At 35.6% G+C, this 144,179-nt stretch overlaps 6 protein-coding genes across 7 annotated transcripts; 3 read left to right on the top strand and 3 right to left on the bottom strand.

Moving 5' to 3' along the window:
* Positions 1–69,623: 69,623 nt before the first annotated feature.
* Positions 69,624–77,405, top strand: LOC140152789 (cytochrome P450 4F4-like). Its single transcript, XM_072175283.1, is given in 10 exon segments — positions 69,624–69,806; positions 71,885–72,032; positions 72,531–72,703; positions 73,383–73,501; positions 73,802–73,975; positions 73,977–74,091; positions 74,978–75,174; positions 75,734–75,867; positions 76,189–76,336; positions 77,061–77,405. Coding segments are annotated over 10 exon segments (1,572 nt in total). The 3' UTR covers positions 77,242–77,405.
* Positions 77,406–81,663: 4,258 nt separating this feature from the next.
* On the bottom strand, positions 81,664–95,680 carry LOC140152065 (cytochrome P450 4F4-like). The gene is made up of 15 exons (XM_072174363.1): positions 95,491–95,680; positions 95,146–95,318; positions 94,796–94,914; positions 94,356–94,632; positions 93,968–94,164; positions 93,608–93,741; positions 92,825–92,966; positions 92,417–92,586; positions 88,404–88,463; positions 85,131–85,248; positions 84,521–84,797; positions 84,100–84,296; positions 83,586–83,719; positions 82,778–82,925; positions 81,664–82,389 (listed from the first exon to the last, which is right to left on the bottom strand). The coding sequence occupies exons 1-15, from the start codon at positions 95,603–95,605 to the stop codon at positions 82,218–82,220; spliced, it is 2,433 nt and encodes an 810-aa protein (XP_072030464.1). The 5' UTR covers positions 95,606–95,680; the 3' UTR covers positions 81,664–82,217.
* LOC140152788 (cytochrome P450 4B1-like) lies at positions 85,594–88,099 on the bottom strand. The gene is made up of 3 exons (XM_072175282.1): positions 87,798–88,099; positions 86,696–86,843; positions 85,594–85,820 (listed from the first exon to the last, which is right to left on the bottom strand). The coding sequence occupies exons 1-3, from the start codon at positions 87,978–87,980 to the stop codon at positions 85,609–85,611; spliced, it is 543 nt and encodes a 180-aa protein (XP_072031383.1). The 5' UTR covers positions 87,981–88,099; the 3' UTR covers positions 85,594–85,608.
* A 5,700-nt stretch (positions 95,681–101,380) lies between the features above and the next one.
* LOC140152787 (cytochrome P450 4F4-like) lies at positions 101,381–113,140 on the bottom strand. Of its 2 annotated transcripts, none has more exons than XM_072175280.1 (9): positions 112,895–113,140; positions 109,844–109,991; positions 108,137–108,309; positions 105,225–105,343; positions 104,775–105,045; positions 104,286–104,482; positions 103,854–103,987; positions 103,107–103,254; positions 101,381–102,230 (listed from the first exon to the last, which is right to left on the bottom strand). In XM_072175280.1, the coding sequence occupies exons 1-9, from the start codon at positions 113,132–113,134 to the stop codon at positions 102,059–102,061; spliced, it is 1,602 nt and encodes a 533-aa protein (XP_072031381.1). In that variant the 5' UTR covers positions 113,135–113,140; the 3' UTR covers positions 101,381–102,058. The 2 variants fall into 2 exon arrangements, with proteins under 2 accessions (XP_072031381.1, XP_072031382.1); XM_072175281.1 differs by lacking the exon at positions 108,137–108,309 and adding an exon at positions 107,908–108,080.
* Positions 113,141–121,172: 8,032 nt separating this feature from the next.
* On the top strand, positions 121,173–136,490 carry LOC140152064 (cytochrome P450 4F3-like). Its single transcript, XM_072174362.1, has 9 exons — positions 121,173–121,364; positions 124,002–124,149; positions 126,387–126,559; positions 126,745–126,863; positions 127,696–127,999; positions 128,306–128,502; positions 129,713–129,846; positions 132,879–133,026; positions 134,249–136,490. Exons 1-9 carry the CDS (start codon positions 121,182–121,184, stop codon positions 134,412–134,414), a joined length of 1,572 nt encoding a protein of 523 aa, XP_072030463.1. The 5' UTR covers positions 121,173–121,181; the 3' UTR covers positions 134,415–136,490.
* A 2,426-nt stretch (positions 136,491–138,916) lies between these two features.
* On the top strand, positions 138,917–140,065 carry LOC140152062 (histamine H3 receptor-like). The gene has a single exon (XM_072174361.1). The coding sequence runs from the start codon at positions 138,917–138,919 to the stop codon at positions 140,063–140,065; it is 1,149 nt and encodes a 382-aa protein (XP_072030462.1).
* Positions 140,066–144,179: the final 4,114 nt, after the last annotated feature.

Below are 144,179 nucleotides of genomic sequence, written 5' to 3'. Positions count from 1 at the left end.
TTACCTCCTTAATGACCTTTGACCCCAATATAAAAAAACCCTCATATACACCGAGAAAATGCATTGTTACAGTTTAAATATTTAAAAAATCTGCTGTGCTTTGTTATTTAGCTTAAAACCGGAAATGACGTCTAAATAAAAAATACCATGCATACATCGGGTAACACTAATGCATATATAAAGTTTATGTCACTCTGGTCTGGTTACGTTTTGAGATTTAAACAAATTAACATATTTGATGATTTTTGGTTTTTCACCGGAAGCGACCCCTTAATGACCTCAAAGACCCTGGTTGGTAGCAATGCATGTGTGCTAATTACAACACTCTGCATGCTATGTAATTGTAAAAACAGTGATTTTTTGAATATTTTTAGTTTTCAAACCGAAAATTAACCCCTTAATGACCTTTGACCCCTTATCTGTGAACACCCTGTAGACACCGACCAAAGTCAAGTCACATGACCTAAGCATTTTTGCCATTGTGAGCAGGTCAAAGGTCAAATGGAGTTCAATGTCATGTCACATGTGGGGACTTGGTCAGTGGTGTTTGTGACCAAGTATGGTCAAAATTAGTTAAAGCATGACAGAGCTAGGGCGAAACGTGGCAAGTCACGCAAAATGTTACGTGTTGCCAGAAGAAGAAGAAAGATTCGATAGCATCCGGTGTCCCGGCTAGGTAAAGAAGAAAGAAAGAAAGAAGAAAGAAAGAAAGAAACAGTTAGATTTCAAGACCTAGCCGGTGTCCCGGCTAGGTAATAACTTGATCATTAAAGCTCCTAGCAGCATAATTCTGATGTTTTTAGGGTCAGGGAATCCAATAATATCACCTTAACCAATAGAGGACCTAAATTTTCAAGATGGCTGCCACTGAATTTCAAAATTGCTGTCAATTTTGCTTATATCTCTGTCTTTGAAACTCTAAGGAGCATGTCCCTGATGCAGATACCTGTGTTGTCGTGATCAAGGATCACCGCATCACCCACCGCTGGCCAATGTGAAAGCAAGCGGATTTCAAAACCTCAATGTATTTGCTGGAATCCTTGATATATGCACAGGCATTATGGATGAGAGACATGCTCCTTAGGCACAACATCCTTTTTGGTCCTATAGCGCTATCGGTGCCCGAAGAGATACCGATGTCACTTTTTATCGTACTCTGAACATTTACTCTGAACTCGTAAGTGTATTCGTATTTTTATTTAACGATTGATTTTAAATGGAGCCATTTAAAAATTCAGTGGCAGCCATCTTGGAACTTTGTGTCCTGGGCTGTTATGTTCTTAGTGATTTATTGGACTTCTCGAGCCTGCAAACATGGGTATAGACATCAAAATTATGCTTGCATGAGCTTCAAGGACTGAGATATAGGTAGATATTTTCAATGTCGGCCATTTTGAAATTTTGGTAGCCATCATGATCCTCTGTTGTTGTAGGTGATACTATTGGATTCCTTGACCCTAAAAACATGGGTATAGACATTAGAATTATGCTGATTTCATTGGGAACTTTTATGCATCGGGCACCTGTTTTAGGGTCTTTTGCAAAAGCATAGTGCGTGGTGATAATCCTGTTTGGGTGTGAGCTGTGGTGGATTTTCCAGCAAATGGCCGGATATTTCAAGCAAGCGTATTATGAGCGCGGTACATTCGAATTGTCGAAGATATTCAAAAATGAGTGACATCAATTACAATGACTTCGTGAATGACCCAGTGTTTTTATTTTATTATTTGAAAATGAATCGTCGTTTATTGCGATGTCTTACTATGACTATTATGCCTAGGCAGTGGTTCGAAGCCTGGGTAGAAGTATTATTCAAAATCTTTCCAAAAGTCCTCGACGGCGCTGTGCCGTTTTTCAAACACGCTCTTAAATAAAATTGATCGGCAAGGTCCCTTACTTAGATTTACGTATACGAAAATAATGTCAACACGATTTTGCTGTGATAAAAATAAATCAGTTAATCCATGAATAATTTAAGTCATAAATAAATTAGGCTGATGAAATTATTTATTTGTCATAAAATACTTATACGATATGTTATATTTTGGTGCGGGAAATCGTAGTACATATTAAAAAGTCAACGCGGTTTTTAATTAACAACCCGATTCCCTGCATATTAATTAGCGTTATCATAATAAACGTGAAATAATTACAAAGTATTTTTTAATATATCCCGGCATATTTATTCATGAACGCGTCATGAAGGAAAGACCATTGAATAACGATGCTCCGAGTCATTTTGTAAGGCTTTAACAAGTCCCTTAATACGTCTTTATTGCATAACATTTTGATTATGAACTTGTTATATTTTTCCCAAATTTGAATTAAAAATCTCATTAATCCTGAGATTTGACAATAGATAATATCAAAGATAATGAATACCAGATTGTCATAATAATTTATGCCATAATCGTTTTTGGCCCATAGCGTTTAACTGTTTCAATAATGATGTCATTGTACTATTGTATCAAATTACAATGCGTATAGTGATTTTAATCATTGACAATATACAGCCCAAGAGCTGTTGACTTTTCACAACAATTTACCTGTCATAGCTTTTGTTTTTAGACCGATTGGAAAATTTTCGCTCGTCTCCGCGCACCGTCGGAAGGACCCGAATATCCCCAATTTTCTCCCCATATAATAGGTGACGGCGCGATTGTACGTGGCGGTATACATGGTATAGGCCGGGAGTCCCGTTTCTCCTTCTCTAATTCTGTGGTCAATTCTCGTAAGCTGTGATTCCTCCGTAAATTTGTGGTCTTGCGTAGTATGTTATTTAGGGGCCGGTATTAATTCAGCATTTTCATAAAAAAAGGTAACATTGAAGTCAACCAAATGAGCGGGTGTTCTTTCAAACCAATAGAGGGTGTTCTTCCAAACGTTTCGTCGAATGATACTATGCTTTGGAAGCCTCATTTTCAGGAGAGGAATAACACGATTCCCTGAAATAATTCCCTGCGACAAGATACTTTCGAAATTAAGAACTAACATCGACAATTCAAAATAAATCCCGATCGGATACAAAAAAAAAACTCGCGCATGGTCGTAATATCGCTCTATAGTGGCCTTCAAAAATTCATACTTCATCCGAATGGCTCGAGGATCATGGTCCTTTTGTTTACGAATCTTGCATTCTGATACCGTACAATTTTCTTGTATGAATATTATGTAATAGCAACATTAATCACCCTTATTAGTGGCTAAGAGGGATGTCATATTGACCCAACCTAATGGCTATTTATATTGTGAATTAAGTTTTTGCTTGGGAAGTCAGTCTATTAGCAAACAAAATCTCATATAAAGGCATAAGCAAATATGCTGACGCGATAATACGCACAGTATGTAAAGACGTAAATACTTGACACGATAGTGAGGTGTAGCTCGTTTAATTATATGCTTTGTAAGATTTATTCTCGTCATAGTATACCTGTGCTGATAACATCCTGTATCCGGTATGAAAACACAGCACCAGACATTGTTCCCGTAAAAGAAACTGTATCCATGTCCTAGTTGAACTGGAACATGATATGGAAAAAACATATGCCAGGCTATTGAGCACTGTGAGAAAGTGAATGTTAATTTGACATCAGAGTATTAAAACATAATAGAGTCAGCCTCTCATATTTGTTTTGTAAAGGTTGAGGAGATTCTTAATTCATATGGTTCAGTTCATATGTGTCAAGTGTCTTGCGCAAATACTAGATCGCATTTAAGTTGGGATCGCATTACATTTGTCCTTAGATAGATGGATGATAATTAAGAATAACGACTTATCTTTAGAGTCGTGTTTTAATTAACCCATAAATACAGATTTATGTGTATTTATGGGTTAATTAAAACACGTATTTCTGTATTTATAAATACAGAAATAGAGAAATCCGCATTTACTGATCATATGTCAAGAAAAATCCATATCGAATTGGACAGTTCATCAATCATTGACAGAGAAGAAAGTAGTATCATTATTATCATTATTATTATTTATATTATTGTTATTATTATTATTCGTCAAACATTGTAATAACGTCTGGATTAAAACATTATCTCTTCGCGTTAGTAAAGCGTTGCTGATACGTACCGGTATCTGCGTAACGTTTTCTGAGCGTATTATTCAAACCTTGTTTCCAGGTCTGGTCAAACCATGGAAGTAATACACATGGAAGCTGGTCGATTCAACACCTATTGAATTATTTACGTAACATTCTATAGAGAGTACGTATCAAGCTATTGTGATAACAATGTAGTCGGCGTGTCTTTGATGTGGATCAGACTTGCCGCCCTTATTGCCAGTTCGTTTATTTACAGTTTTATTATTATTAGCAAAAATCGTATTTTTCTTGATTATGTTTCAAGTATGTTGTTTTTATTCGGAAAAAAATGACAGGGATGTTAGATTTGTAATCCATAATTACAGAAATCCAATCAAAATATAGATATCTACCCTATACTTACAGATTTTCTTCAAAATATTGGAAATCATGCATTTACGTCTAAACCGCTAATTAGCGGTAATAATTGATATGCGCACTTGGCACATGCGTTACATTATAAAATGAATCCCGCATCTATTTGTGTGCCCGGGGCTGCCCGAAATTGCTGTTGACCAGAATGTTCCAGAGTCTGGTATTATTTTTACATTATGCGTAAAATAAATTGTATTTCATTTCATTTTCTGTTTTAAAACTGCTATCTGAGGGTCTAGTATATATATATACATTTAATCGGTAGGTTTTCACATAATTACATACTCTTAATAAAATTGTATAAATTAAACTGATAGCATTCTGACCATTACGTAGGGATTTTATAAAATCTGTTTGTGTTCATAAAACTAGTCATGCATTGCGGTAATATAACATAGCCCACTGTCAGGACTTAGTACACGACCCCGTACTGCTATTGATTTTTAAGCGGGAACTTTGATTTTAGACATGGTACACGTTGACCATGCGTTGACTCAATTGTTCCACTTTCACCTGTACTGCTTTTGTTCAGTATCGCGGCAAGTATGATACTCACTTTGATGTAGTATTTGACCAGCTTCCATGTGTATTACTTCCATGGTCAAACATTGCAACAACATCTGGATTAAAACCTTATCGCCTCACGTGAAGAAAACGTTTCAGAAACGTATTTGTGTAACGCTTTCTGAACGTATTATTCCAACGTTGGTACCAGGTCTTGTCAAACATTACATCAACGTCTCTATTAAAAACCTCACGTGAACGTATTATTCATACGTTGTTACAACGTTCGACCGTTTGAATAATACGTTCGCAACTTGACGTCGAAAAAACGTCATTACAACGTCGACGTCGAAAATAACGTTGTGGGTCACAACACGAATACGAGTTCATAGATTTGCGTGTTTACAACGCAAATGGCAACCTAAAGTCCAACGTCAGTGATCGTCGTGAAACGTAATATGTTGGCTGGTTTGTCATTGGAAGTCGATACAACCAACCGTTGTGGTTGAATGTTACTAACATCCAAAATTCATGCTCACGTATAAAGTATCGTTTTATGTCTGATAAGCATCAAATTGTTAATAACAAGATATAATTATAATTGCAAATTTTCCATCGAAAACCATAAATCAGTACCATTGTACGTTGTACACAACAGTAGGCTGCTCAAATGAAAATATCAATATCCCTGTACAATTTATTTACCTAGTAATTTTGACTTATATTGATTGGAAAGTGTTTAGAGCGGAGAATCGCTTTGCTAAATAAAACCTGAATGCTACAAGGGTTTACTTCCTGTGAATCTTAAACCGGTGAAAAACAACAAAGTCAAATAAAAGAACTGGTAGATCCATACAAACATGCCCAAAGCATTTTCCTTTTGTTTTGTTTTCCCATATTTCCTTGAAAATAAAATGGAAGCCTGTAGCAAACACACGCGTTAGATTTGACACATTTCAAGTTACTTTCTAGACTAAATAATTGATTAGTTCGAGAGTGACTGCTGTGTGCTACATAATTAAGAATTGTCCAAATTTATTGCAAATACATGTAAGGCAAAACAAACTGATTCTCATAATTATGCTGTACTACACTCCATAAAATTTCACAAGAGTATTATTTAAGTTCAGTAAGCAGGTTTTTGACACGAGTGTATTTGTAACTGTTATCTTTACTCAATTCTTAGAATTGCCATTTTCCTCAATGAAATCGGACATTCCTTAGGCCAAAAAAAAAAAAGGTTTGTCTCAAAGCTGACGAGAAATTTAAAAACAAATGCGAAATGCGATTTTTTTTTTTTTTTTATTTTTTATTTCATGGTATTTTGTAGGCCCCGAAAATACGAAAATAATAAAAAAAATATTTAAAAAAATATATATATTGCCTACCTGGCCCTCTGTTGATCAGATTAGGTCAGTTTAGATTGTCATGTAATTTGTGAACAACTCACTGAACTGCTGGCTTGGCGTGAGTCGAGGAAAAAGTGACAAAAATTTGACCATGAATTATGTTTTATAGTCAAAATATTCCACTAATTCGATTAATATAATGATATTTGGCCTAAACTTGAACTCATTTGAAATGAAATGTCAGTTTTTATTGAGTTTTTACACTCATCCATGTGCTTGCAATGCTGTTGAATTCTGCACTTTGGCGATGTTGGAACTGCATTTTATTGAATTCGGCGAACTTTTATGGCATAAAGCAACATTTTTATAGTAAGTGCACTGCTTGGAAACTTTCTTAAAAAGCGAGATAGATGGTTTAGAATCACGGCGAAAAAATTTTGAGAAAAAATTATGATTTTCGCCGATTTTTTTCTGGAAAACACTATAAAAAATTTTGAAATTTTTTGAAATAAAAAAAAATTCCGCATTTGTTTTTTGTCAAATCGTGGGATTTTACAAACGCGCGCGTCAGCTTTGAGACGAACCTTTTTTTTTTGGCCTAAGCGAAGATAATGAGTTCGTAAGTTATGGTATTATACAATTAGAAATTGAGATATCGGCCTTTAAAAATATTATTGACAATGTTGAGAGTAGGAATTACCTTGAAAAATGTCTCAAAAATACAAGATGCCAATTATATTCCGGTCTGAAACTATCCGACAATATTTTTAACATTAATATCATCACAAATTCGCAACAAACCCAAGTTGTGAAAAAATAACCCCGGGCAGATTTTTGGCTATTTCTCAATTTACGATCCTGCCCAAAAGTGTCTGCTTTTGACATGACACGTCACATATGTTAAAGACAGTCAAAAATAATGAACATACGAAGGAAAGTCTAATTATTATTATTATGATCCTTTTGTTTGTAACAAATCATTATAATAAAGGTAAAGCGATGTGTTAAAATTGACTAAATTTAAACGCGATATTCATACGCAGAGATTGCCCATTAAAATGTGTGTGATACTGTGCGTACAAAAAATGACATTCCGATTTCCCATTTTGGATTCCAACGTAGAATAAAACGCAGATGCTACGTTGAAATATGCTGATTTTACCTCATGTCTAAGTCCATGCAACGCGCCCAATTTTCAGGACGAAAAAGTCTCATTTTGAAAGTAAAGTCATGATGTATGGATGTAGTAATCTTTAATCTACCAAAATATATGTTTTTGGGCAACTATAATATTTGGGGAGCACAAAAAACCAATTACGTTTAATCAGCATGTAGGTCAAAATTTTAGTCAAAATCAAAAGCGGCCTGTTTGAATTAGGCAGAGACTCGGCTTACTGTTATTTTTTCAATCACTATGCCCTCTATCGACCTATATTAGATTAGATCAAATATTATAGTCTTCATTCCAGCTGACTTGTTCTCCTTCGTGACGAATGAGCACAATCCAGTTTGGAACCGAGACTAGCAATATTTAACACCGTATTAACGTACGTAAAAACGTAGGTGAAAACGTACGTTCCACGTGCTGCATTTGGAACATCGCAAGCTCTCTAATAGTTTCCACATTTCCTCATTGACTGCAAAGTCATGTATTATCTAGTTTAAAGACCAATTATTGGTTTGGGTACATATGAAGACCTGAGCACAAGAAGACCGTAAGTCCACTTGGCCCCTCAACATGTATACACTAAAGTTACGTACGTATAGTTTCTTATGGTTTTATATAATGTTTAATACATGTTCCAGGGTGAAAACATCATGAAAGGTTGTGAAAGATATGTTTTGGCCCCTGAACATGTGCAAAACATTACCAAATTTTACGAAACTATACGCAACTTTAGTGTATACACGTTGAGGGGCCAAATGGACTTACGGTCTTCTTGCGCATCAGGTCCTCATTTGATTGCCGGAGACTTTCTTTAACCATGGAAGAAAGAGATAAGAAGGAACCACAACGAACGCATTCACTTTGTCCACTCCCTTTACCGACATTTAGTTGACATTGTTATTCATGAGGATTTACTTTGATCAATACCCCGCGTTAAATAGGTGATTGGTATTGTATTCCATGTATTTGCATGTCTTCTGGAGCGTGTGTGAAGGATGATTTGAACTAATGACCTTCCGTGCAAGCACCCTATAGGATTTTCTTTGGTGACGTGATCATCGGTCATTGATGGCCTACATCTTTTTCTTCCATTTTGCCCAATTTTTCCGAACTTTGATGACTTTTTTCTCAGAGTTGGCAGTCTTTGGCACTGAAACGAGTTAGCTAGTTACGATTATACACATATAAACTATTAAATTAAACAGGTTTTATGTACCGGACTCAACCGGAACATTGTGCAATATTTAAGAACATTTTACATCTATTTTTCATCGAAAAAGTCACCAAAATCTTATCTTATTTGCTAAAGCTGAAACTCAGCAAAAAAACGGCCGATTCTGATTACCTTTTCGATGTTTTGTAGGACATTTTCTACACAACACGATCAAGAAAACAGTTTGACTGTAGATCCCAAAACAAAGCTACTATACATGTTCAGAGCATCAGTGAAATTCCATAATTTTACTTCTGGGTAGCGTTTGTTTGTTCGTGGATGGGTTTGTTATAATTTTTTTCCAGTAATGATTTTGCCAAGCATCGATCGCGGTAAATGGATCATACATGAAAGTAAGTACCATTGATAGCTTTTCTTTTCATGCGTCAATAGATAAGCGGATTAAAACTTGGCCGATCGAAGTCGTTGTGGTTCCTTCTCATCTCTTTCTTCCATGCTTTAACCGAAATTTAGATTTCCCGCCAATGTTGACAATTGTCAGACTTTATGCAAATGAGATTACGTAATTCAATGTACTCTAATAATAACTGTTGTGTGTTTTGAAAGACAACGGTACAAATTGTATTTATCATAATTATGTAACAGTGATCAAAGTCATGCTTGAGCGGAGATAAATAACAGTTGCGGGAACATAATGCCAGTATCGCTGTTATTCGAGCATTTATTGATTAATAATGTTTTTACTTTTAAAAACAAAGAAAGAAAAAGATGGCTTGAAGAGTGATAGAGAAGGGAGAGAGAGACAGGGAAATAGAAACTAAATTGAGTGAATAGGTTATAAAAATACGAACTTGACTTGATCCATCTCATCACCTGTATATCGAAACTCAATATTCATTTTACAGCAATGTCTTTAAACAAATTTTAATAGCACCTTGCAGCTAAGTTTCACATTTAAAATCGTTTTCGTGTTTGAAGTGTAATATTCTCACACATTCATGACATTTCTGTCATTTTCCTGGATTTTCAGCACAAAAAGAACCCAAGGTAGTTTCTCACCATCCAAAACTTGGTTATCACACGTTGTGTGCTAAAAGGGAAGAACAAGAGAGTGATACATCTGTGTTGAAATTGAACTTGACAGAGTTTTACCTTTTGAATCCAACCAATTTAACGCGGCTGTGTACTCTAGACATTGTTTCTTTCGCGAAATTAAGCTTTTTTGAAATGTATTTACTTTGTTATGTTTTTTATAAATACAAGGAAAGAAAATCCAGATTTGTTAACTCCAACTGCTCTATTTTATGGATTTTATTTCACTATTCCACTCATTTCCGCAATTTTAAAGGAAAGAAAATCTTTGTTGTACCATCGGGGTACACGCGCGCAACAACGCATCGCATTTTGTAGTCGCGCAATTTGTTAACGCACAGATACGCTACGCATACGCAACGCATATCTGCATGCGCGGCGTATCTTATGGAAACACCACGGAAGCACTGATTTTACACAAACCTAGCGGTCAAATGGCTCCGTTTTAGCTGATAAAATGTGAATATTTCAAGTTCTTTTCCCCGATTTAAACATCAAGATATGAATAGATTTCGCCCAAACTTCTCAAGGGGCTGTAGATTTACCCGATGTTCACGTAATGTAAGGTAGAAAAAACTGCCGCATTCTCCTGTGAGCTTCGATCAAAGAGCCAAATGTGACCACTTTAAACGCAGTCAGTCGTGAGCACGGTCGCTAATGAGCTGAATCGGCTAGTTGTGAAATGAGGATCTCGAAGAATCTCATGGTTTCTCGCTCGCAATCCGTGTACAATAATTTGGATAAAATCACGCTGAGCACTGGCTGACCTGAAAGATAACGTGTATACTGGCATCTGTTTTTTAAAAAACATTTCAAAATTGCTTCCAAATTGATAAGGAGGCATGTACATTTAATTCTGTGACAAAAAACGAGACGAAGTTTGCTTTATTTTTGTTGTTTTTGATCATTTAAATGACACTAACTTTTTGTTCATTTTTTCCAAATTGAAAACCTTAGGCGACATTCGTCTACCTCCCCTCCGATTTACCTAATCATGAACTTTTTGACTTCATTTTCACGTAGTTCACATAATTCCGCTTCGTTTGGTATTTTTATAGGTATGTGTTATTTAGATTAAGTGTCTAAATTATTCTTCAAAAATGATGGAAAAATGCAAATTTTACCGAATTGCAGGCCTTTCTCGTGGTATTTTTTGCGTCACCTATCAATCAACATTCGGGTTGTACGCGCCCTAACACAAATACCGCGCCGGCGCGCGGTTAACTTTGCGTGACGCTCGCGCTATGCAAGCGGTGTACAGTGTGATACGCGTTTAAGTTCGCCACAGCATAAATAAGTAAACAAAAAGTTTTAAAATCCTGAATATTTTCAAAACTCATTTCATCTTCGCCGATAACTGTCTACCTCCCGGGTGATTTACGTCAATTTGTACAACATTTTCGTGGCATTTGTATACAAAACCGTTTTATCTTTCATATTTGTGATTTTTACGATTGTGTTATTTAAATTACAAATACAAAATTATTTTTTAAGTATGATGCTTTTTTCCCAACTTTTTACTGAAATTGTTTAGTTCAAAACACACGTTTATTTTTCATCTAAATAATCTTTGATTTCCTTCTTTTTTTGTGACATGCAAGTTCACTAGTTTGGAATGCTAAATTGAGAGAGTGATAATTTTTCGTGTTAAAATAAAGAAATTAGAGCTCTTCAAACAGGGATATGTCATGGGCTGATTGTTCTCGAACCTCATTTTACATTTCCAAAAAAGTGTCTACCTCCTGGTCGATTTACGCCAATTCGTACGGATTTGTCGAGGTATTTGTATTCAAAACCTTTGTATCGGTCAGATTTTTGAATTATACGAATGTGTTATTTCAATTACCGCAGAAAAATTGAATTTAATACTGTGTTTTTTCCGTCATTTGTACTGAAATGTGTTAGTTCAAAACTCACGCTATTTATTCATCCAAATAAACTTGGATCTTCTTCTTTTTTCGCAACGTGCAAGTTCATTAGGTTGGCATGATAATTTGAAAGTTTCGTAATTTTTTGTGTTAAAACAAAGAAATGAGAGCTCTTCAAACAGGGGAATGTCATGAGCTAATTAGTATGCATAATTGGCCACGGAGCATTACGCGCACTGGTTGTTATGCATATTTACTTTCACACAGAGCAGCGTTTGAGCGTGCTCACGACTGACTGAACGGCCTTTATTTCAATGTTCAGTTTCTCGGTAAAATGACGACATAGGTACACGATAACTCAATAAATACAGCATCTATAGGTAAGCAATTATGCTCATCAAAAAAAGCATGATCGACTTAAGAAACTGTTTTCTCATTTTTTTTATATTTTGGTCTATTTCCGGTTTTAGGCATCATTTTGTGCAAATAGGCGTTTGTGAATTTTAAAAAGTTCATTTTAATGCCTTATATGGTCAATATCTCAAAAATTAAGGCCAATATGAAAAAACTAAAAAAAACGTTTTTTCGAATGGCGCCTCAAAATTAAGAAAAAAACAAAACAAAAATATTTGGAAAGAGTGTTTTTTTGTTATGATGTACCGAACAAAAACTGCCAAAAATTCACTTTTTTGTGATTTTCTTCATAATTATTGTTTTTTCACCAAATCTGTATTTATATTGAGATTCATTGATTTCTTGCCTTTATAAAAATGTATACTTTTATATGTCTTGCGTGAATAATTACAAAGTTATGGCACTTTTACTACATCCATGTCTGAGAGTACACAGCTACCTTAAGGTGTTCCCTTTTCAAATCTATAAAGTAATCAAAACATCTTTAATACCTCAACATTTACCTTTACTTATAATAATTCAGCATTATGTTTGTAGCTTTACGTAGCCTTCATTTTAATTTTAATTTTCATAATATTAATTATCATTTTCATATTAAGCGTACGCAAAATAACTACAAAGCAATTTTGTTGATATTTCGGCATATTTATTTACAAACACGTCGTGACTGAAAGACAGCTTAATGCCGGTGCTGCAAGTTATGACGATTTACAAAATAAAACACGTACAAATTGTAGTGTAATAAACGACGGACCTGTCAACACCGTCAAATGGGGTAACTTCGATAAAATCTTTATTTGTGCGATACAGCTTATCCAAACCATCCAAGACTGGCAAAGTGCATCGAAACTCGAAACCAAGTGGACATCATCCTGCTTGATTTCTCGAAGGCATTTGACCGAGTTCCACATTTGACACTCCTTCACAGGCTTTGGTTTTATGGCATTGAGGACAGCTCATATGCCTGGATTGCTGTTTTTCTGAACCATCGCTCCCAGCAAGTGATCCTGGATGGACCTGTATTTAAATCATCTCTTGTTTACTCCAGGGTCCCCCAAGGCAGTGTGCTTGGGCCATTGCTCTTTCTCCTCTTCCAAATTCGGGGTAACTTACTTTAAGCTATTTTAACCCCTAGGGTACCCTTAACAAATTATAAAACTTCAAGCTGTAGAGGGGAACTCTAATAGATAACAATTAATTAGAAGTTAATTAGTTTTGTTGGGAAGAAGTGGTTTAAAAACTCTGAAATTTAACCGAATTTACCCCCCATTTTACAGCATTGAAATACTTTTGTGATCCATCAAAAACCAAACCTTTTATATCAATAATTGTAAATTAATCAAATTTAAAGTTTGTTTTAAGATTTTTGTGCTACAAGCCGATCAAAGGTTGGTTCAAGGCCTTTTGGCAGTAGGCTTGTGTTATCTTAAGGCTTCCCTAGGGGTACTTTTTACGATCTAACGACATAACTATATAGTAATTTTGCCGTAAATTGGGAACCATAGCTAAAGATGATCGGAAAATGGGGCCAGGCGGATTTTTTTTTATAAATAAACTCATTTCTTACTTAAAAACATAGATCCATATTAAATGCTTCGCGCGCGCAAAAAAAATCTTGGCACGGAACAATACATTCCCGTATACCGGGTGTCTCAAATTAAGTTATATGTAGCTTTCTTGAATAACATGAATAATAACTTGATGTCAACTAATATAAATTTTATCCGGCAAGACACACAACATCAGATATAAAGGCATTCAGGAAATTTTTATTGAAATTATAACACCTTAAATTTTCTCTGACACATATATATTGTATATTAGAAACACGCTCTTGTTTCACATTAGTTGTGACATTAATAAGGGGCCGGTATTTTAACGGGCATATTATAAGAGATTATGAAAGGTAAAATGTGCGCTGAAAAAATAAGTGTAAGACAACGGGTGTAGTACCTCCGAATGTGTTCTTCAAACACTTCCTAGTTCGGTGAATCGTTTCGCAGAAGAAGATTACTGTTGTTCAGAAAACTCACGTTCGTAGACTAAAGTCAATTCACAATCAATTCCAGTCGGTTATGCAGGCAAGATGATACTGACTCGCGCTATTAGTAAAACTCATTAAATGAGGCTTTTGAATAATGAAGTAGCTGTTGCGCACTGTTCAACATTTTACATGTATAGTTTGTCTATGAATAAATATATCTCAGTTAGGCATACATCGCAAAATATTGAAAATTTAATTGATGATCATTATTGTACAAAGTGAGAATTTTGGTCTAACCGCAAATAATCAGTGATAATGGTGGTGTTAAAAGATGCCGGACATTTCTCTTTTTTTCAAAAGTTCATGCCCCACCCAAAAATGAATGAGTGGTATATTAGAGTTATGTTGTCCCTGTCTTGTGCTGAATTTTGGTAGAGATTTTTTGCTGTATATGTATAGACACTACAAGTGCCAGTTGTTCTGGCAGAGGCTCATTCACAACACAAACGAACTTACAAGTATTATATTGTCTCCCCAGTTCACAAATGCCCGTGTGCCATGCTTCACTGATCCCGTGACTTTTAGTATTGACTATATGTGACGTGTCATGTCAAAAGGAGACACTTTTGGGCAGGTTATCAATTTTGAGGTTATTACATATCTTAAATATAGAGATATCTTGCTCCAAAACGCCATTTTCCCCAATGAAATAGGACATTCCTAAACGAAGATATTGAGTTTGTAAGTTATGGTATTATAAATATGGAAATTGAGATATCGGCATTTAAAAATATTATTGACAATGTTGAGAGTAGGAATTACCTTGAAGAATGTCTCAAAAACTACAAGATGCCAGTTATATTCTAGTCTAAAACTATCAGACAATGTTTTAAACATTAATAACATCACAAATTTGCAACAAACCCAAATTGTTAAAAAATCACTCCCGGGCAGATTTTTGGCTATTTCTCCATTTACGATCCTGCCCAAAAGTGTCTCCTTTTGACATGACACGTCACATATGCATGATGGATTTTTGGGTTCGAGTCTCAGGTCCTTGTTTCTTACTCATGGAATGTTTGGCTTTTCTCTCCCAAAACAAACTACCTCTAATGATGTTGTACTTGAATGTGGTAGGGCCTATATTCTAAATAATGATAATGGAATGGGGTTTTCTAAAATGTAAAATTGTTTGCCCTGATCAACTAAATGATGCATGGTGGAATATGCTGATTTCCAGAAACCGGAAGTAAAATTGCGTGTTAGTAAAACGGCAACACCAATATTTCTGGTGCGATGAAAAGAACGGACCTTCCTTCTTGTTACTTGCTAAATCACGGATTTAACACAATAGCGAGGTGCTATTGTTATGCTATAAGATTTATTATTGTCATAGTATACCTGAGTAGACACCGTTCTAAATTATTTGTAACACATGTGGAACTGGATAGGGTATAGACTTCTCTGTAATCTACTTGCCAATTGCACATACTCCAGCTATTATAAACCTCGATTTGTATTAGTTTGGGCACAATTTTCCTCGTCTGATCATTTCAGCGACCATTCCTTATTTGCTAACTCTCCCCAAAGTTCCCGGCCAAAGTGCCCGATCCAAATCAAGAAACTGGTAGATCTCAAAATCAGAATGATCCTATAAGTTAGCCCCCATTATAATTATGCCGAGATATGTTGTATTCGATAACATACGTATACTGTACCTTTATCATTTTTAAGTAAAGTTGAACAATGATGGCGCTATTTATCTTAAATCTTATTTACATCTTTACAAGGGATATAATTATATTAAAATATCAGTGGCAAGGAAATTATTCAAAAAAGTTTTTATCATGAAATTTAAGGAATAACTCATATCGAGGGTTCAGCACCAGAAAGCCGTAATTCACTATGACCAGCCCTCACAAAATGAGCATAAATTTATTGAAGTAGGTGAACGGTACTAGGTCGCACTTAATGTGAGAGTATTTTGTCTCTTAAATTCTTAAAATATATCAGGGTGATAGAGTGGTATATCAAATATAATAGAAATAGGGGGTGCACTATCGACTAGTGGCATCAAAAAAATTCTAGGCCCTATAGTTAGCGTGTTCTGACATATGAAAAGGTTTGACAATAAAAATGAGCACGCAGAAATTTCCAAGCACAGCGAGTCTAGACTTTACTCAGACAGTGTTTTACTACATGGTTGAGTGCATAGCATCATACGACCTGTGTGAGATCTAGTGGAAAATAGAAATCTGCAATTGGTGTTTGTAAATTCTCAAGTGTTCCCTTCATCCAATCAGAATTTTTTATAACAAGGGCTAACACTTTTTCTCATGAGGTCAACATAATACGTAATTCAATGTTTATAGCAATGCGAATGTGGTACATTATGTTGAAAACGACCTATCCCAGCACAATTTTTGGAACAAAATGTAGGTTTTAAAAGTCAAAACGAAAAGTGTTTCTTAAATGAAAGAGCGCACTTATATGCTAGCCTCATTAGAATGAGCAATGGCCAATTATCTTCAAAAAAAGTTTCGCCTGTTTTGAAATACAGTTGTAAATTCAATAAACTATGACTTTGCTAAAGAGCGCTTACAAATTGATATGGGACCAAATTGTTGGCCATGTCCCTACTATTACGTTTGGTAAGTTAGAGAGAAAAAAACCCATTTTTATTTAAGAACCGAATTTAACTTTTAGGTTTTAAAACATTTTATATATGCTATATGCATCAGTGACCTTGTGTGAAAAAATCAAAGAATTAGCATTTACCGTTTTGTTTTCATGACAAATTTTATAGCAATACCCCCATTTTAATGTTTGTCCAAGAGACATCTAATATTTGAATGTCAGCCCACTCTGTGTAAGGTAGATTAGGAACAACTGCCTCATTGGCACTGAAATAAAATGGAGTACACAAAGTGTTATTGCCCTTGGTCTTGTTTAATTATTTGTTGCCATTTTCATTTTAACTTTACTTTAAAGATGTTTATCCTCTATCAAAAACATACAAATTAGTAGGCGGGTTTTTCAAATGTCAAAATGAAATGTGCGCAATTTGAAATGGAGTGAATAACAAAATACCCAGTAAGTTGGAGATGTTGGATTAAACAAACTGGAGTTGGAGTCGAGTGGAGTTGAAGTCGAGTGATGTATGAAGGACTTAAAGTAATGTTAGAAAGCTTGTTTGAAAAGAAATTATAATAACGCAAAAATCTACGTACCTTATTTAAGTTAAAGTCAGTTTCAGAGCTGGTGCCTTTACCGTGTATTGTGTTGTGATGTGCCCTGAGTAAATTTAATTTAATTATTTAACTTTGTTTACAAGCTGAAAGTATTTCATGAGATGTGAAACCCCCTTGTACTTGAAAGAGTTGGTGTGGAATGTCATTTTGGGACCCCCCCCCCAAAAAAATTATTGTAAACAAAGTCAGATATATGTTTGGAACTTGGAAATCCCCAGTTCAGTGTATCGCATCATAGGAAAACTCCTCAGGAAGTGATGTAATGAGAAAGGTTAAGGGGGTACTACACCCCTGTGGTAAATTTGTGACTACTTTTGCATTTTTCTCAAAAATAATAACACACTGGTAACAAATGTTATGTATATTATTGGGGCAAGGAATCCAATTACTACACTGAAATTTCAGTGACTCAAGACAAGCGGTTCAGTAAATATGATAGGAAATGAGGTACATCCTAGCGGTACCTTATTTCTTATCATAAATAGCGAGCCGCTTGTCTTGGGTCACTGAAATTCCAGTGTAGAAACTGAATTCCTTGCCCCTATAATATGTATAACTTTTGTTACCACTGTGTTATTAGTTTTTGAGAAAAATGAAAAAATAGACACAAATTTATGGAGGGGTGTAGTACCCCCTTAATGTGTATAATTAATCTTGAGAAATCACAAGCTTGCATCATCTGTGAAGATGTGAATGAAGTGATGGTTTATTAACAGATGATGGGTTTTGCATGAGTACTAGTATAAAAGCTGGTGGCTTGAGTTTGGACTTTACAGAATGTCATGGGAGATTGTAAAACTCCACATGTGTGTGCTGGTCTTCGTGCTTCAAAAAAGAAGTACATTTTAACCAGTTTACATAGGCAATAATTGAGCTATTTTTAATACAGCAACGAAGGAGATTTCGAGTACACAAATGTGCTCTTCCTCATCAAAGGTTTAACGTTCTTCTGTCGAATTACTGGAATTTGCTGGGTTTATAAAAACAACACATCTGTCAAATACAGCGGAGCAGTGTTAAAGAAGAGATAAGCGTTTGGAGAAAGCAGCGCAAGGATATCATTGTTTGGAGTAAGCAGCACCATTTTTGTGTGGGGGATTTTATACGCAAGGATATTTATAAGTGCAAGTGTACAAAGGACTTCGCTGATTTTCGCAGGACAAGTGATTAAGGATATTTACATCAGATGTCCAGAACATTGCAAGAACTCTGTTATCTCTGTTATGTTATGTGGCTTTCAAATGAAGTCACCCATTCAGTGCATTTGAAATGTGTTTGGACCTTAAGCTATTTTACATGTTTACTTAAAAGGGTTTGTAATATTGGTAGTATCAAGATAACTAAATTTATAACTATGCGGGAAATGGTAATACAGTTTTAATTTTTTTCAATACACTACGTAAAGTAGTAAGAAAAAGGGAAATAAGAAGGTAGAATACTATTTAGTATGAAAATTAGAAATGGTTTCATGATCTAGTGTCTGATGACATTCTTTTAAAACATTAAATGTTAATATTGTTAATTGAACGTGTTAAAGACAGTCATAATAGCTTCTCTTTTTCCCCTCTGGCTCATCTATCCCCGAGACTCAATCTCTGAATTCTTTCTCCCCTTTCTTTATATCGCATTTGCAAAGTGAACTTGAAATTTGAATCCAACATTTAATTGAAGACGGAAAGAGAATAATATAAATGGGGAAATTGGCCTCTTTGGGTACAAAGTACACGAGTCATTTTGAACTCATGAAAACAAGCGGGAAATATCTCGAACAAATTTGTTCATGTACAGGCGACATTAAATAAAATCCGCCATGTCCACAGGCGCGGCAAGTCGATCCCATTGAAATGGAGTTATATTTAAATCACTTTAACTAGTTCAGTTGCACTGATATTTGGAAATGTTAAATCAGTCTTTTTAGAACAATGCAATCAAAATTAAACGCAAGTCCATACAATTTGAGCATGATGAGTTAAACTGCTACCAAAGTTGTGAAAAAAATCTACGTAACCTCTTTGTATTGTGTTTTGAATTTTACAGATTACGGTGTAACTAAAACCTAAGTTATAATCATTATACTTGGACCAGCACAAAATTGTGGATTGATATCAATCTAACGTGGGTGAGTGGTAATATCCAGATTCACGGCATATAGTATTTACCTGTAGGTTGTAGTGTTTCCTTGCATGTCTTGCTGTCTTCTACATGTATTTATACAAACAACAACAACCTACACTAATATATAGGACTTTTGTTGCACAAAAGGGGTTTGTTCCCTTTTCGGGCGTAGTAACAAAAGTCTAATAATTTCAGCCATAGGCTGTTTAAATATATTCCCGATCTCTATATTCCATCAATTCAGTCCGTTATGAAACATGTTGGAATGATTATGTTTTTAGTAGATTATGTAAAAAGTATGTTGAAAATAAGAAGAAGAAAATGAGAATGAACTTGAAACATGTGATATTTGAGCATGGTTCAGGCAGAATGTCCCGCTTCGGTTACCTTGATATCGATTCGATAGATCATGTAAAGTCATCTGTATGCTTTTAATGACACAGCGAAAATTGGTTTCAGTCTTCAGTTTCATGGCGATTAATTTACCTCTATTTTCAGTCTTCCTGGCTGCAAATCTTCGTATAGTTCGTAATTATGTTCAAACTAATGAAGCCAGCATCATATTCATCTTTTAGGAGATCAGGTAATGATAGAGTCAAGTGTGTTGAAACTTGTAAATATAAAATGCTTTTGTAATGTCGCTATCAGAAAAATTAATGTGTAAAAAAATGTTGATGCCAATTTTAATTACATCAGAATGATTATCTCCGAAACAGCTTCCCGTACCTTGTTCAGCTTTTGAAAGATGAAATAATAAGATTGTTATTAGAGTTCAGGAAAAGCATTACATATTTTGAGAACACGAGTACTTAATCACTTAACATGCTTAATAAACCTCGTTTTTAAACTGGAAAAGATGTTTTACAATATAGGACGAATATCACTTAGGCTGCACAATAATTATCTGTACCCCCTGAATAGGCAAAACGAAGGGTGTAGCAAGATATTTTTGGTGGGGCAAAAGGGAGACTCAATTTGTGGCAGGTACAAAGAAGGGGGGAGTGATTTGTGGCAAATTCAAAGGGGCCAAGATATTTTGGGCACACATTTTTGGTCATCTTTTGAATAAAATGACTTAGGAAAAGTGTACGGAAACGTTTAAATAAGTAAAATATCCTTTACGCTACATTTGCCTTTTATATTTCTAGATTTAGGATTTGCAAATTGGCAGGCCATTTTGAAAATTTGCACAGCTCCAATATGATAACACAGATACGAAGAACAGGTATACTATTTACTTCATTTCTACATTCTCTTTCTTCCGTTCATTAAAAGCTCGGACTCTCATCAGTCAATCATTGTATTTGCAAGTGACCTTGAAAATGATTATCAAATAAGAAATTAAATCAATTAGAAAAGCTATAATTGTCAAACAAATTGCTAAATTATTGAATAAGATATGTACCCTCATGCGTATCTTTTAGACCTCTGCATCTGATACTGTATGTCTAATATTCATGCTCACGTAGTAAGTATCGTTTTATGTTTTGATAAGCATTGATTTTTTTTTATTTTTAAGTGGACAAACAGTAATGCAAAACTATGCACAGCTCGTACATTTCTGTTTATACGGTAGCATGGGGCACTTACCATATGGATGCTTACAGACTTTACAAAAAGAATCAAAGAAAGCAATGTGCTGATATAATTTGGTATCATTAACTGATATTTAAAGACATATTATAACATTTGCTGAGGAGGACGCCCTCACTGGGGTTTTTTTAATTCATTTTTACACGATTATATTGTACTTTATTAAACCAATATACCCTGCAAAAATCAAGAGTCTAGGTCAGGGGTCCGCAAATAGCGGCGCGGCGCCGTTTAGATTTTTTTAAATAAATCAAATCAAATCAAACCCTTTGATCAAACTTCATCCATCAGGAATATCTCCAATATTCTACATTTCAACATTAAACACTGCGATGCCCAGTTTATCCTCGTAAAGACAGGCTAAAATAGTACACAATATTGCACCAAATGACGTCATATGCACTTCAAATTTAAAAAAAATCGATAGCTTCACAGGGGAGCCCCCCTTTGACTCCCCCGGCGGTGCTAAATCACCACGATGGATGCTTCGCAGCCATTGAGTGGCGCTTTACAGTTTTCTTTTATTTCATGTGGCGCTTCAAGAAATCTACTTGAGGAAGCCTGCTCTAGGTGCTGTATTTTTCTCAAAATCCGAGATTTTGAATAAAACGACGGAACTGGCGTTTTATTATTACGATGGAATTATTGGTCGAACGCATACACGATGTTCATAACACACAGTACGTACACGGCGTGCGGGACGGTATTCTACACAACAAAGGGTCGTACCATAACATGACCGAAGGAGTGGTACGTATTGGCGACATATGCGCTGGTAGTAAATTCCAATTTTCTTTGCTTTGCCGTAGTTGTTCGGCTCAAAAATAAAAGGGATATATCTGACAGTAAAACTAACATTTTATGGCAAAGAAATGCTTATCTATTTTGTATGAAAATGTAATAATTTGGCTTTAAGTCACACTGATTTTGTGATGGACGTAGATGGGCGTAATGGACGTTAACAATCTAAAAAAGCATAAATAAAGCGTATAGATATTTTTTCGTTTTAAATATACAACATGATTGATACCTATCAAAGTACGCGGGACACATTATTTTTAACAGAAGTAGGCATACTGGTATTACATTTTCCGATTGCCTGTGTGAAATCTGATAACATTTTAATGCAGTATATATCTTGTGGTAGTGTTATTTCTTTGAATACGTATCTCTATTTTGCGATGCTTTTGCCCATTTTCTGGCTGAAATAATATCTGAAAGTAGTGTAAGGTTGAGAGGCGACCACATCAATTTTTGTAGAGTGTAATTGCCAAACCCAAAGGGGAGCAGAAAAAGGGCATTTCGTGATTATGACAGTTATTAACAATCTGCCTGGAGAGAATGGCAACTGTTATTAAAATCTTCTTTTAAACTTTTAAACTTTTTTTTAGAAAATTCTTCTATTCCAATCGAAAAAAATATGTATTAAATGCGCGCGTTGACTAGAAACAGAGAAAGTAACATATGAATATTTATGTGGAATTATTATTTCCTGCTCAGTGAGGGATTTCAAACCAATTGCAGCTGGCCATTATGATTGTCACACGAGAGTAGTAACAAGAAAATGCGTACTTTGAAATCCCAAGATCAACAGGAACGCGGTAAAAATATAGGGTAGCAGATTTGTACGTTTTACAGTGAAACTACAGTGAACTGGTAAAACGTGAAACTTAGTACGTGGTCGTTGGATTGAGATATCTTTTATACACGATGAAAATAATAAATAAACTCAATATGGGGTAACAAGGAACAAATCACTGGTGTAAAAAGCGAACATGGCCGACAGTAGATTTTACACAATCATTAAGGTGGGGTACAACGTATGTCTCTTACGGGCCAACCTATTTAAACCAACAGTTTTATTATCCAAAGTAATTTGTTTACCCAACAGTGTACTTCGGATATATTTATAAATGCGCTTTTATAAATACGCATGTGACCACCGCCGCGCTGCCATAACAGCTTATAGACCGTAAGTCTCGAAGTGACCTTCTACATATAGCGAGTGGTCTTCCTATACATTTGAATACAAAGGCGGAACAACATAAGACTGATGTGCAGCAAAATTGTCTATTTTGTACAACTTTGTGATTATATTGTAAACGTTTCCGTCGTTGAATGTTTGTTTTTTCGTCATCAAAGTTTCAAAATGTTGTTTTTGTTAATATAATTACAAATTCGGAATTTCAAAATGTGTAATAATTTTGAAATTCAATTAATACTTAAATTTGATGATATTTATCTACTGAGTTCCTATCCCTTTCTGTAGAGTGGTCAATGCATGAGGATTGGTCACACTTGCTGGTCTTGGTATGTCGTGCCCATGGGTCACATGCGTATTTATAAAAGCGCATTGATAAATATAACCGAAGTACACTGCCCAATGTGTAAAATACTTTTTACTGTTACATTTTTAATGTGTACATTTACCAAATTCAATCAGGGAGCTGTTTTACCCAGCTGTTGTGTTACTTCTTTTACTCAGATCAATTAAGGGATAACGTATTATACATTGCTGTTGTTTTTTCCATTGATTATACACTAACCTGTGTATAAATGGCTGATCTGCAGTAGACATAAAAACGGCGCACACCAATCGCTTGTGGATTTTGTATTTTATTTTTATGAGCTGCAAATTCAACTGAACAACAAATTATAGTGTGCCCCGAATGTTGTGAATGCTTATATTTAAAACAATGGGTCAATTTCTCATTTTAGTTTATAGAGGCCAGAAGATGCCAATAAAAATGAAATAACAATGTTCCGTCCTTTCTTTCCAGAAACAGCTAAATATTGTAGTATTGTCCATTACAGTACTTGGATTTTACCATGGCAGTAAAAGACAAGTTAGACGGCAGTTTTTTAGCATTGTACACAACATGAAGCACATTGATTTTGCAAGTGAATATAATGAGTCAAAATCAGCATTAGATAATATATTCATGTAACTAAGAACTGCCATCTCTCATTACGGACACATTTATCTGATGTTATCATGGATTATGGACAATAATGGTGCACGGGAGACTTGTTTGACTGGTATTTACATTACTGTTATTTACACACAAGATTGTTACAGCGATCGTAACAATGTTTAACGGTCGGTAATGAGACATCTGGGATGGGAAAAGAGAATGTATTTTTAGTATCAGGTATTCAGTTCAAATATACTGATTATCTCACATCATCCATGAAGCAAGCTTGTATAAAAAGTCATTTTTTCCTTAGTTTGCAAAATTGCTAAGGTCTGTTATGTAATGTTCTTTCTGTCTGTCAATCGCATAATGAGCCATCGTAGCCATATGCTTTGAGCCATATTGACCATAGTTGGTCGTTATTACCATAGGATGGGGGCACAAATGCCAATTTCCTGTTAAAGATCATCTACTTCCGGTCAATGACCAAAAATGATGATGACTCTTGCACATTAAAAAATCAGCTACTTTAAGACAAATGTTCATGACTACTTTACGAGGAATCATTATGCAGAGTAATTTCAAGGGTTATTCCTGTGAAGCAAACTCCTGTAACATGATTTTTTTTTTGAAGAAATATTTATTCAGTTATTTGATATGCAGGCAGATAATATTAGTATTATATTTTTTCAACACAAATGCATTAACAGTATTTGAGTAAAATTTCTTGTTGTGGAAACGTTGAACCATCGCAGAAACTTACAAATAAAAACATCATCTCCATCATCGAGACATTTTAATTTTCGCTCAAACTATCATACTATATATTAATGTAAATTGACATACTGACAGTAATTGAATTCAAAAATATTTTTCAGCTGAACGCAGAACATCTAAAGATATCGACAATTATAAAGGATAGAATTTGCTGGTAACATTGTCAACCCAAATGTTTTCTCTAAAGTCATACATGCACATTTATCACAGTAAGAATTTCTTTGACAACATGTCACGTAATTAAGTGAGTGAGTGAGTGAGTGAAAGACTTATAACAACGGATGATGGCAATGATGGTAGGCTCTGGGACATACACCTTAGAGGGATGTGAATAGCCCGGGTGAATAGCACAGATTCTGTGCTGTACTCTGATACCTATGATGAATCAGCAAGATATCAGAAGACTTATCAACTTCGGATCTTTTCGTGTTGAGCATCTCTCTACTCGCTTCGCTCGCAATATTATTCGAGGGGCATCGCTACGCTCACGTACCTATTCGAAGGGTGTCGCGGTTTGCGAACGGGGCTAGTTCTAGGATTTGAAGTTTCTTCTTCCAGTGTACGTTATAATATATCATAGACTTTGTTCTCAAATTTCTTGTTAGTTAGCATAACACTTTTTAACATATTGATGTAAATTATTATATCACTCATACATAAATTCTAGACAGTTCATTGGTTGATTGCTATTCATCATTTTTACCATCAGCATCTCCGTGTGATAGTTTTTATTCATATCATGATTACAGTGACTTTAGTCGTGTGATAGTTTTACTATCACATGGCATGAAAAAGAAACCATGTGATATCATGATATAAAACAAATATTACATGCTAATATTCGTGTAATAATAAAAATATATCATTTGGTCAAATTTTGACTAACCTATTTCACGAGGCGTAGCGAAAAGTCAAAATTTGACCTCGTGATATATTTTGTACTATCACACTCATAGACATGTAATATTTGTATACCATCATAGTGCTGCGCCGTAGTGCGCCTGCGCCAGGCCGTGCGCTGACTTTAGACTCGCCGATTTAGTTATGAGGTGGACACCAAAATGTGAAGTATGTCACGGCAAAACATGATGTTATGTTGATAAAAAATGTTTTCCCTATCTTGAATAGTATTTTTAAGTAATATAATTTATGTATGAGTGATGTAAAACAAAATTAACTGTCTTAAATTCGTGTAATTGTCGAAATTACACGAATTACCGTTCCGGCTCGTGGAATGGAACAATCCATCTTTCACCTCGTGATTATATTTCGACCACCACACTCATAGACAGTTTATATTTGTATACTATTTTATACTGTTAGACATGCTGGTTTAATAATTTCCTTATCATATTAGTTCACATATTTGTAAAATAGTCAAGTTTAGAATGTTGCTAACTTCGGCAGCCTTGCACTGAACATACCAATGTTTGTCCTCAAACAAGTCTCACACATGATAAACTAGTTAACCTTATTGTAAATGTTTAATAGGAGAAACACTTACGTTAATGTATCTTCTCGACTTTAACTCTTTATTAGTTAAATAGAGTACAAATAGGATCCATTTTTGACTGCTTTACAATGTTAGAAACAAAAGACATCTTACACGACCTGTTAGCGTCTAATTGTATTGTTATTATCGTATTAAGTTGCTGCTAACTGTCTTGAATGGCGTACTGGTATTCATCTTAGTTTGACTTTCCTGGTTTGGTGGATTTAATACCAAGCAAATGATTTGATTACCTTCAAAGTGATCATGGTTAAAATCGCGTTGCACCGTCTATTTTAGTGAAAGTGCGTCAAAAATCAAGTTTACCATAATGGATGCTTGATGATCCATTGCTGTCCTGATTTAAATTTTATGAGGCAGCAATCCGAGATACACGTCGCACTTGACTTAAGCTTGTAATCATGCACGAGACAGGACCTCTCAACATATCATCAGTCTTTTGTTACAAGCATTCATTCCGCCCACAAGCAGGATAACGTGTATTTTGTGAATCTTTAGGCGAGACGAGTTTTTCGGTGGAATTTGTTGGCTGGAAAAATCCCGCCAAAATTTTAAAGTAACCCTTTTCAATGAATGTCATTATATTTATTGTAATTAGCCCGGTTAATTATTGATTTGTTTTTGCAGAGTCTTGAATCGTCGAGTAGTTGTTTGATCCAAAAGCAAAGTTTTTGACAATTCCTTCCAAATATACTGTGCCTGAATTATAATTTATTACATACTTGTGTAAAAACTCCAAACGGGAATAATTGACATAATTTTCAGGTAATAATTTTGATTTGATTGGGGTTTTTTTTTCAGAATTTCAACGCCGAAATTTTGGCCATTCGGATTCATGGAAGACTTATAACACCTCGCAACTGGGGATGGTAATTAAAAACTGCCCCTACTTATCATTTGTGAACATAATATGTTTCAAAATTACGTCAACATTCTCGCGCAGTCACGTTTTAGATATGTATTTCACAGGAGAAAGTAGAAAATGAAGTGGCCACACGTGATATTTAATTGATTTTGACTGTAGGAGACAGGAATTTGATACTCATGTAGTACTTGAGGTTGCTGTTTTGTACGGGACAATACCACATTATGACATGTATGACATGTTATATAAAATTGTAACACGAATTTAATATGTGTATGTTCACAGTGAGGAAGAAAATTAATGTTAGGGATCAAAATTATGAAGCTTTTTACCAACAAAATTACAAATGATTACACAAATACTGCGAAATTTTAAAAAGATTTGTCAATGTTTTGAATATTGCAATTACACTTGATAAATTCAATTCCACTCATATTCGGCAATTTATCATTATTATGTGTGATCTAATTTTGTCTGGACATTCGATAAGTAAATAATTTAATCATTCGTTTCTTAAGGGGTCGATCACCCACCTTTGTACAGTGTTTTTGTGGGGGCTGAGAACACAAGAGACTTATCAAATTGCATTCTATATAAATACGAGGAATAGCCATTTGATATCAAATAATTTAGATTTCAAGTTTTTGAAATACAAGTTATTAATACAAATTTTATGGCAAGTTATTAAAAATGGGATAAGTAAACTTTATAATTCTAATAATATGTACTTAAAGTGTTTGTTGCTGGAGGAAAAGCCGTCCATTATATAGAAATAGTTTGTTTTTTTATCCCAAAGCACCTAAAAGAGTTTGGTCTTTTGGGGGAAAATGTATAATTTCAATACAAAATGTCAAAATTTTCATTAGACGGACGGCTTAGTTTTAATCCCAGCTACAGACACATTTAGTACATGTCATTAGATTTATAGAGTTTACTTCGAGGACTGATAAATGTCAAAAACACAATTTTTTAATAATTTTGTATTATATCGTGGATTTTAAAAAAATCTAAATTAATTAATATCTGAATGATATTCCTCGTATTCAGAATGCAATTTGGTGTGTCTGACGTGCTCGCAGGTTCCACGAAAATACTGTGCAAATGTCGCTCTCCGATCCCTCAAGTATGACTTTAAAAATTGTAATTTGTATTCGATTTGCAAACACAAATTATGTAAGATATATCTTCCTTACTTTGAATTTTTCAACTCCTCAACAAAAGTTTGGAAAGTTTTTTCAAGCATCTATATCTCAGATTATTTGTGACATGTTCATATCGTGTTGCATACCAATGGATAGCTACTTTACAATGACACCACATTTTTCACCTTTTTCACGACTGAGTATACGTATTGTGAATGTAGTGGGGTCTCAAAACGAATGCGCTAAATTAACAATTATTCTGTGCACCAAGCTGCAATTCCATATCTTCGCAATCTGGGACCTACAGAGCCAGGGTAATCAACGACTACCTACAGAATATGGTAGAGAGTATGGAAATGGCCTGCCATCAGCCCAGATCTCAACCCGATTGAACACTTGTGAGACCTGCTTGGTCACGCTATGTGTGCCAGAGTAGCCAATGCAATCACATTGAATGACCTGCAACGAATCCTAGTTGAAGAACGGTATGACATTCCACAGCAACGTGTGACCAGGTAGGTGAGCAGCACGAGGAGACGGTGCTGACTGTCATGGCTGTTGTGGCTGCGTATGTTTTTTCCATCCGCTATTGATGTTATTTACTAGTGTTGCTTTAGCACAGAATAAGGATGAATTTGGCACATTCTGTTTGAGACTACACTACATGCAGAAGACGTATACTCAGCTGTGGAAACGGAGATTGTGTCAAATGTGGTGTTATTATAAAGGGAAATAAAGTAGCTATACATTGATATGAAACACGATATGAACATATCACAAATAAAGGCATATAATATTATTGAAAAACTTATTCATCTATCTTGCTTTCTCTTTTTTTTTTTTCTTTTTTTTTTTTTTTTATTATTATTATTATTATTCGAATATGTTCTTGGTAAATTGTGCATGTACATTTAATTGCCTTTAACAACCCCACCAATGGATATTCTTCTCGCATTCTGGCTGTCAAGGTATAATTATGATATCGTCATGATATTAACAGTTTTTATGACATTAGTGGACTTTTTTTTTTTTTGTTACTGGTCCTTTAATTTCAGCGACATTTTCATCCCAGAATGTCATCCACATTGTCCTCCTTTTTTTATGATCAAAATTGCATCACTTTGAGGCACTTAAAACAGCACAAATTACAAATTGATGTAATTTTCGGATATCTGGCAGAGCCATAAGGCTCGAGGCCACAAATTAATGGCGTCAACAACCATTTACCTTTACTCTGAATATTGCAATAACACTTGATGAATTCAGTGGCACGTAATTTCAGCAAATAACCATTACATCGTGTAGGCCTACTCTTATTTTATTTACTTGATATTCGATTTATATAAGTAAATTAAAAGCGTTATCTTTTTTCATTGCTTCAAGAAATTAATATTTTTTGTACTCTTTTTTATGTCATTGTGTTAGTGTTTTCAAGATTTGTTTCTTTCCATCATTCGTTCTTACTTTCTGGGGTTTTTTCTTTATCGCATTCTTTTGTCAAGGTATATAATATCAAGATAATAATGGTGGATATTTTTGATATAAATAAACATAATTTTTCACCAGGTTCGCCGTCGCAAATAAGCAAGGAGACAAGCAGAAAAAAGTGATCCTGTCCTGGAATCGAACCCAGGACGTCAAGTTTACAAGACCTGTGCCTTAATCACTAAGCCGAACCTGTTGGAAAATTGCGTTTATTTATATAATAATATTTTGATATAATAGAGATAGAGATTGCATTTAAATGGTGTACGTTAATAAGGCAGAATTATTAACTACACATCGTTCCTATCTCCAATAGCATAAAGGACGTGTTTGGAAATATTGAGTTAGAATGATTAACGAGTGCAGATTATTAGAGAGAATAATGTGATAAACACATCACAAACATTTATATTAAGGTCCGGTTATTACTAAAATAACAAGAATATTTACTGAGAGGATATCGTTAAAACATCAATACTGCGCCAAAAAGGTATCCTTCCCGGTATCCTTACACTTGGAAAAATAATCACAATTTCAAAACTGAACCATACTGGGGTATATTTGGTTTTTTATGAACTATCTAATCCTGCCCATTATGACACCATAATTATTGAATCCAATGTGACCTCAAGAAGTAAAGTTACAAGCAATTGAATGGACGAAAATTCAAAGTACATAATAAGCTCAAAACACCTTGACTGACGACTACACTGTTATTCTGTTTCTTTCAATCTCAAAACATTGGGCAACTTACGAATTACGTGTTCTTAGTTTCCACTACTGCGTAAGACCTCTTAAGGGATCAATGTCGCGTTTGCATTGACACAACAAGCATTAATACAATTAGCCCCCGGCGAGAGTTAGATGACTGTTTCACTGAGGACACAGATTTGGCTGAAATTCTGATACTATTTCGTATCAAGTTTCATGGACTTCTGGTTATCAAATAGTTATGATATGTCCCATCCAGAGGTTAAGAACCGAAAAAAGCAATCGAAATGCCCTCTTGACTCTTGCACTTAACATGTATTATTCTTTCATGGATAAAGTGTCCTGGTGTATTTATTTAGTAGTGAAAACTGTTTTCTTTACTGTATTTTTGATTGAATGCAAGTTTCTAACGCGAATTTTATTAACACGGCGCACAAAGTAACAAAGACAAAACACATTTATATACAAAATAAGCAAAAGGTATACTTTTCATAATATTCTGTTCCTTTTTAACTTTGACATTTCGAACTGTTAAAGTTTTCTTGTTCAAGAGTCTCAAAGTAAATGATAAACTAGTTTGTTTGTTTTTAATTAGAAGATTTTTTGACTTCAACACTACATAAAATTTGATCACTAAACGGGAGCGCTTTCACAGTACCCACTGCGTCCTCAACCAGATGTTATGGCTCTGATGATTTATGGCTTGTTGACAACCTTCGATGACGTCACACTAGAAGCAGATGACGTCAAAGGTGTTGTCCTCGTCCCCCTGGTGGTCTGGGGGTATGAGTAGGTTGTCCCAGACTGGATCTAAGTATTTGGTTCTTTTTGCAACACATTTACGTTTTCCCAGTCTATTTGATGGGTGTTTTGCTCCTAGAGATATGCTCATATACAGCAAATTTGGAACCGGCAGCCTTTGATTTATGTTCAGATAGCCATTTTTCCAACTTTTTACCTGTTTCACCAATGTACATGGCGTCACAATCTAAATAGCATATTTCGTAGACGGTCCCTGACTGTTTGAATTCGGTGACACAAGTGTTTGCCGGAGTGTGCGGTATGGTTTGAAAGCTGTGGGAACACCTGCTGTTTTAAATGCTCGGCGAAGCTGCTCCGAAGTTCCTTCCAAATACGGCAGAGTTATTGTGAACCCCTTGGAAGTTTCACTATCCTGTGAAGCTGGTTTTTCACGGTTCTCCTGGGCTCTGAAAAAGGTCCAGTCGCGATAACCGCAGTTTCGGAGCGCTTCTTTCACGTGCTCAATTTCCTCAGCTCTATCCTACGGATCCGTAACAATATCACTCCTATATAACAATGTCTTGATCACACTTAATTTATGCTCCAGTGGGTGGTGTGATGCGAAACTTAGATACTGGTCAGTGTGAGTTGGTTTTCTAAAGATCTTGAACTTCACACTGCCATCGCCAGCCCGCACGATCAGAGTGTCTAGGAAAGTTGCCCGTCTTCCTCTTCCTCTCTGGTAAACTTAATGTTGACGTCTTGCGAATTTATGTGATCTATTAATTCATCCACGAAGTTTTTATAACTCAGAATATGTCGTCGACATAGCGAACCCACATGCGCGGTGGATGAGGAGCGCTCCCGGTAAGCGATCAAATTTTAAGTAGTGTTGAAGTCAAAGTAAAAATTCTTCTAATTTAATTTATACCACTAGGTATGAATATTCTAGGTTTTTTTTTAAATTACAATATACTTTTTAATATGCTAAAAACATAATCAATTACCCTTTAAATGTTGAGATGACTTTTCTTAAAAACAAGAAGGAGAACATTTTTACACTGACATTTGTCGATGGAACCCAAATATTGGCTCGGTTTAATTTTTTGATAATTTGCCCTATTGTAGACGAATAACAATGGTTTTCGTAAAAGTTCTATCAAGCAAATCCGAGTTCACGATAGACAGCTAGCAAAATCAAATTCGGAAAGTCACAAAATATATTACGCATTAGGACACTGTCTAGCAAGACTGGAAGCTAACAATCGCAGTTACAAAATCAGTGCAACAAATATTGTTATGCAATATGAAAGATTTGAACCGACCCATTTGTATTGTATTCCCGAGTTACGTTCGGTTTGCTGAAGGTTTGAAAAACTCCTCTTGAAAACGAAGTTAAATGTTTGACACGGTTTACTGCTTGGAATGCTCGCTCTCGAAGTGACCCTTTTAAAAAGTTCTTAATTAAATCAAAGATACATGAACCATGCATCATATTGCACACAACTTTTTCACCATATCATCTTTAAAACAAAATAAATAGATACTTGATGCTACTGATGTCAGAGGGATTGCCAAATATCATATTGCACACTAATAACCGTCTTATTGCCATAAAGTATCTCTGTTATTCAATTAAAATAGTAAGAGGTCACTTGATGTCTCCAATGTCAGAATCATTGGCAACCTTTGGGATCGTTGAACCATCCACAAAACGCGATCATCTTGAGATTGTTTAACACATTACGTATAGCGCTAATAAAATAGGACTTGTTAAATACAATGCTTCCTTTACGAGTAAAATAGTTAGGCTATATTGAAAGATAATGCATTTTTAGCATTTTTACAATCACAGGTTTTTTTTTGTTGTTTTTTTCATTTAGTATCAGCAGCTTTTGCATCGAGTCTAGTAACAACCGACAATGCTTTCCATACTTTGGGCCATATTTTAACGGACTGTTAAACTACATAATTATACATTACATGTACAGTATTTTTTCTGAAATCTTTATTTCAAGAAACATACACCGGTAAGTCAAAGGCAAAGCAGAAGCTCCACTGGTGGATCATGTACATACATGAGTTGCATAATTGTGTAATTTCAACAAGTAGAAGGATTTGTTTGTTATTTTCATAACATAGCTATTTTCCGCGGTTTGTTTTGCAAGGAGATCACTGGCTTGCGCGACACAGACACTATTTTGCGCAGTTTCATTCGCATTTGTCGCATTCTTGTTGTCAAGGAATATAATGAAAATAAACTGAGTTGTCATATTTTTCTGGACAATTTTAATGCATTAGATAATACTATTGTATAGATATTAACAAATGACAGAAATACCAACATTTCAGTAACTATGGATAATATATCTAAAGAGGCGTGGTCCGATGTCCCGGTGTAATTATCACAAATCATTACGTTTTTGTTCACAAAAAAAATATCTTGGGATTAAATTTCTCTGGGATAATGAGAAAAATATGAGCCTTTTTCTGATTTCAAATCTCAATTTGATAAAGACAAATGGTGGATGAGGCTGTCGATTGGGTGAAGGACATTTAAGACAGGATAATTCACTTAAAGTCATAATTATTGTAACATTTCCAGAGGAGGGCGCCCTCAATTCTGATTTGTGTACAATTGTAACGTACTTTAATAATCTAACCTATCCTGCAAAAATCAAGGTTTTAGATGCTGTATTTGTGACAACACCTGCCATTTTAAATAATTTAGTAAAATCGTTTTATACCCACAATCAAAACATTAGTAGAACGCTTACGCAATGTTCATAACACAGTAATAATTATTGTACGGGATGGTTATAACACATCAAAGGACCGACCTAAGTCACAATCGACGGAGTGGCACGCCTGGGCGATATAGACGCTGAAATTAAATTTTTCATTTGTTTTTGCGTCATTTGTTCGGCTCAAAATTAAAATGGATAATTATATCTTACAGTATATCTAATGAAATTGTAACAATATGACTTTAACTGCACATCGCTTTTATCTACAATAAAGTGTGGATGTGCTATGTAAGTATTGAGTTGGATTTTTATCAACATCGCCAAGTTGTGTGGATTATTAAAGAGATTGTGATAAAGACATCACAAATATAAATTTTAAGTGTGGCTATTACATTATACTCAAATAAAAAAAGATACTTAATACAGAAAGCGAATATCGTTGAAAACACATAGCTTCACCATCGAAACTCCCCCCAAAGACGGATCCTCAACTCATGTAACATAATGTGTATCTTGTAGTCCAATACAAGCTAAATCAACTTTGTAAATTGAAACTATAAGTGTAATAAAGTAAGCACAGTAAATCACAATTATTCTGTTTCTTTCAATCTCAAAACATTGGGCAACTTACGAATTACGTGTTGTTAGTTTCCACGACTGCGTAAGACCTCTTAAGGGATCAATGTCGGGTTTGCATTGACACAACAAGCATTAATACAACAGCCCCCGGCGAGAGTTAGATGACTGTTTCACTGAGGACACAGATTTGGCTGAAATACTGATACTATTTCGTTTCAAGTTTCATGGACTTCTAGTTATCAAATAGTTATGATCTTTCCATCAAGAGGTTAAGAACCGAAAAAGCAATCGAAGTACCCTCTTGACTCTTGCACTTAACATGGATTATTCTTTTATGGATAAAGTGTCCGGATGTATTTATTTAGTAGTGAAAACTGTTTTCTTTACTGTATTTTGGATTGAAGACGTGTAACGTAACGCGAATTTAGCACACAAAGTAACAAAGACAAAATTCATGTATTTTCAATAATACAATAAGCAAAGAACTACTTTTCATGTCTCTGTTTCTTTTTAACTGTGACATTGTGAACTTCTCCGTTAAAAGTTTTGTTATCTTTTTTATGCTGTTACGTAATCAAGTGTGTGATATAATCTTTACATGTGTAGTGTACAGTGTTTATGTGATCATAGAGAAATGCCATAAAATTAATCTATATATGGGGTTACATATTGACTGCCCCTCGTATCAAATAGGAGAAAAAAGATGCAGGAAAAAATGATAATTTGCACAAAACAAAAATGGCCGCTAATGCAGGGCTCAAATTTCAAAATGTGGCGAATGTGGATACAAAAAACATCTAATTGTATTCCTCTATAAATTATTTAGGATTCAAAAAATTACAAGTTCAAATGCATATTCTCATTTATCGTATTTTGGTTCTCAAATATATCAGGACAATAATTAGATTTTCAAGATATTTCTGGAAATTTTTTAATTTGATTTTGTGTATCAAATAATTTTACCAGTACAGTACAGTTATTACATTACAATGGTGGTGTCATTGTACATTAACAAACGACAACAATGACAATATTCCAGTCACTATAAATAAAATATTTAAGACAGTAATTAAGATGACTGCTTATCGTTCCGTACTGCACAATAGCACGTAGACGTGGTTTGTAAGTATTGAGTTGGAGCTATTATGATGAAAGACATGAACATGAAGTATCGGTTATTACTCAACTAAAAGTACATTTTTTTCCAGTATTTAATCTGATAGCGGATATGTTTTCTAACAATGCTACCCTTAAAAACGTAGGAGACGAAGACGATGACAATCATTTGCCCTTCTTACAATCTTGCTAATTGACAAACCGCTTTGTTGCATGGTATTCTATAAAACCCGCTTTGCTTTCTTATCACTACCGTAATTTTTTCATTACGACAATTTCACTATCTTTCTATATCAGTATCACATTTATACACCGTATTAAAAATATCTTGACAAAATCACAACGCTGAATTCTATGCAATGTTTTGTCAATTACATTTCATTTGAAACCTAGCTTTAACACATTAGAAATCTTTTTTAACACCTGTATCCTTAAAATTGAGTTTTAGCTCTTGGAATAGAAAGATCTTAATATCTGTCCTTATTTAGTATAGCGTAGCTCATATTTTACATCTCATTATTTGTATTTGAAACCAATAACAGACGCACAATTTTGTAAATTGTCACTATGACAGTCAGCAAAATCAGCAAATCCTTCCAAGTACATCCTATACTATACAGGTATTAGGCTAGTCAAATGAAAAATTACCCGTCACTAATTGCAACAGAAACCATTTTGCATGCGTCCATCTCCCAAAAGCTCACACAAAAACATATCAAAAGTCCCCAGAAATCCAAGTAGTGGAACAGTGCCTAATTTGCATAAATCCAAAATGGCCGCTTATGCAGGGGTGAAGTTTCAAATTTGATCAAATCTTGCTACAAACCATACCAATGTATTGCTTTCATAAGGATAAGGATTCAGAAAAAGAATAGTTTGGCCTATCTCCAATCTATATACATGTCTCGAGTTATAGGAGGAAAGGTCAAATGTGGACTCCACAGGGGGCAAAAATGAAAACTGATCTGATTTTGATCCAAATGGTCTCATATTGTTCCACTGAACAATCCCATTGAGCCGTGTTGACCATGACCTATTTTGTGGTGTTACCAACGTAACAAAACATCCAAAACAATGCAGCTTTTATCATTTTTGCCACCAGAACAATTTGAGACCAGTTGGATTAGAATTGGAATATTATTGTAAACGCCCGTGGGCCCAAAATTTGACATTTGACCTTTTCGCCTGCAGCTCAAGAACTCTATGTCGGATACCGGTCAGACTATACGTTTTGTGAATCCTTATGATGATAGCTATTACATTGGTATGGATGTTAACAAGAGTTGATTAACTTTGAAATTTCACCCCCATGCATATGCGGCCAATTTGGATTTATGCAAATTAGGCACTGTTCCACTACTTGGAATTTGGGGATGAAATGAATGGTGATTAGGTAATTAAATGGATTCTGTTGCAGTTATTGGCGGGTTAACCCCTTATTTTGTTTAATCATCTAGGAGGTGCTGAATATACTGCAAGTGTGCATGGTCGTTTCCGCTTCCCATGTGGTGATATATAATTTCACAGGCCTAGGTGTATTCAGTTTTTCTCTATAGTCTGGCAGATATATTGGATTTTTCAATATGAAATTGTATATATTTTTTGTTTGTTTGCTTCTTTTTTGATTTGGATAGCCAGTGGTACACTTTTTCAGAATCAAGGGTGGGCAATTTTAAAGTGGATAACATCAGCTATACAAATCAACCAAATAAAAAACAATTTACAAAATTTCCAGGTTCCACTATGGTTCTGCCAGACTACTATTATGTTTCACGCATTGAACACTTCATACAGTCCTTAACCTAATAATGGGATCAGTACACAAAATATTATTCTGCAAAACAAACGATTTAAACCGACCCATTGTATTCTATTTATAGTCTTAAAACAATCAACTTCAAACAATCAACTTCAAAATAAGATTTATAAAAAGTGTTTCGACCCACTTTTCAAGAATCTACTAGTATAATTTCCGTAGCGAAAATCTTGAAAACAACGTTAATGTTTGAAACGTACAGTTGGGAATGCCCTGTTTCAAATTGATCCGGTTAAAGAGCTCGTAAATTAAATCAAATATATGAATCATGCATCATATTGCACGCATTTTTTTTCACTATATCATCTTTATTCAACTGAGATAAATGTCGTCAGGAATCACTTGATGCTCCTGATGTCAGAGGGATTGGCAAATATCATATTGCACACTAACAACCGTCGTATTGCACACATGATACATCAAGACAGTATGATTGGTATTCAATTGAAACGTTTGAAACCAAAATGTGCAGGTAAGAGGATACTTGATGTCACTGATGTCAGAGTGATTGACATATTTGGGAATCTTTTGAACGCATCCACAAAACGCGACGAATTATTTGACGTCTCTCTTAAATATGCGACTTTTATATGCTCGTAATATTAGCCCAATGTTTCCTGTAGTCTCGTGAAGGATGCCGCTTCGACTTTCTTTTGGAGCCAGTTTTTGTCAGTTTGTGTCAGGTTTTCCGCTGCCTGTATATCAGTATTTCTTGCATTATTACCAATCAATACATCGTCTTCTTTGATCCAACTCCTGAAACTAACTATGCAGAACTTTTATTTTCGGAAATCATTTTTTCAAGAAACATACAGCACTTTACCGGTAAATCATGGAAATTCAAGTCGAGTATTTGCATTTTTTCCTTGCTGCATGGTACAGGGTGTCCCAAAAGTCTCCAAACCATTTTGAAACGTCATAACTTTCACAAAAATTGGCCGAGGAGAAATCAAAATACATAGTTCGCAAGAGTAAATTCATGCAATTATTTAGATACCAAGGATAATACGTTTTCCTTCCCTATTACAACATGCAAGACCAATCAAATGTACATCTCAAATGCAACATATCAATACTAAACATCTGCCAAAAATATTACCCCTCCCATTAATGAATGACAGTTATGCCAATTTTGGAATATGCATGCAGAATTAGTTTCTGCGCATTGTGACACCTCATTTGTTGCAATGGTTCCAATATTGATGTCGCAACGTACATTTAAATGAACGTAACCCAAGATATGAAGGTTGCAGTAAAATCCTATATTGCCAAGTTGTAAGTCCAGTATCCATTGAAGGAAATCTGTTCAGCTCTTATTGGATTATCCTTTTTTATGCTCTTAGAGGGGTCCAAAATCATGTGATAATCAATAACAATTGTCATTATTCGAACCTCAGTGATCATTATTCACGTAAGGGTAAAGCCAAAATAATTGTTTTGATTGGCGTAACCCGACCGCCCCTAAAATTAGGCCCAACCCTAGATTTTTTTGTTGTTTTTTGCACGAAATAAATAAACAAATAAATAAAATTGAATTTTAAAAAAAAGCGTAATGTCGAATTGGAACATGGAGATTTCAATATTTTACTGACCAACAAGGTCCTAAATAGCCTACAATATCAAGTTGTCCTTCGAGTGGTGAAGTTAGATTCAAAATTTCCGATTTGGAGGTGTTACCAACAGATGTATCTCTTGGCCTTCCACTTCTTGTGACACTCTTGGTCCTAATATGGGTTTAAGTAAACAATGATCACTGATGTGAATAATGATATTTTTGATTGATTATCACATGTTCTGATCTCCTCCATATTTATAAAACAAGAAGAATAATCCAATGAGAGCTAAAACATTTCCTTTCATGGACACTGAATAGAAGGCAATAGGATTTTGATGTAACTTTCAAATCTTGGGTTACTTTCATTTAAATGTATGCTGCGACATCAATATTGAAACAATTGCAAAAAAGGGGTGTCATAATGCGCACAAATAAACATCTGCTTTGAATGCACCACATTTGGCATATGAACAACCATTTTGAAATAATGGTCATTCATTAAGGAGAGGGTAATTACTTTTTGGTAGATGTTTAGTAAGAAACAATTTGTGTTTCTCACTAGGGATTGTGAAATTGAATTTTAAACTCTCTTCATCATTTCTCCTCAACATCAGTTTGAAAAAGGCTTAGCGACCGCAAGCCGAAAGCTCACGTAAGTGAACATTTTTGTTGTGAGAACAGTCATAAATTCATCAATATCTCTTCATCATCTTTACTTGTGAAATTTCGTCAAGAATCATTATCTTATTCTGTTATGGTATAGTTAATGATGATAGATTGAAATCATTTCTTAATAGAATATCCCATCTAACAATTGGTATATTTTCATCATACTGATGATGAAGCACCAACTTATGATCAAATTTGACTTTGAATCTTTAGTATATTCTTGGATAATAACCGACAGTATTCCTTGGACTTAATAAGAAGAGCGACACTCATGTTCAATGTTGATCTCCTAATCTTTCCTCGTCCACTGTGAATTATTGAAAGTTATGTCCAAGTGGAGGAGTTTTGTGACAGAGCAGAGAATTGAAGTATGTAATATATTTCTGCACACTTATATCAAAGCATAAGGCCAAAAAGGCTAAGTGCTCAACCTTTTTTTTTTTAGAAAATGAGCTATGTGATATGCAATGTTTTTTTCTGGTTTTTTTTTTACAGTCAAGACACAATGTTTCTGTACTTTGTAGTATTCAAAAACAGAAAAATTGTTTCCCCCTCCCGGCACTTATGTAAAGCCCAGTTTTGGAGTAAAACTGCTCCTTTTCTTAGAATTCTAACTCTTACAATCATGGCGAAATGTGTACAAAAAACAACCACCTAACTGCAAAAAAGAAACGCCAACGCGTAAATTGGAATTCACATAGCAATGCGCGCGGATGGCTGAGACAGACTTTCTTTTTTTTCCTTTTTTTTTAATTTTTAATTTTTTTTTTTTTGGCCTAAGTGCGCATTTCTTGGTGCTGTATTTCATCTTGATAGTCTACTATTATTACAATATGAGAAGTGATTAATATTGCATTATCGTATTGAATGGAGAAAAACCACAAGCACCGCAAAACTAAGATCATGCCGTTTCCGTTACTCACATTTCATCGTGTCATGCGACACTTGTAAAAATTGAACCACCTATATCTACAAATATTCGAAGCTTTTTGACCCACTTTTCGACAGCTTGGATGTTAAATGAGCTGACTTATGAGCAAAATTTACACTATATTCAAACTACATGTAATATCTGCTTATGAATGTTTCTGTTTCTGTTGGGTACAAAATTCATGTTACTATAATTAATAGGATTTTCTGGCACTTATGATTATAATTACTGCTTCAATTATATGTAAACGTGGACTAATTAACATTAATAGAAGACATAGGCTTTATGAGTAAAGACTCAAAAAGTGAGTCGAATAGAACAAATTATACTAAACTATGCAAAACATAAAATCGGAATAGAGGGCCCCTCAGGGCCGCTTATCTTACACAAACATTTCATTCTTGTAAACCTTCTGAAGCGGAAATAAAACTGACATGATTTACGTATGTTTACAATGAACAACCGCGGATAGATCTTACTCTCACACACTGGTCAAAAGTTTTGCAACATCTCTAAAAAAAATAAAGAATTTGGCAAACTACATGTTGAACATTCATCCACTCAGACCCCGGGAGGCACTCGAATTTGTAAGTGACGGGGATGTGCGGACACCAGTTCGAAACTAGGGGTCTTTCTGTGGGAGCCTAGACATCAAAAAAGGTTGGTCTTTCTTACCTTACTCTCCCTTTACCTTGGCTCAAAATATGAAAGGTTTTGAAACTTGAAACTTTTTGAAAAATTTGAAGAAAAGGTCTTTTGCTGACAGGAAAACAAAAAGGTTGAGAGGGAGTTAAAACAAAAAAGGGGTCAGTGGGTGAGAGAGAGTTGAAAAGTTGGGGTCAATGTAGCCGCACATCCCCGTCACCTATATTTAGTGAGTGCCCCCCCCCCTCTCGGACCCAGAATGCTAGTCACTATTGTTATAAAAGGCTCACTTATGCATTTATTTAGGTACTACGCTGATCGAATTCGGTGTTGAAATGAGCGAAATTGTGAGCTACATCTTTTCACTTTAAAAAAAACATGCCAAAGGTATGAGCATGCCTTGGGCATTGTATGGTAGCTGACATAGTCTAATGACAGCGGAATAAATGTAAAAGCGCTTTGGTACATGTGTACATGTGAAGGCGCTGTATAAATACCAACATTTTTATTCCAAAAGAATGTTACTAGGGATCAGAATTATGCTGTTCCTTTAATGTCATCGACAGTTTCATCCCAGGGTGTCATCTACATTGCCCTCCTTTTTTATGATCAGAATTACATCACTTTGAAGCACTTCAAATACAAATTACACAAATTATGCAATTTTCGGATATTTGAGCCATAAGGCTCGTGACCCCAATCTGTCAATTGCGTTTTGTTCGATTTTATAAACTGTATTCTGTTACTCAGAATATTGCAATTGCACTTGATGAATTCTATTCCACTCAAGATCTGCAATTGACCATTATATTGACTATTGTATTGTGTACTCTTATATTGTTCTTAAATTGGACATTCGATAGTAAAAGAAAACATTCTTCATTTATTATGGCTTCAAAATATTAATAATTTTTGTAAGCCATTTAGTAGCATTTACACACAAAAGTTGTCAAATATTTTTTTTTTATTATTATTAATTAATCGTATTCCTCTTTCTTTCAATGATTAATCGTATGATCCGTTCTTCTTTCTTTCATTAATTAATCGTATGATCCGTTCTTTCTTTCTTTTTTTTCTTTCTTTCTTTCTTTCTTTCTTTCTTTCTTTCTTTCTTTCTTCTTTTTTCTTTCTTTTCTTTCGTTTTAGGTTGGAGCTACAACAATCAAAAACACTTTAAAAACATAAACGTTAAAAAGTGCATTTCTAGAATTTTGTTCTGAAAACGGATATCTTTTCTAAAACTGCTAACCTAAAACATCTTTTAACTAATACAATTGCAACTCCCCAAAAGCAATATCCATCCTCCTTTCATTCCTTTTTTAACATTATTTGAATTTTGTAAACCATTGAGAGACAAACAACTTGGGCGGGGTTTCCAAATGTCGAAAGGAAATGTGTGCAAGTGGAGTGAATGGGACTGGAGTTGGAATCGGGTGAGGTATGAAGGACTTCAGTAATGTTAGGGAGTTTGTGTAAACCAATAAAAGAATAATTGAAAGAACGCATAAAATCAACCTTGATTTAAGTTAAAGTCAGCTTCAGATCTGCTGGTGTCTCATTCAAAATGGTGACTATTGAGTGTGGCATTTATAGATACTTTCAATACTGGAAGAGTTCAACTTGGTTCTCACGTAAATATCGATTCCTTGCCCTATTGCACTCAACCTGTAGTCATGGTATTTCTCTACCAGGTTATTTATTTCCAATAATGCAATAAGCAACATTTCTAGTTTTCATTGTACCGCGTGAACGTTGTAGTGCAGGGTGATATATTCAAAAATTGTATTGATCTATTGCTATGGTAGTTAATCCTCTTATTACGTCACTATGCTTTGTATTCCTGGATCCATAAGAACCATTCAAATCTTTTTTCAAGAAACATACAGACCTTTGAGTTGTAAGTCATAATGAAAATTCAAATAGATCGAGTAACCATGTTCTCTGTTATTTTACCATCAAAATTAAGATACTGATCCTGATGTAACTCATATTTATACCATGAAACTGCCGTATTTTAGCTGCACTTCTGTGCTGCTTGTGTGCTTCGCAGGACAACATGACTTGCTACACATTAATACCCCGGAACCGGTACTGATATCCCGCGTATGTGGCGAGTTGCACTGACCACTAGGAACTGCGACGCGGCTATGCGGTCATACGCGCTCAGAGGGAGATAGTAAAACTATTTCCCGGGGAGATAGTACTTTGAATAGTACCCCGTTCCCTCATCGATCGGCTTTTTGATTGCTTTGCAAAATAGCAAAACTATTTTTGGTCACATGATACTCGTTTAACCAATTAATGAAAGAGAATATATTAATGAAGGATATAATAGCTGATATTCATGATTGACAGCTCAGTCAACAGTCAAGAATATATAATTAATAGGTTTCTTTCATTCAAATATAAATGTAGACTACTATTTAACAGTAATAATAAGAAGACATGGGTTTCAGTAAAGAAAGTGAGTCGTACAGAAAAACAAAATACACAAAACTTTGTGAAAAAGAATATTTGAAAAGACGACCGCTTTATTTGTCATTTTTATTCTTGTAAAGCTCCAAAAGCTGCGATAAAACTTGAAAGATTTCTGTCATGATTTACGTAACATGTTTACTATGAAAAGTGGGTAGATCTTACTATTATAAAATATTAAGAGACTTGACAAGATCTTGCGTACGCTATGATGATCAATTACCACATATTACATTTATGCTCTAATATGGTTTTGAAATCATTGTCTGTCAATCTGTTATTTTGAGACATGATGTGATGAATTTGATTAAATATGACAATTATGTGCATCTGAGAAAAAGAGTAGTATGTTGCTCTGTTTTGTACAGCTTGCACTGTTTGTAGTTGCTTGTGCAGTATTCTGCATTAGGCAGGTCCGTAGCTAGCTCCCATACGTCATTCCCCTCTCTCTCTTCAGATCTTCGCTTTAGCTAGCTCCACACACGTAAAATTACTATGAGAGCGACTTTGATGAACTATTTTTACTCGTATGATGGCTTTTCTCTTGCATGAAAGCGTGGGATGCATTTAAAGCTAATTTTTATACCGATTAATTATTATAAAGGGCAGCGTATCTCTCATTTTATCATTCCGCGTTTTGACGGAAAGGATAATTAGGGTTTGGACATTCAAGAATCGCGCTTTGGAAAGGGGGGAAACAAAATGTGAAATGCTCCGATTGCCTGCAGCGACAAGACAAGATTTTTGGGGGGGGGGGGTGAAAGGTTGTCATCCATTTGGCAATGACGCAACATGTGGCTTAATTATGTGGTTTGATATTAAAATAGCCGTATTGACCGTCTGATCTCATGATTTCATTCCAGTTTCACCGATTCACAATACGATGCGCCTCCAGCGTTTGCTGGGGAGAGGTCAATACGCAGTACATCGTGGGAAAATGTCGACGTCCAAAACCCGCGTAATACAAATACAACCCAGGAACATAATGTCTTTAAATATCAATATAATAATGTTACTTGTTTTATAGCGGATCCATTGTCTATCTATTGATCATGGAGAATCCTTTGGAAAGATGTTTTTATTATTATTAGCACTCTAGTGAAAATACAATGGTGGCTAGAACGGTGATGTCGACTCAAAAACTGTACTGGCAAGAGCAACCGCTGGCGGCGCACCCTATTGCGAATCGCGATAATTGAATAATAAAAAAGTACTTGATCGAAATATCGAAAACAGTCAATCATACGATATTTTATAAATACATCAGGATTAATGATTCACAGAGACAAGGACATTGTTGTGGCTTTTGTTGCCGGATTATGGCACGTAATATTGTTATAACCACACTCACTCGAACCACACTTTAGTCAGATTCACATACTTTTTTTTTCATACTATATACATCATATTTCTTTGGCACGCGTGACATGAACTTTTTAATCATTGAAGGAAAAACAATTCCCCTTTAAAATATGTCTTTGTTCGTTCACATTCTCTCTTTTATTAATATATATATATATATATATATATAGTATAATTCTATCAAGAATAATTACATGCTCTAAATAAGTGTTTTTGACGACAGAGACAAAAGGCAGACACCACCCTCCACAGAAACATAATTTAGAGTTTGAACAACTATATTATGCATACAGGTGGCTGTACAAAATGTACATGTATTTAATACTGTAAGACCAATCTATTATGTTTTTGTGGACGGTTTCTGCCTTTCGTCTTTTTCGTCAATAAAAATATGCTTGTATATGGAGTTCTACAGTATGTTAGAAATTAACTCAGTTGAGCTCTGGTTATTATAACAATTTCAACTATTTTTACCATAACGAATGTTTTGGAAGATTTGAGGATCTCTTTCAAAATCAACGCTTGGAGCAAGAACATAACACAACTGCAGTTGTAATATTTTCCTATAAAAATACACATTAATCATTGCTTTTGTTGTTAAAAATAGAATACTTACATTCGCGATGTTACACCCTAATAGCCTTGTACATCAAAATGCTAATTTGAAATGATAGTTTAAGCTATTTAACACAAAGGGTGGATGAAAAAATAAAGTTCGTATGCAAGCCTAACATAAGACTAATCGCAGTCAAAATGTAAAACTTTCATCGTAATAACGAGTTATTTACAATCATATGTATGCTCAATGATCACACTGCGGAGAGTTAAGCAAAATGTTGTGCAAAAAAATGTATTATGATTGTCCCTTTACGGGACAGTCACCCTCTTTTGCACAGTATTTTTGTGGATCTGAGAGCACAACACTTATACACCAGTAACCAAATTGCATTCTAAATACGAGGAATGTCCTTCTGAGATCAAATAATTTAGATTTTTGTATAAAATTCCCGATATAATACAAATTTGTTGGCAAATTATTAAAAACTAGGCGGTCACCCGTATTTGGCGGTTCTCGGCTGTCGCGATTACCTGGCAGATGGTGACTGTACCCACCAAGTTTCATGCCCATATGACAGTTTTTACTAATTTGACCTCAGATGACCCCTGGTGGAGTGGTGACCCTGAAATGACCTTCCAAAATTTGGCTCTAAATGTTGACTGTACCCACCAAGTTTTCATGCCCATATGACAGTTTTTACTAATTTGACCTCTGATGACCCCTGGATGACCTCGGATGACATTGACCCACTAACCAATACAAACTTATTCTGTCTCGGGTCAAGATGCACGCACCCACCAAGTTTCATGCCCATTATGACAGTTTTACTAATTTGATCTCAGATGACCCCTGGGTGACCTCGGATGACCTTGACTCACTAACCAAGACAAACTTGTTCCGTCTAAGGTCAAGTCACACCCACCCACCAAGTTTCATGCCCATATGACAGTGTTTTACTAATTTGACCTCAGATGACCTTGGGTGACCTTGACCCACTAACTAATACAAACTTGTTCTGTATGGGGTCAAGCTGCACCCACCCACCAAGTTTGAGGAACGTGCGACCCCTAGTCTCCGAGAAAATAGGCGGACAGACACACAGATAGACACAAACAGACACACAGACGATGCGTATTATTATATAGATTGAAACTTTTGCCATTTTTGCCATCTAACAGTCCTAGAAATAAACTTTATCAAGCTAATGATATGTACTAAAAGTGTAAAGCTGGGATGAAAAGCCGACCATCAATCGAAAGTTTTGACTTTTCGTATTGAATATACATTCCCAAAAAACGCCATTTTTAATCATTACATTTATACAATTTACTTAGAAGACTGTTAAATGTCAAAAATGTCATTTTTTAATAATTTGTATTATATCGCGATTTAAAAAAAAAAACCTAAATTTTTTGATATCAGAAGGACATTCTTCTGTCTGACATGTCCGATGTGATCTCAGCTCCCGCAAAAAATACGTGAAAACGTCGCTATCCGAGGCCTTAAGTTGAATGATATGAAAAGTATCAAAGACACTTTTGTTTGTTTTGGTATGCATCAAATGATTTTATTTCAACAGTGTTCTGATATGACACAACGGTGTATTTACCAAAATCTCCTCAATACGTTATCCATGCTCTAGTGCAAATATCAATGGGTTCATTTTGACATCTTATATGACTAATGTTCGATTTGGTATTCAACCAGGAAAGTGGAGGAGTACTGTGTAAGCTTAAAAGGTGGATTGAACCTTGGAACTCAATTCCCTGATTTATTGGTGACCAGTACTAGGACACATTTAGTTACCAAGAAATTTAACGCACGGACATTCAAATCATGCACATATCCTATATCTAAGTGGAACCTCACATATAAAATAATGGAACCAAATTTGGTCCCTTGAGGTACACCTCCCTATCTTGTGAACAATAATTGTGAATAGGGGTAAATCATATACTCTGCATTGAGTGCATTCTGACTGTTTTATCAAAGTGGGATATTAGACCAATATGATTGTGCCTGTAGAACACCCCAGTGTCGTACATTTGACACATTTTATACTTGAGATAAGTGGGTAAATAAATCAGCTTTACCACTACTTGTAGCTGTGTTTGATTGCAGATTTAACATTGGCGTGCCCACGATGCAATAAGATGAACTGCAAAGAAAAACCCAGACCCAGATAAAATATAGCCAATATGACACGTCATTTCAGACTTCTAAACGAAGAGTACATGATAATGTTTATTCGGGAATATCCACTTCTCTTCTTCTTGACTATGATTCTAATCTGTGCAGTAATGATTAATAACATTGTAGCAACATCTCAATTTTCCATTAAAAATGAATACAAATCTGACAACATTTCACCTGACAAATCATTTAACTAAAAACAACAACTTGGGGAGACATCCCTCAAATAAAAAGTGTACTCAGATGTTTTAAAATGTATGAATAGTAAACGATATAGAATTAAACATCAATATGAGCAAAAGGAATAAGTGATGTTGTATAATAATAAATTGAAAAACTATTATACTTTCCTTTTATTGCAATCCGTATAAGCAGTATGCCACTTTTGTTTGGGACATACTGTAGTTTTTGTTACAGGTCAATTGTCATCAATCTTAGTAAGTGCTGCGAAGAAAATCTCAATTACGCTATCCAAACGGATACAGGGCGGGTCTGTTTCCCGTATTTATCTCATGAGAGGGCCATAATTGTTTGATTATAAAGGTGTGCATCTCAGCTTCGGACAAATAAAAGGGATCAAAGCACTGCAAAGTTTATTCGAAGGGAAGAAGATGAATGTATAGTGCTCAAAATGAAAAATAAATTAAATTAAATAAAAATTAAATGTAGTCCGGTATGTTATTTTACATGAAGGCATAAAAAAAAAAAAAAAATATTCAAATAAACACATTTTACTTAAATGGAATTAAATTAATTTAAACATTGTAAATTATGAAGTTTCCTCGAGAGGTGTTTGGAGGTTTACCGGTCCAAGACCCAACGATTAAAACCCCAGTGCTCCGGGTGGGCCAGATTAAGTCAATTACCTCAAATTATTTTCGCCCTCCTCTTCTCTTATAATTTGCTACCGGAATAGTCATGGCCACGCCAGCGTATGCATCTTTGTTTGTAATATTATGATAAACCAGGCGCGAAATTGTTCAAAGAAGAAAGTTGGTTACAGTGGTCTGTTAATGGGAAAAATTGAGAAACAGTAATAAGTCAGAGAAATCAGAGTTTAACCCACCACTTATTGTAACAGAAACCATTCAATCACCATCCATATGTTCTTTAATACTTCTCTGATAAACAAGACAAAAATTGACGTTGATGGGGTAAGTGTATGTTTCTAACTTGCGAAACAAATTTACTAGTATATAGTAGCTAGTAGTCGACATTCGAACATGACAGAAGATGACAAAAGATGAAGAGTTCAACGAAAGTGCTAGTAATAAGAAAAAAAAGTGAACATTCTGATTGTTATATAGTAGTCAAGTAAACGGTTGTCTTTTCCTGTTAATAGTGTTCAATAATTTGGTTAGCGGATGATGTGGTTAGTGGATAGTTGATTACTCAGCAGATTACTGAACAAAATATGTTGAAGAAGTCGAAGCTAAATCATCAAAGAACATAATAAAGAATGAATATGAACAGTAAAATGATTGATTTTACAACAAGTATTTTACCTATAGTAATTCAATCTTATCTTTAGCTTTATAAAGTAAATTCTAGCCAAATCAGGCCGTGTTTACGGGGAGTCTACCGCTGACCATTATTCGTATAGCATATTGTAAACGACGACCCCAAGCATAAAAGTTAAACGTTGGCAAGTCCAATGCATGGAAAGAGGGCGCAATTGAGACTGCAAAAGTGTCAATTGATTATTCCACATCGCAAGTGTGAGTCAGCAAAATGTTTCCCCAGAAATTGATTCTTCATTAATTTAAGGTTGCTCTCGATATTTTTGCGCACCCATGGGTACTGAGCAATTAATGTTAAAAAAACCCTCTTAAACCTGTATCTACTACAGAACGGTGTTCAACCGATGGCTATTGTTGTAAGGCTCACTCAGTCATTTAATGAGGCAATACAAACGACCAAATTTGGTGTTTTCATTTTGTCAGTAAATGTCAGGCAAAAACCATAATGCTTGATACTGAATTTTTTCGAATCTTGGTGTTAAACTTAGGCGTGAAATTCAATCATTTAGTGTAAGATTTTCGATTTTTATAGGCTTCAACTTGGCCCGCGAGCTTTTCTTTTTATCAACATTTTAGCTTTTTCAAGTAATATAGTTCGAATGAAGTAACTTTCTAACGTACATCACCGTGACATATACACTCATAGAAATAACTTGTTTGCCTTGTTGGCGCAATTCAAAAGGAGTAAGTTTGGACAACTCAAAAATAGTGTAAAAGTTGCCAAATCAAAATTCATTTTAGTTATACGTCAACTTTGTAAGTAATGCCAACTTCTGAATTCAAGTTCAGGGAACTTAGAAAAATAAACAAGGTTCAAAGAACCAATTAGTTGAGTTATTGTAACTCAACATGTAAGTTGATGTATTTCGTTCATATTAAGTTACTGGTACTTATTGTTTTGAGTTATTCCAATTTGGTACTTTGTTACTTAATTCACGTAATTGGATCATTTGCTGCACAATTAGCAGTATTCAAATATTTATTTTTGTAATCAGTGCAAAATTTTGTATACTATAGCACACCTCTAGAAAATTATGCTAACCTAGTTTCATTTTCTGAGTTGTAACAACTCAATAAGTGCAAATGAGTGCGACCAACATAATGATATCGAGTCAGCGTTACTCAAAATTGTACGCGTTGGCATTACTCGGAAAGTTGACGAAACGACTTACATCAACTTACTGAGTAATGCCAACGAACAATTTCTATCAGTGTAGGCTATATCATAGTTTTGTCAGAATTTCCGTTTTGATTTCACCATTTTTTTACTTCTGCCTGAAATTTGTTCAAAATCAACGCGTGAAATCCGAGGCTAGTAGTAGGTATATCACCCCAAAAATAAGCGCAGCAGAAACATGTTATTTGACGCTTTTAATTGAATCATCGTTATGAATGCTTCAAAAAACAAAAACAGAATTGAAATCGGATAATGCAAAGTGATGTAACGTCAACTTGAAGATACCCGGAAATCGGGTGAAAACCTGCCACAAATTGCTATAAATGGCAAAATGGTAATTTTTGGGATTTGTAATGCTTATTCGGACACTTACTTGAAAAGGTAGCATTGATTTAAGTATCACAGATTAATTGCATATCTTTCCGGACTTCGTTAAAGAAAACAAGATTAAAAATCTCTCCTCGAATAAATGTAATAAATCCACCAAATATACAATTTTAGCCATTTTGACCAATCTGCAGACAAATAAAAGCTTAAAAATGACTAAGTCCAGCTAATTAATATGCAAAAATAATGCCAACAGAGAACCGTACATGATATGAGGATGCGGTTTTTTTGCACACATAAGTACCCAAAGTTCTTTCATTTGGTAACAAAAATACACAAAAAGTCATTAATTATGCAAATTAGCTAATTACATCTAATTATATATTTATGCCATTCTTATGATAATTAGGCATATGTAATTTTACTTTTTCAATGTTTTATTTATGTTTTATTCATACAGCATGATTTTGTCAAATATGAACCTGCTGTGATGTTGAATAAAGAAACTGCAGTTAATTGCCTAAGTGCACCGAGTTTTCAATTGGTATAGGGAAGTGTTTCACTCATTGTCCAAGAAAAAAAAATACATGATAACAAACACTGGTATTTCAGACCGGTGGTACTAGGTCCTCTATTTCGAGAGACCTATATTTATTGATTTATGGACGATCTAAAAAAATTCATAAAACAGGTCTTAACTCTTAAACTAGGCAGTGTTTAATTTCGGCGGAGTTGATAGTGATTTAGGAAATGTTTCACCTACCGTATATTAAAAAGACAAATTATTGTGATCAATGAAACATAACGAGGAAATCGTTTTTTGACATGTATGTTTTCAAAAATTGGCCAACTTTGAACCGCGCGCTTTTTGATTCACTGTTATATATGCGTGCACAGTATGACATAATTATTGTGCAGCCACTGTGACATACCTACTAGTAGCATTGTGAATCGATTTCCCTGGGATATCGTAAGAAGATTGTGAAGAATTCCCAGGCATAACACTTGACCCAAGTACGATGTCAAGGATCTTTCATCACGTGAGTGACGTTTATTATTTGTTTTGTTTTTGTTTTGTTTTTCAAAGCGGTACCTTCACGGGACATTCAAGAATCGCGCTTTGGAAAGGGGGGAAACAAAATGTGAAATGCTCCGATTGCCTGCAGCGACAAGACAAGATTTTTGGGGGGGTGAAAGGTTGTCATCCATTTGGCAATGACGCAACATGTGGCTTAATTATGTGGTTTGATATTAAAATAGCCGTATTGACCGTCTGATCTCATGATTTCATTCCAGTTTCACCGATTCACAATACGATGCGCCTCCAGCGTTTGCTGGGGAGAGGTCAATACGCAGTACATCGTGGGAAAATGTCGACGTCCAAAACCCGCGTAATACAAATACAACCCAGGAACATAATGTCTTTAAATATCAATATAATAATGTTACTTGTTTTATAGCGGATCCATTGTCTATCTATTGATCATGGAGAATCCTTTGGAAAGATGTTTTTATTATTATTAGCACTCTAGTGAAAATACAATGGTGGCTAGAACGGTGATGTCGACTCAAAAACTGTACTGGCAAGAGCAACCGCTGGCGGCGCACCCTATTGCGAATCGCGATAATTGAATAATAAAAAAGTACTTGATCGAAATATCGAAAACAGTCAATCATACGATATTTTATAAATACATCAGGATTAATGATTCACAGAGACAAGGACATTGTTGTGGCTTTTGTTGCCGGATTATGGCACGTAATATTGTTATAACCACACTCACTCGAACCACACTTTAGTCAGATTCACATACTTTTTTTTCATACTATATACATCATATTTCTTTGGCACGCGTGACATGAACTTTTTAATCATTGAAGGAAAAACAATTCCCCCTTTAAAATATGTCTTTGTTCGTTCACATTCTCTCTTTTATTAATATATATATATATATATATATATATAGTATAATTCTATCAAGAATAATTACATGCTCTAAATAAGTGTTTTTGACGACAGAGACAAAAGGCAGACACCACCCTCCACAGAAACATAATTTAGAGTTTGAACAACTATATTATGCATACAGGTGGCTGTACAAAAATGTACATGTATTTAATACTGTAAGACCAATCTATTATGTTTTTGTGGACGGTTTCTGCCTTTCGTCTTTTTTTTCGTCAATAAAAATATGCTTGTATATGGAGTTCTACAGTATGTTAGAAATTAACTCAGTTGAGCTCTGGTTATTATAACAATTTCAACTATTTTTACCATAACGAATGTTTTGGAAGATTTGAGGATCTCTTTCAAAATCAACGCTTGGAGCAAGAACATAACACAACTGCAGTTGTAATATTTTCCTATAAAATACACATTAATCATTGCTTTTGTTGTTAAAAATAGAATACTTACATTCGCGATGTTACACCCTAATAGCCTTGTACATCAAAATGCTAATTTGAAATGATAGTTTAAGCTATTTAACACAAAGGGTGGATGAAAAAATAAAGTTCGTATGCAAGCCTAACATAAGACTAATCGCAGTCAAAATGTAAAACTTTCATCGTAATAACGAGTTATTTACAATCATATGTATGCTCAATGATCACACTGCGGAGAGTTAAGCAAAATGTTGTGCAAAAAAATGTATTATGATTGTCCCTTTACGGGACAGTCACCCTCTTTTGCACAGTATTTTTGTGGATCTGAGAGCACAACACTTATACACCAGTAACCAAATTGCATTCTAAATACGAGGAATGTCCTTCTGAGATCAAATAATTTAGATTTTTTGTATAAAATTCCCGATATAATACAAATTTGTTGGCAAATTATTAAAAACTAGGCGGTCACCCGTATTTGGCGGTTCTCGGCTGTCGCGATTACCTGGCAGATGGTGACTGTACCCACCAAGTTTCATGCCCATATGACAGTTTTTACTAATTTGACCTCAGATGACCCCTGGTGGAGTGGTGACCCTGAAATGACCTTCCAAAATTTGGCTCTAAATGTTGACTGTACCCACCAAGTTTTCATGCCCATATGACAGTTTTTACTAATTTGACCTCTGATGACCCCTGGATGACCTCGGATGACATTGACCCACTAACCAATACAAACTTATTCTGTCTCGGGTCAAGATGCACGCACCCACCAAGTTTCATGCCCATTATGACAGTTTTTACTAATTTGATCTCAGATGACCCCTGGGTGACCTCGGATGACCTTGACTCACTAACCAAGACAAACTTGTTCCGTCTAAGGTCAAGTCACACCCACCCACCAAGTTTCATGCCCATATGACAGTGTTTTACTAATTTGACCTCAGATGACCTTGGGTGACCTTGACCCACTAACTAATACAAACTTGTTCTGTATGGGGTCAAGCTGCACCCACCCACCAAGTTTGAGGAACGTGCGACCCCTAGTCTCCGAGAAAATAGGCGGACAGACACACAGATAGACACACAAACAGACACACAGACGATGCGTATTATTATATAGATTGAAACTTTTGCCATTTTTGCCCTCTAACAGTCCTAGAAATAAACTTTATCAATCTAATGATATGTACTAAAAGTGTAAAGCTGGGATGAAAAGCCGACCATCAATCGAAAGTTTTGACTTTTCGTATTGAATATACATTTCCCAAAAAACGCCATTTTTAATCATTACATTTATACAATTTACTTAGAAGACTGTTAAATGTCAAAAATGTCATTTTTTAATAATTTGTATTATATCGCGATTTAAAAAAAAACCTAAATTTTTTGATATCAGAAGGACATTCTTCTGTCTGACATGTCCGATGTGATCTCAGCTCCCGCAAAAAATACGTGAAAACGTCGCTATCCGAGGCCTTAAGTTGAATGATATGAAAAGTATCAAAGACACTTTTGTTTGTTTTGGTATGCATCAAATGATTTTATTTCAACAGTGTTCTGATATGACACAACGGTGTATTTACCAAAATCTCCCTCACTACGTTATCCATGCTCTAGTGCAAATATCAATGGGTTCATTTTGACATCTTATATGACTAATGTTCGATTTGGTATTCAACCAGGAAAGTGGAGGAGTACTGTGTAAGCTTAAAAGGTGGATTGAACCTTGGAACTCAATTCCCTGATTTATTGGTGACCAGTACTAGGACACATTTAGTTACCAAGAAATTTAACGCACGGACATTCAAATCATGCACATATCCTATATCTAAGTGGAACCTCACATATAAAATAATGGAACCAAATTTGGTCCCTTGAGGTACACCTCCTATCTTGTGAACAATAATTGTGAATAGGGGTAAATCATATACTCTGCATTGAGTGCATTCTGACTGTTTTATCAAAGTGGGATATTAGACCAATATGATTGTGCCTGTAGAACACCCCAGTGTCGTACATTTGACACATTTTATACTTGAGATAAGTGGGTAAATAAATCAGCTTTACCACTACTTGTAGCTGTGTTTGATTGCAGATTTAACATTGGCGTGCCCACGATGCAATAAGATGAACTGCAAAGAAAAACCCAGACCCAGATAAAATATAGCCAATATGACACGTCATTTCAGACTTCTAAACGAAGAGTACATGATAATGTTTATTCGGGAATATCCACTTCTCTTCTTCTTGACTATGATTCTAATCTGTGCAGTAATGATTAATAACATTGTAGCAACATCTCAATTTTCCATTAAAAATGAATACAAATCTGACAACATTTCACCTGACAAAAAAAAAAAAAAAAAAACAACAACTTGGGGAGACATCCCTCAAATAAAAAGTGTACTCAGATGTTTTAAAATGTATGAATAGTAAACGATATAGAATTAAACATCAATATGAGCAAAAGGAATAAGTGATGTTGTATAATAATAAATTGAAAAACTATTATACTTTCCTTTTATTGCAATCCGTATAAGCAGTATGCCACTTTTGTTTGGGACATACTGTAGTTTTTGTTACAGGTCAATTGTCATCAATCTTAGTAAGTGCTGCGAAGAAAATCTCAATTACGCTATCCAAACGGATACAGGGAGGTTCTGTTTCCCGTATTTATCTCATGAGAGGGCCATAATTGTTTGATTATAAAGGTGTGCATCTCAGCTTCGGACAAATAAAAGGGATCAAAGCACTGCAAGGTTTATTCGAAGGGAAGAAGATGAATGTATAGTGCTCAAAATGAAAAATAAATTAAATTAAATAAAAATTAAATGTAGTCCGGTATGTTATTTTACATGAAGGCCTTATAATAAAGAAAAAATATTCAAATAAACACATTTTACTTAAATGGAATTAAATTAATTTAAACATTGTAAATTATGAAGTTTCCTCGAGAGGTGTTTGGAGGTTTACCGGTCCAAGACCCAACGATTAAAACCCCAGTGCTCCGGGTGGGCCAGATTAAGTCAATTACCTCAAATTATTTTCGCCCTCCTCTTCTCTTATAATTTGCTACCGGAATAGTCATGGCCACGCCAGCGTATGCATCTTTGTTTGTAATATTATGATAAACCAGGCGCGAAATTGTTCAAAGAAGAAAGTTGGTTACAGTGGTCTGTTAATGGGAAAAATTGAGAAACAGTAATAAGTCAGAGAAATCAGAGTTTAACCCACCACTTATTGTAACAGAAACCATTCAATCACCATCCATATGTTCTTTAATACTTCTCTGATAAACAAGACAAAAATTGACGTTGATGGGGTAAGTGTATGTTTCTAACTTGCGAAACAAATTTACTAGTATATAGTAGCTAGTAGTCGACATTCGAACATGACAGAAGATGACAAAAGATGAAGAGTTCAACGAAAGTGCTAGTAATAAGAAAAAAAAGTGAACATTCTGATTGTTATATAGTAGTCAAGTAAACGGTTGTCTTTTCCTGTTAATAGTGTTCAATAATTTGGTTAGCGGATGATGTGGTTAGTGGATAGTTGATTACTCAGCAGATTACTGAACAAAATATGTTGAAGAAGTCGAAGCTAAATCATCAAAGAACATAATAAAGAATGAATATGAACAGTAAAATGATTGATTTTACAACAAGTATTTTACCTATAGTAATTCAATCTTATCTTTAGCTTTATAAAGTAAATTCTAGCCAAATCAGGCCGTGTTTACGGGGAGTCTACCGCTGACCATTATTCGTATAGCATATTGTAAACGACGACCCCAAGCATAAAAGTTAAACGTTGGCAAGTCCAATGCATGGAAAGAGGGCGCAATTGAGACTGCAAAAGTGTCAATTGATTATTCCACATCGCAAGTGTGAGTCAGCAAAATGTTTCCCCAGAAATTGATTCTTCATTAATTTAAGGTTGCTCTCGATATTTTTGCGCACCCATGGGTACTGAGCAATTAATGTTAAAAAAACCCTCTTAAACCTGTATCTACTACAGAACGGTGTTCAACCGATGGCTATTGTTGTAAGGCTCACTCAGTCATTTAATGAGGCAATACAAACGACCAAATTTGGTGTTTTCATTTTGTCAGTAAATGTCAGGCAAAAACCATAATGCTTGATACTGAATTTTTTTGAATCTTGGTGTTAAACTTAGGCGTGAAATTCAATCATTTAGTGTAAGATTTTCGATTTTTATAGGCTTCAACTTGGCCCGCGAGCTTTTCTTTTTATCAACATTTTAGCTTTTTCAAGTAATATAGTTCGAATGAAGTAACTTTCTAACGTACATCACCGTGACATATACACTCATAGAAATAACTTGTTTGCCTTGTTGGCGCAATTCAAAAGGAGTAAGTTTGGACAACTCAAAAATAGTGTAAAAGTTGCCAAATCAAAATTCATTTTAGTTATCCGTCAACTTTTTAAGTAATGCCAACTTCTGAATTCAAGTTCAGGGAACTTAGAAAAATAAACAAGGTTCAAAGAACCAATTAGTTGAGTTATTGTAACTCAACATGTAAGTTGATGTATTTCGTTCATATTAAGTTACTGGTACTTATTGTTTTGAGTTATTCCAATTTGGTACTTTGTTACTTAATTCACGTAATTGGATCATTTGCTGCACAATTAGCAGTATTCAAATATTTATTTTTGTAATCAGTGCAAAATTTTGTATACTATAGCACACCTCTAGAAAATTATGCTAACCTAGTTTCATTTTCTGAGTTGTAACAACTCAATAAGTGCAAATGAGTGCGACCAACATAATGATATCGAGTCAGCGTTACTCAAAATTGTACGCGTTGGCATTACTCGGAAAGTTGACGAAACGACTTACATCAACTTACTGAGTAATGCCAACGAACAATTTCTATCAGTGTAGGCTATATCATAGTTTTGTCAGAATTTCCGTTTTGATTTCACCATTTTTTTACTTCTGCCTGAAATTTGTTCAAAATCAACGCGTGAAATCCGAGGCTAGTAGTAGGTATATCACCCCAAAAATAAATGCAGCAGAAACATGTTATTTGACGCTTTTAATTGAATCATCGTTATGAATGCTTCAAAAAAAAAAAAACAGAATTGAAATCGGATAATGCAAAGTGATGTAACGTCAACTTGAAGATACCCGGAAATCGGGTGAAAACCTGCCACAAATTGCTATAAATGGCAAAATGGTAATTTTTGGGATTTGTAATGCTTATTCGGACACTTACTTGAAAAGGTAGCATTGATTTAAGTATCACAGATTAATTGCATATCTTTCCGGACTTCGTTAAAGAAAACAAGATTAAAAAATCTCTCCTCGAATAAATGTAATAAATCCACCAAATATACAATTTTAGCCATTTTGACCAATCTGCAGACAAATAAAAGCTTAAAAAATGACTAAGTCCAGCTAATTAATATAAAAAAATAATGCCAACAGAGAACCGTACATGATATGAGGATGCGGTTTTTTTGCACACATAAGTACCCAAAGTTCTTTCATTTGGTAACAAAAAATACACAAAAAGTCATTAATTATGCAAATTAGCTAATTACATCTAATTATATATTTATGCCATTCTTATGATAATTAGGCATATGTAATTTTTACTTTTTTCAATGTTTTATTTATGTTTTATTCATACAGCATGATTTTGTCAAATATGAACCTGCTGTGATGTTGAATAAAGAAACTGCAGTTAATTGCCTAAGTGCACCGAGTTTTCAATTGGTATAGGGAAGTGTTTCACTCATTGTCCAAGGAAAAAAATACATGATAACAAACACGGGTATTTCAGACCGGTGGTACTAGGTCCTCTATTTCGAGAGACCTATATTTATTGATTTATGGACGATCTAAAAAAATTCATAAAACAGGTCTTAACTCTTAAACTAGGCAGTGTTTAATTTCGGCGGAGTTGATAGTGATTTAGGAAATGTTTCACCTACCGTATATTAAAAAGACAAATTATTGTGATCAATGAAACATAACGAGGAAATCGTTTTTGACATGTGTGTTTTCAAAATTGGCCAACTTTGAACCGCGCGCTTTTTGATTCACTGTTATATATGCGTGCACAGTATGACATAATTATTGTGCAGCCACTGTGACATACCTACTAGTAGCATTGTGAATCGATTTCCCTGGGATATCGTAAGAAGATTGTGAAGAATTCCCAGGCATAACACTTGACCCAAGTACGATGTCAAGGATCTTTCATCACGTGAGTGATGTTTATTATTTGTTTTGTTTTTGTTTTGTTTTTCAAAGCGGTACCTTCACGGGACATTCAAGAATCGCGCTTTGGAAAGGGGGGAAACAAAATGTGAAATGCTCCGATTGCCTGCAGCGACAAGACAAGATTTTTTGGGGGGGGGGTGAAAGGTTGTCATCCATTTGGCAATGACGCAACATGTGGCTTAATTATGTGGTTTGATATTAAAATAGCCGTATTGACCGTCTGATCTCATGATTTCATTCCAGTTTCACCGATTCACAATACGATGCGCCTCCAGCGTTTGCTGGGGAGAGGTCAATACGCAGTACATCGTGGGAAAATGTCGACGTCCAAAACCCGCGTAATACAAATACAACCCAGGAACATAATGTCTTTAAATATCAATATAATAATGTTACTTGTTTTATAGCGGATCCATTGTCTATCTATTGATCATGGAGAATCCTTTGGAAAGATGTTTTTATTATTATTAGCACTCTAGTGAAAATACAATGGTGGCTAGAACGGTGATGTCGACTCAAAACTGTACTGGCAAGAGCAACCGCTGGCGGCGCACCCTATTGCGAATCGCGATAATTGAATAATAAAAAGTACTTGATCGAAATATCGAAAACAGTCAATCATACGATATTTTATAAATACATCAGGATTAATGATTCACAGAGACAAGGACATTGTTGTGGCTTTTGTTGCCGGATTATGGCACGTAATATTGTTATAACCACACTCACTCGAACCACACTTTAGTCAGATTCACATACTTTTTTTTTCATACTATATACATCATATTTCTTTGGCACGCGTGACATGAACTTTTTTAATCATTGAAGGAAAAACAATTCCCCCTTTAAAATATGTCTTTGTTCGTTCACATTCTCTCTTTTATTAATATATATATATATATATATATATATAGTATAATTCTATCAAGAATAATTACATGCTCTAAATAAGTGTTTTTGACGACAGAGACAAAAGGCAGACACCACCCTCCACAGAAACATAATTTAGAGTTTGAACAACTATATTATGCATACAGGTGGCTGTACAAAAATGTACATGTATTTAATACTGTAAGACCAATCTATTATGTTTTTGTGGACGGTTTCTGCCTTTCGTCTTTTTTCGTCAATAAAAATATGCTTGTATATGGAGTTCTACAGTATGTTAGAAATTAACTCAGTTGAGCTCTGGTTATTATAACAATTTCAACTATTTTTACCATAACGAATGTTTTGGAAGATTTGAGGATCTCTTTCAAAATCAACGCTTGGAGCAAGAACATAACATAACACAACTGCAGTTGTAATATTTTCCTATAAAAATACACATTAATCATTGCTTTTGTTGTTAAAAATAGAATACTTACATTCGCGATGTTACACCCTAATAGCCTTGTACATCAAAATGCTAATTTGAAATGATAGTTTAAGCTATTTAACACAAAGGGTGGATGAAAAAATAAAGTTCGTATGCAAGCCTAACATAAGACTAATCGCAGTCAAAATGTAAAACTTTCATCGTAATAACGAGTTATTTACAATCATATGTATGCTCAATGATCACACTGCGGAGAGTTAAGCAAAATGTTGTGCAAAAAAATGTATTATGATTGTCCCTTTACGGGACAGTCACCCTCTTTTGCACAGTATTTTTGTGGATCTGAGAGCACAACACTTATACACCAGTAACCAAATTGCATTCTAAATACGAGGAATGTCCTTCTGAGATCAAATAATTTAGATTTTTTGTATAAAATTCCCGATATAATACAAATTTGTTGGCAAATTATTAAAAACTAGGCGGTCACCCGTATTTGGCGGTTCTCGGCTGTCGCGATTACCTGGCAGATGGTGACTGTACCCACCAAGTTTCATGCCCATATGACAGTTTTTACTAATTTGACCTCAGATGACCCCTGGTGGAGTGGTGACCCTGAAATGACCTTCCAAAATTTGGCTCTAAATGTTGACTGTACCCACCAAGTTTTCATGCCCATATGACAGTTTTTACTAATTTGACCTCTGATGACCCCTGGATGACCTCGGATGACATTGACCCACTAACCAATACAAACTTATTCTGTCTCGGGTCAAGATGCACGCACCCACCAAGTTTCATGCCCATTATGACAGTTTTTACTAATTTGATCTCAGATGACCCCTGGGTGACCTCGGATGACCTTGACTCACTAACCAAGACAAACTTGTTCCGTCTAAGGTCAAGTCACACCCACCCACCAAGTTTCATGCCCATATGACAGTGTTTTACTAATTTGACCTCAGATGACCTTGGGTGACCTTGACCCACTAACTAATACAAACTTGTTCTGTATGGGGTCAAGCTGCACCCACCCACCAAGTTTGAGGAACGTGCGACCCCTAGTCTCCGAGAAAATAGGCGGACAGACACACAGATAGACACACAAACAGACACACAGACGATGCGTATTATTATATAGATTGAAACTTTTGCCATTTTTGCCCTCTAACAGTCCTAGAAATAAACTTTATCAATCTAATGATATGTACTAAAAGTGTAAAGCTGGGATGAAAAGCCGACCATCAATCGAAAGTTTTGACTTTTCGTATTGAATATACATTTCAAAAAAACGCCATTTTTAATCATTAAATTTATACAATTTACTTAGAAGACTGTTAAATGTCAAAATGTCATTTTTAATAATTTGTATTATATCGCGATTTAAAAAAAAAACCCTAAATTTTTTGATATCAGAAGGACATTCTTCTGTCTGACATGTCCGATGTGATCTCAGCTCCCGCAAAAAATACGTGAAAACGTCGCTATCCGAGGCCTTAAGTTGAATGATATGAAAAGTATCAAAGACACTTTTGTTTGTTTTGGTATGCATCAAATGATTTTATTTCAACAGTGTTCTGATATGACACAACGGTGTATTTACCAAAATCTCCCTCAATACGTTATCCATGCTCTAGTGCAAATATCAATGGGTTCATTTTGACATCTTATATGACTAATGTTCGATTTGGTATTCAACCAGGAAAGTGGAGGAGTACTGTGTAAGCTTAAAAGGTGGATTGAACCTTGGAACTCAATTCCCTGATTTATTGGTGACCAGTACTAGGACACATTTAGTTACCAAGAAATTTAACGCACGGACATTCAAATCATGCACATATCCTATATCTAAGTGGAACCTCACATATAAAATAATGGAACCAAATTTGGTCCCTTGAGGTACACCTCCCTATCTTGTGAACAATAATTGTGAATAGGGGTAAATCATATACTCTGCATTGAGTGCATTCTGACTGTTTTATCAAAGTGGGATATTAGACCAATATGATTGTGCCTGTAGAACACCCCAGTGTCGTACATTTGACACATTTTATACTTGAGATAAGTGGGTAAATAAATCAGCTTTACCACTACTTGTAGCTGTGTTTGATTGCAGATTTAACATTGGCGTGCCCACGATGCAATAAGATGAACTGCAAAGAAAAACCCAGACCCAGATAAAATATAGCCAATATGACACGTCATTTCAGACTTCTAAACGAAGAGTACATGATAATGTTTATTCGGGAATATCCACTTCTCTTCTTCTTGACTATGATTCTAATCTGTGCAGTAATGATTAATAACATTGTAGCAACATCTCAATTTTCCATTAAAAATGAATACAAATCTGACAACATTTCACCTGACAAATCATTTAACTAAAAAACAACAACTTGGGGAGACATCCCTCAAATAAAAAGTGTACTCAGATGTTTTAAAATGTATGAATAGTAAACGATATAGAATTAAACATCAATATGAGCAAAAGGAATAAGTGATGTTGTATAATAATAAATTGAAAAACTATTATACTTTCCTTTTATTGCAATCCGTATAAGCAGTATGCCACTTTTGTTTGGGACATACTGTAGTTTTTGTTACAGGTCAATTGTCATCAATCTTAGTAAGTGCTGCGAAGAAAATCTCAATTACGCTATCCAAACGGATACAGGGAGGTTCTGTTTCCCGTATTTATCTCATGAGAGGGCCATAATTGTTTGATTATAAAGGTGTGCATCTCAGCTTCGGACAAATAAAAGGGATCAAAGCACTGCAAGGTTTATTCGACGGGAAGAAGATGAATGTATAGTGCTCAAAATGAAAAATAAATTAAATTAAATAAAAATTAAATGTAGTCCGGTATGTTATTTTACATGAAGGCATTATAATAAAAAAAAAATATTCAAATAAACACATTTTACTTAAATGGAATTAAATTAATTTAAACATTGTAAATTATGAAGTTTCCTCGAGAGGTGTTTGGAGGTTTACCGGTCCAAGACCCAACGATTAAAACCCCAGTGCTCCGGGTGGGCCAGATTAAGTCAATTACCTCAAATTATTTTCGCCCTCCTCTTCTCTTATAATTTGCTACCGGAATAGTCATGGCCACGCCAGCGTATGCATCTTTGTTTGTAATATTATGATAAACCAGGCGCGAAATTGTTCAAAGAAGAAAGTTGGTTACAGTGGTCTGTTAATGGGAAAAATTGAGAAACAGTAATAAGTCAGAGAAATCAGAGTTTAACCCACCACTTATTGTAACAGAAACCATTCAATCACCATCCATATGTTCTTTAATACTTCTCTGATAAACAAGACAAAAATTGACGTTGATGGGGTAAGTGTATGTTTCTAACTTGCGAAACAAATTTACTAGTATATAGTAGCTAGTAGTCGACATTCGAACATGACAGAAGATGACAAAAGATGAAGAGTTCAACGAAAGTGCTAGTAATAAGAAAAAAAAGTGAACATTCTGATTGTTATATAGTAGTCAAGTAAACGGTTGTCTTTTCCTGTTAATAGTGTTCAATAATTTGGTTAGCGGATGATGTGGTTAGTGGATAGTTGATTACTCAGCAGATTACTGAACAAAATATGTTGAAGAAGTCGAAGCTAAATCATCAAAGAACATAATAAAGAATGAATATGAACAGTAAAATGATTGATTTTACAACAAGTATTTTACCTATAGTAATTCAATCTTATCTTTAGCTTTATAAAGTAAATTCTAGCCAAATCAGGCCGTGTTTACGGGGAGTCTACCGCTGACCATTATTCGTATAGCATATTGTAAACGACGACCCCAAGCATAAAAGTTAAACGTTGGCAAGTCCAATGCATGGAAAGAGGGCGCAATTGAGACTGCAAAAGTGTCAATTGATTATTCCACATCGCAAGTGTGAGTCAGCAAAATGTTTCCCCAGAAATTGATTCTTCATTAATTTAAGGTTGCTCTCGATATTTTTGCGCACCCATGGGTACTGAGCAATTAATGTTAAAAAAACCCTCTTAAACCTGTATCTACTACAGAACGGTGTTCAACCGATGGCTATTGTTGTAAGGCTCACTCAGTCATTTAATGAGGCAATACAAACGACCAAATTTGGTGTTTTCATTTTGTCAGTAAATGTCAGGCAAAAACCATAATGCTTGATACTGAATTTTTTCGAATCTTGGTGTTAAACTTAGGCGTGAAATTCAATCATTTAGTGTAAGATTTTCGATTTTATAGGCTTCAACTTGGCCCGCGAGCTTTTCTTTTTATCAACATTTTAGCTTTTTCAAGTAATATAGTTCGAATGAAGTAACTTTCTAACGTACATCACCGTGACATATACACTCATAGAAATAACTTGTTTGCCTTGTTGGCGCAATTCAAAAGGAGTAAGTTTGGACAACTCAAAAATAGTGTAAAAGTTGCCAAATCAAAATTCATTTTAGTTATCCGTCAACTTTTAAGTAATGCCAACTTCTGAATTCAAGTTCAGGGAACTTAGAAAAATAAACAAGGTTCAAAGAACCAATTAGTTGAGTTATTGTAACTCAACATGTAAGTTGATGTATTTCGTTCATATTAAGTTACTGGTACTTATTGTTTTGAGTTATTCCAATTTGGTACTTTGTTACTTAATTCACGTAATTGGATCATTTGCTGCACAATTAGCAGTATTCAAATATTTATTTTTGTAATCAGTGCAAAATTTTGTATACTATAGCACACCTCTAGAAAATTATGCTAACCTAGTTTCATTTTCTGAGTTGTAACAACTCAATAAGTGCAAATGAGTGCGACCAACATAATGATATCGAGTCAGCGTTACTCAAAATTGTACGCGTTGGCATTACTCGGAAAGTTGACGAAACGACTTACATCAACTTACTGAGTAATGCCAACGAACAATTTCTATCAGTGTAGGCTATATCATAGTTTTGTCAGAATTTCCGTTTTGATTTCACCATTTTTTTATTTCTGCCTGAAATTTGTTCAAAATCAACGCGTGAAATCCGAGGCTAGTAGTAGGTATATCACCCCAAAAATAAGCGCAGCAGAAACATGTTATTTGACGCTTTTAATTGAATCATCGTTATGAATGCTTCAAAAAACAAAAACAGAATTGAAATCGGATAATGCAAAGTGATGTAACGTCAACTTGAAGATACCCGGAAATCGGGTGAAAACCTGCCACAAATTGCTATAAATGGCAAAATGGTAATTTTGGGATTTGTAATGCTTATTCGGACACTTACTTGAAAAGGTAGCATTGATTTAAGTATCACAGATTAATTGCATATCTTTCCGGACTTCGTTAAAGAAAACAAGATTAAAAAATCTCTCCTCGAATAAATGTAATAAATCCACCAAATATACAATTTTAGCCATTTTGACCAATCTGCAGACAAATAAAAGCTTAAAAAATGACTAAGTCCAGCTAATTAATATGCAAAAATAATGCCAACAGAGAACCGTACATGATATGAGGATGCGGTTTTTTTTTGCACACATAAGTACCAAAGTTCTTTCATTTGGTAACAAAAAATACACAAAAAGTCATTAATTATGCAAATTAGCTAATTACATCTAATTATATATTTATGCCATTCTTATGATAATTAGGCATATGTAATTTTACTTTTTTCAATGTTTTATTTATGTTTTATTCATACAGCATGATTTTGTCAAATATGAACCTGCTGTGATGTTGAATAAAGAAACTGCAGTTAATTGCCTAAGTGCACCGAGTTTTCAATTGGTATAGGGAAGTGTTTCACTCATTGTCCAAGGAAAAAAAATACATGATAACAAACACTGGTATTTCAGACCGGTGGTACTAGGTCCTCTATTTCGAGAGACCTATATTTATTGATTTATGGACGATCTAAAAAAATTCATAAAACAGGTCTTAACTCTTAAACTAGGCAGTGTTTAATTTCGGCGGAGTTGATAGTGATTTAGGAAATGTTTCACCTACCGTATATTAAAAAGACAAATTATTGTGATCAATGAAACATAACGAGGAAATCGTTTTTTGACATGTATGTTTTCAAAAATTGGCCAACTTTGAACCGCGCGCTTTTTGATTCACTGTTATATATGCGTGCACAGTATGACATAATTATTGTGCAGCCACTGTGACATACCTACTAGTAGCATTGTGAATCGATTTCCCTGGGATATCGTAAGAAGATTGTGAAGAATTCCCAGGCATAACACTTGACCCAAGTACGATGTCAAGGATCTTTCATCACGTGAGTGATGTTTATTATTTGTTTTGTTTTTGTTTTGTTTTTCAAAGCGGTACCTAGTTTGACATAGGCCTAACTAACGTGTTTCTTTGACCCCAGAAGTATAAATGATATTTAACTTTACCAGAACACCCAATGCTCTTGGGCTACCAAATCGCTGGTTGAGTAATCCTTGCTTTAATCTTTTATTAAATAATATTGGCTAAATTATTAAAGTTAACGGTTAGCTTTGTCAGTTTCTTATTTAACACAAGCGTAATGAAACACAAATTCATTCTTTCTTTCCCTCCTTCTCTAGCTCTCTCTCCCTCCCCAAAGTCACAGCACGGGGAGCCCTTGTTCGCCGCCTCGACGGAACAGTTTGGGGAGCCAGCGTTTCCACCTTACACACTGCAACCATGTCTTTGGTTTACGCCCCCGCGCACCTGTTTGGAGTAGGTTTGGACACGAGCTTGAACAACTCTCTCCGCACAATAATTGGTTGCCTTCGTCAAACCCCACTTACCCCAGTAGAACAGCTGCCAGTACTGGCGATCTGAGGAGGAAGTCACAGACCATGGCCTTGACTCGGCGTGCTTTGAACCCAGGCCATCTTCTACATGAAGTGGTCAATAAAGACTTCCAGATATCTCGACTGAAGTCGCGGCACCCTTTTACATCGGAGGCACATGCTTTGATCCATCAGGCACAACAGGAGACATCTGCTCACCGGACTAGCAATGAATGGCAGCAGAGATGGCAATCGTCATCCCGGGATCGTCATCTTCGCCCCTGAAGAGCTATATCCTATATACGTCAAAATCCAGCCCTGGCTCGGATTTGCCACGCCATGCATGGGTGAAACTCAACCGTCTGCGAACAGGAATGGGTCGCTTCATGGTCAGTGTGCATAGATGGGGCCTCACCCAAAGCACACTTTGTGAGTGCGGAAAGGAAGAGCAAGAGGAAGTTTAATTCTAAACCTAGACAATACCAACAGCTATCTCACTAATATTATATTTATAAACTGTGTATTTGTGTGCAAATTGAGGGCGCTATTTACATATATTTTAATTTAATTTAGCCAATAATATAAGTTGTTCCTAACATTTCATGATTATAAAGTTTTTTGAAAATGTCGTGTTGCTTGTTGTTACTCTTTTGGTGTTTTATTGCCATTATGGTGAGTGTTTACCCCTTGTAAAGATGAAAACACGATTTAAGGTAAATAGCGCTATCTAATCTAGTGTTCACCCGGGTGTTCACCTTTTCTTAAAAATGACGTAGTTTTACATGCTATCAAACAGCTGTGTGATTCGTGCTTGGAAATTATTTTTCTAACATGTAAGACATAATGTCGTGACTACCGATTACCGGAGACTTCCTTTAAGGCGTGGGGTATGGGCGAACTTGAAGTACAGGTATCTGGAGAGGGGAAGCAACGAGTTACCCCCCAAATCACAGCGGCAGGTAGTCACTGATGGGCCGCCGAGTGCGAATATCTATTTATTTTGGAAGGTTCGTGTTTGTTTTCAATTTTGGGGCGTTTTTCCAAAATTTGATATTTTTGGTGATATTTCAAAAAAGCGACATGCCAACGACAACTCTTTGGGCACATAGTTTGTTATGGTTATTGCAGTTCTTTTCCACATACCTACGTTACCATTTGCTTTGGTGATTTACTAATATTATATATTTTGTGACTGCAATTTGGCGTTTTCAACGCGTTTTAAGCTTATAATGAAATTAACGCGAATATAATAGTCACGCTGCTTTTAGAATTCTTACCTGATCGTCGGCTTTTGAAGGCAACAGAATGCAGATTGGCTCACGATAGATGTCGTATTCCTCTATGTGGGTCACTTGATTATAACATTAGTTTGAAATCCTTGTAACAACATACAAATTTGCGTCTGGTAACCGAGTCTGGAACTGATTTTGGGACAGCCATACACTTCAGCGCCGTATCAAATCTCATAAAAAGGCCACGACTGGCGAGTATGTTTTTATGTTTCTCGCACGAAAGCTTGCGTCAACATCTATACTATACTTCTTTGGAAACGTTGACCTTTGAAAAGAAGAAAAAACTTCCAAGGCCTTTATTAAACGCAATTTAGAGCTTTAAAAGTTTTTTAAAAAAATTTAAAAAGCGGTGAGACGTGACCAATATTCTGTTCAGGCAGAATTGTCTAATGATTTAGTGCGATGCGCCCTTGAAGTACTCTACGGCAAACTGTTTACATGTAGGGTCAAGGCCCAGCGGGGTCAACGCTGATTATGGTTTACCGAACTGGTCAAAGCTCCTTAAATACGTACATGTACGGTCTGCGTGGTTCATTGTTACTGGCTATTCGTTAAGCTTATCAGAAAACATCGGTCATATATGAAGAAAACGTCTACGCTCACGATCGACACTGTGGCTCACGAATAACTTTAAGTTATATTCAGGATCGTACATGCGCCTGCTCATGGTCATAGTCCTGGTCAAAGTTGGCACCGTTTTACTTTTTTTTGCCCGTCACGCAGCCTCTGCACATCCATCAGCTTGTTTTAATATAGTCCCCGGTTTAGTGATTGAGTCCTACATGTACTGAACTGTACCCGTCAGTGAGCTGTGAAAGTCGAACTATAATACAAACATGGCTGGAGACCGACAAGGCTTTGCTCTGATTGTAACATCTTTCGTTGTCTTAACATTAGTAAAGCTTTTTGCTGTTTTGTTCTCAAACATTAAAAAACGTTGGCGATATCTAAAGCTTACTGAGGAAATTGAAAATTGCGCTTACAAGGAGCCGCACATCTTGTTTGGAAATATCAGAGAGGTCAGTATTGTTATATTTAATAAATACACGGTAGCTGTGACCAAAATGATTTAAAAGATAGGCTACTCCGCGAGACTTCAAAAAATTACACGCAACATTAAAGCTCTTTTGATCCATGATATTTTTTCGCTGGGTACGAAATAGATCTAGGCCTAGATATGAAAATGTTATTTACTGTCCCAAGTTAATACTTAAACTCATTTAAAGGGGCATTTCGTGATCTACAGCCTCATCCCCCAAAAAAAAAAAAAAAAAGTTGAGATTTTTATATCGCTGGAAACCTCTGGCTACATAATGTTTATGTACAAAATATCTCTTGCAGATTAATTCGTTCAGCTAAGATATCGTGAAATTTGAATTTCGTTCTGGTGCACCAGAACGAAATTACAACACATTGTCTATGGAGCAGTGTAATACACATAATCATAACTCGCAAACGCAAAATCGGAATCAACTGAAATTTTGGGAATAGGCTTTTTTTGTGGATATGTACTGAAAAATGTCATAAAAAGAAAACTAAAAGAGGATGCTAGGATCACGAAATCCTCCTCTAATCATGACATTATTTGTTCTGATAATGTTACTTATTCTGTTACGGATGTTATTTATTCTGTTAAACACTAACCCGACTGAAACTCACTAAAGCTCAATGAACTGCTAAAAAAAATTAAGTTTTTTTCGCAATTCTTTTATTCTTTCCGAACGACAACATCCATTCATAATATTAAATACTGTACTTTCGCAGTACGATCTATCGCATTACACCGTAGCCCAGTGGTTAGAGCCGGGCTTCTAATTTTGTGGCGTCGTTCAAAACCGGGGACCACCTGATTTTTATTAAACAATGTATTGTTACAAATCAAAGATAATATACTTTTAAACACCCATTGCTATCACTATCTACACTGCTATATGATATTATTTTTTATCACAGAAAGGTGTTTGATATTCATTCACATTTACTTTCACCATCACTAAAAAAATCACATTTTATCATTTATTATAAAATTGGCAGCTACTTCAACATTTTACGCCCGAAAGTCGATGAAGGTGTTTTTGTCATGTATCTAAATTTACAAATCAAAAGAAATTAACAGGAAAGTTTACGTGGTTTCCCATAATCCTATAGCCACTCAATTCGTTACGCATAAAGATTTCGGGATATCGATTATATTACATTAAGGGGGTACTACACCCCTGGCCAATTTTGTGCCTATTTTTGCATTTTCGCAAGTAAGATATATATATTATAGGGGCAAGGACTACAAGTACTGCACTGAAAATTCAGCAACTCAAGGCAAGTAGTTATTGATTTATTGATCAAATATTGGTTTTCCCTCATTTTTGACTGTAACTCCACAGCTATTGTCTGTGCTGGAATAAAATTTACAGTGCAGTAGTTGTAGTCCTTGCCCCTATAATATACATATCTTACTTGTCACCAATGCTCTATAATTTTTGAGAAAAATGCAAAAATAGGCACCAAATTAGGCAGGGGTGTAGTACCCCCTTAAACTCACGCGCCCATTATTTTATAAGTGAAATCATGGAATGATATATAGCAGATGATTTCTCATTTTTCTGTCCATGGAAGTCGAGTAGAGGAGTCGCTTAACCAATGATTTTAGATGCTAAGGGGCTGTGCAATACTTATCTGGGGGGATTTCAAAATGGCCTGTCAAAAATGCTTCCCCCTCCGCATGGTCAAAAAACACCTCCCCATCTCGGCCATATATTGCTTCCCCCGTCTCAACCTGCCAAAACAAACCTCATCAAAACTATTTTTTAAATCTACCCCTTCGACTTGCTAAAAATCTCCATGTCACCTCATTTGACCTGTCATAAATTGCTTCTCCTCCCCCTCCCCCCTTTCACAATTTAGGGCACATCCTCTGATTAATTCCAATATTCATGAAATTAGGCGTAGGTTTCTTGAAATCTCACAGAGCCACTCTGTCATCATAATAACATGTTGCTAATCGACCATTACCTGCATGGAGCAGTAAATTAAGTGTAAAATTTTGTACGGAGTATCTCTGCATGTCCCTTTTCATTTGAAAACGTCTCATTAATTTCAGATTCCCCGTGATGACAAGGATATAATCGACGATCTTCTTCAGCGTTCCCAGGCATGTGTTAATACAAGGTATCTTTGGCTCGGCCCTTTTGAATGTATTATCACTCCGTTGAACCCAGAGTACGTCAAGGTGATGATTGCTAACGCAGGTATTTGGTATTTAGCATTTTAGTTAGGCTAATGATTACATTTGGATGGTTTAACACCGGGGTTGAAGAATTTTATCAAAATACAACTAAATACTGTCCGTTTTTCACATTATGTGGCTGCGAAAAAGAGATTACCGGGACAAGTGCACACAGAACAACTAAGGTTAATTGTCGGTCGAAACAGACCAAAAGGAAGAAGCGCATCGCAATGTTCTAATAGAGGACATTTTCTTGAATGAATATGTGATTTCCATTGTATCTGGTTTTGTCAATCAATGCCATGAACTTTCTGAATCGAGACCAATTTAGACTGTCGAAAAAAAAAAAAAAAAAAATTGTTATGTTTTTCTAATGTTCTTTTGTTAATGTCTACTTTGTTTATTGGCTTAGCTTTGCTTTTTTGTCATTATACTGTATTGATTTTTATGAATCATTTAAATTTTTGGATAAATATGCTGTTATTAACAAATACGAATACCGCTTCCTCTTCCTCTTCAGATATAAAAGGCAATATTTTCTACAAATTCGTGAAGCCTTGGTTAGGTGATGGCTTGCTGCTAAGTAGTGGAAGAAAATGGAAGAGACACAGGCGTTTACTGACACCAGCTTTTCATTTTGACATTCTCAGGCCATACGTCAAGTTATCCGTCAAATCGAGCAAAGTTTTCTTGGTAAGACTTTTTACCTGTAAAGTCGATTTTGTTGGAACGGAGGGATAATCCCCCCCCCCCAATAAACTTGACCATTTCCCCCTCCCGTTTCTCCAGTCAGAAAAAAAATCATCGAAGCCCTCTATTTGGTGCTAACTTTATTTGGATAAGTAAAGAAACACATAATAGACGAACATGGATTTTAACCAGTTTGTAATAATGGAATATACTAAAAAAACACAAAAGTTTCGACATTAATACTCGCAATAGCTTTAATACTCGCAATAGCCTTTATATAAAGGGTTTTGAAGGGTATAAAACGTTTTCATAACATTCAAAAACATATTTTTTAAACTTACTGCAAAATATTGATATTCTGACATAATGTTATTAATTAGCATGAAAGTATTGGTAATCCATTTATAGAAAGATTTTAACTCTTGATCTCAATACAAAAATATTTACCTCCGTAATTTTCAGTTGTTGCTACTAGAGCCTTCGTCAGCGGAATGATCCGATCGCGCACTCTTGAAGTGTGACGTAATAACTTGGGTAACTTGTAGCACCTTCCGTCTTTGTTCAGAGATGATGGTTGGGTTTGCCTTGATGTGTACGGCCTCCCTATCCAATATTTGGACTTTTGTCATTTATTATGTATTTTGTTAATTATAAATGTATTTTGTGTTTTTGACGATTGCAGGATAGGTTAGCGGCTACTAATGGAGAGTTCATCGACATTTTCAAATATGCCAGTCTTATGACATTGGATACGTTATTAAAATGTGCCTTTAGTTATGAAAGTAATTGCCAATCGAATGAGTAAGTAAACATTAATAATAGTTTATACTTTGATATTACAACATTCCTCAAATTAAAATCAAATCCATTTAATTTTCATATTCGCAAAATGTTGGTATCCATTTTTATGGGGTTTACTGTATTAGTATATGTGTTGGCAGTAACGTATACAGCCCTTTTTTTAAAAAAAACCTAAAAAAACTCTGAACTCCTACATGACACCATAAAAATATAACGAGATATAACAGTAAATTGATTGGTTTATTGATTCAAATTCAAATTTAACATACCTTTCATTTGTTCCATTTTCTTTAAAAATAGTTCTAATCCTTATATAGAGTCGGTGTATGCAATGTCGGAATTATTTGCAGAGCGAGCAGTTTTTCTTCCATACCACTATGATGCCATTTACCGTTTTACACCCAATGGTCGAAGGTTTTATAAGCATTGTCAGAGAGTTCATACAATGGCGGAAACAACAATAAAAGGAAGAGCTGTCCAGATTGGGTAAATTGACTGAGAATAACGAACATGGAGATGAACATGACGGCGAAAACATGAGAAGAAAGAGAAAATATTTAGATTTTTTAGACGTGCTCCTCCAAGCGCGGGTATGTAATATGTCTCTGTAATTTTTTATTTATATAACATTCGGCCGAAGCCAGGCTAAGCCCAATAGTGCTCAGAGGCTACTAAATTCAAGGGATGCCATCTGGATATAACGGGACAGGGATATGTGAAGAGGTCCGATTTTAGATGCAGGAGGAAAACCGGAGCACCCGGAGAAAAAGGACGAGTATGAATCGGCAACCAAACTCACATGTGGCACCGCAGGGAATTGAACCCCGGTGAGAAGCGAGTGAGAAGACCACTACACTAATTTATGTTTTGGGATGTTTTTGGAAAAGGGTTTAATGCCGTCTTGAGTGATTTGTTTCGGCAAACAACATTTCAGTTTTTAAAGTACGAAAAGAGATCCAAAGAGAAAGTTTCATATATCGCGCCGGAAAATACTCTAGTGTTATCTATGTCTAAGATTTATATCAACGCACCATAAACATGGGCCGCTCAGATTTTTAGTAGATGTAGAATATTTGATGCAACATCTATTCCTTATTTAATCTATTGCCTTTCTATTTCCAGTAATGTTTAACTTCTATGGAATGTTTGATGACGAATAAACACTTAGAAGCCTAAATTTCATACCTAAGTTTAACACAAGGGTTTGAAAAAAAATACAGTACTAAACAGTTTTTTCCTGACATTTACTGAATAAATTTATTGCTTTTCATTTAGCTGAGAAAATTAAATTTACAGTGTAAAGGTGTAACTCATAATTTTGCTCATTTCAACACCAAATTCGATCCTCATTTAATAAATGACTGAGTGAGCTTCGTATAGCAGTAGCCATCGATTCACTGGCGTTCTGAGTCTTATATCTTAAAAGCATTATCGGATTAACAAGGAAAAGTTTGATTGTATTTATAAATCTGATAGGATGAAGATGGCGATGCATTGGAAGACCTGGAGATACGCGAGGAGGTCGATAATTTCATGTTTGCGGGTCATGACACAACAGCTAGTGCAATCTCTTGGTGTTTATATAATCTGGCCAGATTTCCACAATTCCAAAAGAAATGTCGCGATGAAGTCAACGATCTATTCATGACGAGGAACAAAGAGGAACTTGACTGGTTAAGTATAAAATATAACTCCACGGTAAACTTTAAGTTTAATATAAAACATACAATTTTCATTTTAATACTACAGCGACAGACATGTCGCAACAATCCAACTCCCCTCCCCACACACACAACCTACACCCCCCCACACACCCACACACCCCCACACCCACAATTTCAAGTCAATACCAGTCCATGTGATCCTTTGCAACTCACGGTAGGCCACTGATGCATTTGCAGTAAGATAGGTAAGCTTTACTCATACAGCTGTCAACCATTCTGTCACTACCTTTCAATTTTATCTTTTCATCATTTCGTTTGAAGTAGGCAGGTAGATTAAAAAATGGAAATTGTCAGTAGATTAAATTAAATTAGATTAAACAGTATTAATTTTGGGATTTATTTATTGTTCAATCCACTTGCACAAAGTTTTGCAGGTTTGGTGAAATTTTCATTCACGAATAAATTTCAAATACCAAAGCGAAAACTAAATCAAGCACTTAGGACCGTTCCAATTGTTTGTTTTGATATTTTAATTTTGTTTCTGTTTTTTCTATCTTTACTCCGATAGGGATGACCGGAACCAGTTGCCATTCCTGACCATGTTTATCAAGGAAAGTCTCCGTTTTCATCCTCCAGTACCCGTCTATGGAAGGACACTTGGTAATGATGTCACCTTACCTGATGGAGTAGTGCTTCCCAAAGGTATATCTATAGAAAATCGCATTCATTTGTAGATTTATATTTACATCCGTGTAATCTAGGGCTAAATTTGACTCGAAATATTTGGAAAACAATTGTCTTTAGCCTTCATCAACCTTCATCCATCATGACTTGAAGATTAGAGCAGTGTTATAATGCAATTTGATGACTTTCAAACCGGTCAAAATTCTTATTTGTCTTTGTAAGGCGCATATTTAACTGCTCGTTTGCCAAAGTGTGTTTCAGCCGAATTTGATAATGTATTTAAATAAAAATCACGCACCTTAAAGATGTTTTCAAAATCATTTTTACACCATTTCTCAGGTACAAGCGTTGGAGTCTCGGTTATATCTGTCCACCATCATCACCTGTATTGGAACGACCCGGAAGTGTTTGATCCATATCGATTTACACCCGAAAACAATGCAAAGAGGCATTCTCATGCGTTCATACCATTCTCTGCAGGACCTCGGTAAGGATACTAGCTTCATGACTTGATTCAAGTTGATTTTAGGCTAAAAGTTCTACGAATATGAAAGAAAATGACTACTTCAACCAAGTTAAAAGAGCAAAAACGAAAATCATGGAACCCTGGTCATTTGTTGATGAATAGAAATATAAAATCAACAAGCCCACGAGCCAAATATGTTATCATGTGTCGGGTAAGGTTTGTAGTGCTAATGAGTACAAAAGATGAATCTACGGTACTACACCTGTGGTAATTTGTGACTATTTTTGCATTTTTCTCAAAAAATAATAACACACCGGTAACATTTATGTATATTATTGGGGCAAGGAATCCAATTACTACACTGAAATTTCAGTGACTCAAGACAAGCGGTTCAGTATATATGATAGCAAGTGAGGTACAACCTAGCGGTACCTCTTTTCTTATCATAAATAACGAACCGCTTGTCTTGGGTCACTGAAATTCCAGTGTAGTAATTGGATTCCTTGCCCCTATAATATACTTAAATTTTGTTACCACTGTGTTATTAGTTTTTGAGAAAAATGCAAAAAATAGACACAAATTTATCGAGGGGTGTAGTACCCCCTTAAATCGTTTAGCTGTAAACGCAAGCGGTTTTTTTTTATGCCAAAACCTTAACCCCTTCGTAGTCACTAGGTTTAATGTTAGCTATTTCCATATTTATTTTCACTCTTTAAACATAATGTGTTTGTTTGCTTTTCTTCAGGAATTGCATCGGTCAGAACTTTGCGATGAACGAAATAAAAGTAGTAGTGGCGATGACAGTACGACGTTTTGAAATTATTTCCGATCCAGAAAACCCACCTCAGTGGACTCAGTCAAGAGTTGTCTTGAGATCCCTCAACGGAATATATTTAAAATTCATACCAGCAAAAAATGAATTATAGTACACTATCTTAACATAATGTTATAAAAAAGACTATTTTCATATCAATATGCACGAATATGGATATAACTACAGGTCAGGTGACTATAGCACATGTATATTATTAGATAATATATTTTGTATTATTTCCATTCAATCTTCTATGTTAATCAGCTGAATTATATTTATGTTAAACGTTAGTTGTACAAATCTTATGTGATAGTATCAGTACTCAACTTACCATGACATAATGGAACATACAATTCAGATTAACACAGTGCAGTTCAAAACAACGTTACTTAATTCCAGTGCTTAGTGGTTAGAGCGTCCGCCCGACAAGCGGAAGGTCTGTGGTTCAAGTCCCCGCACAGGCAGGTATGTCCGGAGTTTTTTCTCTAGTTTATCTGCCTATGCATGTTATGGTTCATTGTAATTTCGTGTTAAATTGTGCTGGTGTGCGATACGATGTTCTTCCTTTCCCTGTATTAAAAATTACGACGAAGCATCATTCATTTGATCTCGTGCCGTAGTTGATCATGTTTCAATGTTTCTATGTTCCAGTGTAAGATACGTAAAACTCAACTTTGGGAAAAGGTTGTTCTCAAAGTTGTAAAGTCCCGTTTCAAATTGTTGTTGCATACGCTTATAGTACATCTTTCTGAGAATATTTGGTGACAAAATAACTGAAAATAATTTAAATTAAATTTGTCCACACGCAAGCCTAAATGATCAGATGATGTGTCATCATGGAAGTGACATACAGTATTGGGCTAGGTCTAGACAAATGGATAAATCGTTTTCTTACTTTTAATTTATTTACGGTGTTATTAATTTATGAAGCAACTTTATAATTACTGAGTGGTTTTATTTTAATGCGAATTTATTTGTAAGTGCGGAATTCATTAATACCCTGCAATCATGCCTTCTTTATTATAGACCTGCAATCGGATAGCAACGTTTGCACAGTATTTTTGTGGGACCTGAGAGCACATCAGACACACCAAATTGCATTTCGAATACGAGTCAATGTCCAAATGTTATGCCAATTATTAAACATTGATATTTTTTTATATTTATCAGTTCTCGAAGTACACTCTATAAATCTAATGTAGCTGGGAGGAAAAGCCGTCCATCATTTGAAAATTGTGATCTTTCGTATTGAAGATACACCCCCCCCCCCCACCCCAGCGGAGCTTCATGCAGCTGGGACGTATAATTAAAAATAAAAGGTTTGTCTCAAGACCTTTTGGTTATAAAAAATGGCTAAAAAATGTCCTATGCGATTATTTTATTTTTTTACAATCCTGTTTCATGGGCTTATTCAGCAAGAACGCCACACCAAGTTGCATGCCTTACGAAAACGTAGTTCTAACCGTCACACCTATGCTAACTAAACCATAACCCTGGCCTAAAACTAACAATATATGCTAAATAATTCAAACCCTTAATAATTTATGTCACGGCGTGACAATGTAACAGGGGCTATTTTAACGTGCCTCACTGTCACGTTCGTGCAATGAGATAAAAGTGTTGATGAAGTAGAGTGCGTTTCAAAAATTAAAAAATTGACATTTTTACCTGAATGTGACCGTAAAGCAGTATTCAGACTTTTTATTGTACGTACAATATTGTAAGCAACATATCTACGTTGTTTAATCTATTGCCATTCTATTTCCAGTAATGTTTAAGTTCTAACGAATGTTTGATGACGTAAAATCGATAATATATTTCTACTAGATATTACATGTAACATATTAGCGCTTAAGAAAGGCTCTACCATTGTCCACTATTAAAGCATAGCTACACGGATTGTTAATTGTCACTGTACGAATATTTTATCTTGACACGTACGTGACAGTGAGGCACGTTAAAATAGCCCCTGCAATGTAATGTGGGTAATGTCAATGGTGTAAAATTCAGCACCCCAAATATTGATGTGCGCCACTATAATTTACCGCTATTTTATCCTACATTAAAATATTACCGTAAGCATGGAGTACAAGAAGTTCACTTTAATATGTTAAGAGACTCCAACATTTACTCGACATGAAATAAAAATTAGTTCAATGACGATCTTTTCTCTGCTATACAGATATGAAATCGCGTAGTAAAATTATGTAAACATGGGGAATTCCAAGTGACGGTGTTCTATACAAGGCTGAGATCTATATTGCACTGCTATTTCCTTCGCAGAACGTTACTGGCATGGTGTTTCAACAGATCGGTATTCAGTCTGAAATGATCGTAAATTGTTTTAAGCCAACAAAAAACAAGTTTGTTTCCTTCAGCGCGCATTTCGTTTTTGACGGCTTATTGTGCGCATTTGATTTTTTTTTTCACTTACAAAGAAAAAAAAAAAAAGAAACCCGGAAAAATCGCAAAAAATTAATATAAAACACTTCTGGAGTAAACATTACACATTACATGCCAAACGAGCATAGTGTAAAAATACTGCAGGTTGAAAGGGGGTCATAAATATTCTTGAATATGAAGAAATAATTTTTTTTGTGTGTGTGTGCCGAAGAGACCCACTGTACCTTCCCATTCCAATTTGCAGCAAAAAATGTATTTTTTTTTTAATTTGAAGACGTGGATGATAAAAAAAAAAAAAAAATATTAAACCGCATTTCGCATTTGACTTTTTTGACCTGCTACAGGAAACAAACATGTTTTTTTTTGCCTATGCCCAAAATGTAATTTTTCTTGCAAACTACGATGATTTTATCCTTCAAAGAAAGCACTGGCGCGTTGCGCAACGCGCTGAATTTCATTTAAAAACCTATGCGCGCGGGGTCTTGAGACAAACCTTTATTTGGCCTTATTCAACACTACACTACATTTCGCTCACCTGAAACGTTTTCGCTTGCCCGACTACCGTCTTCAGCAGATGGTGATACTGTGATGATATCTTGTCTATTATAAGAAGAGTCTTTTCTGATGACCATGATGACGTCGTATGATTTACAGGATGAAGTCATAGAAACCACGTTAACAAAAATAATAAGGGAAGTTTCAAACTCTTAAACTTCCATTACGTTGTTACTTAACCCATGAAGACAAATCAGTCTACTTCTACTGATCAATCAATAGATGGAATTTAGAGATGGTTAATGAGCCCGGGACCTTTGTAGTGTTTGTAGTGATCGTCTTTGCAGAAAAGACGTGAGAAAGAGGGCTGTTTTTGATCATATCTGTACCTCAATTAGCATTGGGATATTATATTATAATAATAATCTGGACTGCCTACTTACTTAATTTATTTACAACCTGAGTGTAAGGTGATGATTGAAGTAATAAAGAAACACTGACAGAAGTAGCAACAATATTGTTTGTCCTTTATCATTATCCAAAAAAATACATGGCCGTATTAATTATGCAACGAGACCAAATATCTCATTTATTGTTCACGTACCATATGCATGTCATTCTTAACATACGAGGGACGGTCAATATGTTCCCGCAACTATTATTTATCTCAGCTCAAGCATGACATTAATGACTATTGTTTATGATACTAGTAAATACTAGTTTGTACCTTTGTCTTTCAAAACACACAACAGTTATTTATGTGTTTATGCTAATGTCATTACGTAATCAAGTATTCAACCTCTCTTATACACATTTGTTTTGAAAACCAAATGTATAGACAGACTTGTATTTATCATAAGTAACGGTCATCAAGGTCATGCTTGTGCGGAGATAAATAATAGTTTCAGGAACATATTGACCGTCCCTCAGAAAACTTTTGTACCATTCAAGATACCATTAAATAACATCTAATTCAGATGATGCATCGGAATATTAAAGACAAAAACCTGAGAAACGATACACCAGCTTTTATAAATCAATACAACACCTGTACAATAAACATCACAAATACATAAAAAGGAACAAATAAGATGCATGTAGTCATGCTGGTGCAGAGGTCTCATCGATGTATGCATGTATATATACAATCGTAGAATCTACATATCAAATAACGCTGTTTATAGAAACTATTACAATCGTAAAAAATAACTTATTTCTACGTAATAATAATGTATTATTACGTAGAAAAATATTGATTGATTTTATAAATAAGAACGATATTTGCTCTTAAAGTCACTGATAATAGTTGACATCACTCGGGTGTATAACGGGTGTATAACATGTTAACTTTGAGCCAGTCGATACTTCGTCTTAACTATATAATACCTGTCCCAAACGTTAGGGTTTTGAGCAGAGGATGATTTAAGGAAGCCCCATCGTGCACTGTAAAAGTGTTATCACTAGAGTTTCAACTGCCACTTTACTTTTCAAATCCCATTGAACTCTGTGCAAAAGATGTTGTTTTAGAATTGCCCGTGTGTCATTATTACTTGGTCGATTTCAGATTTAAAGTGATGTATGCATGAAGGATAATTCACACCTTCTGTAGATAACATAAAATGTGAAATCGACCGACTTTTGAAGGTGTTTTTATTGTAAATATATCTGTCCAAATTCAAATTTAACCATGCACGTGTGTATGCAGTGGGCGGGCAGTGGTGTCATGTTCACTCACACAGCTGTGCTAACCGCAAGACTTGCTGCGAAGTGTTTAAATCATCCTCTGGGTTTTGAGTAACATGTCATCGAACTTGGGTCAAATTGTGATACAAAACATACCAGTGTATTCCTCTAGTCATAAGGATTCAGCAAAAGTCTGACCTATCTAGGATGTACCATTCTTGAGTTATTTCCAAAAAGGTCAAAGGTCACATTTTTGGCACCATGGCGGTCAAAAATATGAAATTGCTCAGATTTGGACGAAAGTTATTATCAAAATGTTTGTTTTGATAGCAGTTCATAACAACACAAAACAACATTGTAATGTTTCGCTATGAAATACATAAAAAGTGGTAGCAATTCCAAATATCGTACTATAAAGCCACACTTAAAACTAGCGGCACTACCTTACTACATGTAATGTATTTATGTCCCAGAGTGTTCAAATAATGTTTTCCAAGATGATAGACCTTATTGGGTAGCTGGAGTGAATCGCAAGTGTATTCCGTTGAGGGATCGTAAGACAAGACGTGTAACCCACTGAGGTGGGTTGTCCTCATCTGGAGTAATGATGAAACGACGCAATGTCATTGCCACGACTATCTTCAGCTCATTCATCGCAAAGTGTTGGCCGATGCAGTTGCTGAAAAAATGTTTTGACGAAATTGTATTTATTTGTATCTGTTTAGTAAGGTACTATGCGCAATTCATCTGTCGTGATGAGAACAAAAGCCGAAAAGGCCATCTGCTGTTCATGTGAATCAGCTTTTATTTGACATTATTGTCAACAATATTCAGCAGAATTCTGCCAATATTCAACAGAATTCAGCCAAATTTAGATCATAGTTTTATTTAAAAACATTCAAGTCTTTGGAATGTATCTAAAAGTTATATTTGTGAATCAGAAAAGATGATTATAAGTACCGCATGTTCCAAACGACACTTGTTTCCTTAAATTGGGCACCCAGGCCTTGTGAAAAGACATTCACTGCTGATCTATACACTAAAAAATGACGAATTCTGGGTCTTACCGTGGTCCTGCCGAGAAGGGTATGAATGCATGTGAATGTCTCTTTGCATTGTTTTCGGGCGTGAATCGATATGGATCAAACACTTCCGGGTTGCTCCAATACAGGCGATGGTGATGGGTGGTTATCGCTGAGATTCCAACGCTTGTGTCTGTAAACATGGTAAAGAAATAATTAACCAAATATAGCTACATGTATATAGCGAAATATGGTATGATGAACGAATTCAGTCATGTTGCAGAAACCAGTGAACTAAAATCTTTTTTGAAAAACCAAACATACAAACAGAACTCATCCGAATACTTTTTGATTTAACATGTTTAAGTGACGTCTTTTTTCAGCCAAATCGATGGAATAAATGTTAGGTTAATCAAATAGTGCCTGTATAGCATAAGGTGCCCACTCTGGTTCGAAATACTGAGACAGAGACAAAAATGACCAACATTTTGAATTTACATCTTCTTTATCCCTGTTTTAGACCAAAATTAACATAATCTTGGCCCATTATAGCATTAAAATTACATATTTATTCAAATTGTTAAAGTGCAAATGCGAACTTTGGCTAAGTCAGAGGTGACGTATTCCGATTCATCATGCCTGACCATGTCATATATTTTGCATAAATCTGTACAATGCGATGACCAAAATTGTATGCTAAAATCATCGGAGCAAAAGTATGAATGTATATGAGCCAAACAGAATATGGTCGTCTCATCCTGAGCCAAACAGAATCTGAGTCTTCATATTATTTGTAATAAAAATGATATGCATTACAAAATGTACTAACAGAGATAGTTTTGCATATCCTTACCTTTCGGTAAACAAATTCCATTTGGCAATGTAACATCCTTGATCAAGTTTCTCATAAATCCTGGTACAGGAGGATGGTAACGCAGGCTTTCCTTAATGAACATGGTCATAAAAGGTAGCTGATTCAAGTCGTCCCTTTATTAATATTGTGTTATTGAATAGAGAAGAGAGAAATTAATTGGTCTACTTTACAAGCAGTGTGTGATTTGGAATCATCAAATTGTTTTAATTGGGACGCTGTACTAAAAACGACAGCATCGCATGTTTATTGGCATGTGATTTTACAACTTTGGTGTGTTGTCCCAACCTTACACAACTTTTAGCCACCATGCATTTGGACAAAATGTCGGATGATTTCTGACGACTTTTCTATTAGCTATTCGTATTTCACATGCACAACAGACTATACAACTAGCTATTTCAAGTTCAGGCAATATTTCTCTAACCATTATAATGTACATAAAATTACAGGTACGTTTATCTTTGATGTCGCACTTAACAAATGACGAACCCACCAGTCAAGTTCCTCTTTATTCTTGCTCTTCAGTAACTCATTGACTTCATCTCGACATTTCTGTTGGAATTGTGGAAATCTAGCCAGATTATACAGACACCACGAGATTCCACTGGCTGTTGTATCATGACCTTCAAACATGAATGTATCGACCTCCTCTCGTATCTCCAGGTCTTTCAATCCATTTCCATCTGCATCCTATATAAATGAAGTACAATTATGTGTTTAAAATGGTACACACATTAAAGGGATAAATGTCGATAGATTAAAACGGTCACTTAAATTTTGCGTTAAGATTTTTCATCGTAGGGTGGTATACATTTCCTTAAAGTCTTCTTAACTTATTCGCCTTGTGTTAAAGAAATCAGTTATCAAAAATCAAACTTTACTGAACAAACTTTAAAATAAGATATAAAACGTACCCGCGCTTGAAGAAGCACATCTAAGAAATCCAAATATCTTCTTTTCTTTCCAGCAGTATGTTGTTCCTTTCCGTCAATCTGAACCAATCGCGCCAATTCTTTGCGTCTACTCCTGATAGTTAATTCAGCTTTCTCGTGAACCCTTCGACAATGCTTGAAAAATTCTCGCCCATTAGACGACAATCGATAGATGAAATCGTTATGATGTGGAATAAACACAAATCGCTTACCAAGCAACTCAGCCATAGCATACACTGACTCTATGTATGGGTTATTTCTGTCAAGATATATACGGTATATATATAAATTATACATTAATAACTCTATCGGCGTTACCAAGATGCTGGTAACGCCGTTAGAGTAGTACATTTGAGAACAAATTAAGTCAGACCTGTTTAGAAATTTTAGGTTTAGCCCTCCGAATCCGATTAACATTAATACTTAATAGTCCAAAAAATAATTCTTATCAGCACAATAAAAGTCCAAGAGAAAACAATTTTTACCTGATTCCTTTCAGCTACGCTGGTGACATTTACTTAATTCTTATATTGGAAAAATGAGGGCATGTCCTATTCGTAAAATTTGACACATAAAGGAATTGGATGCTTACAAATCTGACTGGCAATTGCTTTCATAGCTAAATGAACATTTTAGTAACGTGTCCAGTGTCATCAAGCTGACATGGTTGTAAACGTCGATGCACTCGCCTTTGGTCGACACCAGTTTTTCTGAATTAAACATGTTAAAGAAGACAAACAAAAACATATATAATTTCCAAAATTGTAAATCCATCCTAGTATTAATATTTAAAGGCGGTATACGATAAGAAAAATTATTCAGGCCATCAAATATCCTCCTTATCCATTGTTATCCAAAGGCGTAACAATTAATTGTAAGTTTAAATTTAACATTATTTCACCGAATGTAAAGAATTAACATTTTTATGTTTGTTGCAGTTACTTTTACTGGTATCATAACAAACGAATAATGATGGTCACTGCCCTCTGAAAGAGCTCTACATCTATTGCTATCCATAGGAAGATTTTCACCACCCTCGCCAATGATTTAGTCCAAAATACTAAATACTTTTAATAACTTAATTGGAAAGCTAATGTAAAAGTCTTTACCAGAAAAACATCGGTCGACTCTACCGATAATTTGACGTATGGTCTGAGAATTTCAAAATGAAAGGCTGGTGTCAATAAACGCCTGTGTCTTGTCCACTTCTCTCCGCCACTTATCAGCAAGCCATCACCTAACCAATGCTTAAGGAAACCGTATAGGAGGTTTTCTTTTGTGTCTGAAAGAACGTCAAATTAATATTTTTACAAACAACATATGTTAGAGTGCAGAATAGAGCATCAATTAAAACTATAAAGTAATTTTTATTTTTATTTACTCGAACTTACAAAAACTGATTGAGAGCTCAGCTGTAAAAATAAATTATATTTTCAGACAGATTCGAAACTATTTCTATAACATTGAAGAAGAATTTTAAACAACTGTGTTTCAACATTTGCTCTTAACATTTTATTTTCAATTTCTGGGAGAGCCACTTCAAAAATACACTGTTCACATGCATGACCATTAAAACAAAGGGGTGGTTTCTTTTCAACACTGATTTTTAAGAAAGGATGGTTATTCTGAACGTGGTTAATTTATTTGGGGTCATTCTTGACCAATACCCTGCTTAGTGTTTAAGATTTGGTATATATAATCTATTTTTGTTGGTATGGCTTATGAAAAATATTGGTAAATGCACATATTTTGAGCTATTTTACAAGTCTTAGAAGCAAATAATTAAATTCCGATGTAGAAAAGTAAAAAAACAATAGATTAGTAAACAAAACGAAACACAAAAATTCTTCTCCTAAGTACAATGCAGATATGACCTTTTTGTTCTCAGACGATGACGTAGTGGCCTCTATATATAATAATGAAACTTTGAAGTATATATTATGCGAGACTTTAAGGGATTATCAACTGTTGGGACTTTCTATGCAAACCAGAACACCTTAAAATGCATAAAAAATCAAAATACAGAACCAATCTGATAGACAATCTGACATAAAAACTCTTATATTTTGTACAAATAATATCTGACATAACTGCATTATTTCGCTGTTAACTGAGCAAGTTTAATGAAACATTGTAATCTTTAGGTAGCTTATTTACCTGCATTAGCAAGCACCAGTTTAATGTATTCTGGATTCATCATAGTAATTATGCACTCTAACGGTCCTATCCACATTCTTTTGGTATTTGTACATTGTTGGCTTCTTTCAAGCATCGTATCTATTCTGTCCTTGACGTTCTTTGGAATCTGAAAAAAATTTATTAATTTATTAATTCATTTTGGATTTATGCAAATTAGGTACTGTTCCACTGCTTGAATTTTGATATGTTTTGAGTGAGCTTTTGGGAGATGGACGCATGCGAAATGGATTCTGTTGCAATTAGTGGTGGGTAATTTTATAATTTGACTAGCCTAAAGGTTGTGTCTGTAAATGTGTGTAGGCCTATGTGCGTAACAAGCTATGTCCATTTTGATCCAAATCTCGCAAAATTCACACGGGAGATTGAGAAATAGACCTATTATGAATATAGGAGGAGTGTTATAAACTACCGTGAGTATTTGGTTGAAATCGGCATAACTTGAATATGTCAAAAATAGGGTCAAGATCATCCGAGGTCAGGTTATTAAACCGAGGTCATCCAGGGTCAAAGGTCATGTGGGGTCAACAGTATCGCTGTTATGCTGCTGGTCGATTGGGCTAGGCTTGGCATAATAATAGTGCTATAGTAACAACAATACAACGGGCACAGTGCTATATAGTAACAACAATACCGTAAACAATAGCTAACAATCAATTTGTATTTATGCATTTATCTAGCAAAGTCAACAATTTGTATGCTAAAAACTTAAAATATCTGATAGGAAGTCAGGAAGTCAAATGACCTGGTACAGATCAACAGGCAAGATAATATTTACAATATCTGTCTCTGTGTATTAAAGCGGTATCATTCGCTTGTTTTTGAATATGATCATCAAGGCTTACAAAGAAACAAAAGAACAGACTAAGATAGATATTGTGGTGGTATGAGTCACCTGATCGATTCACCTGCCATTGTACGCTTAAGTTAAAAAGCAGGTGCCTCTATCAGGTGGTACTATACAAACGCCGGACAATACTATTGCCAACATATTACTGGTAACAGGCCTAAACGATTAAAGTACACAGACTGTTGTTATGTGATTTTATTATTACACACGTACCTCTTTCAGATTGCCATATAAGAAATGTGGTTCCTTCCAGTAGGATTCAATTCCTTTGCTAATTTCCTGCAACTTCCATCGTCTTTTGAAGTTAGTGAGCAAAACAATAGAAAGTTTAACCATACCAATTACAAAGAAACCCAATGCCACGGCCACCAGAGTTTGTATGTCTATTGCAGCCATATTTTGTTGTTATGCAGTACAAATATAAATGGTATCACATGTACACACCGCCATTGTTTATTAAGGGGTCGGTGTCCTTTTCACTACACACTTTTGAAAAAGTTCATTCGACCATACATATATTTAAAGAAAGCAATATACCATGTATACGGCTGGATCTGCATGTAGCGGCTAAAGTTTTTGGCTACACCGTTTACCATTTAGCTGGCCCGGTTAGCTGGTTACCATCCTCTTCTGATATTCCAAAATAGATATTGTGTTTATAACATGAATCCATCCATATAGAAAAGCTTAGAAAATAATAAACCCGTTATCACAATACAAAATTGTTTAACTCCGTAATTGTCAGCTGTTGAACAACTACTGCCTTCGTCAGCGGAATGGCCCGAACTCGCACGCCGTCCTTATACAGGGCCAACAAACCAACTCTGGACGGAATGGCCCGAACTCGCACGCCATCCTTATTCTGGGCCAACAAACCAACTCTGGACGGAATGCGTCACAAGAGTACCAACAATATATGAGCCGATCATTATGCCACACTTCAAAAGTGCAAGATCGGGTCATTCCGTGGACGAAGGCTGAAGTAACAACAGCTGAACGGAGTATGGCCCGCCGATACACTACCTTGCGGGCCCGTGAAATTTTGTCACCTAAAGCAGCAACTTATTAGCAACTTGCGGACTCCATACTATCATCACAATTGGCGACAGCAGGATTTGAAAAAAATATGAGGCTAACATTGGCTGATTTTGCATGATTATAGGTGGGCGCCCAACACCCTCTGTTCACTTCGTTATTTTCAGCCTGGTCGTTGTAATAGTTTTTGCACCTTCCAGATCTGCTTCGTTCGTTTTGACCATAGGGTCTTTTTCCTTCCCCTTTATCCGTTGTCACATTATAGTTTGATTGTACGGTATAATTGCACTTGCTCATACAGAGTGTCCCTGTAAGAACAGTATCGCCAAAAACTTTAATTTTGTGGGTATTTTAATTCCCGTGGTTGAGGAGGAATAAAACAGCTATCAAATACTTCTTGTATTTTCAAACTGTTCCACTGTTTCAAATATCAAGGCAATAAATGATCTGTATCTGGAGTACTAGTCACAGCGCTTGCTACCTCTATTTATTTTTGACCATACATATCAGTGACATACAATACATTACAAGACATTGCAAGAGATGTCTAAAAAAGACAACGATGGTATTTTGAAAGTTGGTGTCATGAGGCACGTGTTTTGTAACAATGTACATGGAGAATGTGATTGGTTGGGTTTTGTTACGTTTTGTTTGAACTAATGTTAATTTATGGAATGAGGAAAATTGCTGGAAGCTCATAAACGTTATGTGTTGCCCAATTTTGGTAAAGGCAATGCACCTATGTTGTGCAAATTGATTTGTCAAATTTTAGACATATAAATTGGTGTTCGGTGATTTTTTTGGGTTGATTGGTACTGTTATTTGTGTTAAAACACCATGTAATGTGTATATTTACAGAAATAAGTAGTATTTGTGTGCATAAAAAAATGATGTGAATGAGGTAATTAGCTATGGAGAGATGTAAATTAGATAGGAATATAGAAGTCATACATTACAATATATTATAATTACTTCATCTTAAGTTTGAAAGCAAAATTCTGCCAAAATGAAAGTACCATAATGGCAGTATTGAAACCAAACCTGTTGACCCTGACTCCATAGCAGTATTTTTAGCTCAATTTGGGAGCTCGTTTATAGAGAAAATATGAACATGCACCGTATTAAATTTGAATGTCTGATTGCAGGTTTTTTAATTTTTATTAATTTTTATTGAGGTGTTGAATTCAAGATACAGCTGCTAACTGAGCTTTCAAATTTCATTATGGATTAATGTGTTTTGGGGAAATAATTTCTATACTTTGTATTTTATTTTTAAAGACATTTCTGCGTTTTCAGCCATTTCTGTATTGTGTTTGTACATCAAATTGAGGCCTCTACCAAAATAATCTGATTCCCAAGTTGTGAGGTAAATTGCACTAGCCATTTTGATATTGGCAGTAAAAATGTGTTTCACAACGGCCCATAGAACGGTATGTGTGGTATACCACAATTGGGGATGAGGCTATCACTTTTTCTTTTCATTCATAACATCGAAATGGAATTTATTTTGTGCCTTAATTTTCACCGGGATTATGAGTGAAAAATATGAGCTTTCTTCAGATGCCAAAAGCTCCATTTTGATAGGAAAAAGTGAGGGGATGACGCTGTTGATCAGGTCACCCATCTTTAATGCATTTATTACATGTATTTGATTGATTATGAGTAGAAACATATTAAAATGGGGGATGAAATACGGTGCTATTTGCTTTTTGATTTACTTATTTGTGCCCAAAATTACAAAGTTTTATTTTAACTATTATGAATGCTTTTAAAAGTCAAAATAATAAATAAAAATGAAAGAAACCTTGCTGAATCATACTGTTTACTGCTTATAGTTTGAAAGCAGCTTATAGAATAATGCTTCACATATCGCAATCAAAATATAAGGGTCAGCGACTTTGATATCAACAGTTACATAAAATATATACACAGTTTTATTTGTACAATTTCTTGTAAACAAATCAAAGTAAATAAATAATTTTATCTATTAACAATCCAGATGAACTTATTTACGGATATATTATACCATTATTCAAAAACGGGTGATTGTATTACAAATCTGTAAAATGCGTTGGAAACAGAATTTATTTCTGCACATTTTGACACATTTGCAGCAATAGACTAAATATTGACGCCACAACGTACATTTAAATCATTGTAACCCAAGATTTGAAAGTTGCAGTAAATTGTATTGATTTTGTATTCAGTGTAATGGAAGGAAATCCGTGTAATGATATCTGAGTGTTTTTGTATTGTAAAAATGTAAGTGCAACTTTCAAATCTGGACCTCACTACATTTAATTGACCGGCGTTTTATTGTTTTCTGGGCTATCGTATCAAATGAGTTGTCAAAATGCGCAGAAATAAATTCTGCTTCCAACACATTTTACAGATTTGTAATACAATAGCCCCTTTTAGAATAATGGCCATTATTTAATGGGGGTTAGTTACTTTTTTATAATAATGAACACAGTTAAACCACACAAGACCTACTCCAATTTAAGGCACACTATAGCAAACCCTCAGCATGAACTTGTATTTTTAATATTCTGAATATTTAGGTTAACTGTAATATTTTCTTGAAAGTTAATAATATATGGGTTTACACATTCATATTTCATATTGAACTCTCTACTAAACGTAACACATCCAATATCAGACATAAACAGTGTGTGTTGTACAAACTTACATGTAGCTAAAGAACACCAAATCCATTGTTGGGAAGAGAGATCTACTACGTGTACAACCATGCACATGGTATACTTAATTTATAGTAAAATATAAATTTTAAATTTAGAACCTTTTTTATAATAATTATAGGGAATACAATGTAGAAACCAATTGCCTAAAGATTTTGACTATAGCTCAACTCAGATCAAGAACAAGGATAACTGTTTATTGCAGCCTCAATTAGACACATCACACTTTAAGATTTAGTTGGAAGAAGGGCCTAATGTGAACTTTGAGAAATCAACTTCGAATTCAAATTCTAATTGTTCGTCATGTAAAATGAACTCAAGTAATGAACTACAATATCTTAATAGATATTTAAAAATCAGTTATTTTCGTACCTCTATATTCCACACATTGGGATTATTAAAAACAATTAGTAAAATAAAGCAAAAAAAACGCATTCTGCATTTCCATTAAAATTTCTAAAGGGCTTTAAGGGATGGGGTATGAACGTTTGGACAGTATTTATTGTGGGACATTAGAGCACATCAGACATATCGAATTGCATTCTGAATACGAAGGATGTCCTTCTGATATCAAATAATAATTTTATGGCAAATGATTGATATTTAACAGTACTCGTATAAATCTGATGATATGGATTTTTTTCCCAAAACACCAAACAAAATTAGGTCTTTTTGGAAAAAAAAATCCATATCTTCAATAATTATGAAAGGTCAAAATTTTCAATTGATCGTCGGCTTTTCCTCCCAGCTACATACACTTTAAAAATATATCATTGGATTTATAAAATTTATTTCGAGGACTGTTATATCAAACATTTGAAAAATATCAAATTTTAATAATTTGTCATAAAATTTGTATTATATCGTGAATTTCAAAAAATGAAAATTATTTGATATTAGAAAGACATTCTTCGTATTCAGAATGCAATTCGATATGTCTGATGTGCTCTCATGTCCCACAAAAAATACTGTCGAAACACTCAAAACGCTCATTCCAGATCCCTTAATACAAACAATTAATTATGGTCTTACTAGCGTCTCTTGACTATATACATGATAAATTTTGGCACGTGTTTTCATATTTGTGATGATAATCTTAGTGAGTAACTGGAGTGAATCGCAAGTGTATTCCGTTAAGGGATCTCAAGACAAGACGTGATATCCACTGAGGTGGGTTGTCCTCATCTGGAGTAATGATAAAACGACGCAATGTCATCGCCACAACTATCTTCAGTTCATTCATCGCAAAGTGTTGGCCGATGCAATTGCTGAAAGGTAAATGTTCGATGAAGTTTTAATGAATTTGGTAAACACGATCATATTTTTGACTATTAATTTCAGTGTTGTTTATAATGTTATCAACTACTCCTAATTTGTTTTACATTTTTCAGGGGGCCAGTATAATAATATAGTTTGACGTTTTAGCGGCAAAACGATAAAAAGATGACAAAAGACCAAAGAACATCGGACAAAAATAGCTAAAAATCATTGAATTTCAGTTCTCACCGAGGTCCTGCAGAAAATGGTATGAACGCATGTGAATGTCTCTTTGCGTTGTTTTCGGGTGTAAATCGATATGGATCAAACACTTCCGGGTCGTCCCAGTACAGGTGATGGGTAGCGAGCACAGAAACTCCAACGCTTGTGCCTAGAATGTGAACAATGAATAAATCATAAAAATGCTATATAGCGAGTTATTGCGATAAAGCAAAATGCATAGTGTTTTTGTCGAGCGAAATCTTACGATGCAGAAAAATGGTAAAAGCCTTAATATTTTTAATAACGCACCTTATTGTTAAACAGATAGCAAACCGCAGGTTAAGCTGGTAAGTGAAAATGCAAACTTCAAGACAAACGGGAAACCCAGAGCGGGAAACCTGAATCCACGTGTACATTTTCAACAAAAAAACCCTAAATAAATAAATAAATAAATAAATAAATAAATAAATAAATAAATAAATAAATAAATAAATAAATAAATAAATAAATAAATAAATAAATAAATAAATAAATAAATAAATAAATAAATAAATAAATAAATAAATAAATAAATAAATAAAAATAAATAAATAAATAAATAAATAAATAAATAAATAAATAATTATTATGCCTGCCCATGCTAGACACTTATAATTATAATCCTTACTAATGGGACTTATGCCACATATATTAGTAATATTATGCTTTTGTGTGGGCCAAGATGAATATATATATAAATCCGGATCTTTATAATCGAAAATTATGATTTATTCCAGAATGTATTTCGTATATTATTTGATTTACCGATACCTTTTGGTAGGAAACCCCCATTTGGTAATTTCACATCCTTGATCAAGTTCCTCACAATTCCTGGTACAGGAGGATGGAAACGAAGGCTTTCCTTTATGAACATGGTCAGGAAAGGCAGCTGGTTCAAGTCATCCCTTTAGATTAGAGTATTATGTGTTATTGAAAAATAGAAGATAAAAAGGAAAGAAACACAAAAGAAGCATTGTACTTTAATACGGTGGTGTGTGTTTCAATCACCGGATATTCTTACAATATGATACGCTTAAAATCATGACACATTAAATGTATTTTGACGAAACGGCGGACGATTTTAACGACTAAATTAATAGCTCATGTTTTACACCGTTAGTAAGAACCCACCAGTCAAGTTCTTCTTTATCTTTGCTTGTCAATAAATCATTGACTTCATCTCGACATTTCTGTTGGAATTGTGGAAATCTAGCCAGATTATACAGACACCACGAGATTGCACTGGCTGTTGTATCATGACCTTCAAACATGAATGTATCAACTTCCTCCCGTATCTCCAGGTCTTTCAATCCATTTCCATCTTCATCCTATTAGAAGTACAATGTATTTTAAATTTTTAAAAGCTACACACATTGAAGACAAAATGTCTCTGATAATGATATCGATAAATATGTCCATCTTTAAATTAAGGTATTTTTCAACGTTAAAGGCTATCTGTTTCATCACTTGTTTGCCTTGTTTTTACAATACAAAAAATACCATAAGATCTGTAACTTACCCGCGCTTGGATAAGCACATCTAAGAAATCCAAATATCTTCTCTTTTTGCTAGCAGAATATTGTTCTTCTTCGTCACTCTTAGCCAATCGCGCCAATTCCTTGTGTCTATCCCTGATAGTTGTCTCGGCTTTCTCATGAACTCTTTGACAATGCTTGAAGAATTCCCGCCCATTAGACGACAATCGATAGATGAAATCGTTATGGTGAGGAATAAATATAACTCGTTTGGCGAGCAGCTCAGACATAGCATACACTGACTCTATGTATGGGTTGTTTCTGTCAAGAGATGAACAATAAAAATGAAGCAAACACAAACACCATCACAATATCTAAATTGAAGAAAATATTCAAAATATGGATTCATTTTAAAATGACAAATTTAATATTTAAAAAAACATCGACGAAGCCTCTTATTTTAGTGAGTTAGTTTGATGCTTACAGGTCTGATTGACAATTACTTTCATAGCTAAACGAACATTTTAATAACGTGTCCAGTGTCATCAAGCTGACATGGTTGTAAACGTCAATACACTCGCCTTTGGTCGCCATCAATTTATTCTGAATTAATGAAAACAAATAAAAACGAAAAAAGTATAAGCAACGCGTTTTCAAAATGCATTCAGGCCCCATCCTAGTACCACAAGCATAAGCTCCCTGAATTAACCTCTATTTTTAATTCAGTACTACCGTTTATAATATATAACAAATCATTTTTCCATATAGACTATATTTTATCAAAACGTTCTATGAAAATTCAAATATGTGGAAATTTAGTGCAACATTTTTTACCAGGAAAACATAAGTCGATTCTACAGATAATTTGACGTATGGTCTGAGAATTTCAAAATGAAAAGCTGGTGTCAGTAAACGCCTGTGTCTTGTCCATTTCTCTCCTCCACTAATCAGCAAGCCATCACCTAACCAATGCTTCACGAAGTCATAGATTATGTTATCTTTGGTGTCTGGAAATAATTACATCACATTTGACATTTTCATATACCTAGAGAGAGACATGAAACTATGAAATACCATATTATGTGTGACTATATTGCATTATCTTGCGTTATCATGGTTATCCAAGTTTGTTATCAAACACTGTAGTCTTTAGGTACAATTATAGTAACCTCAGCTTACCTGCATTAGCAAGCGCCAATCTGATGTATTCTGGATTCAACATGGTCATTATGCACTCAAATGGGCCTATCCAGAATTGTCTGGTATTCGTGCATAGTTGGCTTCGTATAAGCATTGCATCTATTCTATCCTTGTCCTTCTGTGGAATCTGAAACGTTCAAAATATAAATGCTCGACTGTTTTTCTCTGCGTAAACGAGACTTAAGATATTTGTAACTGTGCTTTCCAGTTTAGGTAACAGCAACAATCATCATCAATAACATCTTGCATATTTCTATTTGCGAATTTCAGAAAAGACTTGTTTTAGATGTGAGTCATGCATCGGTTGTGTACAAAGTATTGTGAAACCGATAGTACGTGGTGGTATGGTGTACGTTTTTCTTGCTGCAATGTGGAACCCAAAACTATAAGGCTGCTGACCAGGGAACTCATATTGTTCCCCATGTCACAGGAAGTAACAAAAAGTAAGTCATATAGGGTACCGGACATGAAATATTGCACTTAAATTATAAATTATAATGTTTCAGAGAGGAGTATTTTGAGACCAGTTTTGAAGTAATTGCTTGGTCTACTGAGACAATCCCCTTTAGGGGTCATGTTTGCCTATTTGCTATTTGCTAGACATGCTAGAGAAAAGGTCCTGATGAGCCCTGATAAAGCCCTTTCGTAGTACCAATATTCGGGGAAATTAGTCTTTCGAGCTCAAAGCTCTCGAGTATAATTTACCCTTCTGTTCACATTTCGTAAATATGTGTGTAATATTTGGACCAGAATATTTACGTTTTGGTAACGGGTTAATATTCTCAATGTATAATCCAGTTTTCTAAGATTTCAAATGACATTTTGTTCTAATGAAGGTTCATTTTAGACAGATTGGTATATTATTGACTGTTGTTGTTTTACAATCAATAACGAAAGCCCTTTGCAAGTGTTGTAGCTGTTCATAATATACCTCCTTGTTATTGTCTGGGGGTCATAGAATTTTTAGACCAAATATAGGGGGGGTATAATTTTTAACACCCAAAATAGGGGGTATAGAATTATTAAAGGCCGGTGACTCAACATTTTAAAAAATGTGCGCACAATCTTTCGTTATATAATGTAAAATTTCTTTCCTTCTTTACCACAAACGATCAAATTTTAACGCACTCCGCACACTTTTTTCGCTATAAAGTTTTGGTGCGTTACTCGCCTTTGTTCTGGCAATGAATAATTTGTCTTGAGTCTGTGTAGGCGGAAGGGGGGGGTCATAAAAATGTTCGACCCAAGATTGGGGGGTCATAAAAAAATTTACTCCGGTCCGGTCACCGACATATTCATAACCCCCCCCCCCCGCCGAAGAAAATGACATCCCCTTATATAACCTTTAACGCGACATTTAAACGTTTTCTGGCAACCTTTTCTAACCTGTTGCGAAAAATATCGAAAACGTTTTGAGTTTGTATGGTATGTACACAAGTACTGACCTGTTTAAGATGTCCATATAAGAAATGCGGTTCCTTAAGCCCGTTACTTTCAATTCCTTTGCTAACTTCCTGCAATTTCCATTTTCTTTTGAAGTTCGAGAGCAAAACAGAACAAAGCTTGACCGTACCAATTACAAAGATTACCAACGCCACAGCCACTAGATTTTGTATGTCTAATGCAGCCATATTTCATTGACGGGTATATACGGGTGTCAATATTATCACAATACACCATTGGACGTCTTTTGAGTTGAAACCTTTTGATTTGTGACTTCACGTGACTGAATTTGACGAATGTACCCTGTACCCAGTACTATCAGCAACCTACTATATTAATCATACAGGGTCAAGAGTCCTTTTCCCTGGACACTTTTAAAACTACTTTGACTATAGATTAGAACATTTAAAAATAAAAGGTAAGTGCTCTGCAAGAATTTATAATGAATTATGTCAAGGTTATTACCTTAACCATCGTCTTACGAAGGGTTTTTCGGTATTTGGACTCATTGAAGTGATTAAAAAACACCACAGCATTTACTCCAGAGTAAGGCTAGACTATGCCATATGTCGAATGTTGATAAATAAAAATATGTTATTATTAATCATGATGAATGCATTCCGTTGAAGTGAAAATTATACTGATGTTTATTAAAATTAAAGATTAGTGTTCAATAGTAAAATGGTCATAAAGAGTTTATATAATTAGATGATTAGTGACAATAAAAGTTACTAAATGCAACATATCTTGCACAATTATAATGGCTCACTTTAATAATGAACAATTCTGATTTTGGAATCTACCAGTTTATTGATCGCGAAAGCCCGAGTAAAAAACCCGACAATGTACTTTGGATTTTAAGCAGGACTTAACCCCGGGACTTTGTCTTTATCACACACTGTCAATCATACTTGTTAATCAATCTAATTTAACCGCAAGCACAACAGTCCACAAAGCATGGAAGTACAAGACGTGCTAAATGTACGTCCATGCACCAAGTGAGAGTGTAACTTTCGCGCCAGCACAAACGTGCCGCAAATTCCACAGATTGTTGTGGTACGATGGCTAATTTTAGTTAGACCAGGAATTTATTATTATCTTTATATAGAGACTCGTGTTAAGAATTTTAACCGCAATCCAAAGTAAGTAGTCCACTTGGGAAGCTAACAAACAGAGGTAGTACGGTGACTGAAAATATCAGATGTGAAAATCTATCAATTGCACACAATAAATACAAATCAGCGTTTTACGAGCGTATGCTTAAATGTAATAGCCAGAGTATGCAAAATGGGCAAGCGGACTACGGAGAAATCTAGAGTAAGGCCGACCATCAAACTTCGAGAGTGGAAATTATTGAAGCCCCGTGATTTTTATTTTTGCATTTGTGCCCACTCGACGGAAACTTTCGGCAAGACCTAAGATTTTAGCCACTAAGTGTGAATAGCTGCTAATTCAGTACCTCTACAAAAATCCTAATATATGAAAGTGCTGTACAAATTCCATGTTTGTTTCTTTATGGGGTTTTTTGTCAATGCATGACTTACACAACCATTTTGGTGTTTTACTTTTATTTCAGAATGGTGAACAGGAATAATGTAACAGATTACCGAGCGGAAGCTCGAAGAATGAAGAAAGTAACTATTTTTTTATGATCCACCAAATACATAATAACGCCCTCCATGCATCATAACCACTAACTTCTTTTTCCCATTGTTTTTACGATACCAATGTGACTTCACCGCTGGACTACAAAACCTTTCAACGAAGTTCAAAATTCAGTTAGTGAAAACTGCTTGTCAGACAGGGAGAAATGTATTTCATTCGAACGTTTACAAAGGCAGCAGAAATATCGCCCACTGTTTATTTTCTTACACAGAATAAATCGCATACCTAAACCAGCGAAAGGCATGTGACGTCTGCCTTCCACTGCCTTTAGTTGGTTTCATTTCATTCATCTCTTCATGGCACCAAATCGAAAGTCCAAAAGAGAAGTAAGTGGAGCCATTTGGGCACGAATGGGAGAAACCGTTCCTCAATAAACGAGGACTGAGATTAAATTTTCACACGTGGGACTCCTCAAAAATCTATTTTCCTAGCAGATTGACAAATGGTGTGCCTTAAGGGTATACGATGTATTGTTGGCCGAAGCAGCAAAAAGAAAATGTAGTTCACAGCATCTTGCGAATGGTAGTGAGCATAAGCAAAAATTGCATTGCTCAATTCATAGCGAGCGTGTACAAGAATTCAATTATACTTTTGTATGTCCTGTGGTTCTTGAGTTATGTTGTAAAGAGGCTGAAACAACAACACTTTTGTAAAACGTACATAACTCATTAACAACAATAAATTAAGCAAGATTTCAAAGTATATGATTTATATAATGAACTTTTGCAAAACACCAAATTGTTATTTTTCACTAATATATTGATTCAGACAATGAAAATCGATTTTTGTTTTGGCTGCTTCGACAAACAATACCTCGTATACCCTTAAAGACGATCATTCAGATGCGATCAAAGCTGATCAACACCGGAAACACTGCAGTTAACAGATGAAGTCAGTCCAATGAGATTGGTATTAGCTCATCACATTTTTCCAATGATATAATGCCTTTACAACTAAGGTTGACTATACCATAGTCGAATTTAGATAAATTTAAAGTAATGTTAGCATGGTTAGCAGGCCTATAAATCATGATGAACTCAGAATTATTCAGATGTTCATCACAAATGAATTATTCAATAAATGGTCTTAATAAAAATTCCCTTTAAAAGGGAAGGCCAGCGTCAATGCAGAAGAGGTCTTGTAAATAGTTTGGGTCACCGTGAAAGGCATTTTTTAGGATCACGCTCTCATCCATGTTACATGACAGTTCACCAAACCATCAATGGTGAGAACATGCACACTGAAACAGCAAAACACATTAACTCCTATAACTCCTGTCAACTCTTTAATTCATTACTCCAAATTGTTCTGTATTTTTGTCTTTACTGCTTTTTACCCATGCTTATTATAAAAATCAAGAAATACACTGCAGTTGTTAGTTAATTCGCTATGTTAACTCAACTTACATGCACATTTTATTTTAAAATAATTTTATATTATTTCGCAATGTATAGTTTACTATAAAGTAGATAGTGGCAAGCACATGATAAAGGACTGATCGATCATTCACTACAATCTTCACTTTTAAACTGTATTTTTTGAATGTGTTGATTGTTAGTCCGAAACTCCTGCAAAGCTATGGACATGGCATCTTACCTACTCCATTCTGTAGTCTGCATTGTGTGTTTTCTCAGTCTTCAATCATTTTGTTGAATGTAATTTTATGAGTCAAATAAAAAAGATAGAAATTGGCCTCACTTTAGTTATGTGTCATTTTACAGTATTTATCATTTATAAAGTAAGACAATAATTTATTTATTTTCTATAAGTGCATGTCAAAATATGGGATATATTGTTCAATATTATAGCTAGCCCTAAAACTTCATTTTCAATCGGATTTTTCCGTTGAAAAGACAAAACTGATGTTAAAGATAGCAATAATATCATCAATAACATTTTGAGTCAATTTTATCCATAAAACGATACAGGATAGGATAGATAATTACTTTGACTTCAATGTGGTCCATATAATGGGCTATTCCAGAAAATAAGTGCACACCCCCTATAGAGGAGTAATTTTTCAAGAAAAGAAATGTCTGGATATCCAAGTCTGCTTTCTGAAAACAACTGGAATTCCAGTTGCAAATGTCACTTGAAAAAGCCTGGAAATCCAATTAAATGAAGGGAAAATCACGGAAATGTGCAAACTGAGCTCTCAAATTGAGGATTTCTGATTTTGAACTATTTTTCTGCTGGATTTTTTTACCTTTGAACACTTTAAAAGTCTGGATTTCCAACTGTCACGACTGGACAAAAAGTCCGGAAATCCGAACTCCTCTATAGGGGGTGTGCATCTTTTTCTGGAATAGCCCAATGAAGATTTTGATTCCACAACATTATTAGATCTGTTATCAACATATCAATTATGCACTCACAGGCAACCAAACATCATGCTATGTTCAGTAGTCCACTGATATGACCTCGTGATCATTCCCCGCTTTGACCATGTCATTTTTTTGATATGCTGATTGCTGAACAAGTTTATGTTTATATGTGTAGGCCTAACCTATGATAACTTTTTAAGTCATAATTAATTCAAACATAACTTTGGCAATACTCAATCGTTTTCGTTCGTTGAAACGGCAAAACATACTTTCTTTTCCTTGCAAATCGAATTAGCAGACATCAAAAACATTTCCACCACGAGAAGTAAAAAAAATAATTCATACCAATAGAAGAAGGCTATAATCTTAGCTAATCTTTAGTGTACACAACCCCATCTCAGAATTAGGTACCAGCGCCCTATGCGCTGGCGAAAAGGTTTATATTAGTGACCGTATTTACGTATGTTATCAAATGCAACATGTCTTGGCACAATAATGAGGGCTCACTTTGGAATCTACCAGTTTATTTATCTCGAAATCCCAAGTAAAAAATATTGGATTTTGAGAAGGACTTTGCCCCGGGATTTTGTTCCTAGCAAACACCGTCAATCATACTCGCCATTTATTTGTTATCAATCCAATCTAACTACAAGTACGTCCATGCACATAGTTTAACTTTTCGCGACAACCCAAAGCGCCGCAAATTCCACAGATACTTGTGTACGCTCTACATAGTTAGTGGTAATGGCACTTGCTTTGAGTGGCTGAATTTTCAGTACAGTAGTTGTAGTCCTTGCCCCTATAGTATACATATCTTACTTGTCACCAATGTGCTATAATTTTTGAGAAAAATGCAAAAATAAGCACAAAACTGGCCAGGGGTGTAGTACACCCTTAAAGATGCATTACATCATGGCTATATAATACATTTGAGTAGGCCAGAAAACCGGCCGGCTTTCCATAGACACCCGTGTATTTTAACCGCAATTTTATCGGCAAATGGCCTACGGAAGATTCTACAACTGAGATAACGGAGCAGTAATTTAGTTGTAATATCAAAGATACACTTCTCTTGCATTGTTCATATTGCTTAATTTTCTCCCACTGTTATAGGATCAGTGGATAGCTGGAGTGAATCGCAGGTGTATTCCGTTGCAGGATCTCAAAACTAGCCGAGAAATCCACTGAGGTGGATTTTTCTCATCTGGAGTGATCATAAAACGACGCAATGTCATCGCCGCGACTATCTTCAATTCATTCATCGCAAAGTGTTGGCCGATGCAATTGCTGAAAAAAAGTCAAAGGTAGATATTCGGAAAAGTGCTTGTAATTTTAAGTAAAAGCATAATTGGTAAGTAATAACTACTTTACATAAACAACGACCCAAATCGGTCTTAACATTTTTCAGGGGGCAGTATAACAATTGAAACATTTTTGCTTGGCACATCCACATCCAGTACGTGATCGAGAGAAACCATACTTTTATTAAGGTTGAGTCCTTTGGCTCTCTTTTTGCGAATTTGGATTTCTTCCCTTATTCTTTTATTCTTCTGGCGAATGCATTTTGAGTCCTTATCGAGGATTTCGTGAGCGAGCGAGGTGGTCAGTAATGGCTGATTTGTGTTGTTCTGAAGTTGATTCTTCCCTGTTTTCTCTCGAGAACTTCCTTCCGATATAATTGTCTTTCTTATGAGTTTTGAGCCTTGTCCCAAACTGTCGTCCAGTCTCCCCTACATCATTTGCAAGGGAAATTATTCACAATGTCACTAGTCTGCTCGATGTCCTTATTGTCTTTCGGATGGACAAGCAAATATTAGCGTGTGGGTGAATCGTGAGTACTTTTACAATGGGTTTGTCAAGCAAAAACATTGGAATTATTTATCTACAGTCCTACAAATGTGTCTATTTACTATATAGTTCGATGTTTGGTATGTGTTTTGAAGGGGAAATTCTCCCGCTCAAAATACCGGCAAAGATGACCAACATTTATAATGGGCATCGTCATTTTCTTTTTGGCATGTTTTTGCCACAAGTATCCTTATTACGGCCTAATATATTAGATGATAATATTGCTAATTTTACTGTGGTGTTTCAATTAAAACTGAAAGCGACATATCTGGTGATAAGTATAAATGGATAAAATCGTCTAATTTTTGTTCTCACCGAGGTCCTGCAGAGAATGGTATGAATGCATGTGAATGCCTCTTTGCGTTGTTTTCGGGTGTAAATCGATATGGATCAAACACTTCCGGGTCATCCCAATAAAGGGGGTGGTGATGAGTAGAAAGCACAGAGAGTCCAACGCTTGTGCCTAAAAAGAAACAATTATAATAAAAATAACTAATCAAACCGAAATGCATGGGGTTTTTTTCAAGCAAAATCAATCACGTTGCAAAAAAATCCTAATAAAAGTTAACACTCGGATAGCGAATAATTTTAGAAAAACAGCGAAACCTATGAGGAATAATCAAGGTTTAAAGGATCGGATATCAACGTTTGCACAGTATTTTTGTGGGATATCAATACACATCAGACATATCGAATTGCATTCAGAATACCAGGAATGTCCTTCTGGTATCAAGTAATTTAGATTTTTTGAAATTGGCTATATAAAACACATTTGATAGCAAATTATTAAAGATTTATATTTTTTCTATTTTTTCATATTTAACAGTCCTCGATGTAAAATTTATAAGTCTACTGATATGCTAACAGATAAAAAATAACAGGGGGAACTTAAGTTTTTAATTCTTATTATAATCTTTACCAAGTAATGAAACTTTACCACAAATAATCTCAGATGGCCTTATAGTATAATTTTATGTTAGCCGAGAAGAATATAGTTTTAATTCTGGATCTTTATACTCGAAAATGAGAGTATATTTGGTATGTTATTTGATTTATTCATACCTTTTGGTAGGAAAACCCCATTTGGTAATGTGATATCCTTAATCAATGTCCTCGCAACTCCTGGTACAGGAGGATGAAACCGAAGGCTTTCCTTTATGAACATGGTCAGGAAAGGCAGCTGGTTCAAGTCATCCCTTTAGATTAGATTAATATTATAAGTTATTAAGAGACGATAGAAAGGAAAGAAAAACAAAAGAAGCAGTTTACTTGGTGTGTTTCAATCATGGGATACTTTTTCTCAATATCCCACGTTTAGAATCATTCAGTACCGTACTCTTATTGAAAAATGGGATGCTGTACCCCAGAGCTCTACATAAACAGCATTTCATATTTATAATCACGTGATACTTCATATATTGATGTACGTTTTTCGACGACAAAAATAATTATTTTTTATTTTTTACAACGTCAGTAAGAAGTTTAAGAACCCACCAGTCAAGTTCCTCTTTATTCTTGCTTGTCAGTAATTCGTTGACTTCATCTCGACATTTCTGTTGGAATTGTGGAAATCTAGCCAGATTATACAAACACCACGAGACTCCACTGGCTGTTGTATCATGACCTTCAAACAAAAATGTATCGACTTCCTCCCGGATCTCCAAGTCTTTCAATCCATTTCCATCTTCATCCTATCAAGACAAGAAATTTGCATTTTGAAAATGATGCAAATACGTGTATCAGGCAGAGGTTGATGAATGAATGTCATCGTCTGAACCATGACTAAGGATTTACTCTTCAATGTTACAATGTTAAAAATTATCTGTTTTCTCCATATAAGGATTTTTCTTCAACTTAAGATGTGATACTCTTTCTTTACAATGTCTTGTTTTACGATATTGGCTATTCTTTTGTTTCCCTGAAAAAAGCAAAACCAGTCATAGCAAGAACGTTTGAAAAATAAATATACTATCTATAACGTACCCGCGCTTGAATAAGCACATCTAAGAAATCCAAATATCTTCTCTTTTTACCAGCTTGATCTTCTTTGTCGTTCTTAGCCAAACGCGCTAATTCGTTACGTCTATTCCTGATAAATTCCTCAGCTTTTTCGTGAACCCTTCGACAATGCTTGAAGAATTGTCGCCCACTCGATGACAAGCGATAGATAAAATCAATATGATGTGGAAGAAACGTAAGTCGCTTGATAAGCAACTCAGCCATAGCATACACTGACTCTATGTATGGGTTGTTTCTGTTTAAAACAAAACAATGACAAAGACACTGTCAACACGCCGCCATATCTAATAAAGTATTATGGAGATATTTGGTAGCATGCAAATACATTAAGCAAGAGGTCCTCTTGGAGAGGATAACATAAATGAAAATGTTAACGGAGCTATTCTTATTTAAGTGAAACTACTTGATGCTTACGTGTCCGACTGGCAATTGCTTTCATAACTAAACGAACATTTTAATAACGTGTCCAGTGTCATCAGACTGACATGGTTGTAAACGTCGATACACTCGCCTTTGGTCGCCATCAATTTATTCTGAATTAACAATGACAAACAAAAACACACAATGAAATACCAGAAGTATATTTACAAAATGATGTACATACAGGCCCAATTCTATACGAGTTTGTTATTAAAATGAACGACATAACTAAAAGGGAAATTTAGACCAAAGATACAGTATATTTGACAAATAAAATTTTAGCAGTAGCAGTGTGTTATCCTACTTAATATTTTGTTGTTTTTGCAGGACTAGCACTTCTGTGGGCCTTGGAACTGGTAATTTTTGGCTAACGAACTTTGCCTACTTCTTATGCCTACATTTGCTGTTTTTGTCTCTCCTGCATACTACCTAGTCTGTATTTTACTTGTTTCCTCACATCAAGTCGGTGTACCTTGCTCTTTTTCTTTCCTGTTGTTCATATCTAAGGTATCCTCTTGTATCATTTATTGATCCTTAATATCGAGTAGAGCCAGAACTAACTATTTCCATTTCAGTCTAAACGCAGGACAACCGATCTTTTGTTCTGCTTAGTCGCACTAAAAGTCGATCGATACATGTTAAAATCAACACAATTCCGAGATACACCTTTTTGCTATGAAATTTATTTTCTCGGTCAAATATAAAGCAAATTTTTTTTTTCTTCAGTAATGTCAAATAAAAACATAGTGCTTGGATGAACATTTTTTTTAAATCCTGGTGTTAAAATTAAGCATCAAATTGTGTCTTTTAGTGTGATATTTTTGATTTTTATAGGCCTTTAGTTCGCCCGTGAGCTTTTTACAGAATTCATTTTTAGCGTCTCAAACTAATATAGTTTGCTAAAGAAAGATATTTCCCACCTCTGTAAAGCACATCGTGTGGGTCTATATATTATAGTTTTGTCAGAATTTCCGTTTTTATTTTACCCTTTTCCCCTTCATTCTACGAAAATGTCAAACTTAGTATTTTACCTCAAGAGCAACCAGCAAAAATAATCGATATTTCAATTGTTGTCAACCCAGGTCCCTTTTCCATTGAAAACCAGGATTGCCTGACCAGCGATTTGGTAGCCCAAATCCCCAATTCTGGTAAATGAGGTGGATTTTGGAAATTTGCTCCCGTGATAGCCTGCAATTTCAATTTATAGGGCTATGGATTCCATGATTATGAAAACCATTTTGTCTGTTTGTTTGTTTATTTATTTACCTAGGATGAGGTCCATGGGAAAATCCACTGTCCAAACCTAGAAAAATTCGCGTGTTATTAGAGGGGATTTTAATTTTCTGTCCCTCCTATCTCCAGGTGAATTTTGAATGACCCCCCCCCATCGCGGGTTGGCATTTTCATTACACCCTTCAGACTTGCGTTCGGGTTTGTGTAGGCCTATTTGTCATAATTTAGCGCTATAGGACCTACTTTCTAAATGTATAGCTATAGCCGTGCTATATAAATATTATAAGGTACCGGTATGTAATATTATGTAGGCCTATGGGGGTGGGGTGGGTACTCAACACATTTTAACCATGACTTACAATGCAAGGCTCATTGTTACCATAAATGATTTTTCCTTTAGGTCATTATAATAGGTTGTTATAAACTTCCGTGTTTAACCTTGTATTGTTTTGGCTGCTTCATTATGACTTTCGGTGGGTTTAAGCAATTTCAAACAAACACAAACAAAAGGCACTATACCGAAACACTAGGTAATTTCTTTGCTATATTGAAGTTCTGGCAAAACTGTATCCAGGCCGGGCACCCAGAGATATCGATCCACAATGCTAGTATTTCACGCGTGGATTTGAAATTTTTTCAGCTGGTAGTCAAAAATTATGGAATCAAAACGGAAATTCTGACAAAACTATGATATATCGCTCACGGTGATGTGCGTTAGAAAGTTGGGAAAAATCCTTCTTTAGCGAACTATATTACTTTGAAAAGCTAAAAGGTTGATCCAAAAAAAAAGGCTCATGGGCAGAGTTGAAGCCTATCAAAATCGAAAATCTTACACTAAATGACTGAATTTCACGACTAAGTTTAACACTAAGATTTGAAAAAAAAATACAGTATCAAGCATTACAGTTTTTCCTGACATTTACTGAAAAAATGAAAATTATTGCTTTTCATTTGGCCGAGAAAAAAAAAATTTACACTGAAAAGGTGTAACTCAAAATTTTGTTCATTTGAATACCAAATTCGATCGTTTGTATTGCCTTATTAAATGACTGAGTGAGCCTTGCAGAACAATAACAATCGGTTGTCCAGCGTCCTAACTGATTTGTTTTCTCAATTACATGTTACTCATTTTGGTAACAAATGGACGGTTAATTCTGCCCTCCATAAGAAAATGTAAGTGACTTTGGGGTGTATGCATGGTCACTTGCGTCTAAATAACTGTTCAAATGACTATGCATATACCCCAAAGTCACTTGCATTTATTATGGAGGGCATAATTAACATTTGTTGCCGAAATGAGTAACATGTAATTGAGAAAACAAATGGACATAGCTAGTTCTGGCTCTAAGCCCTCGATATGCTTTGTGTCCTATTCCGTTGATTTCACTATTACCCACTTTTTCTTATTTTCATAATTTCATAAATTCAAGGCAAACGTTTTTACCAGGAAAACATCGGTCGATTCAACAGATAATTTGACGTATGGTCTGAGAATTTCAAAATGAAAAGCTGGTGTCAATAAACGCCTGTGTCTTGCCCATTTCTCTCCTCCACTAATCAGCAAGCCATCACCTAACCAATGTTTCACGAAGTCATAGAATATGTTATCTTTGGTGTCTGGAAATAATTATATCACATTTAAAATATGTGGAAATTGAGTGCAACATTTTTACCAGGAAAACATTAGTCGATTCTACAGATAATTTGACGTATGGTCTGAGAATTTCAAAATGAAAAGCTGGTGTCAGTAAACGCCTGTGTCTTGTCCATTTCCCTCCGCCATTTATCAGCAAGCCATCACCTAACCAATGTTTTAGGAACTGATAGAAAATACTATCTTTTGTATCTGAAAGTAGATCAAATTTAACATTATTTTCATGCAGAAAATGTACAATTCCTAGCAAACACATAACGTTTTACTGAAAACGTTTAAATGTCGAGTTATATAAAGAGTATACAAATGTTTTAATAACATTCCAAAAAAAAATGAAAACATGATTCTAAACAGAATGTTATTTATGTTTTAACAAAATATTTAACATTTAAATGTTATTAAAACTTTTTGAATAAACATTTTTATGTTTGCTGGGTTAATACAAATATTGAATAGCAACTCTTATGATACATTCAATTTGTCAAAATATGTGTGAAGTATCGATACAAGCTAAAACATAGATGTCTGTACTCATTTACACGCATTTTAAAACACAAATCAATCAAAATACTCTATTTGCACTAAACATTTTGTAAGACAATATCAATTCCTGTTGATAACACTATCGATCTGCGAAGATATTAAATTGATCTCCAGAGCGAAATTAAAGTATCACGAAATACAGTCCTGGTAAAAAGTTAAGAATACTTTTTTTTAAACACGCTGCTGTTTTTTCGTGGGAAGACACTCCGATATTTTGACACTTACCAAGTGCTGGTAATTTTTTAATATTTTTAATATTTAGGGATATTGAAAAATAAGCGGTCTTCCTGCTTTGACATTTGCTAAGAGGAGGTCCTTTTGGTGACATGTTGTAAAAAAATAAAGACGTCTTATCAGACAAACTGGGTACTAGAATGACAAAATTGAAAAACAACGAGGTTTGACACTTATTTCATGAAAAAGTACAAAAACAGTTTTAGCAGTTTTTTAGAAAACATCCAGGGTACTTTCTTGTAGAACTCATCCATACAAACTATAGTATGTAAAATATACTCCTTTCTTCTCCAGAATAATTCTACATGTTTTGGGGATATTTTTGGGGAGAGTAATACATGCGTTCATCGAGGTCGTGGCAAAAAGGGGAAGATATCCCAAACTTTTGTCCATGACTGTACTTCTATCGGTTATACTGAAAATTGAAGATTGTAAAAGAAGTACTTAAAGTGTTATATGAACAAATGGCTTTTATCGTTTCTTTCAAAATTTGTAAAGAACATAAAATAAAAACTTGTCAATTGCGTGAATAGGCAAAATGTCAAAATGTAAAGAACTGTTAACACCACAGCTAAGACTGAAGTTTTTAGTCAAACGATTTTATTTAAAAACATGGTCTACATTTTCCTTAGAGGTACATTATTGTACTAAGGCACTTCTTTTTTCAATTTGAAAAATTTAAATTTGTGTTCTGTCGGGAGATAAAACAATGTTTAAATAGTTGCTTATAGATTCTAGGTGTGACATTAAAAGTGTTTGAAATGTAATAGCAACGTCTAAAGCACTATTTTATTAATGTTTGTCTTTAATCATGTTAAAGGCAAAGTTTAAAGCACTATTTTATTAATGCTTGTCTTGATTGCATTATAACCATGATAACGTTTCACCTATATCTACTAGCTTTGTTTTGATCAAGCTCTTATCTAATATCTAAGCAAAGTTTATTAACCTGCATTAGCAAGCACCAATCTGATGTACTCTGGATTCAGCATGGTCATTATGCACACAAACGGGCCTATCCAGAATTGTCTTGTATTCGTGCATACCGTCGATTGTTTAATCAAGGCATCTATTCTGTCTTTCTCATCCTTTGGAATCTGAAATGATATTCGGTACACAAATCTATAAAATAAGTAACAATATTGTATGGTGCACAAAAGTGTTTAGTATATTTTAACCCGACTGTGTACTCCAGACGTTTCTTTCGCGAAATTGAGCTTTATTGATATGTATGTTTTTACAAGGAAAGAAAATCCAGATTTGTAAACTCCAACTGGACTAACGGAATGCCCGCCCACATGTTAGTATAAGTATAGGTCTATAAAGGGTTTTTTCACAATTATCAGTGGACTTCGGGTATATATATAAATGCGCATTTATAAATGCGCACGTGACATCTACAAGTCGCCATACCGTGTTCAACGATGTAAGGTACTTGGATGTGCACAAATTCCACACTCAAAAGTATAGGCGAAAATGACAAGTTACAAGGAAAATTGGTTTTGCAAAATAGTGGCATTGATTGCAAAGGGCAAAATAATTTGACCCGAAACATAAACTCTTTATTTGGATTTTCCATCACGGAAAAAAAAAAAAAATTATGACGGAAAAGCTAGATATAGCTGATTTAAAAAGTTATATTTCATTATTTCCGTGCTAAATGGGCGTGGCAATATTGGCCATATTGATGACGAAATGTGATTCTTACTGGCATTAATGTCAGAACTGGGTAGCTGCCGATGATGTTATTTGATAATGTTTGCACGTAGGGAACTTAGGGGGCTGTCATTTTCTTCGGAAGGAAGGGGTCATGGATTTATTTATTTGGGAGTCAAGATAAGTATCCCCCCCCGTAGCGCCGCCAATGAACATAACTCTGACCCTAATTTTAACTCTAATTATAACGTAAATTGAGGAAACTATAACTTTAGCCCTTTTCAGTATAATGACCCTCTCAATAGGCTAGATGTCCCCGCCCGACCTCCTCAATTCTAATTTACTCATTCGCTCGCAAATGGACAAAAAACAAATTTAAAATGTGTTTTAAGCACCTTTTTGTGTCCCCCATGCTAAATCGGTAATCTGTACACCCTTTGTCACCCTTTGACGTACAATTTAGAGTATAAACACGTAGATGACTGTACATGATCTAATCATCCCGGCTGGAAGATGTTGAGGAAGACTCGTATACTATCGTATACTATACATCACGCTCATACGTTAAATGACAATATGACGTACAATCACGTATGTGATGCATGGTTCGAGGTTTATTCAGCTAGTAAGTTAGATCTCGTCATACACATTATTGTCATGGTATATTGTAATTGTATACGTCAATTTTGTTCAGTTTACACGGAAGGGGAAAGTTAGCAAAAAAACAATTAATTTATGAGTGTAAAAGGGGGAGGGGTGGTTTTGGGGGAAGGGGGGGGAACAAATAATATTTATAAAATTATAAGTAAGGCGAGAAAGAGAGAAACCCTGTTCTATGGGCGAACGGACCTTTCAAGTAGGGTCGGTCGGTCGGTTGGTAAATAAATCTGTAAATAAATTTCAATTTGAGAAAATACAAAAAAAAATTGTCCTGAAATTTCCGAAATTTGGGGTCGGCATTCATTTGTACAGGAAAAATTTGTTTCCTAATTTGTTCAAAATAGAACAGGGTTTTCGTTTTTCGTCGCATAAATAAATAAATATAGCATCGAACCTCCAGCCAATGTTCCTTGCCAGTACTAGCCACGAAACAAGGTCACAACTGTAGCCACTCCTTCAATGGTCGCCATTTCAGTGATTGACAGTGATGTAATGCAAATATGGCGCTGGCCATCTGGTCACGTGCGCATTTATAAAAGCGCATTTATATATACAACCGAAGTCTACTGATTATGTCCATTTAATTTTGTTTTAAGAAGGGATCGGCATAGAAATAGCGGCGTACTCAAAGAGGGGTTGGGAGGGGCAGATTCACCCCTTTTAGAAGTCTTGAGAGGGGATGAGGGAAGAAGAAGGGAGAAGGGGATATGGAGAATGAGAGGGGCCTATAGGAAGAGAGAAAGAGGAAAAATGAAGGGAAAGAAATAATGAGAAGTTAATAAAATAATAGAAAGATAAGGACATATTATTGGAATGACAGGGAGAGTGAGAGAGGACAAAAAGAAAGAAGAGAGAGAAGGAGAGCTAGGGAGTGATAAAGTTAGTGTAGGCCTAGGAAAGAATACATACAGAGAACGAAAAGAAAGGAAAATAAATCTAATAATAACTATTATAGAAACTAAACACAGCAGCACTAAGCAGCCATTCGATGACATCAATGCCGTAATGCGTTACATAATTAAAACGCCCAGTCAGACGTATTTCACACCTGCCAAGCACAAGTCACCCAATTTTGAAAACTGGACGTTGAATGTACACACTCTCATGAATATTGATTGGCAACATTTTCAAATATGTCAGCGTTCTAATCAGACACAATAGAACAATGAACGCTGCAGCCCGCTGTTCAATACAATGTTAATAGCAGTATACAAAACGTGCTCTGGATTAATAGACTGCTTGCTGTTGTGCGGCGGGGTCGAGAATGTGTGTAATTTAAATGCAGTTCGCTTCCATAAAAAAAAGTTGAAATGTTTGAGTCCTGGACAGTTAATTGCACTACAATTGAGCGTAACCTATAATATTTTTGTTAATGTCGCCCATTTCTTTCTTTTGAAGCTGACTTTTGGTCAACTGAGTGTGTCAGTTGCGCCCCACACTTCTGGCTACGAGTCTGATAGCAATGGCATCTAATTTAAACAAACTGTGTTTTAAATAATTGTATGCTTTACTTTGATAATAAGTGCAAGTTTACGACATTGTGCTACTACTAAAAAGAGGAATGAAAATATCCCAAAACAATATCGGACAAGCAATCCGAAACCTACTTATTTATTACAGACGATATACGTTTGTAAAATAGATACGGGACCCCTATCTACTTTATTATTTCACACGTACATACCTCTTTCAGATTTCCATACAGGAAATGTGGTTCCTTCTCCCAGCCAAAGTATTCAATTCCTTTGCTAATTTCCTGTAACTTCCATCTTCTCTGAAAGTTTGAGAGTAAAACAGAGCAAAGTTTGACCGTGGCAATTATAAAGAAGATTAATGCTACTCCCGCCAGATTTTGTACGTCTAGTATAGCCATGTTTGGTTGACTCATTGACTGTAATAACAATATATCGTGGGAAATAAACATTGAACATATCCCTGTTTGAACCAACAAAGCTAGTCCGCGTGACTCTACCAGCCAGTACGGGGTTCAGAGTCCTTTGCAAAGTTCACGAAGCGACAAGCCCGGGACACACACGTGAAAAAGCACGATCTTTTTAAATTTAGATCTGTTTTGTTTTTATTAAACTTGATTGTTTGGCATATTTGTAATGTTTAGTGCTTACATATGACAATAAGGGCAATTTTGAATTAAGGGTAGACTTTTTTTTCGATTTTGTTATTCTAAAGTAATATATATAACACTTTGATGTTTTGCAAAAGTACATTCTTTAAATCATATACTTTGAAAACTTTAATTTATTGTTGTTAATGAGTTATGTACGTTTTACCGACGTTTGCTTTTATATTTTGTTGGCTGTTCCTGAAGAAGAGCAGTTTATCTGCGCGAAACGTCGGTTGTGTTTTGTCTGTTTGGTTTTGTTTGTCTGCTCAAGTGTACTTTTGTACTGTTTTGCTGACACTTCTGTGGGCTCTAAAATTGGTAATTTTTGGCCATCGAACTGTGCCTGTTTTTGTGCCTACATTGGTTGTTTAGCTTACCGAATCTGTTTATGTGTACAGTGATTTTCATCACTTGTTCTAGTGTACTTTTCATTCCCATTGATCCTTGTTGTTTTGCAGTTTTGTTTTGTTTTTGTTGTTGTTTTGACTGGTCATTTTTGGCTATCGAACTTTACCTATTTTTAATGCCTACATTTGCTGTTTTTGCCCCCCCCCCTGCGTATTGTCTAGTCTATATTTTACTCGTTCCCCACGTTGGTGTACCTTGCTCTTTTTCTTTCCATTACTTTATATGCTTCACTGCACCTTAGTTATTTCCAAAGGCCAAACGGCTGTGTGCCACGTTGTACATATCTCTGTCTGTAGCCACACCAGGCTGAGTCAGCCGGTTAAGTAGCTAGACCGTGGCCAAAACTGAAATCCATGCCTTACTCATTGCCCAAATTAGCGTTACCCATCCGGCACCACTATTAGGAGCCTATATAACCGCTCTGCGGACTTTGCCAGACGATACCTCCAACCTTACCCAAACCATGGAATAATTGATCGGAAGAGGCACTTCCTAATTAGCATGAGGCCGCACTGTTATTTAAATAGCGTATTGTTATTTAAATTTGGCCTCAGCTCGTATAGCTGGCGCTAGTCATGGCATGCAGACGGATCCTCAGACGATGGTGGACTACATTATTCAATGTGGCAACAGCCAAAAGCGTAAACAAAACAGACAATATGACGGCAACACTGCCTGCACGATGGACGCAATTATTTTTTCCCGGAGCCAAGATCCGTTCTTAGCTCTATTGGCCGGGTGGCCCCATTACAGAAAAAAAATGCACAAAATATATTTCCCAGTGCAATATATACATTTTCACATGAAAATAAATAATTTTAAATTCAAAGAAAAAAGAAGAAGAAAAATTTTTAATCATCGCCGGGGCTGGGAATCGATCTCGGGACCCTTTGCGTGGGCGGCGAGATCCGCAACCACTACACCACGTAAACTCGTTGATACACGTAGGGGAAATTTTCAGTATATATCGTAACATATCGTGCGTTATTCATACAAAAAAAAACAGTACTTACAATGAGGTTCACTGGCGAACCTCAACGGATTTAGACTGATAAAATAGTGCTTAATAACATACGTACAGTTTTGGAATAATTTGAGACATTTTTGTGTTTACGTGTAAAACCAATGACAACGTCAAAATTGAGCCAATCTTGGCCGGCCCCCCCTGCGGATCCTGTTCGAACCAGTGGAAGCGTACAGGCATGTTAAATTGATGCATAAATCACCGTTCTGTATATAGGTATAAGCTGGTATATTTTGTACACGATTTCTTTATACAACAATGGGGGTGATATTAAATGTATCAAGTTTATAAAATGTGACATTTACGTGCCTTTTTATTGTCTGTAGTGCAGAGCTCCGCCGACTGAAGCTATAGATGGTGCCAGCGTGGCCGTCCCTGGCTGCATGTAGAATTCAATTCCAATAAATATTGAATTATATCAGATTCATTTCAAGCAAACACCATTGGTCTGCATTTAAAAGAAATGTTAATTCCCAAAGATATATAATCGAGTATCACAGTCCGTCATTTCAAATATATAGTTTTGGTTTCTCTTTTGTTCAGAAACCAAAAATCAAGGGATTAAAAAGTAGAGCTGATCTGGTCTGCAATCATAACACTATTATGCTGGGAGGACACAATATAGGGTATATAACCAGAAGTATACAATAGCCTATTGTGCTAACATAATTATTATCATTGATATCGGAAATCTATCCCGCGGACGACAGTTGATGCTCTCTCTAAAACTAAATATTTGAAATGAGGCAATTGCCTCATTTCAAATATTGAGTTTTAGTTTTGGTTTTGGTTTTGGTCACGTGGTTTTCTATTGTCCTGCCTAACCACTTGAATCACAAGATATCGAACTCATTGTTTCTACCTTTTGTTTAAAACTAAACATTTGTGACAGGTAGTTTCGGTTTTGGTTTCAGTTTCTTATAAGTGGTGTGACGAATAAAATTACAGGATTTTCGAGTTACCTGATCTAAGTATACAAAAGAAATGTTTAAATTTCGCAGTGCAATATTCACGAGCAGAGAAGTCGAACAAAGCAGTCTACATTTGAAAGCATTGATTTAGTTTGAAAGCATTGACTTGAGACTACGAAATAGCCTAAGCTGATTTCACTGTGAAAATATATAGACCATCGAAATATTTGCATTCGACATTACAAAAGGGGCCACTATTGTAATTGTATAGGTGCTATAAACAAAATCGATTCATGTCCTTAATCCCATGTACCAGAATCGATGGAAGGCCATTATATGACCTCTAATAACCTAATGACTTTTACTGAAGCAATTTTTACTGCAAAAGTAGAAGATAGAGGGAGAAGAGATTGTGTGTGTGTGGGGGGGTTGGAGGGCAAGGGGATATGGGCCGGGAGAGAGAGAAACATATGAGAGAGAGCATTGGAAGTGAAAGAGAAGGGGGAGGAGAGCTTGAGATGAAGATATCGAATGTAGGGGAGGAGGAGGGGGAAAGGGGTAAGTTAGGGAAGATGTGGTTATATAGGGAGGGGAGCCCCCTCTTAAAGAGGTATGGGTTGTGCTTCCGGGGATAATAAACTAATTCATAATCAAATCATCTCCATGCATCGTTTATGTTTCATACAAACAAACAAATCTCCCACCCCATCCTTCAATATACGCGCATGTATATGATTTCTAGGCCTAGAACTCGTGAGTGTAATATGCCACCTACCGTCGACAGAGAGCATCAACTGTCGTCCGCGGGATAGATTTCCGATATCAATCATGATAATAATTATGTTAGCACAATAGGCTATTGTATACTTCTGGTTATATACCCTATACTGTGTCCTCCCAGCATAATAGTGTTATGATTGCAGATCAGATCAGCTCTACTTTTTAATCCCTTGATTTTTGGTTTCTGAACAAAAGAGAAACCAAAACTATATATATTTGAAATGAGGGACTGTCATTATATATTCCCTCATTTCAAATATATAGTTTTGGTTTCTCTATTGTTCAGAAACCAAAAATCAAGGGATTAAAATGTGGAGATGAACTGGTATGCAATCATAACACTATTGTGTTATGATTTGCCAATGTTAACCCCAAAAGTGCAAATTTTCGCGCGCTTCGCGCGCTCTTTTATTCTACCTTTACACCATATTTCATCAGTTTAGCTTCGCGCGCAATTGTACCGTCCCCAAAAGGTGCTGGATTGACTATACTTGAAACATTTTTTTTCCAACTCCACCCCCCAATGTCAAAAAGAAATCTACGCCACTGCTGCACAGCGTCCTTGTCCCATCGACAGCCTCATCCCCCCATTTTGATTCGTCAAAACTGAGAGTTTGGTATCAGAAGAAACCTCATATTGTTCTCATTACCCGAGTGACATTTTTCGCCCAATGTATTTTTCATTTAAATGGGGTGAACAAAAAACATAGTGATTTCGGGTAACCGCAACAGGTGTATGTTATATTCTATGGGGAATTGTTATACACCATGTACACGCTATGATTGCTTCACACTGCTGGAGCAATACAGCTTAAAAATTGGAAACATATTGTTTTAATGGCCGGCCTCAATCTGAAGTTGAAAACAGAACATGAAAAATCGGACCACGCCTCTATAAACTCAGGACATGTGTATTAAAAGTCGATGAAAGGAAAGCCATGTGCAAGACTGCAGCTAAATGTTTACCTTTTCTTCTGTCGAGTGGGTTGTTGGTCACACTCAACCCCATTTCTCTACCATGTTTCATTCAGCACTATGATGTTCAGTGCATTACTACATGCCACTTATATGCTTAATTTAGATAAACATGAATGAACTCGCTATGCGATAACCTCATGTGAGGATCATGTCATTTTTTTCCTTTCTCTGCACTTATTCTTTCGTATGCCTACACTTTAGCAGTCCCTCATTTCAAATATATAGTTTTGGTTTCTCTATTGTTCAGAAACCAAAAATCAAGGGATTAAAATGTGGAGATGAACTGGTATGCAATCATAACACTATTGTGCTGGGAGGACACAAGAGGGTATATATAATCAAAAGTATAATGGCCTATAACCATACGTATATAATAGCCTATTTAATTGTGCTAACATTTTCATTATCGATATCTATCAACGCGGGCGACTTTTGCCGTAGGTGGCACACTTCCATGACACCATAAAATTACACCCGAGTTCCGAGATTCGTTTGATAATAAGTTATGCATAGACATCGTTGAGACATACAGGATGGATATATACGAGACCTAGGCCTACATGTAGAAATCATGTGCATATATTGAGGGTTGGGGGAGGGGGTGTTTTGTTTATTTGTCTGAAATATAAACGATGCATGATGATGTAGATGATTTGATTATGAATTAGATTATTCCCCGGAAAGCACAACCCATACCTCTTACCTATGTTCCTCCGCCACCTATAACCTCCTCCCTCCCCCTCCCCACACTCGATATCGACTCTTCCCTATTATTCCACTTCACTCTTGAGCCCCCCTCTCCCCCTCCTTCCCTTCCCACTTCCAATGCTCTCTCCCCTCTGTTTCTCTTTCTCCCTTACCCTTACCCCCTCCCCCTCACACACACACACATACCCTCTTTCCCTGGCGATCTCTTCTATCTCTCTCTCTCTATTCTCCAATAAATAAATTGAATAAAAGCTAGTTTAAACCAGCTTTCTATGATATTGATCTTCCGTCATGCGACATGCACATAAATAGAGTTGTGCATAATAGTGTTTATATCAATGAAGTCATAATCTGTCAAGTGGCTATTGTAATGTCTGTGGAAATATTTCGATGGTCTATATATTTTCACAGTGAAATCAGCTTAGGCTAATTCGTAGTCTCAAGTCAATGCTTTCAAACTAAATCAATGCTTTCAAATGTAGACTGCTTTGTTCGACTTCTCTGCTCGTGAATATTGCACTGCGAAATTTAAACATTTCTTTTGTATACTTAGAGTAGGTAACTTCAAATCAAATAATTTTACGATCCACACCACTTATAAGAAACTGAAACCAAAACCGAAACTGACTGACACAAATGTTCGGTTTTAAAGTAGAAACAATGAGTTCGATATCTTATGATTCAAGTGGTTAGGCAGGACAATAGGAAACCACGTGACCAAAACCACTGACCAAAACTAAAACTATATATTTGAAATGAGGCATTGGCGTAGAATTCTTTTTGACATGGGGTGGGGTATTTTTTGTAGGTCTACCCGGTTATAGTGAATCCAGTACCTGTACCTTATGGTACAAATGCGCGCGAAAAATTTTACCATAGGCCCATTGAAACTAAAGAAATATGGGACAAAAGTGGAATAAATTCGCGCACAGCACTAAAGAAATGGCATTTTGACATGGGGGGGATTGTATGGACCACCCCTGGCAAAATATCGCCTATGCACTTTACGGATCTGTCACTCCATGATTGTCCTTCTCTCTCTCTCTCTCACTCTCTCTCTCTCTCTTTCTCTCTCTCTCTCTCTCTCTCTCAGTAATTGTACTCCAACGATGAAGTGTGATTTTGTGTGCTGGCGCGGCGAACACTCAGTTGAGTCACACCCTTGGGTTGAATAAGGACAATAGGTACCTCTCACCTAATAGGGCGCTTTCACATGACATTCTTTTGATCACTTATTGACCGTAGCCTGCCTGTTAAAGCGTTAATACGCTGTCAGGTTAGTTACCGATTTAATGGCGGAACTCTTTTGTCCTGAACAAAAGGTACCTCTCGATGAATACGCTGGCGAAGTTACGTAATAATCGGATTAACTACCATAGCAATAGGTGAAAACAATTTTTGAATATACCGCGCTGCACTGATACTTTCACGCGGTACCTCTGCATTGAACCATATCATGTTGATCACTTGCACCTGTAAGATTAGTATCTTTGAAAAGACCAGTATTGTGTTCAATCTCTGATTGCAGACATACACAGGTGATTTGTTCAATCTGCTTGTAGTGCAGCGCGATATGTTCAAAATTGTTTTCACCTATTGCTATGGTAGTTAATCGGATTTATTACGTAACTTCGCCAGCGTAGGCCTATAGCTTGGCGGAACTTCTAATCGGCACAAAGTTACAATGCGTTACACAATCTATTGCGCCTCCACGAATATGATAGCTCCGTGTGCTTACCACTATTTTCCGCCTCACAAGTTTCTTTATTTTCTGTATAATTCAAGTGATTTGTATTAGAAAAATCCAACAATAGCCTCAGAAAGGTCAACTGTGGTCAAGCATGAAAATAGGTAATGTATACATACTGAGTCTTCAAGGGCGCAGTACACCAAATCACTATACTATCATAGTGATTTGGTGTACTGCGCCCATACGTAAAAAAGGTGCATGTGAGTTACAGTTATTTCAAACAAAAGTATATGGCTATGGTAAAATGTGTATTAAGTGTTCAGAAATACTTTGGTGTGGTGGGGGGCTGGAGTCAAAACTTTTTTAACCCCTTCCAGAGAAAATGAAACATTTTGACCCCCTTTCCAAGAGGTTAAAAACAACTTACTCCATTTATGCAGTAACGAACTCAATCACAATTTTAACAATTATTCATGTTTGTTTATACATTAATTTACCTATATAGGCCTCTTTCCTTGGCAAATGTAAAGAATGCAAATAGAGCTACAATGTAAACTGGTACTCTAAACATGGCGTTCAGTGAATGCACTTGAACATGAATGTATGGGCCTGCACAATCTCAAGAACAAAAGATCATGAGGAAAGCAGTTTATTCATTTGAGCATCTTTTATTCATTCCAACGTTTTGAAAATACATCGTTCATTCTTATATTAACTAAATAAGTAAAAGTAACACAAAAAATGGAAATTGAGAGCAAAGCTGAGCATCACCTGGGCACATTAATCAACATTTTGAATGCTTAAAGGAAGGTGACCTAATATATGTGGAAACTCAGTCTTAAATTCTAGGCCTACGTAACAAAATATTGTCCCTTTCAAGCATATCATTTTTTTCATTAACATATTGAAATTATGAGTTTCAAGTCAGTGTTTTTCCACCAGATGTTATAAAGGCTGTCAAATTAGTGTTTAGACTAATTCCACCTTGTTGTTTGTTTTTGGGGGTTTTTTTTTGGGGGGTTTACTCAATATGTCAATGAGAAAAATATGAGCTTTCACCTAATACCAAAATATGATGGGGTACCGGTAAAGAAAGTGTGGGATGGGGCTCAATCAATCGAGTGCACCTTTAAGACTTGTTTTTATTTATAGAATCATTTTGTGATTTCTACTCTGACTTTAACAATTCCACATGTCTGTAGACAAAACTTTGATTTCAATTATTGAAGGTAGTGAAAAGAGCCTGAGAAGGTAGTGAAAAAACGCCGCTTAAAAATAACATTATTGATTTTTACGTGCTTTTCAATGGAGATGCTATTTAGTGGTCGGCGCCCTGAAATTTATACAAACATGGCTATGGACTGGCAAAGCAGCTGTGCTACGATCGTAGTATCGTTCGCTGTCTTAGCATTGTTTAAGCTTTTCGCTGTTTTGTTCTCAAATATTAAGAAACGTTGGCGATATCTACAGATAGCAGAGGAAATTGAATCAGGTTACAAGAAGCCACATATCTTGTTTGGAAATTTAAAAGAGGTGAGTTACATGCATCAAGGCCTTCGCTAGTTTATACATTTATAAGCTTTAATACTTACATACACGCACGTATTTACATGTAACCCCACAGAGTGTACGCCAAAAAACAAGTGTTTCTAGAATGCCTTTAGAATAAGATTAATTTTATTGCTAATGTATTGCACACTAAGTAGCGGGAGTTTCAGAGTAAAAGGGAGCGGTTAGTAAACGGGAGTGGTTTATGGTAAACGATGATGATGATATTAATGATTGTGTCTCGGTGTAGATTATTTATTTTAATTATGTTAACTGGAAATTTTTAGAATTGAGAATCTTTAAAAATATTTCCATGCCCCCTCCCTGGGCCCGGTCCCTGGGCCACCTCTGAAACAAACTTAAGCCTATATATCCCTACCCCCTCCCTCCCCCGCTGTTGTGGGGCCTCTGAACTATGTGATCCTATCTACACCACTACTGGGGCTAAATGATTGCCCTCATTTTATACTAATAAAATGTATAATACTAAAGGCGAAGGCCACCTCTGAAACAAATTTTATTTAGGTACGATATTAGGGGCTGTGCAATAATTACGAGCCTCCTCCCCTGGGGGAATTTCCGAATGGCTCACCAAAATGCTTGCCCCCCCCCACCTCTCGGCCTGCCAAAAATCGCTTGTCCGCCAAAAATTCTTTGCCCCCCCCCTTGCACATGCCAAATTTTTGGGATCCCAATTTGCAAACCTTATATGGTCTAGATATATGCTGCGACCGCAGCGAGCAGGAAAATTTGCATTTTAAAGCGTTTTCAAACCGGTACTGTTTTCCTAAGCCTTTTTAGAGCGTTTTATTTTAAAGCGCCCCATGAATGTGTGCCAAAATTGCTTGCCCCCCCCTCTCGGCTGGCCAAAATTGCTTGCCCCCCCCTTTCTGCTGGCCAAAAATTTCTTGCCCCCCCCCCCCCATTTTCCCCCACCCCAGGGATCATAATTATTGCACAGCCCCATGAATCTCGACCCATATTGAATATGGAGACAGATTATTTTATCAGTGGGCCTACAGGCAACTACTCGACCCACATCCCTGCTCTCACACAAAAATTCCTCTGTTTCAACTTGTTGGGCAATTTGGGAAAGACAGATATTTGCCGGGATCACACATAAAAGAGGAATGACCTTATAACCCACATGAAGCTTTGTTACATGTACCAACATTACTGTTTCTGTAGTTGTTCAATACATAATACTTCCAGGAAGCTTTGACTAACTGCCAAAGTGTATTTCTAGTGATAATAAGACTGCCAGTGTTGTCTGTAAATTTATTCCAAAACCCTGCCGACCAAATTAAATAAACTACTATTTATCTCTCATTTCATGCCAAATAAAGTTGCCTATAGTTTAAGTCATAATTTATTAAGATGACCAAGTGTTCCACTTTCGGAGTTGAACTATAACATGGTCTTGTTGCGAGAGGGATCCAAAATGTTATACACCTTCCTTTTATTTATATAGATGCCAAGAAGTCTGTTACCTTTTTGAAATATCGGAGTGGGTGGGTTTTCAATGAAATATTTTTTGTGTAAAAACTGAAGTATTATAATTATGTATGAAAGAATCTATGAATATTAACTGTATTATATATCGATTCGTGATACACAATGGTGTGATGGTAGCATAATGTAGTTTAGAAGGCAGAGTTTTTAATTTTATATACCAAAGTATTTTTTGCATACTAGTGAAAATGAAGACTGAAAAAATGGTTAAAATCTATGCAAAATTTACATTAAAATGATAAAAACCCAGAACGTCTTGTCTATACAAGAAAAATGGCAGGCTCCCTATACTGACCGATACCAAGTGCTACTTTAATAATCATTTTTAATACGTTTTAGATATCATCTAGTACTATTATCAAGTTTTCCGTTTGGGTTTATTAACAAAAAAATGTATAACATTTGAAACACATTTTAAATCAAAGTATTTTGCTAATATATGGAAAAATATTCAATGTAAGTTGCTTTTCAAATTTAAAATAAATTTCTTAGGATATGTGTATCAGTAATGAAATGGAGTGAACAAACCCAATTATGTTGCTTTTATATTGTGTGTTGTACAAAGAGATATATTGTAGAGCTAACAAATGCTCATGATTTCTACCAGCAATATTAACAAAGGTGAAATGGGGTAGACAATATTAACAAAATGAAAATGTACACCATACAGTAGGCTATTTACTAGAAATTCACATTCATTTAAGTGTACAGTGTATTCAATAAACGTGGTATATATAGTGGTTATACCAAATAACTGATGAGGCATAAATGCAGGATATTAGTCATCTGCCAGCCTATGGTACAGGTCACAAGGCTTTTTACTTCCGCAATTGGCCGTGGTGGTATATCATATCTTCGCAAATTGTGACCTAGGAACCCTGTGCAGTCTCATCCTCTTTATCATGTCTGGCCCAATTTAGGTTTGCAAATTGGGTATCCAAAACTTTGGCATGTGCAAAGGGGGTGGGCAAAGACTTTTTTGGCAGACCGAGCCGGAGACCAAGAGGAGGGGCAATCAATTTTTGACAGGCAGAGAGGGCTATACATTTTGTCAGGCAAGCGTAATGTAATTTTAAAAAGGTAATTATTTTTTATGTTTCTTGTTTTTAGATTCCCCGTGATGCAAAGGATAGACTTGATAATCTTATTCAGCGTTCCCAGTCTTGCGTAAATACAAATAATGTTTGGTTTGGACCATTTGACTGCACTATCATATTGTTGAACCCAGAGTATATCAAGCTGGTGTATGCAAACGCAGGTAGGCATTTTTAGGGTTAATCCCGAGCAGCCTTTTTATATCTAATAATATACTCTTTAAGGGTTTTTGGTTTTGGTCATAACATGACTATGGTAACGGGTTTTTCTATTTCATTGATGTAAAATAGACCTATAATATTATAGTTCAGTTAATCCCCAAAGGTTTGGTTTTTTTTCTTATTTTGCAATGCAGAATTTTGGTTAGCAACACTTTATGATTACATAATTATGATGTCAATCTCCACAACGCCACATTTCAACATGTTTATTATTCTATCCGAAAGACTCCTCAAAATTATAAGTATTCGGGTAACTTATTTCTTCTTACCTGAAACATTTGATACACTCAATATGTAAGCAGCAAAGTTAGAAAATGTATTGTACTGTCCCACCTAAATGCATCTGGTTCTGGTATTGCTCACACTGAAAATATTTCAGAATTGGCAAGACAATCTGAAAGTGGAAGCGCTTCAATGACTACAATGACTACTCCCTATTCCAGATTTTTTTTTTTTTTTAGATTAAAGGGAAATTATCCTGATTTTCAAAATAAAACATAGATAAATCTCAGTCCTTCTAACTAGTATTACATGTCCAATTTAATAGTTTTGCAATTTGGGGGAAAGGGACCAAACAAAATTTTTGGCACAAATCTAAGCATTCACAATTTGAACTTGAGTATTTTGCTCACAATTTGTTTGTTTTTTATTTTAGTTTTGTTGGTTGGTTGTAAAATATATTACAAAACGTGTTTACCACAAATTAGAATGCATAATCTACTCTTGGTACAAGTCTTAGTACTTGATTGTCACAGCATAAGAAAAATACCCTAAAAACGCATGTTTTGGGCCTTATTTCCAAAAATTGCCCAAATTTTGACATTTGACTTTTATTTCCAGTTATAACTAAATTAAGGGGTACTACACCCATTGATTTTTTTTTTGCATTTTTTGCATTTTGTGAAGAAATTACAAAAAAAAATGGACAAAGTGGTATGCAAAATGAAGGGCAAATCTTCTCGTTTTATTGGTGGCATCGGTATCAACGTAGCTTACATGCTTTTAAAAGTAGAAGCCAAAAGGTGGTACATCACTGATGATTTAAATTCACTTCATTTTGGAAAGCTTACTATCAACGGATTTCGTTAAAATTTTGGATATGTGTTGCTAACACGTTAGGGAAATAAAGTTGATATGTAAAATGGGAATAAGTGGTTCCTGATTTCTTTTATGACTTCATGAACTTGGTGCTCCACAACTATCAAAAAGGAACTGGTTAAAATGCTTCTATTTTCAATGTTGAGCTATATTTTGTATTTTTAACTTGCGACATTATTTCACTGAAACTTAATTAAGCCACAGGTAACAGGTTACCACAACCATACTACAGCAATGTTGAAAAAAATTGTATTTCTTGTCACCTATACCACCATATTGGGTAGTTTTCCGTAAGCTTAACGTTTGTGATTTTGGTAACTATTTTATATTTATTTGTGAAATCCATCGCAACTAGGCATTCTAAATTGTACTCACCATTTACATCCCAAGGTATATTAGTATATCCACCTTGCACTTCTCGATATATATCCAGTTAAAGACAGAATATCAAAATTATTCCTCATTATGATATCACAAACTCTCACATGTGTATTCAAAATTGATGCTTAAATTTGACCTGAACCAATTGACCTATAACCTGACATACGGTGACCTAATAGCCTTTTCTTCTCCTAACAACACATTATAATATTATTGACTAATGACTATACATCCATTGTGTAAGTGTTTATATATTTTGCATGCACCACTAGATTTTCTATAGAGAGTATAACAAAGGATTTAATGTATTCTATTCATGTACCCTACTTGAACATGCTGAATAGAATAAATCATGGTTTGTTATGAAACACGCATCTGAGTAACTAGGATACAGTAAACAAAATATATATAGGGCTAAAATGACTTACTACAATTGTTTAAAAGCACTTTTTTCTTCTTTTTTTCATATTTTTTTTATTTCACATGATCCGTGCATATATCGCCTAGCTATAAATGAAAAAATATTTATTTAGACCAATCAAACCAATATATGGGTGTAGTACGCCCTTAAAGGATACAAATCAAATTCAGATATATTTCATTTGGCTTAAAAGAATAATGTTTTTAGTATAAATAGTTCTGTATTTTTCTGAAATGATAGGAATGTTTGAAACATTTTGATAATGTTTGCTATTTTCAGATACAAAAGGCAGTTTAGGCTACCAGTTCCTTAAGAATTGGTTAGGTGATGGCTTGCTGATTAGTGGAGGAGAGAAGTGGACAAGACACAGGCGTTTACTGACACCAGCTTTTCATTTTGAAATTCTCAGACCATACGTCAAACTATCGGTAGAGTCGACCAACGTTTACTTGGTAAGACTTTCAGCATAATAATGTGAAACGAAATTCTACGAATTATTATATAATGAAAATAACTGAAGGGACTTGGTTAGATTCGTGAAACATATCGTAAAAGATAGTATAAACTCTGCCACACTGTTTGGAGCAGTTCACTGAGAATATCCCTTAATTACTGTTCCTGTTTTTGACGATTTCAGGATAGGCTAGCGGCTACTAATGGCGAGTTCGTCGACATTTTCCACTACGTCAGTCTTATGACATTGGATACACTATTGAAATGTGCCTTTAGTTATGAGAGTAATTGTCAATCAAATGAGTAAGTGAAACTTCCAATAATTATTTTGCTATGAGGTTAGCATTTTATTGCAGGCTTAGCATGCTTAGTGAGAAAACGCAATATTTAAATGGTGACCATTGCCCACTTAATAAACCTGATAGAGCAGCAGTCATGTTAGCATAATATACAAGCTTAATTGTGTGAAATCATCTACTAAGTACTCTCTGTTGAATTAAAGCCATAATGTACGATTTCCATCAAATTTTATTTTGTTTTATTAAATTATTTTATTTTATTTTATTTTATTTTATTTTATTTTATTTTATTTTATTTTATTTTATTTTATTTTATTTTATTTTATTTTATTTTATTTTATTTTATTTTTATTTTATTTTATTTGTGGAAGAGTCGGAAGGATCAAGACACTGTCACCAGTCACCAAGAGGTGTGACTCCTCCAACCCATTGGGGAAAACGTCGTACCAGTCATTATTTTAATAAAAATTTAATAATATATTTACATCAGCGCAATCATATTGATAACATGTTCTGATCTCCATCTCCTATCCTATTCACTAACACTACCCACCCCCCTCAGTCCAAGAAATCAAACAGCAGGGGTGCCTCTCCTGCATTGGCACGAGACGGATAACAATTATCATTTTATAATCATGTAGGGTACATGTACCTCCACCAAAACTGCCCTGATGTAGTTAGAATTATGTGGTTTTTGCGATCAGCAGCTTTCATACTGCGCAATGATTTGAGGAAAATGAATTGCGCTGCTTTCTTCTTATAACATGAGGTTTTGTGATTTGTAGTCTCAAAGTAGTAAAATCTTAAAATTATAGCAAATCATTCTTTAATTCCAGAAATAATCCATATATAGAGTCGGTGTATGCAATGTCTGATGCTGTCCTTGAACGAGTAATTCGTCTTCCACATCATTTTGATGTCATTTATCGCCTTTCATCCGCTGGACGACAGTTCTTCAAGCACTGTAAGAGAGTTCATGATATGGCTGAAACAACAATAAAAGAAAGACGTCAAGAATTGGCAAGATTGGGTAAATTATCGGAGAATAACGACGGAGAAGACAAGATGGGAAAGAAGAGAATATATTTGGATTTCTTAGACGTGCTTCTTCAAGCTAGGGTATGTCGAATCTCTCTTTGTGTCCTGTTTTCATTCTGCAAGGATTTATGGGCTTCATTGGAGAAATAAGGCTAAAGACCAATTACAGACCAACACTAAAGGGATTGAAACTGCTATGCTGATGCAGTGCTCATTGTACCGTGTTGATACAGTGCTCAATGCACTAAGATTACCCAGAATGCATTGAAAATCTGATGAAAAAATTCTCATTTGGGTTTAATTATTCCGAAAAAAATATGTACAACTCAGTACTTATGTAAAAGCACAGTGAATACCCAGTAGTCATGATTTATAAAATATAAACTTCAAGCCTGTTTTAAATGTTAGGATGAAGACGGTAATGGATTGAAAGACCTGGAGATACGAGAGGAAGTCGATACATTCATGTTTGAAGGTCATGATACAACAGCCAGTGGAATCTCGTGGTGTCTGTATAATCTGGCTAGATTTCCACAATTCCAACAGAAATGTCGAGAAGAAGTCAATGACCTGTTCATGAGGAGGAACAGAGAAGAACTTGATTGGTAAGCGTAAACTATTATAATAGCATAACGCTCACCCCCGTTATGTCACAACCCACGTATCGGGTTCGTGTATTATGTGTGTGGGCGTTATATCATATATGATAAAACGCCCACACACGTAACACCCCATACGTAGATGGTGCTCATTAGATATAAGTATCATGTTTTGTTTTGTTTTTTCGCTCGAGTGTCAATATCAGTAGCGTATACAGCCCTTTTTAAACGGGCGCGCGCACCCCAGTATCAAAAAAGGAGAAGAGAAATTCGAGAAAAGGAGAAGAGAAACGCCTGTGTGCATGTGATTTCGATTAGATTAATCTCATATTGGACCATTTCAGCTTTTCAAAAATCAAAGTTGGGCGCGCTTCACGCGAATTATAACGTTTAAACTTCAATATAATATATTTACACGTTTCATGATCATTTCTTAGCTCACCAAGAAATTTGCGCGCCCGGTTGCTGGATTTCTGCATACGCGCCTAAATATCATGTAAAAGTTCTTAGGAAACTTCTTAATAAATAACACAGCATGTTGCCTGATCCAGAAACATGGTAACCCACAACGCGCGACTCTAATTTAAATTATATGCTCCTTTTATAGTTTCAAAAAACGTTTTGACAATTTGAATTAAATTCCAGTAATTTGCATAGTTAAAGCTAAAACAAGTTTAAAACCGTTAAAATTGTTTGTTTTGTTACTTAAATTCCATCCCTCCATGAAAAAATATGCATATTCAAAGTGCGCAAAAGGAAATGATTATCCGACCAGTTATTTCAAGTTAAAAGTCACCATTGCCAATCTGCCATATTCAGAAGAGTTGCAAAAAGCAGATGTTGCCTGGTCATGAAGTGTTGTCTGATCAATCACTGCCAGGACTGTTCAATTGAAAAGGATTAATTAATGCAACTCAGAAATACAACGACGAAAATAAAACAAAGTAAAAGTTTCAGCACTTGAACCACCACGAATTCTGACCATACTGACCGAAAAGTGGAAAACTGTGAATGACGCAAATTGATCGTTGGGAGCTGTACAATGACAAATACGCGACAAAAAATTCTCTGATCACTATTTTAAATGTTAAATGCAAATGCGTTCTATATGAAGCGTAATAAATATGATTAATATAAATTGATTTATTATTTATTGAAATTATTTTCATGCAGTTTAATTTTTTTTTTTTTTTTGATTTTGATTTTTCTCAAAAAGGGATGACATGAAGCAGTTACCATTCCTGACCATGTTTATCAAGGAAAGTCTCCGTTTTCATCCTCCAGTGCCCAGCATTTCAAGGACACTTGTTAAGGATGTCACCTTGCCTAACGGAGTAGTGCTTCCTAAAGGTATATTTATGAAATTTACATGGACTTACATAATAATTTTCATTCATGATTTCTCTTATACATCTCGAAAACAAGGCTTCACGGTTCTTACGTTTGGGCAGAACGTTTGAATGTAGTTGAACAGCATCATCATCATCATCAGTCGGCTGCGGAGCAGGCGACTACAAGCTTTCTCCAACTGTTGCGATCTTGGGCAAGCGAAACAATTTTGTTTGGCTGCAGCATCCCTTCAGTATCTCCCAGGAGGTGCTGTACATACTGTAAGTACAGTGTCCGTGGCCGTCCCGGTTTCCTCTTCCCATGTGGTGGAATATAAATGGCATATTCTTTCACAGGCTCGTCATCTTCAAGACGCAGTATATGGCCGAGAAATTTGAGTTGATGAATCTTGACTCTGGCAACCAGTGGAGTGGTGTTGGTCAGATTGTAGATGGTTTCATTTGGGATCCGATCCACACGCTTGATGTTTAACATGACTCTGTAGCAAGATGTTGCAAAGGCATTGATCTTGTTTTCCATGTCCTTGGTGATTACCCATGACTCGCACCCGTACAGAAGGATAGTGACACAAGTTGACTCAAACAGCTTGATTTTTGTTTCGATTGGCAGGGATGGGCTTCTCCAAAGGCGTTCCAGTTTCCAGAAAGCGGCCCAGGCTAGTGCTTTTCTTCTTTTTAGGTCTCCAACACTAAAGCCCATCTTGGAACCCAAGTACTTGAAGTCTGTGACATGGTTGATGGTACTACCATAGACTTCAAGTGCTGGCTGGGCGTTACAGTTTGTAGTCATATATTCTGTCTTAGGTGCGCTGATGACAAGGCCTAGATCTGCTGCTGCTGTTGCAGTCCTAGTAAGTTGTGACTGGGCCCGGGCTATAGAAGATTCCAACAGGGCAATATCATCAGCAAAATCCAGGTCATTCAGCATCCTAGCAGGATACCTGCTTGACCGACGTGGGTAGGTAATAATTCCAGCATCAATTCCAGAAGTTGATTTCTTCAGGAGGTAGTCTACCAGGATAATGAACAGGAATGCTGCCAACACATCACCCTGAAGCACTCCAGTTGTTACTTGGAAAGGCTCTGAGATACTTCCATAACTGCACTATTGGAGTCCTTGTAGAGCACCTGGATGGCATTGACCACAACCTTTGGTATTCCATAATGCCGCAGCACTGAGAACATGACGGACCTGTTGATGGAGTCAAAGGCTTAAGTCCACAAAAGTGACTGTCAAGGGAAGTTGGTACTCCTTGAAGCCTTCCATGATCCTCCTCAAAATGTGTATTTGCTGAGCACAGCTTCGACCTGATCTAAAGCCAGCCTGGTTGCTTCTCAGTAAAGGATCAATGTGAGGTCGAATCCTGTTCAGAAGGATCTTGTTGTACACTTTTGCGGCAATGGACATAAGAGAAATACCACGGTAGTTTGTCATGAGCGAGAGGTCGCCTTTCTTTGGTAGAGGAATGATGACATTTGTGACCCATTGACGTTGCGGTGTCAGAGTTGAGAATACTTCCATACAGAATTTGAGAATCATATCAATCATGCTATCCCCTCCTCCCTGAAGTGCTTCAGCAGTTATAGCGCAGTCCAATGCTGCTGCCTTGTTGGTCTTCATGGCTGCTATTGCATAATGGTACCAAAATTTAAAATGTGTTCTATTATGTTGTAATATACCTCAAATTGTTTCTCTTATTGCTGGGAATAAAAATGTCAATTGTCACATTGCACTAGGGATATAGAGAAAAGTGGGTCACATGTAAAATATGTGATTGACTTTTTTTATCCAAACTCTCGTCTTAAAATAAATTGATACTTATATTATCTTTTCATGACGCATAAAACATTTTTCAAAAAATTTCTCATGTAAAAATTACATTTTTGGGGGTCAAAATTGCACAAAAATCATCACAAAATGGCATTTTCACCCATAAATTAAAAATATTGAATTAAGTGACGATTTTTAAAGAAATAACTAGTTAAAATGTGACATTTTGGGGTAAAAAAAATAGCGTGACTTTGCCAAGGAAACGGAATAGAACGCGCGGGTTACAAATTTGACAACGTGGCAGAAGATAAAACGTTGTACATGTATAGGCTACATTTTAGCATTTTTACCCAACGTTGAATAACTATGCTTGCCGTTATAGTACATTATACTTACACAACGTTTGTTAAATTTTGCTCCACAAAGTTACTCAACACTTTTACCCATCTGTTTTGCTGTGTAAGATATTTATCAATGAATGATACGATGCATGGAATCAAAAATGTCTGGGGCAGAATGTCTGACTTAAATTTTACTTTTTATTTTGTCATTCTTGTTGCACTACCATCCTGTAACGTTCCGTAAGGTTTATGCAACATATATTTAGTTTTTGAGCAAATTTTCAACTTCTGAACTTTGACGAATGCAAGTTTATATTAAAGCCATATTTTACAATATTAATTTTCGTTAGAAAACCTGGTATTTGCTATTTGTAATGTTTAAATAGTCATGTCCCAACTTATACCGAAATAGAATCAGCCAAATTCGTTGTGTTTGCAGGTCAACAATTTTGACATAAACTCGTATTACGACTAAAAGCCTCACATTGAAAATCATTGTTTTTCCACGAAAACAGGCTAGACACTAAACAGTAACTATGCAGTCAAATTAGCGCAATCGATATGGCGTTCGACTATGGTGCGAGAGCTTGCGGGTTCGACCGTGGTTAGTACGCTCTCGTGTTAAAAATATGGAATTTGCTCGAAATTCTCCAGGACAAGGAATATACTGCTCATTATCTCGTTGTAACCCGTACGAAACTCGGGGAACTGATCCTGGCTGCGAATGTCTATTGTGGAATGTCTAGGATGTGCGCTTCTTAGCTGCAAGTCCCTGTATTGTTCTTTAAATGGTTTATGGGACGATGTGGGCCCATAGTGGTCATCGACAACCTGTTAAGTGTGCTGAGGCTGTATCAACGTCTAGGCATTGTGCCTGTGCGTAGCGCACTAAATCACTACGCTTTTTTGTATCAATATTAGGAACGGCTGCTAGAATGGAGATTATATCTACCCATCACCACCCTCTATATTGGAATGAACCGGAAGTGTTTGATCCATATCGATTTTCATCAGAAAACAACGCAAAGAGGCATTCACATGCATTTTTACCATTCTCAGCAGGGCCTCGGTAAGAACAATAAGTTTTATAAAACGTGTAAATCATGAAATAAGTGCATTAGACTTGTAATGTTACGGAAATGTGCTTATTTTTAAAGCGTCATTTGGGAAGTTTACGTAATTATTTTGTTTGTTAATTCTGGTATTCTGAACTCAAAAAAGAGACCCAAAAATGCCATATGGGATCATAATAAATACACTTTTGTCATTAACAGTGCATATGCTACACATCAATTTGTTCAGATCTACACGTATACGCTGTATATGTTGTATATACAGTAAGCCAAAGAATTAAGGTACCAGTTGTGTTCACCCTTGTATATCCTAAATAAAGACAACTATGTCCAAATTAAAACAAACAGCCAATACCTGTACTCATTAGCTCTGATTTAAGAACTTACTTGTTGAAATTGATTGAGAATTAAAGAAACGGTAATCTCAAACCTAATTAACAAACGAAATCAAAAGTGCCACTTTTGTGTTCTAATCAATGAAAGCACGATGCTAGTTTTAACGTGCTAATCAATGGAAGCACGACGCTTGGTCGCGAACGCTTTCTGTACAAATCAATAGGACATGCAATGAAGCAAACTGCAACTTTAAAATTCGCATCTTCTTGGGTTTTTGGATCGCCGTGTCTTTATTTCTTGAACAATGTCAACGAATCAGGTCTTAAATTCGAGCTAAAAGGTGCGGCTATTGGCTGCTGGTTCCAATTATGACATATCTGTCTTTAGTTAGGATATACACTGGTGAACGTAACTGGTACCTTAATTTTTTGGCTTACTGTATTTCTGTTTCTCGCAATATAAGTATTTCGCATACAAATCTATAAGCTTAAAAACACTATTTCACATAGATCAGTATTTGATAGAGATGTTTTCAATAAATACGTTCTTTTCATTAAAAACACATGGACTTCATATTTGGTGGAATCGTTTATGGTGGAAAATTTTCTGCTCTAAAATATACCATCACATGTGATAATAATTTTAACAATTAAAATTAACATGCGTCACAAATTAATATCAAATTTATGTATAATTGGCTGTATAGAGTCATTATTTCCTGTATGGTTTTTTATAGTGAAGATTAATATCGTATTCATCGTTAGTGAATTACCTGAGATACATAATGTGCAAGTCCCAGCTTAATTGGCACGCTTTATTTACATTTGTTTTTGTAATTTTTTTCTAATTTGGGTTTTGAATGTTTTAAATATCTTTTTACAGCAATTGCATCGGCCAGAACTTTGCGATGAACGAACTAAAGGTAGTAGTGGCGATGACAGTACGTCGTTTTACCATTATTCCTGATCCAAACAAACCGCCAGAATGGACTTCAAGACTTGTCTTACGATCCCGCAACGGAATACACTTGCGATTCATACCTGCATAAACAAAAACATAGGCTTAATATAATTATATTAATGACATATCGAGAAAGTGACATTTTACAAAGTGCTCAGGACTTACATTGTTGTGGTTGGTGTGCCGACTTTAAATGCCTTTTTCAAAAGCAATAATTCTTATAAATTTAGTTTAATAATAATTTATCCAATGTGTGGCTGGCTATTCCATCTGATAACTGTGAAAATATTGTAGCGGTAATTCATGGAGTTCGGTAAAATGATCAGACAGCCAAGTTAGCTCAATCAGTCACTGTTTGTTCCCGGGAAATATAGGACTAGCACTTTTCTATTTATTCACAGATTATCCATTGTAATTCTTTTCTTCAAAGTTCGTCGTTCCAACTGTTATTTAGCGTTAAAGGTTGGTAACCTGATTGACAAATTATCTCATCCCCCACTTAACCTCATCAAATGCTCATATTTTTCTCATAAACATATTGAAATTTGGCGTTCCAAATCGAAGAAATCATCCAAAAACTGCCGAATTAGTCTCAAATATGGTATACCACATTTGAGACTAATTCTAAGGCAGTTTTTTGATGATATCTTCGGAAATATACTGAGTTGGAACTTCTAATTTCAATATGTTTATGAGAAAAATAGGGCCTTTCACTTGAAATCAATATATTACATGATCATGGTGATTATCATTATGATAAAAACACTGTAGACTACCAATATCATGCTGTATAAATGTCGGAAATTCCATTAAGAATTAGTCACATGTACAAATAAACATTTACATGTTCTTTTGTCATGAGTACTTGAAAGGAAGTTTCAATATAACAAAGCCAAACGTGGCCTGAATTGCTGGGCTCTCGATGTAAAAAATCTTCTGTTTTCCTTTGGTTTTGGGCATGTTTGGCTTACACAAGGTGTTATTAACAATAATTTGTTTCTGTCCCTTTTTAAACAACGTTCTGTAGATATGGATCTTCAGCGCTTTTCAAGCTCTGTGGGTTCCAATTCCAAATTAAATTATTACTCTGTTTTCAAACAAGAGATTACTTGTGAAAAATACTTGTACGTTATTGAAATTTTCATTTTGAGAATCCTTTCAAAATTAAGACTTGGCATGCTGAATTTAGAAATTGAAGTGTAGTCATGGTAGTGGGTAGGTACGGTGGTCTACCTTGAGAAGAAAGGTTTTGCAAAGTTTGCAACTCGGGTTTAGTTGAAGATGAGTGTCATTTTGTACTTGTATGTAATTTGTTTGTTATTGAGCGACAACGCTTCATTCCCCAATATTTGTATCAAAATCCTACCACTTCTAAATTTTGTATACTAATGCAAACTACAAATAAGTAGTATATGTTTATGAGAAAAATATGAGCATTTGATGAGGTAAAGTGGGGGATGACATAATTTGTCAATCAGGTTACCAACCTTTAACTCTAAATAACAGTTCGAACGACGAACTTTGAAGAAAACAATTACAATGGATAATCTGTGAATAAATAGAAAATTGCTAGTCCTATATTTCCCGGGAACAAACAGTGATTGAGCTAACTTGGCTGTCTGATCATTTTACCGAACACCACCGAATTAAATTTTGTATACTAATGCAAACTACAAATAAGTATATTTTAAATAATTTGGGAAAATTTTTGTTACTCGCATGTAAGAAAAGAGATAAATGTTATTATTAATGTATTTTGGGGCCGGTGGCCTATATACTGTAAATAAAATCCTCTTTTGAGGAATGAAATTGTTAATGGAGATATCGAGCACGTTATCAAAACAATAGGTCAAAATATCGGTATCTGTGCAGCGAGCTAAACAAAAGAAATTGGAAATCTAGAAACACATGGGAAAAGTTTTATTTATTACATCTTCTTTAGCCTGGGGATACCCAATAAGTAATAACACTGTTTTCCATGGGTGCCCAGGAAACACAATGGATTTTACACACATAATACTCAACACTAGAACAAAAGTCCACTTTTCTAGAAAACATCGAAGAAAATGGAAAGTGTGTTGCAAAGATGATTTTGAATTAAAACAATATTAACCATGCAGAATGAGCCCCTCATTAGGTTAGGCGATGTGGTTGGGGTTAGGATTAGAGGTAGGGTAGGATAAGAATAGAGTTAGGATTAGGGTTATGTCTGTTTGGGGTAGGGTAGGTTAGGTTAAATTAGGGTCAGTGGTACGGCCCGGGTGTTAGGGGTAGGGATAGAATGGAAAAAATATAAAGAAAAAAAATAGAAGGAAAAAGGATCCCAAGCTTGAAAAATGTCAGTGGTTTTGAAATTTTTTGCAAAATATTATCAGGGTTGCAACTGCTACAGAATGACGTATCAAGTTTAAATGACGCGCAACATAACGGCTCAGGTAAAGCCGTGAAATTGCGCGTATTTAGCAGATAAAAACTCAGAACGCTAGTGAATCGATGGCTATTGTTATGCGAGGTTCACACAGTCATTTAATGAGGCAATAGAAGCGATCGAATTTGGTGTTGAAATGAGCAGGGTTGCAACTGCTACAGAATGACGTATCAAGTTTAAATGACACGCAACATAACGGCTCAGGTAAAGCCGTGAAATTGCGCGTATTTAGCAGATAAAAACTCAGAACGCTAGTGAATCGATGGCTATTGTTATGCGAGGTTCACACAGTCATTTAATGAGGCAATAGAAGCGATCGAATTTGGTGTTGAAATGAGCAAAATTTTGGGTTACACCTTTTCACTGTAAAATTAATTTTATCGGCCAAATGAAATGTTCGTTTTTTCAGTTAATGTCAGGAAAAAAACTATGTTTGGTACTGTATATTTTTGTCAAACCCTGGTGTTAAACTTAGGTATAATATTTAGGCTTCTAGTGTAAGATTTTCGATTTTCACAGGCTTCATCTTGCCCCGCGAGCCTCTGGGGTCAACGTTTTTGCTTTTCAAAATAACATAATTCGCTATTGAAAGATTTTTCCCAACTTTGTAAAGCACATCATATAGGGCTGTAGGCGATATTATATTTTTTTCAGTATCCCAATTACTTTAACAGGTCACTAGGTTTACATATAAAAATGGCGGCCATTTTGGATTTGGAGATTATCGGCTTAATACTTTACCAAAATATATAGACTGATCAATAAATGTATAAAATAACACCACACATATCATGCACAAAGAATGATCGTACTTGTAACAAACACATTTTTAAACTTCAACACAGACCTATAATTCTACCCTTTCGTATGGAAGATATGGATTTTTTCCACAAAACATCAAACAATTTATGTTTTTTGGGAAAATGTATATATTCAATATGAAATGTCAAAATGTTCAATTGATTGTCGCCTTTCACCCCAGCTACTTTAAAGTTTACTGAACGAGGACTGTTAAATATTTAAAATTAAAAAATATCAAATTTTAATATTTGTCATAAAATTTGTATTACATACCGAATTTGTTAAAAAAATCAAAATTATTTGATATCTGAAGGACATTCCTCGTATTCAGAATGCAATGATTATGTCTGATATATTCTCAGCTCTCAAAAAAAATACCGTGCAAACGTTAATATCCGATTCTTTAAATTGTTTCCATGAAAATCAATAACGGTATACGGAGCCAAGATGGGTGATCCAACATGTCGAAATTGCTGGTTTTAAATACACCTGTTATCTTTCCTCATTCATTCAAACAAATAATGAAGACGTTAGTAGTGATAATATGATGATCTGGCTGTACAAATTTTAGTTAAACATTGGATTTCATTCTACCTGAAAGGCAGCGGTGTGCTATCTGATTGCGAATGACTAGAGGTTGACTTAAACTTCTACGTCTCCTGTGTGTTTTCTTTTGGTTACAAAAGACGAATTTCTACATTTATCTACGACCACTGAATTGGTTCTATAAATACTTTTAGTTACGGTACACTGTTTTTATTTTCATCTGTACCCTGCGAAATACAGTTCCCAAATGAATTTATATTCTAATCAATTCGATTTTCCTGGCTTGCCCCCGGCAGTAATTGCTTCAACATAGAGAACTCGGTATTGTCTCCAATGTTCTGCATTACAGTCAATATTCATTGCTATCTTTGTGTTGCATTGAGCTTATTCTGATTATAACGGAAACGGCATTCTTGCATCTTAGTATGTGCTCATATTGGATCCTACACTTGGTACGTGAGGATCGTCATGTTTGTCATAAGAAAACAACTTAAGTCACATCATAACAAAGGAGTCATATCATAATCGACTTAATCTCGCTTGATTCCCATCGTAAATAACCAATTTGTTTACACTCTCATGTACTGTATGAGCACAATCCCACCAACAGAATGAGATTTGGTATTGCTATATATGTGCTCAGCTTTCTACAGTGTTTTAAACCTGGCCTTTTAAACTATGGACTGTTAATGACACTTTTTACACTTGTGAAACTTTGCTATGGAATGACGAATCACTACAAGTTTGGTTGATTGACCATTTTCTTCATCTGCTTAAAGTATGCGCAGGCATCCAATCACTTCCGGCTAACAACAATGAATGTTACTACGTTCTCCATTCATACGTTCAATGATGCCTTTGGAGAGAAAACAGCCGAATCAACAAATATTTACGTGTTATTGTTCATTCTGTGGCCATTGGCAATTTTCACCGTCCTTGGCAATGCTCTTGCTATATGGGCGTTTGTTACTGATAGCAGAATACAAAGTAATGTTACAAATCGGTACATATTTTGCCTCTCAATTTCTGACTTAATCATTGGATGTGTCTCATTACCATTTAACAATGTATGGTTACACTTTGGACGGTGGCCTATGGGTGAAACAGTATGCAAGATATGGTTGGTGATTGACTATGCGGCTTGCTATCTTTCTGTAATGGCTATTTTGCTACTAAGCTATGATAGATTCTTATGGGTTTCATGGCCTTTGAAATACAGACAATCACAAACGGCGAAAATGGCTACCGTTAAGATTCTAATAACAACTGCTTTTGTATTTGTATTTTTCACCATACCGATTTTATTTTGGGATATTTGGGTAGGAGAAAAGCATATCGATTATCGTAAGGATTGCGAACCCGAAAACAGTGGAAACTTTATTTACGGACTTGTGTTTGTTATATTTGAAACGATTTTACCAGCACTCGGAATAGGCGTTTTAAACATCCTGGTTTATTTACGGATACGTAAGACATGTGTTTTACGTGAAAGATCGTTTAGAAATATTCAAGACATAAAGAAGACGAGGGAAAGATATGAAATAGATACAAAAGAATCGAAATATGAAAATCAAGAATTACATCCTAAAACATGTGGCAGTTCATTTGTACACGGTAAACAAGATATACACCTGGACATGGATGTTAAAGAGAGTGAGCAACCACCCAATAGTTACATAAATGGGTATCGCAAAGCCGGTAGAAGACTAGCAACGATGGTTGGTGTGTTCCTATTTTGCTGGATTCCGTATAATGTTTGTCTTCTATACAATGCTCTTTGTATAGATTGTATTGGCAATGCAACGTGGGAGACTGTGAATTATCTTCTTTGGGGAAACTCTGCTCTGAACCCCGTGCTGTATGCTTTGACAAATGAGAGGTATAAAAGGAGAATGATGAGTGTAATAACTTGGAAGAAACCGATGCTACATTCGAGAGAATCGGTTGGTTTTGAGTTGCAGTAAACATTACACTGCGTGATCTAGTACTCTTCAGCAAGATCACATGAGCAAGACGTTATGCACGTGTACACTTTACGTTTTTAAATTATTCTTGAATGATCTAAATAATCATGTCAATACTCATTCCACGTGTACATTGGTGTACTGAGAAACCCCAGATTGGGCTATTCGCCCTATAGAGGAGTAAATGTTCAATAAAAGAAATGTTTGGATTTCCAGATTTGCTTCCTCAAAATTACTGGAATTCCAGTTTCCTATTTTACTGGAAAAGTTTGGAAATGCAATAATAATTTTCGATTGGATTTCTGCGTATTTATTAAACTTTGAAAGACAAAAAGTCTGGAAATCCGAAATCCTCTAAAGGGAGTGTGCATCTATTTCCTGGAATACCCCGGGCCACAAACGGGAGTGTTTCTTTGTGCTTTTACAAGCAAACATCTAATATCTCTCTTTCGCCCTGCATTGCCCTGCCTTTCTCCTGCATGCTACCAGGGTCGGATTTACCTTCCAAAATTTGGAGGCCCCCAAACTCACCGTATGCCTACATGCGCGCGAAGTGCGCAAAATTTTGCAATTTTACCCTATTTTGGCCCAAAACATTGTGTTTTTTTTGGACTAATGAAGATGCACTGCAATTTTTGGGGCCCCTAGATTTGGGAGACCTGGGCCCGGGCCCATTTGGCCCAATGGTACATCCGTCCCTGCATGCTACTTAGCCTTTGCTTACTTTTGATCATCCACCCTGATTTCAAAGATTATGTAAAGGAAATTAAAAGTTATTCAAAGAGGTGGTAGCTTTAAATATTCAGCTTGCCAGAAAGGTCCAAAGGATGTGCATAATACAGGTTTACGCCCCTACCACTGACTACGAAGGCGTAGAAGTAGAAAAGTTCTATGAAGGCATTGATAAAGCCATTAATGACAACAAAGGCAAATTCACTATTTTTATGGGTGATCTCAACGCAAAGGTTGGAGAATGAAAAATGGAGAAGAATCAATAGAAATAGATAACATAGATATGGATACAAAATGCGACCACCTAAATACATCACTGTTGGAGGAAGCAGTAAATATAGCACAATCAAGGAAAAAGGATATAATCAAATCTGAGGCGGATGATAAAGTTGAAGACCTTGATACAAGAAGGAAAGCTCTGAAAAAAATACAACCAAATCAAGAACTGAGAAGATTGAATATGCTGAAATTCTAAGGAAGAAAGAAAGAAGAGAAGACAAAGAATAATAAAAGGAAAGCATGCAAGCATACTTAGGATTTTGCAAAGTGGAAAAGGCCAAAAAACTATCCTAAAACAAGACCGCAAAAAGTCATGAATTAGTCAATTAAAGCACAAAGATGGAACTGTTACATCAGACATGTCAGAAATTATACCAAGACCTGTATACTTCAACAAAAACTCAAGATTTTCACAGCAGCACCGGAAGAGGTTTTCAAAATGTCCCGCCTAGAGAGAAAAGGAATCTACATTGCGGGGAGATGTTAAAAGATCTTAGATTTGCAGATGATCGGTGAAGGATATGGACGATGAGCTGAACAGCTTGTGCAAAGAAAGAATACATGTTGGACTGCAAATACACAAAGGAAAGACTGAGTTTATGACAAACTTTGAGACAAAAGGAACAATCGCAATAGCAAATCACCAGATCAAGAAAGTTGACAACTATAAGTACTTGGGACAGGCCTTGAGAATGGATACCAACGTACACAGCTGAAGAAACCCTAACCCATGTAAAGCCAGGAAGGAGATGCTTTGGTATGCATAGAGAACTGTTGATAGATAACATACCACTGAGGCCTATGGCGCAGAGACTTGATCAACAACAGAAGAAATGGAACAGAAATTGGTAAGAGCACAGAGAGCTATGGAAAGAAAATGCTCCACCTCTCATTGTGTGATAGAGTCAGACATACAGAAATTAGACAAGTACCCCCCCCCCCAGTCTTATCTCAGATATCTTGAGGATAACAGGTGGACGAAGAGACTTACAGAATGGTAGCCAAGGACTGGAAAGAGGAGCAGAGGAAAGAAGACAAAAAAGACGTTTATGAGTACAACAGATTGGGCATCAACGGCTAGGACAGAAGTAGATGGAAAATGCTGGAGGAGGGCTTCACATAACAGTGGGTGAAACAGCCTGATGATGATAATGATGGTATAATTGATACATAAAAATAAACATGGTAATCCCAAATCACATTCAAACAAGTAAAAATCACAAATCAACTTTACAGTTACAATACAATGAATAACAACCAAAATGTTGGCATTCCGAAGAGATACCAGCAAGCTGTTCTAAAGCTTTTTTGCTGCAATGAAGAAAGGGCGATACCCCATATGCACTTTGAAACTACAAGCAGGTGTTGTGAACTGGATCGTAGATTGACAGACGGATGATAAGGGACGCACCATTTGATTCTCGGGGGAGGGGGCATGGGAGCTTGGGTCGGTGGAATTTTTGCTTTCGCCGACGAAGGCGGTGGATTTTTGTTTTGTTTTCTTTGAAAGTGGTTTTTTTTTTTTACAATGTTAACCTTTATACAGAGTTGTACAGAGACAACTATGTGGTCTATGTGTGTTCAAATCAGTCCGATAGAACAAAAGGCGTATAGGATGCAGTACACACTTTATTCGCATGGTTGTTCATTTTCAGATCTGCACCTTTTTCATTCAAAGGGTCAGTATGGTAACCATGGTAACACATTTTGGGCTATTAAGACAAACGAGGCATCAACATTTGCAAAACAAAACAAGTATTCATGAATATTATCAATCATCCAGGTAGATCAAATAGTTGATTAAATTATAATTCTATTCAACTGGACTTACTATTTATGATGGCTACGGTATCACGTCATATCCATGACGCATCATCAGGCCGAGTGATCTTGAATTGGCTCTGTATTCTTGACCTGTGACGTCACGATGGTAGAAGTGACGTCACACGAGAGTCGTCGAGGGATCTTCCTGATGGTCGGTTCGTAACTCTTGGACAAGTTGTGGCGCAGTCCCACTCCGCGATTCAAGGTTGGCTCCTCCTGCGAACATATATCGCTTCTTTCACCCCTCTTTCATACCACCTGTGTTCTTTATCAAGCACAATAACGTCCTTGTCCTCAAAGTTGTGTTTGGCTGCTTTGAGGTGCGTGTATACCGCAGAGTCGTTAAGTCCTGTTGAACTAGGGCGACGATGTTGATACATGCGCTTGTGGAGAGGTTGTTTTGTCTCCCCTATGTAGTAGTTCTCACAGTCCGAATCCTGGCAGTTAATCGCATAAACAATATTGCTCTGTTTGCGTTGCGGAATCTTATCCTTCGGATGGACTAACTTTTGTCTAAGAGTGTTACAGGGTTTTAATGAGACCGGGATCTGGTGCTGTCCGAAGATCCTCTTTAACTTCTCAGAAACATCTGAGACATAAGGGATAGTAATCCCGAACTTGCGGGTGCTCGAAGCGGTGGTGGAAGATTGTTTGGACGATGTCTGGTCCTTTTGCGGTTTCAAAGCTTTTTGGAACGTCCAGTCCTTGTACCCACAGGTACCTAGGGCCGACTTCAGATGTTCGCGTTCACCAGCTTTAGCTTCGTCCGTTGACGGGATGGTCTCCGCGCGGTGAAAGAGCGTTTTGATCACCACCGAGTTTGTGGATAAGTGGATGATGGGAATCAAACTGTAAGTATTGGTCCGTATGTGTGGCTTTCCTATATACTGATGTTGTGAGAGTGCCGTCTGACTGAATTTTGACCAAACAAACAATTTCAGCTGTGACTTATAATCTCGCAAAGCATTTGGCTGGTATTATTGGGCCCTTAGTTAGCAAATCTTGTCACCATGTTGTCAACTCTACCGATCTTGTGGACAAATTGAAGGACATTAAGGTTGAATCAGACGAAACTATCACCTCATACGACGTTTCGGCCTTGTTCACTAGTGTCCCACCGGAGGGCGCTGTAAATGCAGTCAAGGAAGCTTTACACGCTGATAATACCCTAGGTCAACGAACCAACTTGAACGTGGACCAAATTTGTTCACTTTTGGAATTGTGCCTCAATTCAACTTATTTCGTGTTTGAAGGAAATTTTACAAACAAAATCATGGAT

Source organism: Amphiura filiformis, chromosome 5 (genome assembly GCF_039555335.1).
Source record: "Amphiura filiformis chromosome 5, Afil_fr2py, whole genome shotgun sequence".
Classification (NCBI taxonomy): Eukaryota; Metazoa; Echinodermata; class Ophiuroidea; order Amphilepidida; family Amphiuridae; genus Amphiura; species Amphiura filiformis.
This window is presented reverse-complemented; position numbering and strand designations above follow the sequence as displayed.

Excerpts from the sequence above, each read along its gene's own strand:
- LOC140152788 (XM_072175282.1), bottom strand. The coding sequence starts at position 87,980 with ATGGCTGCAATAGACATACAAACTCTGGTGGCCGTGGCATTGGGTTTC. Across the intron at positions 86,844-87,797 it reads TATATGGCAATCTGAAAGAG|ATTCCAAAGAACGTCAAGGA; the intron begins GTACGTGTGTAA and ends AATTTTTTTCAG. Across the intron at positions 85,821-86,695 it reads ACTGGTGCTTGCTAATGCAG|ACACAAAAGAAAACCTCCTA; the intron begins GTAAATAAGCTA and ends ACGTTCTTTCAG.
- LOC140152065 (XM_072174363.1), bottom strand. The coding sequence starts at position 95,605 with ATGCTTATACGAAGCCAACTATGCACGAATACCAGACAATTCTGGATA. Across the intron at positions 94,915-95,145 it reads AATCGACTTATGTTTTCCTG|AATAAATTGATGGCGACCAA; the intron begins GTAAAAAATGTT and ends TCATTAATTCAG. Across the intron at positions 94,165-94,355 it reads ATGTGCTTATCCAAGCGCGG|GATGAAGATGGAAATGGATT; the intron begins GTAAGTTACAGA and ends TACTTCTAATAG.
- LOC140152787 (XM_072175280.1), bottom strand. The coding sequence starts at position 113,134 with ATGTTTATTTCCCACGATATATTGTTATTACAGTCAATGAGTCAACCA. Across the intron at positions 105,344-108,136 it reads AATCGACTAATGTTTTCCTG|AATAAATTGATGGCGACCAA; the intron begins GTAAAAATGTTG and ends TTGTTAATTCAG. Across the intron at positions 104,483-104,774 it reads ATGTGCTTATTCAAGCGCGG|GATGAAGATGGAAATGGATT; the intron begins GTACGTTATAGA and ends TTGTCTTGATAG.
- LOC140152064 (XM_072174362.1), top strand. The coding sequence starts at position 121,182 with ATGGCTATGGACTGGCAAAGCAGCTGTGCTACGATCGTAGTATCGTTC. Across the intron at positions 124,150-126,386 it reads GCTGGTGTATGCAAACGCAG|ATACAAAAGGCAGTTTAGGC; the intron begins GTAGGCATTTTT and ends TGCTATTTTCAG. Across the intron at positions 129,847-132,878 it reads CGGAGTAGTGCTTCCTAAAG|GAACGGCTGCTAGAATGGAG; the intron begins GTATATTTATGA and ends TATCAATATTAG.
- LOC140152062 (XM_072174361.1), top strand. The coding sequence starts at position 138,917 with ATGAATGTTACTACGTTCTCCATTCATACGTTCAATGATGCCTTTGGA.